At 40.3% G+C, this 105,438-nt stretch overlaps 3 protein-coding genes across 4 annotated transcripts; all 3 read left to right on the forward strand.

Moving 5' to 3' along the window:
- Positions 1-9,807: 9,807 nt before the first annotated feature.
- RNF7 (ring finger protein 7) lies at positions 9,808-14,817 on the forward strand. Of its 2 annotated transcripts, none has more exons than XM_054166918.1 (3): positions 9,808-10,025; positions 13,139-13,186; positions 14,676-14,732. In XM_054166918.1, exons 1-3 carry the CDS (start codon positions 9,855-9,857, stop codon positions 14,730-14,732), a joined length of 276 nt encoding a protein of 91 aa, XP_054022893.1. In that variant the 5' UTR covers positions 9,808-9,854. The 2 variants fall into 2 exon arrangements, with proteins under 2 accessions (XP_054022893.1, XP_054022892.1); XM_054166917.1 differs by having other exon boundaries at positions 9,818-10,032; positions 14,676-14,817.
- Positions 14,818-18,758: 3,941 nt separating this feature from the next.
- GRK7 (G protein-coupled receptor kinase 7) lies at positions 18,759-42,285 on the forward strand. Its single transcript, XM_009900946.2, has 4 exons — positions 18,759-19,792; positions 20,511-20,948; positions 36,093-36,364; positions 40,020-42,285. The coding sequence occupies exons 1-4, from the start codon at positions 19,190-19,192 to the stop codon at positions 40,357-40,359; spliced, it is 1,653 nt and encodes a 550-aa protein (XP_009899248.2). The 5' UTR covers positions 18,759-19,189; the 3' UTR covers positions 40,360-42,285.
- Positions 42,286-58,946: 16,661 nt separating this feature from the next.
- ATP1B3 (ATPase Na+/K+ transporting subunit beta 3) lies at positions 58,947-85,680 on the forward strand. The gene is made up of 7 exons (XM_054166311.1): positions 58,947-59,179; positions 70,804-70,932; positions 75,121-75,228; positions 77,850-78,037; positions 78,764-78,814; positions 82,665-82,751; positions 84,513-85,680. Exons 1-7 carry the CDS (start codon positions 59,071-59,073, stop codon positions 84,681-84,683), a joined length of 843 nt encoding a protein of 280 aa, XP_054022286.1. The 5' UTR covers positions 58,947-59,070; the 3' UTR covers positions 84,684-85,680.
- Positions 85,681-105,438: the final 19,758 nt, after the last annotated feature.

A 105,438-nucleotide genomic window follows, 5' to 3' on the forward strand; every position in this document is an offset into this window, starting at 1 on the left:
TATTTGCGAGGCTTGGCTTTCAAAGTGTTAACGTTTATCTGAAGACTGAATTAATGGGGATTTACATACAAGGGCTGGGTATAAAGAGGTAAACATCGTTGACAGGAGGAAACCCAAAATTGAGGTGAGGGATCCTCTGTGGTCACTAGCAGCATTGTGGCATTCTAGCTAAGACTGGTGGTTAATAACAGCATACATAGGAGCCACAGTTTGTAAAGTGTTTGCAGTGTCTGGGCTGATGAATGGAAGTGGATCTAGTACAGTGTTGCTTCCTGTCATGGGTTGAATTGAATCTGCTGCTGTTACTCATACCATGCTGCAGTAATGCCAGCTTCAAAAAAATGAAGGTGCAGGCTGGAGCAAAGTATTAGGGGGCTTGAAGTTCAGAGTGTAACATGGAAGGCTTCCTGTTCTGGTTGCTGCTTCAGGGTTCTGGGTTTATTTTTTGAGTGTTGGCTTTTCTGCTGGGATGGCAGTGGGACAGGGAGGGATGGGGGGAGTAGTTTTCTGGCTTGCGCTTTTGGTTCACTCGCTTCTGCTTGACGCTGCTTTGTGCCAGGCTTTTTCTGCAAACAGTACAATGCATAATTACCTTACCCTATGATTATGTTCAGTGAATTCTATTCATATCTCACTTTTTTTTTTTTTTGGGGGGGGGGTGGGTGGGTGTATTTTTCCCTCACATCTGTGTTGGGAAATAGGCAGGTTAACCCACTGGTTTGATTTAATCTGTTTTGTTCTGATTTAAACCATTACACTTCCTGCTTTGTTTCATTACATGTCCTGTGTCCCAGTACCAGCTACATCATTTATCAGGCTAATTTTAGAATCATAGAACCACAGAATTGTGGAGGAAAATACCTCCAAGATAGAGTCCAACTAACCTAAGACAACCATGGCCATTAAATCATGTCCCAGAGTGCCATGTCCACATGTTCCTTGAACACCTCAAGGGATGGTGACTCCACCATCTCCCTGGGCAGCCTGTTCCAATGCCTGACCACTCTTGCAGGAAATAATATTTTCCTAATCTGCAACCTAAACCTCACCTGGCACAATAACAGATCATTTCCTCTTGTTCTATTGCCTGATACTAGGGAGAAGAGACCATCCCCACCTCACTGCAATCTCCTTTCAGGGAGTTGCAGAGAACAATGAGATTCCACACATCTTTGTCCCCTATCATACCATGCAGATGACTGTAATGAGAAAATGTGTATTTACAACCTATATATAGGTGACCATCTATGCTTATCTTCATATGGTCTATATATAGGCTATAGATAAACAGAAGCGAGAATGGATGGACAATGAAGTGTTTACAAGGCTTTAATATCTGCTTCTTTGGATGTGTTTTTAAGTACAAAGTTTGCAACAGGTACTCTGGTGTGATGACTGATTCAGTAAAAGAGCGGGTGTATGGATGTGAGGGTCCATCCCAACCCAATGCAATCTGTGAATCTCTGAATAGGTCAATAAGCAGCCAGTCCCAGGAACAAGGGCTGCTCCCAAGAAAATGGACAAATGCATGCCATTTACTTACAGTTCTTACAAATAATTACACAAGCATATTTAACTGGAGGTTTATATGTTTCATGCAGATTAAATAAACCAGAGATCTTTTAATAGCAGCAAGGAGACTATGTCAGTGTTACTGTGTTCAGCTGTTGAAGAGATGGCTGCTGGAATATTTTGTCCCTGAGATTCAGCAGCGTAGGCAACTATTTTAACAGCCAAAAATAAAAACTACATTTTGAGAGTAGGGGTGTAAGAACTGTGAATATGGATTGTGATTTAAGTAAATGACTAAGTTAAAGTCACTCATGTCCCCAAACCAGGGACAGAAATTTGATAATCAGTTGCTCTACAATCATAAGGTTTAAAAAGAGATCCAGTGGCTGCAGTGTTCAAGAAATGCAGATGCAAGAATATTTGGGGGGGTTTAATTAACAACAAAAAAACCCCAAACACAAACCCAAAACAATTAGACAACCTCAATGAATTGCCTTTAAAATATTATTTACATTAATAAATGCTTATGGAAAGTAACCAAATTTATCTGTGTATAGGTCTTAATACAGTGTTCCACAGAATTGTATGATCAAGCTTTTTAACTATTTGAAGTCATAACTATTTTACATAATTGCTATTGCAAATTCTGTGGTAGTTTTAGATAAACTCTAGATAATAGTTTCACCCAAACCAGGATATAAGTCTTTTTTCTTGTTGTAGAAATATTCATTATCTGAGGTATTTAAAATCCACTCAGCTAATGTAGTTCCATTTATGGGGTTGTGATTTTGTTCTCTACTTTCATCCTCTATTTTTTGGTCATTCTTCCTACACAGGGGGAAAAAAACAGCTGAGACAATCAGAACAGCCAAAGTAAATCTACCATGTGACTTGAATTCAAGACTTATAGATAAAAATCTCTTACCTGGTCCCTCTGAAACAGTAGTGCAGAAGATGCAAAATATCCCCTGCTTTACTCCCAGGCTGGTGTTTCACTGACAAACTGGACTGTGTGAAGGAGCAGAGATGATGAAATTGTGAGGAATGTGTGTGTATATATAACAGAAGGCTTCAAAGCCAGCCAAACCCATGTTCACACAGTGTTTTCCCCCTAGAGCTGCATGCAGACACCAGACCTACTGAAGGGTTATTACTTCAGTTGCCAGCTAAGAAGCTTTAGCAGTGGGAACTTCACAGGGTCTAACACTGCCTGCTCAGCCTGCACTTTCCCTCTCCACTGTGACATTGTTGCTAGGTAATATAGAAAATAGCTTTCTTTGGAAGGCAAAAGGCAGGTGACAGAGATAAAAGAAGGGAAACTGCCCTATAAAAGCCCAGTGATCTACACTGATGCTCAGACCTGACATTAATCCACATCCTGACACAGCCATCTTTCATCCATAGATCATTTAAAGTACTTGATCAAAGAAGGGTAAATAGATAAAATTCCACTTTCTTCCTTCCATGCTGGCAGAGGGCAAGGTGCTGCCTACTGATTAGCAATGCAAATCTAAAATGTCCAAGAGGAAGGGAGTACTTCCTTATAGTTTCTGTAACTAGAAAGTATTTAAATGCTGCCAGATAGAGACAAAAAGCTTTGTCAAATACTTGGTCCTTTTAATTATCTGAAATCATGAACTGACACCCCAGAGTGTGATAGTGTAAGCTGAGAGCAGCTGGTTCAGGTTCCTTTCAAATCTTCCCTGTCAGACTATTCTTTCATTGTGTGACATTTGCATGGCTTTGAGATTATTATTATTATTTTTAATTCTTTGCATGTGTACTGGAATTGGATGTACATATATCCTGGCATTACCTTGGCCAAAGCCTAAAAGTATCAAGGTGGGTCAAAGTCAAAAAATGTGTTGAGTGACATGATATAGAATAGAATAGAATAAACCAGGTTGGAAGAGACCTTCAAGATTGTGTCCAACCTATTATCAAACCCACCTGATCAACTAAACCATGGCACCAAGCACCCTATCAAGTCTCCTCCTAAACACCTCCAATGATGGTGACTCCACCACCTCCCCAGGCAGCCCATTCCAATGGACAATCACTCTCTCTGTGTAGAATTTCTTCCTAACCTCCAGTCCAAACCTCCCCTGGTGCAGCTTGAGATTATGTCCTCTTGTTCTGGTGCTGGTTGCCTGGGAGAAGAGACCAACCTCTGCCTGTCCACAACCTCCCTTCAGGTAGTTGTAGACAGCAATAAAGTCTCCCCTGAGCCTCCTCTTCTCTCAGGCTAAGCAACCCCAGCTCCCTCAGCCTCTCCTCGTAGGGCTTATGTTCCAAACCCCTCACCAACTTTGTTGCTCTTCTCTGGACTCGTTCCAGCAAGTCAACATCCTTCCGAAACTGAGGGGCCCAGAACTGGACACAGTACTCGAGGTGTGGCCAGGCTATCATGTCTGCAATTCAGAATGAGGAGAAGATAAACTTCACCTGTGCAGTACTTTCCAGACATTTAAACAAGTGAGTTTCCGTAAGCAAGTTTCTCTGTGGCATCCTTTGATGGTGTTTTGGAAGGCAGGGGGTGGGAGGGTGGAATTTTGTTGTTGTTGGGGTTTCTTGGACTGGAGGCTAGGTCTCACTGAGAGTGGCTTATGAGGTCTGTCCTGATACTAGGCAGAATCCAAATTGTAGTGTAATGTTAAAAATATTAAAGAGAAATTGCACTACCTCAGGAATTTATAGAAAGTGTCAATCATTCAAAAGAGGTAGAGGGTTTCCCCCATTATAACAGCAAATCAATGTAACAATTCAGAATGCAGTTCCAGTGTCAAACAGCTAACTCCAGTTAAAATATGCTTAATTTTATCTTCACAGGTGTTTTTCTTTTAAATTTGTAAGCAGAATATGAGGGAAATTTCTAACTTGAAAATCCACTCTATCCAGGGGTAACAGTAAAAGCCAAGTTTTACTCCAAAGAGTGAAATAATGAGCAAACATGTAGAATTTGATAAAGTAGTCATAAAATCATAGAATTGTTTAGGATGGAAAAGACCTTTAAGGTCATCAAGTCCAATCATTAACCTAATACTACCACTTCTGCTGCTAATTGTGTCCCTACATAAGATGTCCACAAGTCTTGTAGATACTTCCAGGGATGATGATTCAACCATGTCCCTGCGCAGCCTGTTCCAGGGCTTGACAAACCTTTCAATGAAGAAATTCTTCCTAATTTCCAATCTGAAACCTTCCCTGTTAAAACTTGAGGCTCTTTCCTCTCACTCTATCACTTGACACTTGGGAAAAAAGATCGACCCCCACCTCACTCAATTCTCCTTTCAGGGAGTTGCAGAGAGCAAGGAGGTCTCAGCTCAGCCTCCTCTTCTCCAGATTAAATAATCCCAGTTCCCTCAGCTGCTTCTCAGAAGAGCTGTTCTTCAGACCCTTCACCAGCTTTGTTACCCTTCTCTGGATACACTTCAGCAACTCACCGTCTTTATTGTAGTCAGGGGCTCAAAACTGAACCCAGAACTCAAGGTGGGGCTTCACCAATGCTGAGTACAGGAGCATGATCACTTCCTTGCTGGTGCTGGCCACACCATTCCTGATACAGGCCAGAATGTTGTTTGCCTTCTTGGCCACCTGAGCACACTGCTGGCTCATGTTCAGCCTTCCAGACACTCTGCCCCAAGCCTGGAGCACTCATGAGGTTGTCATGTCCCAAGTGTAGGACCCAGCACTTGGCCTTGTTAAACCTCACACAACTGTCCTCAGGCCCTCGATCAAGCCAGCCCAATCCCTCTGTAGACCACGTGTACCTTCAAAGCAGATCACCATTCACACTGAAGTATCTTTCTTTCAAGGACAGGCTGAGAGACTCTTCAGCTGGGCTTTTAGGGCTCTTTAGCCTGGAAAACAGCCAACTGAGAGGATGGAGATGGGCCCTTTTCAGTGGTGTCCAGTGATAGGGCAAGGGGGCAATGGGTACCAGCTAAAACACAGAACATTGCACCAGAACATGAGGAAAAACTTCTTTCCTGTGATGGTGCCACAGCACTGGAGCAGGCTGCCCAGAGAGGTTGTGGAGTCTCCTTGTCTGGAGACTTTCAAAATCCTCCTGGATGTATTCCTGTGTAACCTGCTGTGCTTGACTCCGCTCTAGCAGGGGAGTTGGACTAGATGATCTCTGGAGGTCCCTTCCAACCTTTACCATGCTGTGATTGTGTGATGTATTCTTTTTTTATTTATTTCTGGATGCCTACTTCACAAAAGCAGAACATGCTCATATTGAAGTCTATTTTCCATTTCAGAAAATTGCATCAGACAGCTTCAGCAAAAGCTGAGGAATTACTGCAAGTGGTTTGGTCAGAGGTGATACCTCGCATGCTGACACAGTCTATTGACAGAACAGTAAGGGTCATAATGCAATCCAGCATGTGCATTAGTTAGCCAAGATATACACATTCTTACATAACTGTTCTTAGCATTAGCATAAAAGTGACACTTCCATAACAGTTTTGTTATTAGTAAAAATAATCTTCAATTCTATGTTTCAGAGTAAACAAGCTGTGGAAAAACCAACAAAAATCCCCAAAAGTCCTTTGACAACAGAAAAAAGCAAAAGCAAACCAAACAAACAAGCAAAGCAAACAAACAAAATGAAACAAAAAAAAATCCAAAGATTCATGAAAATCTATGGAAGGTACTGCACAAGCTTCCAAACCACTGGCTGTGCAATTTTCAGTTTTAAAAGGTGCAGAGGGTGAAAATGTTCTTACAAGGTGAAGATGCAGCTGCATATTTGAAATTAAGTTAGGAGTATGAAAAAAAAACCCTGTTATGGCCATTCTATAGCATCATTAAGGCTGTAAAAGACCTCTAGGATCATCAAGTCCAACCTTCTACCCAGCAGCTCCACTAACCACTAGACCATGTCCCAAAGTGCTTCATCTACTCATTTTTTAATACCTCCAGGGATGGTAACTCCAGTACCTCCCTGGGCAGCCAGTTTCAATGCCTGACCACTCTTTCAGGAATTAAATTTTTCCTAATATCCAACCAAAACCTCCCCTGGCACAGCTTGAGGCTATTTTCTCTTGTCCTGTCGTTACTTACTGGGAGAATAGGACAAGTTGTAAGTTTGGTGTTGAGCACTTGAGGGTTTGAATGAATATTATTCGGCATGGAGACAATCAGAATCCAATCTCAATCTGTGATCAATTACAGTGCATCCTCACTGTGAAATTAGAGCAGAAATGTAATTGATTACCAGTATATTACATAAACCAGCATTCCAAATGTGGATGTCTACTGTTATGCATGTCTCCATTCACAGCTGCCAAACAAGGTTTTTCCTGTTTTGCAGTACACAATTGGCTGAGCAGCTCTAATTCTAGCTGTACAAGCATTTTATGGACCAAAAGGAGCTTAGTTCAAGTTCCTACATTTAGATACTGTTTGGACCATTTTCAGTAATGCTGTCTTTCCCTGCCCAGTCTAAAAAATGAGGTTTTCTTTAATTTAAAATCACTGACAAAGTGCATGGAAAGAGCAGAGGCGTGAATATTTTATGCCACCTTCCCATGTATGACTTCCTTAATGTCATGTGTGTCTGCAGGAAACAGTTGAATCCTCAGTGCCAGGACAGTATTGCTCCAAAGTGGATTGACATTTTTGTACAGTTCTTTAGGTGATAAAATAACCAAGAAAATAATTATTAGTTGGGAAACTACGACTTTATTTCTCTAAATCCGTATGGAGAGAGGTAAGGGTGCCAGTGTTATATTTGCTCCACCACTTTCCATGCCAGTGTAACTTCTGGCACTACACAGTAAAAATACAAGTTTTGTTTTGAAGAGTAGAAAAGACAAAGCAAGCAAGGGTATGCCAAATCAAAAGTTATCTCCTTTCTATTTTGAAAAAATAAGTTTTCAAAACACCTCTTTCACCCTAATACTGGAAGCAGTGTTTCATGTTGACAATCTTTCTTCTCTGAAAGGATATCCCAGTCTTTTGGAATAAATTCAGAGCAAATTTGCTGGCTATGTCTGATGGTTTCTTAGATGTAGAGGCGAGACTAAAGGAAAGGGTCATAACTGTTTTGATGAAAGTGTTTGATATTTATAGAATCACAGAATTGTTTCGGTTGGAAAAGACTGCTAGGATCATCATGGCCACATTTTTAACACCTCCAGGGACAGTGATTTCACCACCTCCCTGGGCAGCCTGTTCCAATGCCTGCCTCTTGGAGGAAAGACATTCTTACTAATATCCAATCTAAACCTCCACTGGCACAATTTTAGGCCATTTCCTCTCGTTCTATCAGCTGATACTAGGGAGAAGAGACCAACCCCCACTTCACTCCAACCTCCTTTCAGGGACTTGCAGAGAGCAATGAGGTCTCCTCTCAGACTCCTCCAGACTAAACAATCCCAGTTCCCTCAGCTGCTCCTCACAAGAGTTGTTCTCCAGAGCTTTCACCAGCTTTGTTGCCTTCTCTGGATATGCTCTAGCAATTCAATGTCTTTATCGAGCAAACAATTGGCCTTACTACTGAAGACTGATGCAAAGAAGATGTTGAGTCCCTCAGCTTTTTCCTTATCATTGACCACTATGCTCGCCCCCACATGAAACCAAGGATAGGGATTCTCCTTAGTCCTCATTTTGTTGCTTATGATTTGTAGAAACATTTCCTGTCCTCCTTAATGGCTGAAGCCAAATTAATTTCCAGATGGGCTTTATCCCTTCTGATGTTCTCCCTGCACAGCCTCATGACAAATTCAGTCTTCCTGAATGGCCTGGCCCTTCTTCCAATGACCACAAACTCTGCTTTTCTCCCTGCGCAGCATCCAGATCTCTCTGTGCAGCCAGGCCAGCCTTCTTCACCTCCAACTCAGCCCTTCAACAGTTTAGGTCAGTCACTAGAAGAAAATTCATCACTGAAAAGGTTATTAAACACTGGAACAGGCTCCCCAGGGAGCTGGATGAATCATCATTCCTAGAGGTGTTTAGAAGACCCATTGATATGATGCTAAGGGACATTGTTTAGCACCAGACGTGGTAGAGTTAGAGAATGGTTGCACTTGATGATCTTAAAGTCTTTTTCCTGCCAAAACAATTCCATGATTTTTTAAAAAATTATTTTAGTTTTATTACATAAGGCCAATGTGGACAACATGCAAGCCACTGCCTAAGTATCTTACTCTGTTTGCAATCTTAGGAAACATGTCAAAAGGTGGCATTCTAGATAGATTTGGTTAGTGAAGTCTGTCCAGTCCATTCAGGTGAAGTTGATTCACAGCTGGAGAAACTTCCACTACAAGAGCCTGTAATACTGTTTCTATATAGGGAACATCCTTCATGAGGAATGTTAATTTGGCATCTGCTTAAACACAGTATGTATCAAAACCCCTTAAGTACTCTCAAAAATTTTGCCTAAAACCTTCTGTGGCTTTAAAAGTATTTGATTACATATTAAAAGTTTTTATTTATATTCTCACTTGGCTCTTTGCACTTGCAAAGCTGGGTGGATGTACCATGTACTCCTTTTCTGTGCTAGCAATAATTCACTGAGATTGATACATGGTCCACGAAATGACTTGGAGATGCTTTACTTCGCAGTAGCTTGAACTCTGTCTAATTAATGTCTAATACTAGTAGGTGTTAACATGAGGAGTAGCTAACCCGTTTTACCACATAACTATCTGCCACAGACTTCAGCTGGTGTGCTGGCTTTGTGGGGATGCCCCCCGGCCCCAAAACATGGACAACTTTGTAATAAATCTGTATCTCGTCTCGGTGTGTGATACGGGCTCATTGCACACGGGGGGAAAGAACCCGGTTTTCAGACAACTAACCTGGCCAGGCTCCCACTGCTGCTTCACCCCATGGCTGTAGCTCCCCACGCCCTGTTAAGAAAGCTGTTCTCATGCACATCGTGGAAACAGGACAACTGCTCCTCGGGCGCCGGTGGAGGGACGGGGGCTGCCTCCACAGCTTGGCTTCCTGCTCTCAGCAGACACATCCTCTTCACCAATTTTGAATCGTATTGCTTTGCCGAAACCCTGAGGCACAAATCTGAGTACAGCTTCCGGACAGCTGGTCCCCGTCCTTAGTACAACTTCTCACAGCTGTCCCATGGGAGCGTGGGTCACGGCCCACAGCTAACTGATGAAAGAGCCACTTTGCGGGTGGCTGCTCGCCAGCTTTACATTCTTCTCGGCCACCTGGTTGCTGTGCCCGGTGAAGCCTCCCGAAAGCTCCTTGGCGCCGGCAGCGCACTCCCGCCATAAGACAGCGGCGTCGGGCACTGATGTTGCCGCTGCCGCCGCGGGGTGGCGCTACAGCCCCGCGCTGCCGCCAGCCCGGTGCCGCGTCCCCGCCCCTCCGCCATGGCCGATGTGGAGGACGGGGACGAGCTGGGTGCCCCCCACTCTCACCCGGGCTCCGCTGGCCCCAAGACGGGCACCCCCGACAAGATGTTCTCGCTGAAGAAATGGAACGCGGTTGCGATGTGGAGTTGGGATGTGGAATGCGACACCTGCGCCATTTGCCGAGTGCAGGTCATGGGTAAGAGCCGGCCAGCAGGCCCCGGCCGCCATAGCCGCCGCCCCCGCTGTGGGGCAGGTGGCGCCGGCGCTTCAGCGGCGCCCAGCCCGCGAGCGGGTGCCCGGCCGCCGCGCCCTCCTCCCCTCGCACGGCGGGCGGAGGAGAGAGACGCCGTTTCCGGCAGGAAGGGGGGCTGCCCCTTCTGCGCCTTCCCCTGCGGCCCTCCGTGCTGCTGTGCCGGTCTTCTCGAGGTGACCGAGCTGCAGTGCTCCAGAGTGCTGCAGGCGGGTGCAGGCCCGTGCGGCCTCCTGGGGCTGCGCACGCCCGTCGGGTAACGTACGCCTCTGCCCCGTCGGGCGCTCGCTGCCCCAGCTGGCCTTGGGCAGCCCTCCCTGCGCCGCTCTCGGGCCCGAGCGCCAGGTGGGCCTCTGCTGTGTGCCTGTGGGCATGGCGAGCGTCAGGAGGGCTGAGCGTGTGCCTCCTATGCCCGGCCTTTGCAAAGAGGCCTTCTTCCTGGAGTCTTTGTGAATGTACTGAAAAATCTCATGAAAAGTAAGGGGTTAATTTACCTGGTTTTGAATTCGAGAATCCCTCTGAAAGCAGTCTCATCGTTTAGTGGCTTTGCTGTTTTCTGACATCTCTTACAAATGCGATTTTAGAAAATTCTTTAAACTCTATGTCCAGTTTTCACTGTTGTGTCGAGTCATTCCAGGTATAACTGCCTTAGCAGATGTGCTTGGTGAAGTCTGGCAGAAAAATGACTCAAGTTTTCCTCCAGAATACCTTCCTTTTATAGGTCAAAGAACTGTGATACTGCAAATCCAGTCAGGTTTTGGCTTAATAGAAATACAGTGCTGTCATTTCTCACACGTATTTTTAATGAGAATGTTCTGTGGAACAGAGAAAGCAAAAAAAATGTGCTAGAAGAAAGAAGATGCAGCCCAGACTCCCAGAAGTGGTGGGAGATTAACCTTTTGCACAAGCATGTTTTGGAGATTATGTGCTTTTGTATGATGAACAGAGACCACCCTGAAAGTAGTGAAATTGGCTTTGTCTGCTGTGTAAGCCATAATTTAAAAAATGTGTATCCCTGTTCTTGCTAGTTTGATCTCTAAAATGAACAAAATCTTACTCAAGAGTTGTTACAAATTTTTTTTAAGTTTATAATTTTTCTTAACTCGACCAAGGTAGTACATCAGAAACTATCTGAAAAATTTGGTAATCATTTTTTCAGAACAAACCACATTGTTGGAAAATGAAACTTGATCATTACTGACTTCAGTTTTGCTATTTCATATTGGCCCTGCCGGACCCAGTCTGGCTTCTGTAGAGCCACTGCATCTGCAGTAGTATCATAGAATCAATAAGGTTGGAAAAGACCTCAGAGATCATCCAGTCCAACCTGTCACCCAACACCTCATGACTAACTAAACCATGCCATGTCCAATCCTCTTTCGAACACCTCCAGAGATGGTGACTCCAGTAACCTTAGGTTGGAGGCATTGCCAGACTTGAGCTGGCACTTACTGAAAGTTAGTTTGATTTTTTTTGCAGCATATTTGAACAAAGTGTTAGCTGGCTTAATTTTCTGCTGGTTTCACTCTTTGCACAAACATGGCCTACAAGGATCACAGAACTGTTAGCTGGAAAGTGTAGGATTGCTGCACTACCGACTCAAATTTGCTTAACCTTTCAGGCTGACACCCTTAGGATGGAGGAGCAGGGACACTTGCCTTGGTATGGCTGCAGCGATTTCTGTCCTCAGGTCTCTGTGCTGCTGCTCTGCCTGAAACTGCAAATCTAGGACTAGGACAGAAAAGCTGTTTTGATCGTCACTGTTGGTCTGCCATTGCTTACTGCCCTGCCCTGATCTCAGTCAAGTTTGCTTCAATGTATTATAAAGCAGTTTGGCTGAATCTTTGGGGCAGCTTGGCTTTTAAATGCTGTGGAAAAACAAATTATAGGAACAGACAACGGGAAACTTTATGTACTGCCTTGCTGTCTTGCTTTTATCTCGGTGAAGAGAAGGCAACTCTTTCAGAGTTTCTGCCCCTATTACACTTTATCACCTGGAAAATGTGGAATGTCTGGGAAGATGAATGCAAAACGGAAGTACTGGCAATACCTGGCAGAGAAACTAAAACAAATACTCAAATCTAAATTCCTGTAGCACATTGTGGATCTGGCTTCTAGGAAATATGGTCCAACTAGTGACATGTAGGCCAGGTCCAATCAGCAGGACACTTGTTTGTTACCTCTTCTTTAGAGGAGGTGCTGTGTTTGCTCCCATAATAATTGAACACTTCCTGTTGTGAGTGGTATGTGCACATGCTTGGATGGCAGCCCATGTTGGGGCAAAGGAGGAGCAAAAATATTTCTCCATTGTTTGTGTGTGGCACAGTACTAAGCCTGGAATCGGTTATTTCTGTATCTTACCGAGTCCTTAACCTCCCATACCGTCCTATAGTCACAGACTGCAGTGCCTAAAGATGATAAATGTTTTTAAACAGATACTGTTCCATGTTTTTCCAAGCATTTCTGTGGTCAGATTGGCCAGTATGTTCGCATGTGTTGTGCATGTGACTCTCGTGAAAAATGACATGCAGGTTCTTAATAAGGCCAACTAGTGTATGTATAAGGTAGGAGGAGGTGTAGGGGTTGTGGTAAGAGATGCACAGCCCAAAAAAATGAAATTGAAATTCTGAATGATTTCCCTAAAAGGAGATGCTGACATCAGAAAAACAAAAGACCTGTAATTAGGGTTTGGCTTTGTGTTTGTTTTGGTCTCAATATGCCTGAGAGCCTTGGCATCTGCTGGTTGTTACATCTACAAAATGGAGAAGGCTTTTTTTCAGCAGAAGTTAGAAAAATAAGAAGCCAATGGAAAATAAACAAAACTTGTTGGACAACTTAGAGTCATTATGATCTCTTTCAAATATTAATTTCATTGTTGTATGCATTGTTTTAGATATTAGGAAGGTTATTTAATGATAAAGGGCTGAATTGGACATCAAAACTTGAGATTTTTACCTTTGTATATTGGTTCTAGAGTTTATATTTTCCTCTGTCAAACCTATTCTTAAGATGGAATCCTGAGAATCAAATTCTTGTTCTTGTTTACTTTTAGATGCCTGTCTTAGATGTCAAGCTGAAAACAAACAAGAAGATTGTGTTGGTATGTAGTGATTTCATTCGCTTGTTTTTCAATTGAAGCTTCTCTCAGTGGGATGCATTTTAAGGTTTGGAGGGAATGCTGCTTTTATTAATGCTCTAAAGTCAATTGGTGTTGTGTTCTACATTGTGTCATCTTTTTACATTAGTAATGCTTTGTGCTTTAATAAAATTAGTTTCCACTTCAGACATTCTGTGGAAGAAAACCACTTCAATTTTGCAGCCAGCACATACACATTTAAGAAGTTTAGGCTTCTCTGACCCTGAGTACAACTGAGGAAAGGATAATGTGCACTTTTGAAGTGGATAGGAAAAGGCTACCTTTTTTTTTTTCCCTTCTGAGATGCGTGCCAGAAGGGACAATGGTAATACTAATAAAAATCTTGTGTTCTGAAGTAAATGTCTTGGTTAGAAAGCATTCTTTTCCCCAGTCTTAATTCAGACACAGTAGAGGCAGTTGATTGTTTGTTCACTTTTCCATTTGAAAAAGCAGAATCACTCCAGTTTGCTGTAATACTGTTTATAAACATATCTTCAGTTCCATACCAATACATGCAAAAGCAAATCTTAACTTAGTTCTGATATATTCAAACTAGAAATAGTGAAAATTGTCTCAAGGAGTTTGCTTTAAACCATTACGTCAATTTATAATCCAGCAGTAAACCTTTCCACGCCCTTGTTCTTTCTGTTTGGAAGTATGTTGTCTTAAATTTAATCCACTGTTCATTTTGCAATTACAATTTACATTGTTTTAATGAGAACAAGAATTTCCTGTTCCAGATATCCTATTTTGCTTGCTAGGTGTCCTATTTAAGATAGAAAGAAGAAAATTAAAAAGCATAATTCAAAACATTCTTTTGATTGGTACCCTGGTATAGCAGTAAAGAAAATGTGAACTGATAAGGGGAAGAAACTAAAGTAACTTAATAGTATTCAGGGTTAGATGGGCAATAGATAACCCTTCTTGTTATGTTGGAACAGTTGTAGTTTGTGAATTACTTAGGTTTTAAGATCCCATTTTGAGACTATATGCTGCATCAGATGTGTCTCTGTGATATCATACATTCAAGTTTGAACACTGCATTTCAGAGGATAGTTTGGTTATTATACTCTTACGTACATGGGCTGTATTTTGGTACAGAGGATGATAAAGGGAAGAACCTAGACTGTTGCACTTATTTCCTGGACAAAACTGGTAGATGCTTTCATATGTTCACAGATCTGTGTCACTTTATACAAGAAGGTGGTAATATATGCTTTAGTTAGTTAGTTAGTGGTTATTGAAAATGAGTAAAAGGATTGATGGCAGAGGACTGACTGTGATCAGGTTTACTGTAATAGACCAATCTCAGTGGATGCATCAGTGATGACCTGTTTTGACTCTAAAGCTTGCAGTTATTATAGGCATCTGAGAATGATCATTTGGACCCTGCTATAGGTATTGATTGAACAGCAGAGTGACTGGAATATGCTCTTTCTTTCTTCTTTTTCAGTGGTTTGGGGAGAATGCAATCACTCCTTCCACAATTGCTGCATGTCCTTGTGGGTGAAACAGAATAATCGCTGTCCCCTCTGCCAGCAGGACTGGGTAGTCCAGAGAATAGGCAAATAAAAACACTGCTTTGTTTTTTGTTTTGTTTTTTTTTCTGTTTAAATTTGTTGAAATAGTGTATGTCTTACACCATATGCTCATATAAAAGAATGGAACATGTTGATCATGGCATGACTTACTTAGTTTTTTGCCACAAGATCAATGTGGTTTTCTTGTATGAGGAGGCAGCGGTCAGTCTTACTGCAGATACATCAACAACTGAAAAAAGAGAGACACTACATTAACAAGTTTGTTATGATTTGAGTGTTCACTGCATCAGAGCACAGAAACGTGATGGTGCAGATCACACCCTAATTGCAGTTTATTTAATGTTTTTGCATAGGTAAATTAATTCATTGGCAAAAAGCAACCTTACCTGTAAGTCTGATATGCTGCATAGTTTATTGTCAGGATAAAAATTGTTTCCTAAGTAAAATTTTACACACAGCCACAGTTTCTGAGTTTTTCAGAAAGTATTCTGGTTATTAATCTAAAATGGTGTGTAAAGCATTTGCCATGTGCTTTTTCCATCACACTGTACTCAACATTTCTAATTTTGATTTTCTGCTTGATCTCAGAAGATTTTGTTCTGTTGTATCTCTAAGTCTGTTGCTCTATTATATTCTATACATGGTTTCTACAACCATAGTATTAAAATTTAAGGACATTAATAGTTTTTTAACTTATATTTCTGTTAAAGATTGCAGATGCATTCTTAATACAGAGGCTTTTGGTACAAAGACACATGTTTGTTTAACTGGGGGCATAACCAGTCTCTCTGGTTAACTGACTAATACAGAAGGCTAACAAAACAGATGCAATTTTAAATTGTGGCTTCATGAAGATTCAGTGAATAGGCATTTCTGTATCATCGTTTTATGGGTTACAGTAGATTACAAATATTGAAATGGGAAAAGCATTGTTTCATTTTTGTGGGACTCTTCCTATGAATTGTGATATTATTCTTTTCTTGCAAATATTTAAGTGTTTGCCTCTGTCATTTCCCTGAATATAGTTGCTATTAATCAGAACGTACACTGGTGGGAGGAGGGGGAGTTTTAATATATGTAACAGAGAGGTTGAATTACTGCTGAAGTCTGTAACAAATTCAGGCTTAATAAAATGGTTAATAAACCTGGGTGAAATTAAAGCAATATATGTGCATATTATTGTTCCCCTCAAAATTATGATCTTAAATGCATTTCTCATCAGACATATTTCTATCTAGTTCTTTTTAAGTGTATTTAAAGAGGTTTGTCTTCACTGTATAAAGTCGTTCCAATGGCAGCCTTTCTGTAATCGGGCATACATGCAGATTTTACTATGTATTTGTTTAATACTTGTAATCTTGTTCTTAAAATGTTTTGTATTTTTTTAATACAGTTGTTGTCTCTTTACACACTGAGATAAAAAAAAAAATCCTCAGTGTCTCTGTTACAGTCTATCACATTGTCTATTATCCCACATAATACGTGTCTTGAAAACAAATGTACGGATTTACAGTAGTAATTGAAGTGTCTGTAGCATTTACACTATTGTGGAGTGTTTCTGTTTGTGTAAAAGGATTGTTGCTAAAACAATTGCAAAAGAAAACCTGGTTGGATGTGGAAATCATTTTTAGCTGTCAAAGTTAAACTATGTCTTATCTACCACCTATTTTCTCTGCCAGAAATTGGTGCCAGGCTTCACCCTCTGACCTTTCTTAGTTCTATCTAGTCCCATCAGAGGACTTTTCTTCATTTTGCTTTGTTTTTTAGGTGAATGTGGGAGGAATCAAAGTAATTTTCACCGTGTTTTCAGTTCAAACCAGATACGTGACAAGATTAACTGAGAATTAAAATTGTAGAATAGTTTTCCAAGATGCCCACTCAAACACAAATGCAGTGTCAGGAAAATTAATGTTGAAATCAAAGCAGCTGATATTTGTGTATCGTTAAGTATCTTGTTAACCAGTAATTAGAGGTTCCCCTAGAACATGGGGTAAGGAATTTTTAAGTCCTGCCTGTTTTCTCTAATTTAGAGATTATCTTGTCCCAGTCTTTCTGTGAGCTTCACACCAGAGGAAATTTCTTCTGTTCCAAATCATACCTTGATACTCCATTAATGTCGTTCCATATAAGTACCCATTTTTAGTCATGAGTTTATTTTCTTGTACATGCAAAATGAATCTGTTTTGGTTCTCACTGATACAGATTATCTTATGAGTCAGTAATACTAACTTAAATAGCTATTACTGACTAATAGATTATTGCTGTCTACTTTTCCCTGTTGTTTAATGAATGCTGGGCAGATTTGGATAATTCAGCAAATCTAGCTAAGAGCGTTCTGTGGAAAGTGACTGGAGTAATGTATGTGTCCAAAGATCGTATTGTTTCGCTCTGCTTTTTAGGAATGTCAGTTCTTTCAGAGAAAGTTTATGTTCTGTAGGAATTGGGAACAATTGTAATTAACAAAGCAGAATGATCTTTGGAACTGCCAATGTGTCTTTCTTATCCAGATAAAAATCAGGGGGTTTGTTTTTTTTTTCTTAGACATGAGTATATCAATAGTTGGTATAAGCTTGAGTTCACTCTTTAGTCCCCAGCTACCAGCTATTTGTACTTCCACTGTTTGAGCTGTGGTGGCATACTTGCTGAATGTGAAAATGACCTTGATGAATGCTAGGACTTGAAATTAAAGCTTTTATTACCGCCTTTCTTGCCTCTCTATACCCAGGATACTGTAGGCATATGTTGCTGTGGGCACCATTTTCAAGAAAGCCACCAACAGAATTCTGCCTTTCTTCGATTTTTTTCCAGTTTTGCTTATTTACTGATTGATTGCATGATTTAGCCCTTCATGCAATCTCCTGCTCCGTGCTTGCTTTCATCTGGCAGAGTTAGCAATTGCTGTACAAACCAGACTTTCAGATGCTCTACTTTAGAGTGCGCTGTGTTCTCATGCACATACAGCAGTTTGTGATGGGTGGCCCTCGTAATCACAGTGGGAACACCACTCCTCTCATGCCATTTGGTAGAGCAGAAGCATGAGTTTGTCAGATTCAGTGCTGACAGAATTAAGTATGTAAACCAAAATATTACATAGTAGTAGTAACAAAAACAGCCAAGAAAGGCGTAGCACTTATTACAGGGAGTCTGAGAGGTGCCCGTTGTTACTGCTATTGTGTCGTGTTTGCGATGAACACTTAAGCTTGCTCTGAGTGAAAAAAAAGAGGAAAGGAAACTCAAGTACAGCTTGATCTCGGTACTGGAAGAATTATGGAACTGCTTTTCTTGCTCCCACAATACCTTCCTAATATTTAAAGAAAGTTTTAGCAGCTAAATCACTTGACTCCACAGCAGAAGGGAGCTGTAGCCTAGTAAGCGTTGCATATGATTTTTATTATTGGGGGGGCGGGAAATGAGGCGCAGACTTCTGGTAGGTAGCCAGTAAGTCAGGTGGAATTTGCATTCACTTGATAATAAGCTTTATCCCTTTGCTGATGTCACTTCAGCCATATGCTTTTGCCATCCTTTCATCCTGCCACTTGCTGTCATAAAGCTTAGCAGGGAAAGTAAATGGAGGCCACAAAGCTTGCTTGCCTTGGCAAGCTTTGGCTGGTCAGTTGAAGTGTTTTTCCTTTTTCTGTGGGGAGGGGATGAAGCAAGTATTGTATTATTTATTTCCTACATAGGGATTGTTATTTTTAGACCAGCAGCAGGTCTTAGCCGTTGCATGTAATGCGCTCAGACAGAGCCACCTGAGGCATCAAGGTTTGCACAGTGCGGTGCTTAGGGTCATGGATGTTGACTTGAGTTTTGGAAGTGTGGATGCCCAAAGCACTGAATTGTGTAGTAATTTAAAGCTCAGCGTTTGGTGTTTGTCTATGTCAGCTTCTGTTCAGACATGGCAGATTTATAATAAAAGTTTTTTATTAGGGTGAATAGCAATTTATTTAATTCTTTGTACATCGCCACTCTTAGGTTGAGCATGGAGATACAAGGCTGTCTCGTTAACTGTGGCCAGCATACTGCTGTGTTTGGAGTGTACAGGTGTTGCAGAGAGGAATCTCTTATGTTCTCAGCAGCCAGGGACAGTGCATATAGAGGAAATCTTGGTACCTTTAAAGGTCATCAGGGCTCATTCTGAAAAACACCAGCTGAAATGCATGCCTAGGATGTCATCTCTCAGCTATACATAGCAAACTCAAAGCTTCTTACAGAGAAACCTCTTACCAGTCACTTTCCACAAATGGTGCGTATACCTAAAGGTACTTAGTGAAAATCCTTGAGAAGTATTTAATGCAAAAGCAGTTAGTCTCTCTGGTGGTTTTCAGGAGCCACACACACTACTAACAGGGAGAAGTGCAGACCAGCCACAGCACAACAGCTGGGCCATTAACTCATTTTGTCTTGACCACCCCAAGAGCTTGCCAAGATGTGTGACATGGGGGGGCTTGACAACCTGATTGCCAACACGGCCTACCTGCAAGCAAGGAAGAGTGGAGAGGGAGACACCAAGGAGATGCAAAAGAGACGTAAAAGCCTCTCACTGCCCAAGATTGAACAATGCGGAGAGGTCAGGCAGTCCATGGTTGCTGATTACGACAACATCTGTGAGCAGCAGCCCATTGGCAAGAAATTCTTTAGAGACTTCTTAGAGACCGTGCCAGAATATATGGTAGCTAGGGACTTCCTGGATGAGGTGTCAAACTGGGAGCTGGCAGAGGACAATGTCAAGAGCAGTACCATGGAGAATATGATCACCAATTTTCTTAAGACGGGTTCAAAAAACTCTTTGGCTTTCCTGAGCTCTGACTTGTCCAGCAAATGCCAGGCAGCTACTGAGAAAGACTATGAGAATGTCATACAGCTGGCCAAGGAGGAAACCAAACTCTTTCTTAAAGACAAACCCTTTCAGGACTTCCAGACCAGCCCCTTCTTTGACAAATTCATACAATGGAAAGTTTTTGAGAAGCAGCCGGTAACCGAGAAATACTTCTATGAGTTCCGAGTGCTGGGCAAAGGTGGCTTTGGAGAGGTAAGAGCTGTACTTTTAAGGATATGGGTTGTCCCTTCCCTTTCAAGACCACCAGGTGGGTTTGCAAAGAGGAACTTGGCAATGGATTAAGAAATTGTCTAAGGTTCTTGCTTCAGGTTGTCTGTTTCATGGAAATTAGGCTGTTCTCTGTACTGTAATAGAGCCTCCAGATTCCTGCCAGTGAAGAGCTACTCTAAATTGTTTTTTTTATCTAGGCTGGTAAAACAAAAAGGTTTCTTTTGTAATGCTTGCATTGCTGTCCATGGAGTTAATTATCGGTCCGCTCCTTGGCACTGCTTTAGTCAGTTTGGCTCACACACTTCTAGATAATTCTTGGTGCACTTTGGGGTATAGCACAGATCAGCATCTGTTCCCAAAACACAGTATTAATGAGGCTACCTTTTTTGAAATGGAAGAGAGTTTAACTATATAAATGCAAGAGGTATATGCCACTATGGTCAGAGAATGGGTTCTCACTCATTTTACTTGTTAACACGTGGCTAAAAATGGCATCCTCAAGAACTTTGCATAAGGTCCAGAACAGATCATACGCTTGTTTTTAACTTTTTTTTCTCTACTAATATATTCTGCCAGGAAAGATAGCATCAGCAACTAATAATAGACATGAGATTCCCCATGTCCTGTGTATTACTGTCCTTGATGTTCTAGTCTATATGTGTAAAATTCTTTTGTTTCTTCATCCACCTTGCTTCTCTAGGTTTGTGCCATCCAAGTGAAAAACACCGGCAAAATGTATGCCTGCAAGAAACTGGATAAGAAAAGATTGAAAAAGAAAGGAGGTGAGAAGATGGCACTGCTAGAGAAAGAGATCCTGGAGAAGGTCAACAGCCCCTTCATAGTCACATTAGCTTATGCCTACGAGAGCAAAAGCCATCTGTGTCTTGTCATGAGCCTCATGAATGGAGGGGATCTGAAGTATCACATCTACAATGTGGGAGAAAGGGGTTTGGAGATGAAGAGGGTCATCTTTTACTCTGCTCAGATCACCTGTGGGATTCTGCATCTCCATTCCATCAAGATTGTGTACCGGGACATGAAACCAGAAAATGTCCTACTGGATGATAATGGTAATTGCAGACTGTCTGATCTTGGATTGGCAGTACAAGTCAAAGAGGGAAAAAGCATCACTCAGAGGGTGAGTACAAATTCACTGAATACAGGCAGTGGGAAAGGAAGCTGTTCTATTTGTAATGCATTATGAGTCCAAGACTTAATTCCCTGGGATTTGCTCTTTGCTAAAGACCTTACATGGTCATTTCATTCTAAGAGAGATGTGGTAAGAAGATTTGGTTAATTAACTCTCTAGACGCTATATGTAGTAAAATAATTTCTCTTACATAGAAACAGTAGAATTGACCAGTTGTTTATCTTAAGGAAAGCTCTTGAACCAGTAGTTTTAGGGAGGCTAACACAGATGTCTTGAGCAATAGTGCACAGTCAGAGGTTTAACCAAGTACTTGTTTGTTTGAGCAGCAAAGATAAGACTCCTTCTGTATTCAGTTTTTGCTCTAGAAGAAAATGTCTTCCAGGTAACTCTTAAGTGGTGCTACTGATTGTATTGCAAGTGTTCATGGTGCTGCACAATAAACTCCTTCCAACCCTCCTTCCTCCCCGCAGAAGTGAATTCCTGCAAAAGTGAGCAGACTTGAAGACAGTTTGTAAATGTGTGCATATATAGGAACAAGATGTGGATGACCAGCTGAGTTTTGCTGTGTAAATCAGACTCTGCAGCACTTCAGTTGTGCCTTTGGTCATCCTAGACTAACCTAGATTTGTAAAAATGCCTTGAGGTTTACATAAGAAAGACGTACTCATGTAGCTTAACTAGGAAAAAAGCATGTTTCTCCCATGGTGTCAGGAGTTTAAAGATATATATATAAAGAATGGAAAGCATCCCTGCCCATGGCAGGGGAGTTGGAACTAGATGATCCTTGAAGTCCCTTCCAACCCTGACGCTTCTGTGATTGAGTCTGAAATGTGTCTGAAATGCACCAAGAAATGGAAACAACATTATAAACTGGTCTAACTGGCTTATGGTAAACTTCCCAAATCTTTCAAGTTACTCTGTACAAAGTCAGTAGAAGAGAGAATAACCTTTTGCACCATGCCTGAAGTACACAGGTCTTTTGATGTTTTTACCTTCTATAGTAATTTTTTGTTTGAAGGATATTTATTTTCCTGGAAATCAAAAAAGCTTGTACGGTGAGTGTTTTTAGTTCTCAGAGAAAGAAAATTTGGAAACTGATTTAATTTTTAGATAGGAAATCATTTTAAAACGGGACTGGATTTTGTGGTTTAGATACAAAAATAAACATTTCTGTGAAAGCTAAGGCAGATTTTAAAACGGAACTTAAGGGGAGTGGAATGTTGTGTTGTTTGTGTAGGTGAATTTTGATCAGTGAACCCACAGCTATAAATCTTAGTCTTCTTTGGAGGTTATAGATGCATGCAGTTGTGATCAGGAAAAATCTTTTTGTACATGGGCACTTTTCATGCTTGTAAATGTGTGGGGTTTGGCAGAACAAACAAACAAAAGCAAAAACACAGAATGAAAGCATGTATTTAGACATGTCTAACCCCTTTCTTGGTATTTAGGGTAGAATCTCCAAGCAGTGGTGAATAAGGCAGTGTTTCCTCCTCACTTTGTGACAGTCATCAAGTCACTATAATGGTTTTTCTTCTGTTGTTCACTGGGTTTAGAAATGCTCCTTACCATTATATGGGTGCTTTTATTAGAGCAAAACCTGCAATGAGTCATATACCACAGGGCTGTAGTGTGTTTGTATGGAACTTCTGTTAAAGACAGTTTTATTCATACAGGAAACTGAAATGGAAGAAGGGAAAAAAAAAATTTCCCTTTTTTATCTCTATCATAACTGTGACTTACATAAATAATTCCCAGCAATATTTTGCATTTCTATAAACTAGCCCAATGCAAGTAATTTGACCACTACTACTAAAAGACATTACATAAAGTGCTAGATATTGCTATTATTTATAGTAATGTCAACCATGGGAAGACCTAGAAACACCTTCACAAAAATTGTTGTATTAAGCCTTACCATATACCCTGCCATAAAATAAAGATGGTGCTGTTAAATCAATTTTTGTTTACTAAGCATAGTTTCATTGTGACTTAAAATTGGCAGGAAGTTCATATCCTAGCATGCTTTTTGAGTATGACTACCAAACTGTTGTCACTTACAACTTGAGAGAAGATATTTGTATAGGTCTGGGGTTATTTCACCCCAATAACTTAAATGGTTCCAAAACAGATTTAGTGAATGAAATTTGATCGGTTGAACCATTTTGTGGACACAGTTTTATAAGGGAATTTTATAAGCTAAAGAAGAAAAGAGATTCCTCCAGGCCAAATCTGTGTCGGACTGTATCTCTGAGTGAAGTGCCTAACATTATAATGCTGTTTCTAGATTTTGGAGGATGATCTGAACTGACAATTTAGGGGATAATACTACTATAAAACCTTTTCATTGTAATGTATTTATCCATTTGCAAGGAATTCTTCTGTTTTGATGGATGTTGCAATACATTCAGTGTGTGATACGCTCATCTTCATTCCTATCTCCAAAACTTCTGACTTTATAGCCTCATAACCCTATAGGCCTCTCTTATGACCTGGTTCTTCAGTATCATACTTAAAGTACTCTTCTATTCCACTATGAGAATAATGCCTGACTTTGCTTTAATCATGCTCATAAGTCATTCTATTGACTGAAAGTCGTTAAGTAATATCCCTAGTGCCAAATGAACCCACAGTTTAGCTGTCTGGTTCAGTGAATGACCATTCTGTGATTCTGAGGTTTATTTCATCTGTAAGATAAATTTTACTTAGCCAGTCTGACACACATTATGAAGAATTAAAATAGCTTATTTCTGAAAGGCAAGGTAGAAATAATTTGTAGAATTACATCTCTTGTGGCCTTTCTGTAAGGTGATATTTTTTTAAAGTTTGGAGGTTTTTATCTGCTGTCTGTTAAAAGTTTGTGAGCTGGAGTTGCTTGGTCTTTTATGTTATTCCTTGGGTTTTACCGTAGAAATACAAGTAGCAGCAATTGTTGAATTCCTTTTTTTGCTGAAGTGCCATTCCAAAGCAAGCTATCCTTGTATTCAGTAAAGCTACCTTTATTCCAAGACTGCATGCATTCAGAGTATGGAGATTCTCATACTCTCAAATGAAGAAGCAGAATGATGCCTTTCTAAAACCAGAGCAATTCCCTCCAAAATGTTTTCTGCAGGTGTGAACTAAAGTGATGCTGAAGTAAAATAATAAGGATTTTCAACAGCTATTTAGAAATCTGTTTCAGTGATGTAAGTTTTTCTTCCTGAGTGCTAATCTCTTCATGATCTCTCTAGTTCTTCAGGTATTAAGTGATCTTCCTTGTGAATAAGCAAACTAAACCAGAAAACTTTGCCATGCCTTTTATATATCAGGAGGATCCAAGTAAACAAATGTGGAGTAGACATCTGATCTCAGGCATCTGCTTAAAAAACATTCATCTCCATGTGTTTGACTCTGGCTATACTGGTATGAAAATGTTTCTTAAAGCATCATTGTGAAATAAAGCAACAGTTTTCTGCCTCTCTCCCCCCCCCCTTTTTTTTTTTTGCTATATATTATGAAATAGAAACATCATATGATGACTTTCATTGTTCCTTATACATGGTTAAATAGTATGCAATATAAGGATTTATCTGTGTATTTGTTTTAGTAGAGATTGCAATAAATACCATATTTCAGTGCATTCTCAAAGTTTTGCCCACCTCTCCTGAGTGTACAAGGCATTAAAGATCAAATTGTTCTGCTCTCAAAGCATCGAAAAAAATGCCTAGCCTCTCATGTCCAAATGCACATCACCCATACATCAGTTGGAGGATCCATAAATCCCCCCTGTAAATCTTGTTAAGTGATTAGGTTATCACATGGCACATGTGATAAGCTAGTTAACAAGTTCCTGTTTTAGACATTTTCCAAGTTTTCAGTGAAGATTTCTATGAAACTGTGATGCTTATATACTGCTTATCAGCCAAAGTTGATTTTCTTTATGGATGGAAGGTGGTGGGTTTTTTACTTTAGAAGGGTGACTTTAAAGTGGTCTTCTTAAATACTTGCACGTCCTTTTGCTGTAGAAAAAGCATTGTGCAGCTGATAGTTTTTAATACTTACATAAATGAAGTAGTTTTGTAGCCTTTATAAGTGTTGTCATTACATATACTCCTTTTGAGAAACATTTATGTGCTCAATACCCATTGTCCATAACTATTACAAATCAAGATATCCTCCTTTCAGAAGTGGTACTTACAAAGGTCTAGAAAGAGTTGGATACCCAGCCTTAGTTTTCTCCCTTTTTCAGTTGCTAAAGCAACAATCATCTAGCTGTAATTGGTACAGTCATAATTACAGACTTCAGAAAACTTTTCACTAAGCTATGCAGATTTGTATTTGTGAAATGTTAGCTGGCTTTAGAATGGAGAAATTAAAAAAAAATAAAATTAAAGTACACAAGTCTGAACAATAGCAGTGTTAGAAATAAAAGGAGAAGGCAGTTCGTTCGTCATTGGAATGGGCTGCCCAGGGAGGTGGTGGAGTCACCGACCCTGGAGGTATTCAAGAGGAGATTGGACGTGGCGCTTGGTGCCCTGGTCTAGTCGTGAGGTCTGTCGAGACAGGTTGGACTTGATGATCCTTGGGGTCTCTTCCAACCTTAGTTATACTGTGATACTGTGATACTGTGAAAGCTACTGAACGAACATGGATTATGTGGGCTTTCCTCATGCTACACACATGCACCTGTGCACTTTACCCAGCAGTGTGTCTATGCATACTTAGTCAGGCAGAGCTCTTACTGACAGTACTGGAAACAGAAATAGACTCTTTGCCAGTGATAATAGAAGTACTCAAGAATTTAGGAAACATCATGGCTTAGGGAACATTATGGCTTTTTGTGTCAGTGTGCCTGTAGCGTCTGTTCTGATGTGTTGATTGTACTGAGATTGTATATCAAAATTACGGCTTTTTAAATGTTGATCTTAATTTTGTCTTCTATAATTGAAAAAGGAAATAAGGGGAAACTGCAAAGATGGCATTTATACAGGCAAAATATTTTGTCTAGTTAGGTATTTGGTCAATTCTGGAACTAGTTATTTTTGCATATGGCAGAAATGAGGAACCTCCCCCCAGGTTTCTCCACTTGAACAGTTTGACCTGGCGTCTTTTGTCTTCAAGGCTCTGCAGCTTTTTCTCATACAATTCAAAATTAATTTGTTGTCTGTGAGTCAAATACTCCTGCCCTTAACCAAAAGATACAAGATAATACTTAATTTCCTGGGAATGGTTGTGAGAAAAGTGAGCATGTTCTTCTGTTTGGATCACTCATATCCTCTCCATATGGGAATACAGAGGACTTAATTCACTTTTACCAGAAGTCAGTGCATATTTGCTGCTTATTTTGGGCAGAACTTTCTGCCCCTACTGGGTACAGCTTTTGTGCTAAGCAGCTGTCCCATATAAATAGTGAAAGTGCTTTTATGCAGATTCTCATGAGGTGGAGAGCTTAAATATTGACATAACAACTGTGAAAAATAAGATAAACATATTTTTGTAGTATTTATTAAAGTGCATTCATATCTTCAGAGCTTTCAGGCTTCTCCACCGTTTTCCTGGGTTATGTTTTATATGTTTGAAGGACATAATAATATTTTAATAAGAAAAACATGTTTTGGTTAAAATCTTACTCAAAATGTCCTTTTGCCCTTCTGTATGTTTGTTTATTGTAAGATTCTATTTCTTAGGAAAACAGACAGAAATCTATTTAGATGTTCCTGAAACTTGCAGTTTAATTTCAAGGCAGTTGAGAAGTGGGAGGAGGGTTTAGACTTGTGAAATAAAAAATAACTCAGCAAGCTATTCTACAGTTGACCTTTAGTCATTATCACATGGCATTCTTGTTGGATAAGAGTCTCTAAAAATTTATTCTTTCTTTGCACTTTAAAAAAAGAGAGCCCTGCATTTGATCAGGATTAGAGTGACTTCCTGCTATTTTATGGTTTCAAAACCACCATTCTGCCTATGCATTTTCAAGGTTGACATTGACAGCTGATGATGTTTCACTAGGAGAATTGTGCTCTTAAAAATGTTGCTAATCACTGTTGTTCTGAAGTGCATCATCATGACAGGTATTTCAGATTTTTTTTCTTATCTGAAACATAGACTTTACAGAATGCAACCTTATCCACTATGAATGTCATGGTCATGAGATTGAAGGGAGCAAAAATTATTTCATGGGATGATTCTGCCTCCTGCAGTTTGGGAGACGGGAGAAAAAATGCATTCTCAGGATTGTACATGACTACAGTAATGTGCCTCGTGAAATGCTTTTCCTGTGCAGGGTGTGCCACCCATGAGACACAGTCTTCTGTATGGGAAAAGACATTGAACCCCTTTAAGAGGTCTCTGCATGACTTTCAACCTCATTCTTAATTCAGTTTAATCTGACAGGTAATAAATACTGTAGCATGTTCTAATGAAATGAAGAGACAATATTATTTACCAAGTTCCTGGAACTGGTAGAAAGCTAAATTAAGCTCTTTGAACATGAAAAATGCTATTTAGAGTAATAAATATTACTGTTCAGTCCTTTTGTGTCTTGAGATGATTTATTACAAAAAAATAATATGCATTCTAGAATGACCTCTTAGGTAAATCATCTAGTGGGGTACTTGTTGGTTCACCATTGTCAAAGATGGGGTTTATTTTATTGGGTAAGAAAGGCAACATTTAGCTGACAATACCATTCTTTGAATTGTTGATTTAGCAGCTTTGACCAGAAGCAGTATTGCAGGAACTGTAAGCTATGGGAGGGTGAGTAATGTAGTAGTTCTGTTCTTATTGGAACACATGTGATGTTCCACTTACTGTGATGGGCAGTAAATATTAACAAATGTCTAATGACTCTTTGTGAAGACAAAATAAAATCCTGAAATTACAGACACAAGCAGGTGACAACAATGGGCTTAGTTTGGCCTATTTTTCAAGTTTAAAATCTGCTAGTGAAAGGTAGCAAGCTCAAAATAAATGGAGGAGGCTCTTAACACAATATGTAGCTAAGCTGCAGGAGTCCTTTGCAAAAGGTATTAGAATTCTGGAATCATTTTGATGGGAAAAGACCTTTACAATTATCAAGTCTTAACTATCAACCCAGCACCACCATGCCCACTAAATCATGTCCTGAGCTCCATGTCTACATGTTTTTTGAACACCTCCAGTGATGGTGACTCCACCACCTCCCTGGGCAGCCTGTTCCAATGCCAGATCACTCTTTCTGTAAAAGAGGTTTTTGTAATACCCAACCTAACCCTCCCCTGGTGCATAGAATTGTTTCAGTTGGAAAAAGCCTCTAAGATCATTGAGTCCAATCATTACAGCTTGAGGCCATTTCCTCTTCTCCTACCATTAGTTTACTTCGGAGAAGAGAACTACCTCCTTTCAGGTAGTTGTAGAGAGCAATGAGGTCCCCCTTCAGCCTCCTCTGGACTGAGCAGCCCCAGTTCCCTCAGCTGCTCCTCACAAGACCTATTCTCCAGATCCTTCACCAGCCTTGGTGCCTTTCTCTGAACACAAATGTCTTTATTGTCGTGAGGGTCTCACAGCTGAACCCAGTACTCAAGGTCTTACAGGGTCTAGGAATTTATCTAGGTTCAGGAGGCATGGACACTGATGGAAGACAACTTTGTGTGAGAAGCTGTCTCTGTGTCCCAAAGCCTTGAGCTGCAAACAATTGAAGTCTAGGAAAGTATTAGAGAAGTATCAATGTGCAGACCAGGTTCTTATAGTCTTTCCTATGTATCCATTTTGTGTTCAATTTACAGACAGTATGACAGACAGGCCCTATGGGCCTTTGGTTTGATGCAACTGTACCCATCTAACTTGATTTACATGTAAAAGTATTGTACTTTAAACATTAGTCATTGTCCCAAAAGCTAAGGTGGATGAAATCCTGTGAATTTCAGTGATAGACAGGAGGTGGTTGAATGCCCATCCCTGGAGATGTTTAGAAGATACAGAGATGTGGTGCTGAGGGACATCGTTTAGCACCAGCCTTGGCAGAGTTAGATAAAGATTGGAATCTGTGTCCTTGAAGTTCTTTTCAAACCAAAATGATGCGATGATTCTATGCACGATGCTTAACTTACAGGTACTGTCCCTACACTGGAAGGCAAATACCCTTCTCAGGCCACCTCACAGTCTTCTCCCCACAGTTACACTGGATCTGAACAAAGAGTGTCTCTTCAACATCCCCTTTTTGGGAAAGCCACCTGCACATACACTGGTAGTCTGTTTGCATTCCTTATAAAGAGCTTCCTAAAATACTGACCATACTAAGTAGATGTAGCGCTTTCTCCCTTGTTAGTATTGTTTATAGAATATCCTGTGCTCATGAAAGAATAAAGCCATTAACATCTCTGAAATAAAGTATTATTATTCCTACATTATAGATGGGAAATGGTCAGGAGAAATTTAAAGGGAAATTAAGGGGAAAATCATGTTACAGAAGAGCGGAGAATTCTGATAATTCTTGATTTCTAATTATGTGGTTACAAGTCTGTACCAAGTGCCCTACATGCTCCATCCCTGTAATGTCTGATTGCTTACCTATCTATGAATGCATATTTCTTCTGGTGACACCTCATCAAGTTGGGCATGCTAGCAGGTTCTATCTCCAAGAGGAATCTGAGGCAAAGAGTGACTTAGGTGGGATGACACAGGGGGAAAGCATGAAGAAGCTCTAGAGTCCAAAGTTGAATTTGGTGCCCAGTTACTGGACTGTCCTTCCTTTAAGCATTTATTCCTTTATATTTATGTTATATGAAAATCAGACTGTAAAACCTGCTGTAACTGGGTCTATTTCTCTTCCCAAGTGTGAGCACAGGGGTAGCCTGCCCTTAATTGTCGCAGAGTGGCTTTCTCTTTCATTTGTGCAACTTCCTTGGTTTCAATGACTACTGATCTCCAACCTTAAAAGATTAAAAAATGGTGGTAGAGTTTTTTATTGCTCCAGTTAGTTACTTTGAACCCAGAGGCAATTTTATCTCCTTATTTTCCTAATGCAACAGAAATTTCTTTTATCCCTTTTGTGCTTTTTTCTTTGTGGATTTTTTTCCAAGTCAAAACAGCTGTCCCTGTTAAAATTATGTCCCTGTGTGAAAATGAAAAACACTTTGGTCTCGAATTTTGTAGCTCCTGAAATCCTATACTATTTTATTCACTATCTTTTCCTGGTACTCTGAACAGTCCTCCTTGTGTTCTTCTGAATCAGCAGCCCATCAGTTTATGATGAGGCATCCTGTCATAAGGTCCTTCCCCTTGCTAATCATTAACAAGATGCTAAAATCTTTGTTTGAATAAGATTTGATTTTATCTTCTTGTAAAATATTGTTGCCTGATCATTTTATCATCTGGTTCCTTGCTACTGTGTGCACTTGCGGTGTGATAGTGGAGGACCTACAGTTCTCTGACTCACTGAAATTATCCTCCATTCCTCCTCACATTGGCTTTTGGGAGAAAAATGGAGATTGTAAAGTGAGTAAGAGAGGCAGACCAGTTGTTCTTCTCTACATTTAGGGCCTGTTAGCTCGTGTGCAGAGAAGAATTTTCTGTGGTCTGTTCCTGCATTCCTGCAGGGTCTATTAAGGCCATTGCTGAAGGAGTGGAGGAACAGCTGGACAAGAGAACAAAGCAGGCAGTGGCACCCCTTGGAGGAAGGAAGGACCAAGCCCCAGGATACAGCTGATAGAGCTAAACTCAGCTTGCTTTTTTTTCCTCTGTTCAACAGTTCTTGTGCCATGGCAAACAAAAGATAGACATTCTGATTTGCTTTACTGTTTGGTTTGTGGTATCAATTGAGTTTGTTTTGCAGAGATCTGTGGGAAAAGGTAAGAGATCTAAATCCCATTTCTTCTCATTTGTCTGTTTCTGTGCTGGTGAAAGCTCCAGAGAGTTCTGTTTCTTTCTCCCTGTGCATCTGCTAGATGCTGGGATAACAACAGTGTTCAAGGGATCTTCCCATCTTGGGACAGCAGTTTGAATAGGATGGATGAGTGCACTTGCTGTGGGCCTCCTTCTGCTTGGAGCTGTGGTGTATCGAGTGCCCGTGGACTGTACTGGGAACTAAGTACACTTCAGGATCACATCTTGTATTATTAACAGATTATAATTATGTGACCTTTAAAAAATTATACAGGATCATGTTCCACAAAGGAAAAAGTTGTATAGTTTCAGATGAGTCATCTCTATTATGCCCTGTCAAATCACATTCAAGGCAACAATTCTACTTAACAGAATTTAATCACTAATGTGTCCAAAGACAACATTTGGTCATTACATTTTAAAGGATTATTGAAAAATTGTATCTTTGGGTAGTTCTCAAGATAGAGAAATAAAGGGAGAAGTACCTCTGTTAACCCTTTTGAAAAGCAAGTTAGTGAAAATGTGATCAACTGCAATGTAATGACTATTTTTGTATTTCAAACAGCAGGTGCCAGTAAGGCATCCTGCTCATCATCACAAAAGACAGTGTTAGCTGGAGGGTATGCAAAAAATAGCTAGTGTTACACTAACTACACTTCAAAAAGTCCTGTGCCTCTGCACTTGCATATGATTCCTGTCTTCTGTGAAAAATTTGGGGTAGTCCTTTTTAATGTTTGGACTTTGTTGTGTTTGGTTTGGTTTGGTTTTTTATTCACAGAAGCACAGAAACATTCAGGTTGGAAAAGACCCTCAGGATCACCAAGTCCGACCAACAACCCTACTCTACAAAGTTCACCCCTAAACCATATCCCCAGGCACCATGTCCAAATGACCTTTAGACACATCCAGGGTTGGTGACTCAACAACCTCCTTGGGCAGCCTATTCCAGTGCCTGACCACTCTCTGTGAAAAATTTTTTCCTAACCTCCAGTCTAAACCTACCCAGTCGTAGCTGGAGGCCATGTTGTGTCCCATTAAACACTTGCAGTACACTGAATGGGTAATTCCATGTGCTTATGTGTCACTATAAGAGTACTCAAGCAATTGGCACATATGGTCAAATGGCTCCTAGTCTTATCAGGAATCCTGTAGGAAAAAAGAAAACAATGTACTTGGTCTTTGTCAATGTCCAATGCACATCTTGGTAGTGTAAAGTTGACTGTGATGAATGTGGGGTTTTTTATTTTCCCTGTTTCCATTAAAAGAGCAAAATTTATCCATGTAAAATAAGATGTAGTAAGAAAAATATGGGGTTTGGTTAATAACTTTTGAATGTATTTCTAAATAGTGTTCATACAAACCAATCATACAAACCAAGGGACAGACATGCCAGTAACCCATACTTAGAGGTATCTATTCATGGCCAGATAATTCTAACTGAATTACATATTCACTACCAGCTCGTAGTAAATAGACCTCCTTCTCCAAAATAACACAGTTAGCTTTGAATTAATTTGCTCTCTGTCCTTTTTATCCCTTTTGACATTTGAGTATAGTTTACAGTATATTTATTTGACCTATCAAGAGTAACTTCACTCATTGCTTTGATTCACTTCTGCTTTGGGAATCAGTGAATACATTCTCCACCTAACAGACTACTCTTTTGGTGCTCAGAACTCACTACTGCTAGTGGCAGTTGTACAGTTTAAAAACTCCTATCACTAATCTGCCATCTTACATGCTTAAATAAATGTCTCTTGAGTCATGGAGGCTACTTTTCATGTCACCACAGAATCTTTTACCATGCAAGAAGATCTGATTTTTGACATCTGGTTTTCCATAATGATTAGTGGAGGGATCTGAGCTTTTGGCTTCTCTCTAATGCCCAAAGATAAAATTAAATCTTCATTTGAAAGATGTGTGTTCTTCCACTTCCAGGGGTTGAATAATTAATCTTTGTGTGTGTGTGTTCCCTAATACAGCAAATGTCTGTGGTTTTATCATCTTTCTTCCCCAGATTGCAGAGACGTACGTCTTTCTTCCCTGTGCTTGTTTATGTGTTTCTTCCCTCTTAAATCTCACTGCTGACTACTTGTGAAGTGTGCTTGTTTCTGCTGAAATGATAATGTTTGAGTGGATTTTGTGTGTCTGAAGTTAAGAGATTAGGTTTAGATTCCTGCTTCTGAAGCTTCTCAGCATCAGGATTGGGAGAGAGTGGTTATGAAGATTAGGTTCAAGTTATGATGAAACTCCGTGAGAAAAACAGCTCTCATAAAACTCTGGAGTGCTTGGTGGATCAGAGGAATGGTATGTTTATAGACGTCTCTCTGCTTGAGCTGGATCAGCTCAAGAACAGCTCAGAAGATTTCAGTGCTGCTAATGTAGGATTTTGAAGAGTAATCCTTGTTCACGGTAGTCTTTCAGTTTGGTCTGAAGGGAAGCTGTTGCTGGCCCATCTCTAATTTCTACGTTGTGGTCATGCAGTCTTCATGATCTGCAATGATAGTCTTGGCTTTCTCTGTTCTTGAGAAACATGAGTACCATGTCAAAGCATGGTGTTCTTCTGTATGATGTGACTTAACTGACAAGTATGTGGAAAATGCACATGAAAGAGGCTGAAGGTGCTTGGCAACTGTTTATTTTGAAAAAAAAACCAGCTATGTAAGAGAGAACACAAGTGGAGGGAAAGAGAGCCAATCTGAAGCATGCTGCCATGCATTATTTATGATTGCAGAATTCTGGCTTCTCCATGTCAGATTGATTCCCTTCCTGTATGATGATGCTAAGTTGCAGCAAACTAATGTCTTACCAGAAAGACTGTGCTGTCAGGGTACATTTTGATGATGATATGACTCAGCAATTCCCAAAGGCATTAGTGCCTCATCTTCATCTGAGTAAAAATAAGAAGGTTTATTCCTTCACAGAAAGAGAAGGGAAAAAAAAAAAAAGACAAAAATTATTCCAGAAGTCTATTTAGTGTCTGTGTTCACCAGCTGGCAGTGAGCTCTATGTGCCTCCTTTTGTACCAAACTTTCTCTGCTGCTTTTAGTCCCTCTTCTCCCTTCCAGGTTTCATGATCTTCTGAGGGAAGATGGGTCTGGGTTCTGTGATCCATAGTTGAGCACTTGTCCCCCTTTCTGAATGGAGCAGTAATCATACATAAAAATGTAGTAATGCCAGGATATCTCTCAATATTAACTTTTACTTGGAGAAATTCACTGCACACAGTACAAATTACCTGTGGAATGATGTCAGCTGCTGCACTGCCCATACAAGTCCTCTGTAATTCTGTGAGTTGATTTCAAAATGGCTGATAGTTTTGTTCTTCTCATATAACTCTCAGTTTTCAACCCAACAGAGAATTTTACTCTATACCTCTGAAAGTTTAAAAAAAAAAACCCAACCAACCAACCCAACAAACAAACAAAAACAAACAGGGAAAGCAAAATGGATTTGCTTTTCTGTCAATTAGGCTGATGTTGCAATTGAGGCTAAGATGTTCCCTCTTGCACGTGTTGTTTATGGTACAGTGTAAGCCATAATGTGTAGTGGCATGAGCCAAAGCTTATAAAAGACCTTCAAATACTGTGCCTAAAGATGCAAAAATTAAACAAGTTACTCAAACACAGAATCACAGAATAATAGGGGTTGGAAGGGACCAGTGTACCCCCTATGACACTTACAGATGGTCACACAGGAACATATCCAGACAGGTTTGGAATGTCTCCAGAGAGGGAAATTCCATAACCTCTGTGGGCAGCTTGTTCCAGTGCTCTGTCACCCTTAAATTAAAGAAGTTCCACCTCATGTTTCGATGAAACTTCTTATGTTCAAGTTTGTGCCTTGTCCTGTCACTGGGCACCACTGTTCCATCCTCCTGACACCCACCCTTTAAGTATTGGTAAGGGTTTATGAGATTCCCTCCTCAGTCTTCCCATTTGCAGACTAAAAAGATTTAATTTTCTCACTCTTTACTCATGAGAGAGATGCTCTAGTCCCCTAAACATCTTTGTAGCCATTTTCCTTACCCTCTCCAGCAAGTCCCTCTCCTGCTTGAACCAGGGAGCCCATAAAACCCCATAAAATAACTTTAATATCTTGATCTGTGCTTTTTACAAGTATCATTTGCTCAATTGAGCTCTGGGTTTAGCTACCTTTTGGTTTTTTTGCTTTGCAGTGCATCTCTTAATGCATCTGGCAGCAAAAATGCCTGTCTTCAATAAACTTTCAGTGGAATTTTGCACAAGCATGATTTTTCATCTAAACTTGTAATGCTGCCAATACATCAATCCCAGTATTTCAAGATGATATAGAAGAGGTTCAAGCAACTTCTGACATATTATCACTGTTCGCTGAATCTGGTTACTGTACAGAACAAGATACAGCATTGGACGCAACAGGAAATGTTTGGTCCGCTAAGCGAATGCCTTTGTGATTGAAGTCTCATGCTCAGTCATCTAACAGTGCATAGAAATGCTGACACTCTCTCCTCCCTCCCAGATGAGTTAGCTCCCTGTAGAGAGGCAGCAGGAGCTTATTTGAATGCTGTTCCCCAAGGGGAGTGAGTAGGCCTGGAAACAAAGCAGGCAGATTCCCCTCTACAAGGGAAGGATCCATTAGTGCTGTCTAGTAGTCTTTATTCAGAAAGCTTTATGCAGGTAGGAAGTAACAACTCTTTCACTTGGATGAACATAATTTACTACTTACTGTTTTCATAGGTTTACTTTCTCACAATGATTTTAAGAGTTTTTCTTGGCCCTTGATTGTAGGACTTCCTTCCAGAAGCAAACAGGCAGTGTGGATGAGAACTTCCTCATGCAGCTCAGCTATGGGCTTGATGAGTATTTTATTATTGGCAGCAGATGCCTGTGTTGGACCAGTTATAACCACTGAATGTGGAAGGAATCAGCGATTGGTTGTCTGCCTTTTGTCTTTTTTTGGATCTTTTAAAATTGATTACTGGTTGCATCAATAGGACAAAGTGAACAGCACTGTCTTCAACTGAAAAAGCATTAATATGGAAGAAGAAAGCAAGCTTAGCATTAATTTAAAAAGAAACCACTTTTAAGTAGGAATTGCACAGAAGTTTCACATTTGAAAGGCATATTTAAGACATAAGAGCACATTTAAGGAGTTTCTAGATGAAAGATACATAAACTGTACCAAGCTTCTAGATATTAAATGTATCAATTGTATTGCTGCATTTTGGAAATATTATAGGCTAGTCTGCTTAATTGTCTGCAATTGTTTCATTACTGATATTGTATAGTAAATCTGTCTCTGTGTTTGCAACAGGCTGGGACAAATGGTTATATGGCTCCAGAAATCCTGAAGGAGGAAGATTACTGCTATCCTGTGGACTGGTTTGCTATGGGGTGTAGTATTTATGAGATGGTTGCTGGGCGAACACCATTCAAGGATTACAAAGAAAAGGTCAATAAGGATGAGGTTAAACGAAGAACTCTGGAAGATGAGGTGAAATTTGAACATGCCAACTTTACAGAAGAAGCAAAAGATATTTGCCGGCTGTTTTTGGCTAAGAAAAAAGAGAATCGTTTAGGAAGCAGGTATGCCTTACTTCTCAAACACAGTAAAAGCCAGATTAAAGCTGCAATATTGTTATTTTACATCTTGCAGAAAATGAGATTAGATCTTGACTAGCTACAGAGTATTAAATTTCCCTTTTCACTTCTAGGAAGAGAGGTGGAAAGTCTTGAAGAAAATAGGGAAGTAAGGAATTGTTTTGCAATAGTGTGATTGTCCATCCTCACCCCAGATAGGAGGTCTCTTCTTGGTGGTTAAACTCTATCTGTAGTTTTGGGAGAAGGGAGCAGCCCATTTCTCTTGCATCTTACCTTTCCTGAAGGTAAAGGATGTTCAGATAGATACCTGGCATCTGTGCTAATGCAGACTGAGTGCAGACTCTTGGGCTGTATCATTTACTGGAATGATGTGGGCAAAATTCCAAATCTGCAATGTGGATTCTCTGCCCTGCAGACAGCCTTGCAAGGCTACATCATTGGCTTCTTACTGAAAAGACCTTAACCCCTCTGCTTTACTCAAGTGCTTAAAAAAATTCTTGTGGAGGTTCTGTCTTCCTGACTTATCCCGTGGGAAAAGGGGAAGAAACAAATATTGGGGCACAAATTCTTGTAAAACAAACATTTTTCAGGGACTTCAGAAGTGGCTTTATTTTGATGGTGACTGATGGATGTGTCCCTGACTCAGCAATTTCAAGTACATGTTCAAGTTGGACTTGATGATCTTTGAGGTCTTTACCAACCTTATTGATTCTATGATTCTATGAATAAAAAGAAAATGGGAAATCTAAACATTACACTATTAACCTTGTAATATCTCTGTTCCCTCCCTGTGTGTGTACGCAAAAATCATTTAGCGTATTTCTGATGAGACGTTTCTCCATTTCTAATGGAGACAGTTAGTCTTGCAGCAGTTTCTGACATAAACAGATGTCAGGGTAGAAGAGAATGACATTTAGAGAACCTGAGTGAATTGGTCAAGTTCATTCAGCAAGTCTGGAGCCAAACCAGCAACAGGCTGTTCATTTACTGTAACCACATTCTCTTTGCCAAGAGAATCATTTGCAGTCATTCTGTCTGCTTACTGTTAAATTATTTCTCAGTGGTGGGAGAAATGTACACAGAATGATAGTTGCACAGATTATGTTCGGTTTTCTACTCTTGAAGATGTTTTTACTCTTCTGTACCATACTTACAGGAGCAAAAGGATAGGGTGTGTACCATGCGTGGGCCTGATACAGAACAAGAGCCTGCATGCACCTGTTAAACAAGGCAATACTATTCAGGACAGCTCATCCTTATGTAAAGATTAGCACTGTAATTCTACTAAGGACAACAAGACCTTGGGTTATCTATATAACTGCCTGTTGCATAAGTTAAAGCTGCTCAAGGACAGCTTTAATTTGTACACCTGACCTTTTAAAATACTCCACCCTTTTGCTGAAGACTCAATGCTACAGGCTGACTTGGGAAATATGTGACCTTTCTCCTCCCCTCAAGCTTTTCTGGACTGACATCTCTGAATTCCAAACCTGCAAAGTGATGGAGGATTTTTGTGGAGGAATACAAAACTGACCAAGTTTAGATGAGTTCATTTGCTCTTTAAGTTATGTAAACTTGCAATTCAGACAGGAAGAGCTCAAATCCTTCTCCAGCTAGTTGGAAGGTGCCTTAGCTGGTTCCAGTAGATGGCGTTCCAGTAGCTTGATGTCTTCAAACTTTATGGGTTTGGTGGTGTCAGAAAATACATCAGGAGGAGAAAGACTGCAGCAATCTATTTTGGAGCCATCTCCAGCTTCTAGTGATTCTTGGTTTATCTTAGAGAAAGCAAATTAAAGTGAAATTTCTGTGAGTGCATCTGCCCAGTAGGATTGTTAGCACTACCAAGCCACTAGCGTCCCAGGGCACCAGTTAATTTGAACAGCAGCTCTAATGCACTTCAGGCTAACAGCAAATGTAAATAAATCACATCAGGCTCGAGAGCTACTCAAGTACTTAGTTATCACTAGCTACTTGAGGTAGGAAATGATTTTGCAAAACTATATGTAGGCAGAGGTGAGGATGATCCCTGTTGGCTTAATCTATACATTCATAATTGTGCTCATACGGCTCTTTGGGGTTGAAAACATAAATTTTTCATTGCCCAGGGTGCCTAGATGGCAGCAGCCCAGATAATGTTCATCAGGCTGTGATTTAGCATCCTGGTTATGCTGTGTTCAGTGGTTAGTGGCTGATGGTAACCAGCCTGGGAGAACCAGGCAGCAGGGGCACAGGGAGTTGGAAAGGGCAGCTGATAATTTTACCTCAGCTGTGCCTGGAGAGCACCAAGGCTAGCTGGAAGTGTGGCAGGACAGCATTGGAGGAATAGGCATTAGTGGGAAGCCGGAGAAGCTGTTCTGCGTACAAGGTGTAAGGTCCTAAAAAAGGAAGATTTTCCTATCGTCCCACAAAGCTGCTGCTTCTGTATGGTGCTTCTACACTTTGCAAAGATAAAAAGACTTGCCAAAAGTTTGCATATATTTTGTTCCAGAATGTTGTCTGGAAATACACGAGGGCTCACAGTTTGCTAAGCGTATGGTTGTGGAAGGAAGTGGGAAAAGAAAAAAGCAACATGTGCACAACTACCATTTTCTGAGGCCAGAAACCAGATAAATTTGGTTTTCCCACGTTACCATTTTCAAGACCGATATATCCATAGGTACATTTAAAACAGGGTGCATGGGTGGAGAAAATATAGTGGTTCTCTCTGCTGCTCCTTTCCCTAGAGTGCAAAAATCAAACTTTGTATGCCTTGGCACCAGAAGCGCAACTCGGAAGCTGTGATCCTTGGTCATGCTTTAATGAGCACACATAGGAGGCTCAGATTATTCTTACCATCAGAATATCCTACAAGTCCCTCTGTGGGTCTACAGTGAAAAATGACTCACTGTTTCTTGTAGAGCAAAGGTTCTCCCTGAAGTCTGCAGTTGTTTTTCATAAGCCGCACTTAAAATATGTATTCACAATTATTTTAGTCCCTTCTGGATTTTATTATCACATTTTAACAGTATCAATAAAGGATTGTGTTTGTGACAGTGGCACACATACTTTTGCTAATGTCATGCCTGTGAATGCCTTGCTTAAAATCTGGGAGTGTTTATGAGAGCAACATAACTTGAGTTTTATGATGTAAATGCGTATCTGCTCTGAATTAAGATAGAGACAGAAATGTCACTTGTCAACAGATTGCTATTCACTCACTCTTTAGAGTCAGTCTCTAGGTTTAGGTATTAGTAGGTATTTTTATCCTAGTTACTATAGAGCCAATGATTGGATTTCCATTGTTGGACAGTGAGCCCTGTCCAACTGTATTTTCGTTTCTGGTTGAAGTGTTTCTTTGGATCTGGGTGTCTCAGTGCTCTGCCAGAAGCAGCACTGCAGTTATTATATGGTACCTTGCCTGGACTGAGAAGCAGAGTAACAGATAAGAGGATCAGGATGTCTTCTGCTTCTTGCTTTGCTTATCCTGTGCAATACAGCATTCTTCAGTTATTGCATTAAATATCCATGTGTGTGTGTGTGTGTATACATATATATAAAATCTCCTTTATTAAAGTATTCTTCTGTATACAACACAGACAATGCCTGCATCTCTCTGAAAGCAGAACATCATACTGATTTACAAACTTCTGCTTTATTGTAGAAATGAAGATGATGACCCAAGAAAACATAGTTTCTTCAAAACAATAAATTTCCACAGGCTAGAGGCGAACCTCATCGACCCTCCATTTGTGCCAGATCCATCAGTTGTCTATGCCAAAGATGTTGCAGACATTGCTGACTTCTCTGAAGTACGGGGAATTGAGTTTGATGACAAAGATAAGAAGTTCTTCAAAAAGTTTGCAACAGGTGCTGTCCCTATACCCTGGCAGGAAGAAATTATTGAAACAGGACTCTTTGAAGAACTGAATGATCCTAACAGAGTGGAGGGGGGTTACGCAAATGGAGGTGAAGCTAAGTCAGGAGTTTGTTTGTTGTTGTAAATACCACATTGTTAACAAAACATAGAAACCACCTCAGAACTTTCCACATTCTGACGCTGTTTCAGAAGCTCAGTGTGACGGTTTAAGAAGAACCATCGGTGTAATATGACATTGACAGGCTATGTAGGACTACCAGCTGTAGAGACTGTATCATTTTCCTTTGTTCTAACAAAGGAGATAATATTCTTGTTTTATTGGAGATTTATCACGATGAAGAACCATATTTCTCTGAGAAACTTAGGATGATAGAAATTCTGAAATACAAAAAGAAGTAATAGAGTGAAGAGACAACACATTCTGAAAAGGACTGACTACTATTTTGAATACAATGATTTGTTGATGTTCTTTCTATTTTCCTGCTATTTCTACTAACACTTCCTCTTTGTTCTAAAGTTCTCAGGAAAGATTTTTTTTAATTTTCAAGTAATAATCTCAGTTAGACAATGGAGCTCATATACCATGTCAAACTTGGAATATTATTGGTTAGCCAATCTCTCTGTTGTTTTCTTAATTTCTGTTAGCTTGTGGATGGTTTGATTGTAATATGTCCAAACTGTCATAAAATATAAAAGAAGGCTCTACGTTTCACTAGGAAATAGGGCCAGCAGGATCAAACTCTTTTCAAAGGTAACTTTAACAGAGTGAAGTTAAGCTTGCACCAATTTGACTGAATAAAGCATTTATTTATTTATTATTATTAAGCGTATTTTTTAATGTGATAATTACTTATACAAAGCAAATATATTGATAAGTAAATGCACATCCTTTTTGACAAGCAGTTTTAACCTTTTATTAGGTTTTCTGGGGTTTTTTTCTCTGTATTGGTAATGAATTAAGCTACAGACAGACCAAGGCAATTTGTGTCTGACTTTTTCAGTGCAACGTAAGTTTTGATTCAGTAGTTGCAGAATGCATCCTACTCTTAAGTTCTGTAATGGGGGAAAGGTTATGTGTGCAAGTTGACACTGTCTTCAAATGTTCAATGACATTCTGCAAATGTTGTTCTGTTTTCTTTTTCAATTTTGTGACAACCTAAATTGAATTTGGAAACATTTCTGTGAATATTTCCTATTGCTGAAGTATATTACTCATGAGATGCCTCCTGATGATTTTCTGTGGTAAGAAAATAGGTAGTAATTGTTTGCAACAACTTTTAAAACTGATTCTTTATGCTGTTCACTATCATCTCCCTGGCCATAATTTATATTGACTAAAGTGGAAGTTGAAAATTCTCCATTCCTTGGAGTCCTCCTATTTTTTATAGAGCAAACCTCCCGCTGAACTCAGGGACTTATTTTATATAGGCACTGGGACTGAACTTGCACATCAGTTTTAAAAGAGCAAAACCAAGAGATATGATGTCTGCTAGAGCTGAGTCTGTCATGTGCAACACAGAGCTTTAGTATTTATTTATATTCCAGTAGCTCATCCCAAAAATTGCTGTAGCTTTAAGTACTTTAAGTGATTCAGTCACAGATACTAAGCAATAAATTGATAATACATTGTGGTGTTCTAAGTAGAAAAAGGATTGTTCTTTTTTTCCTTTTCAATTTGCTTTTCCAGTGTTTTATATACTTAATTTTTAAGTGGAAATAATGAAGAACAGTGTTACTTAGGATTAATGGATAATTCTGTTCATGAATTATAGCATATAATTGTCTGCCTTTGAGGGGAGACTTTATATCAAATGATTTTAAACAATATAAGCTGATTTCTGACTTGGGTCTTTAACTGAGAAGGATGATCCTGAAAGACTGAAAAGCAGTGGAGGTTGAGAGGAAAGTCATGTGGTTCTGCCATGGATTTAGGAGACGACTTCCACTGCTGACACCCAGGAATTTTGTTTCTCATTGCTCTCACCTGTAGAAGGCTCCCACAGAGTGATATTAGGCTAATATTTTTAAGAAACCCAGACAGAAAACATTATTATATCAAAAAAACAAACCAAACAAACAAAAACAAAAACCCACCCATAACCCCCAAGATCTGCAGCTCCCACGTCCAACTCATTACAGCTAGGAGAGACCTCTAGTGCTAGTGGCACCAAACATTTGTCCTGAATGAGTACACCTCAAATCCAAAGAAATGCCGTTTCACAAATCCTCCAGCGCCATAAAGCAGTTTTCTGAAATGGCTGTAGGCTTTCTAGAGCCTAATAATTTTTTGCTATATAGAACTTCCCATATTTGAAGAGGTTATGCATAGACAAAGCCAGAATTTAATGCTAGAATCCTGGAAGACTGAGAGACCATCGGCTGTTTAGTCTGGAGAAGAGCAGCCTGAGAGGAGATCTTATTAATGTTTATCTGAAGGCGGCATATGTCAAGACCGATAGGATAAAGGGCAATGGAAGTAACTGGAACACAGGAAGTTCCATCTCAACATGAGGAATAACTTTACTTTGAGAGTGCCAGAGCACTGGAACAGGCTGCACAGAGAGGTTGTGGAGTCTCCTTCTCTGGAGACTTTCAAGACCCGCCTGGATGTGTTCCTGTGTGACCTGCCCTAGATGATCTTTCTTTAGCAGAGGGGTTGGAGTCAATGATCTCCAGAGGGCCCTTCCAACCCCTACCTTTCTATGATTCTATGTATTCCTTATGATACCAGGTCTGCAAGTCTGGGGATTTTACAATATATTACAATACTGAGATCTGTGAATCCAGGATATCACGTGTGCAGAACATTAGGTTATTTAGTTTTAGGAACATTATAGTGTAAATAAATCCCATCAGGTTGTATATCAGTGAGATACTGTAACATGAAATGTTTAATGACTCATTCAAAGCAGCACATCAGAAGGCTGATAATGCACAGTTCAGCACAGTATATAACAGAGAAGAATGTGTCAGTTTGAAATTAGTAATTTCAATGTTCAAAAATTCTGTAATTCAGAACATGGACAACTTCTGTTTGCCTTCTGAAGAGGTATAGCAGAGCAAAGATTATATGAGAGAGAATTTTCAGTGTGTCTTTTAAATAATTTCTGCTCCTTTTAAGGAATCTGTAGAATATTTGATTCTTTTCTTCTTCCTGCCCCTGTAAATTTCCTTGTTAAACTTCCAGGAACAAAATTATTTTACCATCCTGCTTTGTTTTTCCAAAAGACAGCCAAAAAGATTTGCCTGCTCGATGGATTGCCTCATTGCAGCTAGTGATGCTGCTCATGGGAGTAACTTCAGTCTGTGCGCAAGTGGGCAAGATCAGGGCCCAGGACAAAAGTATCAGACAAGCAATTAGATGTTTAAGATAGAAAATGAGGGATGAAGTTGTGGGAGGAAAATAGCCTTGTGGTTGTGGGGGACAAGTTCTTTTGTCAAAAGAAAATTATGTAATTTGAAACTGCTAAGTGTTTTTCTTCTAGCTCTCCCTCTCTTTCCTCCTTTGCCAGTTTTGTGGCATCTCACTTGCCTGCCTTTTTCAGGCAGATAAAATGCATTTAAGCATTACTCTAAAAGCCTAAATTATGAACTATGTTGCCATCTGTGAAAATACTAACATTGTACTAACAGTGCTGTCTTTCCTGCCCTGTTTTTCTTAGTGCTGCTATTAGAACTACTTGATAATTTTAACTGAAGAAGGCTGAAATGTGAGATTCCTAATGGCTTGAAATCTGTTCTTATAAGGACTGAATTTTAAGGCACCCTGAACAACACTGAAGAAAGGCTGCTGGCATGGAGAGTACGTAAAAGGAAAAGCTTTCCATTGTGTATCAAGTCCAAATTTTCTGTGATACCACCCCCATACCATTACCCCACCAACTTCACTGAGCACAAAGAGACAAAATGAGGTTTAGCATTAACCTAATGAAATTGTTGTTCACAAAGATTAATTTCCAGTGGCAATAAAGCTCTAGCTGTGTTCCTCCAGTTGTTTCATGGCAAAGGTTCATTTAATCAATAGACATCTTGTGGTGCAGCAAGCAGTTCATTTGTCTGCTCCAGTATGACACAGATTGAATAATTGGGATCTGCACACAATTTCCAGTCTAGCGAGTGGCATCTGTATTAGAGAAGGCAACTTCACATTAAGGTAAGAGCCTTCCATCAAACCTCATATTTGACAGAATTGTTTATTCGATCATAAATGTCAGTACAGAAAGTAAAAGAGAACTAATAACATCTGTAGTTGAGCAGATGCAGATTTTGCAGTGTAGCTGCTAGGTGATGCATTGGTTTATATGCTTTTAATATCAGCATTGTGGTTTAGAAATAAAATGTGCCTAATACTGTATTTAAAATATTGTTGTTTTTACAGCTTCTAATGATGTATTTGTAACATTTCTCTAATCTGGATATCCACATCCACAATTAAGTAAGTATGCGTGTGTCCCTTACCTTTAAAAGTACAAATAGCTTCTTTTACACTTTGATAATATCTTTTTATCATTAGATTTTTTAATAGCAAAATATTTATTGATTTATTTATGCAGTAATGCACTGCAAAAAAATACTTTCATTATGTGCAGTGATTTTTCTCTACAGGGTTTAAATTAAAAATTAAGCTCTTAGCAGCTATGGCTCATGGCACTACAGAAGCACTGAACATCCTACCAGTTCTGGGAATTCTGCTAAAAGCAAAGCATACATTTTTCCCAGGTGTGTGGTAGTGCTAGGCTATGCCTTTAAAAAATTTCCCAGATCTTGAACAGAAAGTGGTAAAATGTAAATAAATCACTATTGGGTGTAAAAAGGTAAATCATGATAGTTCTAAACAATCCCATTGGAGAAGATAACTTAAGCTAGTTGTGCAAAACAATCTCTCTTTGCTTCTTTGCTCTGGGAGAGATTAACTTGCTTCTGCTTCACCTTGGCTGAGTTATTTTGGCTAAGTCTAACAAAATTGTGTCTCTGCTCCTTTCTCTTGCCCTTTTGTGTACACGAGTGTAAGGGGATGCAGGGAGGAAGAAGCTATTAGCTTCCTATGGTCTTTGACCAGGGGGGTCCTGGTTCTGTTTATTAATTGTAAATATCTGTAAATATTGTATATTTGTACATATTCATTGCATTTCATTATAGATTGTAGTTTTGCTTGTAAATACAGCTTCATTTGCTTCCAACTGAGCTGGTCTGGCAAAAGTTGATGTTGGGGGAATTTTCAACCCACCACAAGGTGAAAAACACATCTGTTGTTAAATCTGTAGAGAGCAGAAATTGCTGGCTTTTTATACTCTGAGACCTGTTGTTTGTAATAGGATGGGTAAAGGTCTTCTGTGATCATTGTGACTTAGAGAGTACATTGAAAACATCACATGTCCTTGGGGAGTTTCACAAGCACATCAAGGAATGCATGGACAGAAACTAAAAATAATTTCAATTATTCATATACCTTTTTATAATTAATCATTGCATTATTGCAGCAAATAACTCTAAATCTAGTATTTTTGTTTAGAAATAAAACAAAATATTAATATTTCTTAGGAAATAATTGCTTAGTTTGAACCTGAGTAGATATAGTACAAAATCCATACCAGTTAGCCCTTTGCAGTTGCCAAAGTGTGAATAAATAGAATAGAATAGAATAGAATAGAATAGAATAGAATAGAATTAACCAAGTTGGAAAAGACCTTTGAGATCATCGAGTCCAACCTATCATCCAATACTACCTAATCAACTAAACCATGGCACCAAGCGCCCCATGCCATCTCTTCCTAAACACCTCCAGTGATGGTGACTCCACCATCTCCCTGGGCAGCACATTCCAATGGCAAATCACTCTTTCTGTGAAAAACTTCTTCCTAGCATCCAGCCTACTTAGTGTTCATAAGGGAGTGGAAATCTTTGAGACATCTTTTACCTGGAAAAAAGGAAGAGTAAGAACATGGTGGGATGTCCCTGTGTCTCTTATAATGCAAGTACCTACATCTCTGGGAAAGTACAGCTGGTGACATCAGTAGGTAGCACTATTCAGGTCATTCTCTTGAATCCATTTCCTTTACATGACATTGTACATTGTTCTTACATTTATCCCATATCTGCACGTTCTTCTGTCACCTTCAGAAGGCTGGCACAATTCTGAACAAAACCACTTTAACATTCAGGGAAACTTAACGTTCACTCTGTAGCTTAGGCAGACAAAAGGTGCCATAAAAGAATAGCTGTCAACACCATTTCAGTCAAGCTTTGCTCCAAGTGCTGAAAGGCATTGGTGGGGAGGGTGTGTGAAATGAGATGAGAAATGTGTGGAAAACACATGAGTCTCTTTGAAAGGGTTCCTGGATCTGTTGGTTCTATTCCTTTTCCTCTGACAACTTTTGGGCAGCTGCACTGGTTAATTCTTCCCTTCCCTGTTGACCAAATGCAGGCACAATCTGGTTTAGTAGGTATTTTATCCTGTTAATGCTCTTTATCCACACTTTTCAATGTGTGAGCTTTGTTAGGAAGCCAATTTCTTCCAGCTGTTTTGTTTTCTGATTAAAGTACACCAACTGGTGTTATTGCAATGTTTGGTAGAATGATTTATGAAGAAAGAAAATTTTCATTTTCCCTCTGTGCCCAAGGAGTACTTGATGCCAAACATAACTAGTTAATTTTGACATGTGTTTGATCAGAGTTCTTTACCAAACATATATGTTGGCCTGTATGAGTCATTCCAGTTATTCCGACAGTTACATTTTGCAGAGTGGAAAGATACAGCAAGGCTGAATGACATGCTGTATACATGTCCTTACGATGGGAGTTCCTCATCATAAATGTTTTGGTGATTCTTGTTTTTATAAGGCATGCCAAAGGCATGACTGCAGATAGATCAGTTGTCATAACTTGTAATACAGTTAACAATAGCGGAGTAACTGTTTAAAAAAACAGCTATTGTCCAGGAATGTTCAGTGATGTTTGCTTTGCAGGACTCCATGCAAGCATGACATGGGGTGTGGTAGACATGTCTCGTGACTTTTGAATCACTGGCATAAAAGTTCTGCTGCAAGTAACAACAGCTTTGCTGCTACTCCTGTCTGCAAGCATGCCTGCAGTAATGCATACTGTTCTGACTGAGTGGTGTGTGACTATGGAACTGCAAAGATAAATGGTTCTGATATCCTGGACTTCTCAGAAGATGTAGAGCAGAACATATTACCATAGGGGTTGCTTCTGAAGGCTTAAGCCTGCTTCTTGCATCGTCAGCATGAAAGTCAGAAGTGACTTTAGCAATATGAAAGTGGAGAAAAAGAAGTTGTGCTGCATGATGCATTGCCTGCATGCAAACTTCTAGGAGCTCCTTCTCTAGAGCTAGTAACAGTAGAGCTATGTCTTGATAGAAAGAGATGATCAGAGTGGAACTGGTGAGATAATGTCTGCAACCATACCATACTAAGGGTTCCTTGTTTGTGCACTTCATTCTATGAAGGAATTCATTCATAGCAAGATGTGTAATTATTTTTGTCATTATCAGTAATAAACACATTGTGAGCATAGAGAATAACCACTAGTATCAATTCAACCTGTTCCTATGTAATAAACTGGAAGATGCCTGATTTACAAACAAGCCCAAAAGAATTTTGCTTCTGTTCCTAAAACAATACCACAGGATATCATGAACAACAGGAGGAAACTCTCTGTTGAACTCATACAGAAGAACAATTGACAGACAAGTAATCTCAGATACGGCATCTGTCTTGCAAATCTGTTTGATTCTGTCCTAATGAGGCAAAAAACTATGCTGATGATTGTAAAAGTCATTAGGAGAAGTGGGGTTTTTTTGATGAATAGAGGAATTTTTTCTTTTTGTTCTTTTCAAGGTACCTGTTTGTTCCCTTCCTCCAGACTGACTTCTATACTGTCTCCCATTAGGACATGGTATATTAATGCATTTCTGCAAACAGGTAAGAGACTTCTTGACCACAAAACCATGATGGAGTCGGTAAACATGGAGCTAGCTTGAAAATGTAGTGAGAGATCAGCATCGAAAAAGATAAAGAATATGAAATCAACATATATTGAAAATTAGGCTATAGTTTAAGGAAAATTTTCTTAAGCAGAGGGGGACTGATTTTAACTCAAGTAATTTCCTTAGTGCAATTACTGTACATGTCTGTCAATCAACTGTATCACTGGTGCAGGCTATTTTAATCATCATGCACATAGGAAAAAATATTCCTCCTAAGATTAAGTAAGGTTTGAGGATGCCAATTTAAATATCTTACAGAATTGCCCAGAGTGAAGGCAAAGACTTAATTCTGGCTGTTTGATTAAGACAGGCTGTGCTGCCAACACTGTGTACAAGTATGTAAACTCTTGTTTTCCCACACTAACATACTGAAAGTGAGAAGTGATAGTGCTGAAATTTGGAACTTGGCATCAAACTAATGAGCTGTCAGAGCACACACATAAAAAAACCTAAAAGTTTGAGGTATTGTATTAAAGAGGATGAACTCCGTAATTATTAGATACTTATGCATCTCTTATGATACTCAGATTGGGTTTATGTAATGAACAGTAAAAGCTGTGGACAACTATTTTCTCCAACTGTATTTGCACAATTGCATCTTTTTATCCCATACAGAGAAAGTGGAAAATGTACCCTGTACTAAATGATAAGGATACTTTGTATGCTGCTTAAAATAATCTGATAATGATGCATTGTCTGACTGGGGGGGAGAACTTCAACCCACCACACTGATATAACTGAAGAATCAAGTTTCTCATGCTTTCATCTCAGTATTAGACATCCCATAGTAAGATTTTTTTTCTCTGTTAAATCAAGCAAAGGATAAATATTCAAGCCCTAGTTTCCCTGAATTCCCATCCAAGGTGATTTTTCTAATATCTGCAGCTCACAGTTTTGGTTCTCTCCCTATCTTTCCATGTCAATACTAAATGAAAGTGCTCCATTCTTTTTTATGTGCATGAAAACATGGTGACAGATGCTGAATGCCAAGTCCTGTGATCCATGAATTCATAATCCTAATCCAGGATCTACTACCCATGAGAACCAAAGATGGATACATACTCTTATATTTGGTTCTTCTAAAGATTCTTACATTACACTTATTCCAGGCAGGGAAAGGAGTAAAGAAAAGGATAATCTCTTCAGAATTTTCCATATGCCTTGTACAGAAAATAGCAGATTGAGTGCTTTAAACAAAGGAAGGAAGGAAACTTTGATTTCTTGCCAAGAGATTGAAACCTCCTGATCTCTCACTAAGCTAGTATATTTACTGCCTCACCTTAAACAGCTCATTTTTCATCTGTGAAACAATAGCAGTGAGGGAAGCAGGCTCTGCAAGATGGTGACACTGTAAGAAGCTGCTCTACTTAGAGGCTGATTCACAGTCAAATTTAGATATGGACCAGAAAACACAAACAATTCCAGGTGTGGGGCATTCTCATACGGTTCCTAATGAAATTTTACTTTTTTTCTTTAAGTACATGAAAGTTGCTGGCTTTGTGAACATGGGGATCTCCTACTGCTCAGAAATTATTTAACTGCATTCGATATTGTATAAAATATGACCCTGATTTTCAGGATTCCATATGCTGGGTTTTATTAAAAAGGTTGAGATTTACCACATTAAAGAACTGAACTCCTTTAAAGTGACCTGAATGCATTGGTTCTGAAGCTTAGCCTCCCTCCAAGCTGCTGAGTTAATTCTGATGAAGTTTACACTGTCACCTTAGTGATTTCAGTCTCTAAGCAGATGTGGAGCACGAGTTCCTAGATAGGTTGCATATCCTTTTTCAGTGAGGAGGAGATGAAGACGTTTTTTAAAGTCTGAAGTCAAAGGCTAGCCATGGGTGCCATACAAGAGGATTTTTAGTTCTGTGATGCTAATAAAGCCAAGAGCAGACAAGCGGGATGAAATGAGGTGAAATTATCTTCTGTGCAGCAACAGAGCATAAATCCTGCACACCCCTTTCAGTTTGTTATCTTAATAATATTTATGCAAGACTGATAATAATTGAGGTGTCTGTTTAGCCCTCAGGTGTAAAATAGATGGAAAGGTTTTCATTTTAGAATTATAAATTAAAACAATAATGGAAATTACTACTTTTGAGGGGAGGGAGTCTTAATTACTGAGCTCTATTAGCAAACATCATCTAGTTTTTGTCTGGATGGACACAGGAAGAATTTGTTACTCCAAGATCCGTAGAAAAGCCCTTGCTCCAGACTGCAAACCATTGTTCTGAAATGACCATGATCTTGATATTGTCTGAAAAATAAACATTTTCAAATCAGTTTTAAGATAGGATACACAGAACTTTAAATCTCCATTTTAATCAGGAATGGCAGGAAATGCATTCATTGTGCTTTCTTCCTGCAATCTTCTGGTAAGGAAATAAACAGACTCATTCTGTAAAAGCTATTATTTTAAATAACAATGTAATTTTAATTTTTTTTAATTTTATAACAAGAGAGGAAATGCTGTCTGATATTTTTTTTCCCTATACAAATCCATAGTAAACCAGGTGAACAATCCTCTCTTAATTTCGCTGGCTTTTTTTACTTTATATAACTAGCAAGCTGCAATTAATAGGAGCAGAACTGATAAATAAGAAAATGAAGAAATAATGTTTCAGACTTTGACATCTACCTTTGGGACACTTAGATGATATGAAAATATTTGGACTGTTTAGAAGAAATTATTTTCCAACAAGAAGTGAAAAACAGTTATGTAGCTTACAACCATCAAGCTAGAACGAGGCCATGCAACTGAGCCATGCAGACTATGCTGATGCCGTGAAACATCAGAAAGGGCTTTGGCAATTGAAGATTGATGGTCTGGACAACAGGTCTCGTAAGGATCAGCTGAGGGAACTGGGGTCATTTAGTGTGGAGAAGGGGAGGCTGAGGGGAGACCTCACTGCTCTCTACCGCTCCCAGAAAGGAGGCTGGAGTGAAATGCAGGTCAGTTTCTTCTCCCTAGTATCAGGTGACAGAGTAAGAGGAAATGGCCTGAAACAGTGCCAGGGGAGGCTTAGGTTGGATATTAGGAAAAACAACTTTAGAGAAAGCGTGGTCAGGCAGTGGAACAGGCTGCCCAGGGAGATGGTGAAGTCATCATCTCTGGAAGTGTTCAAGAAACGTGTGGACATAGCACTTTGGGACATGGTTTAATGGCCACAGTGGTCTTAGGTTGATGGATGATGATCTTAGAGATCTTTTCCAACCAAAGCAATTCTATGATTCTGTGATACAGTGAATGTTCTGCTAAATAGTACATAAAAGCTAGCTTGCTATATATTTTTTTTCGCTAATGTATGCTCAGAAGGACTAATAATAGGCCTTGTGAGTTGCAAACATCATTAAGTAAGCCACCAGAGTTTTAAAAACGTAACAGTTGAGAGCTATTCTGTTTGAAGTCAACAAGCAAATGAATACCTTTTAAAAACTAGTGACTCTTCTAAAAACATTATCATTTTAAATATTTAAGATTCTTTATTCTGTGAAAAAGTGGCATGTTATTTACTGGATTAGCAAAAATGTCTATAAAGACCAAATTTGAACCCATCTCCTAGGTTTCAAAATGAATCTGGAATGCTCAACTCCCTCACAATAATCCCAAGGGGAAATGGGTTAGTCACATCCATGTCTCTACTCAAGAAGACACAGTTTAGGCATAGCATTTAATTTTCAGCGAAGAGATGTTTTTTACTTTATTACCCAGCTGGCTCGATATGGGTACAATTAAATCAGATGATTACTCAAGATCACTGAGGGAGTTAGTGACTCGACTGGGAGAAGAAAGTTGGAGTGGGAAAACTGAAAATACTGGTTCCCATCGTGGCACAATTTCTCAGTAGCATTTAAGTAAATTAGAGGGGAAGCCTATTGTATTTCACAGTCATCTGCACAAACTACCAGCATTGTATAGATTAAATTTACATCAGTAGGGAACTGTAGACACAGAAGGAATGAAAAAAAACCAAACCAAAAGAAAACAAAAAACCTTCCATGTGATAGCTATCAAAACAGACATACCAGATGAAGAACAGGAAAAGTTAAACAAAGAAATGGTCTTCCAAAGCTATTTTGTCTTTGTAGGTATCGTGTTTAGGAGAAAAGTTTGTTTGTATAGTGAGCCTTTTTTGCTTGACTTTAGTGATTTATTAACCAACCTTTATGAAATGTAATTCTACAATTTTTCTAATTCACAAGTGTTCAGAATTCCTTTTTTGTTCTCTTTTCCTTTTCTTTTCCTTTTTTCTTTTTGCTTTTCTCTTTTCTTTTCTTTTCTCTTCTTTTCCTTTTCTCTTCTCTTCTTTTCCTTTTCTCTTCTTTTCCTTTTCTCTTTTCTTTTCTCTTTTCTTTTTACTTTTTTTTCTGCTTTTTTTCTTTTATTTTCCTTTTTCTTCTTTTCTTTTTCTCCTTTTCTTTTTTCTTTTTTCTTTTCTTTTCTTTTCTTTTCTCTTTTCTTCTTTTCTTTTCTTTTCTTTTCTTTTCTTTTCTTTTCTTTTCTTTTCTTTTCTTTTCTTTTCTTTTCTTTTTCTTTTCTTTTCTTTTCTTTTCTTTTCCTTTTTTCTTTTCTTATCTTTTCTTATCTTTCCTTTTCTCTTTTATTTTCTTTTTTTTTCCTACTTATCTTTTCATTTTCCCACTTTTTAAGAATCTAGAGACATGTCACTAGTATCATGAGACCATCATTCTGGTACTTCTTTTATCAAATCTGATTACTGTAATACTTTTGCCTGGTGCAAGCATTGTTTATTGATAAAAGTAGTAAGTTGTCATCTTCTGTAAAAACAAAGCAATGAAATATGCACATCAGCTTATAATTGGCATCACAAAAATTGATGGTAAAGGAATAATGAAATTTAACATTTTCTAACCTCATTTCAGGGTCAGGACATGGTCCTCCAGTGAGAATAGAGACTCCTGCAATTGCTTTCTGCCCTCAACTTCTTTCCAAGTCCCACCTCACTTCTCCAAGCTTCTTGTTCCATTCAACATCAATTTTTCAAAAGTTTTCCATTTTCACAGAGTCTTCATTTCAGCCTCAGTCTCCTGGCTGAGCCAGTACTGGCTTTGTCCTTGGCTTGCTGCCTGAGTCCCCTGTTGAACTCAGGATGTGGTTCTGCCAATCTAATTGTGGGCTTCTACTGAAAGGGTTAGTTCCATTCCTCCTATTGTCTGCCCTGGTCTCCCTTGTGAGCCGAGTCAGGGAACTAAACTCATATGATTCTTTTCCTTTCGTTCAGCTCTTTCAATCAGGTTATCAAGGGATAAAATGGACACCAATGCTAAGAATCACAACCTGGATTGAAAGGGGCAGTGGAATAGGGAGAGGAAGGACTATCTCTTTCAGTAGCACTTCACAGTTAACAGGAGTTTCACCATTAAACTTAATTTTGGGCCCCAAATTTTTCACCCTGCCGTTCTTGTTCTTCATTTTCCCTCTTTAGCCCCTCTCCTAATTTCCCTCTGCCCCTTCTGCTCCTATTCCTGAGTTACCCATCAGCTAATGACAGCCATCTTGCCCAGCTCCTTTTTCTGCCCCAGTCCTTGCACTGCACTGGGCTCCTGTAGACAGACCTTGTTAGTAGCAATGCCTGAAGTCCCTCAATTGCCGTTTGCAAAGCATAAGCTCAAAATGGGAGAAAAATGCTTCAGCAATTAAGACGGATACCTTATTTTATAAACTCTTCTCAAATCACCTTTAATTAAGCTTTTACTTGCCCATGAAAAAAAATCTAAACCCTGTCTGTGTTATAAAAGGGATAAAACTGCTAATACTTAAGAATTACAATCCCTACAAATTGAGCTTTCCTCTCTTCAAGCTCTCTGTATTATAAATAAGTAGATAAATACTTTTCAACAAGAGTTAGAGGCTCTTTTCCCTACTGTAAACAAATTCTGAGTATATGGGCAAAAGTCTACTCTGTGTAATGCAAGTCAGCTCCCATTGACTTAACAGGAGTTGTCATGCTATATATGAGAGCAGAATCTCGTCTCTGTGAATAAAGGAGATTTTTCAAGAGTGAGGGGGCTTTGCACAATGAATTCATTTTTGCCAGCCCTTTCTGATTCATTGGCAAACTACCAAACACAAGAACTGTTTCTGTAGTCTTTCTGCTCTCACAATGACAGACATTTTCTTGTTCATTTTTAGTGGGAAGTATTTTTTTTTTCTTCTCATGAAAATGTGTGTGTTATGTTTCTTGGTATTTTGAACAGTGAAGCAAAGTATTTGTCAGTCATAATATTTTTGAAGTTGGTCCTTCCTGAGTTTATCATATGTCTTCTGGTTGCAGATTAAAACGTAGCAGAGGATAAAGCAGCAGATTTGGGTCTACCTTAAACATATGTCTCTTCCAATTCAAAAGCTGCTTTGAAACTAGACTGGGCAGATTCCTGTGGAAGTTACAGCAGTCCCAAGGAGCTATCCAAGTGATGCCAAAATTGTGTCTTGCTGTGGATGACCCTAGACCCAAACTGCAATTGAAGAGGGTGGAGGATAGCTTTTTCAGTCATCAAGAATCCTCCAATAGGCCAAAGTGAATTTTCCTTCAGGAACTGAAAAGAAATTTTGCCTATACTAAGAACTGCTCTCTGTAGAGTCTCTGTACTGTAAACTGTAGCAGTCTTGCTTCCTATCATATTTTATTTTCTTTCCAGAGTTGTGTGTGATAATTTTTTAAAAGGACTGAGCAAGCATCTTTGTACAATTAATGTATTTCATGTCTGGATTTTTTGTGTGTGTGTATGGTTTACATTTTTATCATTATTTTGTTTGAGGCAAGTCAAGGTGGTTTTCTTCCTGTTGTGCTTTGGAAAACACCCATTACCAACTACACCATTACAAAGATCAGCCATGCAGATAAAACTACCTTTCCAGAGAAATAGGAAATTGTAACTTGAGGGTTATTCCCAGTGCCAAATGGCCTGTGAGGTGATGAGCCCAAACATGGCCACTTTCCACCAGCGTCACTTTCCTTTCTCTTTGTGGAACCCAACAAAATATATCAGTAACCATCTGACCAAACATGGGCAAAACCCCTGTGGATAGCACAGACAATTAGTCTTACTCTCCGGATGGTGTCTGCAAGTAGAGGACACTGCTTCTGATCCAGGATACCTCCATTTGACAGTAAGCAAAGTTTTGCTGCCTCTGCACGCACAAGTGGATTTCTTCCAAAGCTGAATTAAGACCTGTATTTAAAAAGCATACCTAACCTCATGTTTAAAACCCAAGCAAAGGTGTACCCATTATCTTTCCTGATATAAATTATTTCAATATTTAATTTCCCTCATAGTCAGGAAATGTCAACATTAGGTTTGTCTAGCTACTGTTTCCAGCAAATGGATACCATTGCCTTTTTCAGTGAGGTTGAAAAGGTCAGACTACGGAGATTTCTTTTGTATACTTAAGTACCTGTTCAAAGTAATCCAGTCTCTTGTCAGGTTTCTTCTTTCAGAAGCTAAATAAGATGAAATGGGGAAGCTTTTTATCGTAAGTTAACTTTATTTTTCGCTCCTTGGATAATTTTTCAGCACTCTTTGAACTATCACCAGTATTTCCATTTTCCTGATGATGTAGGTATCACAAGTGGGTGCAGATTTTTTGTAGTGTTTCTTTACAAGTGCATGCAAAGGGATCTTCTTTCTAGAGGACAAGTTTTAGTAAACACTAGACTGTGTTTTGTTGAAGAAATGAACACACCAATCTTTTTATCCTTTCTAAATATCACCAAAGACTTTATACAACTGCCTAGATGGCTAACACAATATGTCATCTTAGGAGTTAGCATCCTGAAGGATGCCACTAGATATCTTGCCACTGACAATTCCATTTTGAAATGTCAGTGAGCCAGTTCTTAGTCCAGTTATTTCTATATAAATCAAGTGTTTTGAATCAAAATGTCTTGTGGCACTAAATCAATAACTTGAAGAAATCCAAGCTGAAAATGGAAGTGCAATTAGTTTTATCAGCTGAACATTCAATTATTTAAAAGCAAAAAAAAAAATAATATGCTTGTTCCTACTTATCACAGCCCTGAGTGCACTAATAGGCTTAATTGCTCTGAGCTGTCTGACTTCACCCCTGCCCACCAGGGCCCCAGAGTCCCATTTCACTCAACCTGATGCTGCCAGAAGTGTGCTGGACTCTAGCTCTAGCTGTCCTTCTGCCTGGCCATAGGCCCTGTGGGTCTGGACCTCAGCTTCAGGGCTGATGTCTAAGCCTGGGCTCTTGTCTGCTGGCCCCCAGGCCAGCCCTGTTCTCTGGTTGGGGGCAGTAGAATGGTCCCTGGCTGCAAGGCCATGTCCAGATGCACTCACTCCATGGGGTCCCCTGTGGCTTCTGGTCCCCAGGGAGCTGCGGGCCTGCACTGTGCCCTGATGCTGTCTTGCATAAAAAATGTTAGGTGAGGAAGGGATGTAGGCTGCAGCTGACCATACCAAGAGGAGGCTGAGGGGAGACCTTATTGCTCTCGACAGCCACCTCAAAGGAGGTTGGAGTGAGGTGGGGTTTGGGCTCTTCTCACATACAACAAGTGACAGGACAAGAGGAAAGAGCCTCAAGTTGTGCCAGTAGGTTCATTTTGGGTATTATGAACACTTTCTTCACAGAAAGGGGTATCAAGCATTGGAAAAGGATGCCAGAGGAGGTGGTGAAGTCACCATCCCTGGAGGTATTTAAAAGATGTGTTGATGTGGTGCTGAGGGACATGGTTTAGTGGTAGTATCTTAGCAGTAGTTGTGGGATTTTGAGTTCAAGGTGAGCAGTTGAAGATCTCCAAGGTCTCTTCCAACCTCAACAGTTCTGTGAGTCTGACTCCATAGCAGATCATGTTGTTGACATTCATTACTTTCTACTAACAAAGACTGGAACATGGGTGGACCTTCCCATTATTTTACCTAAGATCAGTGTCTAGCTAATGGGTTACCTTTTTGCAACTCAGAATTTGATTTTTAGTGTGGATGAGGACCCACTCCTTGGAGTCAAGCTGGGCTGTGTGAGACTGCTGATTTGAAAATGAGTATAACAAACTGAGCCTGCTGAATACTGCTAGTTCCTCTGATACTTTAGCTTACATTTTCTTTAATGTTTTATAAAGATGAATACATTTAAATGCTGAAATTTCATTGAATAATCTAGCAATTAAAAAAAAAAAATCTGATTTGCTCCCCCATTCTCTTTATCCAGTAAACTTTAATGTAATTTAATAAAAAACAGTGGGTATAGGCACATTTGGCTGACATTCCTTAAAAGTGCAGGATACCTACTTGAATAAATGGGTGGGGGGGAGGGGGCAGAGAAATCAGCAAAGCAGTTGTTAGAAAGGAATTACAGTCTTTTGTTTGGTGATGTTTAGAGGAAAAAAGAAACATTGAAATGGCTTAATTTTGGCCTGAAATGGAATATATTAGCTGATCAGTGTGACAGAGTAAATAGTAAGTGATGTTATCTTCTGCTGTTGTTTCAGAGCAAATAGAAAGATTTAGATGATGTGCCGTAACAGATGAAAAGAGACCACTGGAGTCAACCATTGAGGAGGCAAATAAGTTTATTTTAGGCTTCATATTTACTGCTTTCTGGCATGAATAATAGTGCAATCATCATAAAGATTTAAACTAATTATTATGCTATTCCTCTTTTTTAAAAGGCCTTTCATTTTTAAGCTGCAGACTGGCTTAGCTTTGTCACTTGAGTTTGATCGACTATTTTAAGAACCACTTTAATGTACTAGCTCTATTACACTTGAGTTTTGCAAAGTGCTTAGCGTTGGAGATGACCCACAAGTCTGAGTCATGGGGCTGGTGGTGTGCAGTGGCTGGCAGTGGTGTTGGGAAGAGGGAATTGCTCTGTGCTGAAGTAAATGGAGCCCTGTTCCTCTGCTGCTAGCCGAGATGGAGAATGCTTTTTTGTCCTATTCTAACTTCAACCTTTAGGAGTGTGGTAGTAGTTGAGCTTTTGAGGTCTTGTGCTCAAGGAAGTCACATGAACACCCCTTCAATTGCATTTTTACACAGAACGTGTTCTCTTACACAGGCTTTCAGGATGGTGGCACACTTGAAGGGAGTTGTGCGACGGCAATTACATTTGCTAATCTTTCCGTCTTCTGGTACTTTTGTAACACAGTTGTGTTCAGGAACAGCTCCTGTGGAACAGCATCTCTCACTCTACAAAGGCACTCTTGTTCGGTCAGGTATCCATTCAATGCTGGGGAAAAACGGGGTCACGAACTAACCGATTACACGGTTAGGAAGTAAGAAAGCAGGACCGCTCCACCGTTCCATGGCTGCCCAGAGAAAGCGTGAGGCTCTCCCCAGGCGCGGTTGGCCTGTGGCTGAGGAAAGGCCCCCGGGCGGAGCTGTTGCTGGCCGGGCCGGGGGAAGCGGCGGAGCGGGGCTCAGGTGCCACCGCGGACGCGGCCGGGCCGCAGCACACCGCTGTCCCCAGAGCCGGCCGCGTCTCGCCGGGCCGCTGCACAGCGCTGTCTGCAGAATCAGCGGCGTCTACCCGGTGCCCGGGCCGGGACAGCGACCGAGGCGAACTCGAGGCAGGGCCGCGTGCCTGCGCGTGCCCAGCCCCCTAGTGGAGGGCGCGCAGCAGCTGTCCGCCAGGGGGCAGTGTCGCAGCGGGACGGGATTGGCTGGCGAGCGCGGCCTGATGTCGCGGCGAGTCCCGCCTAGCCGCGGAGGTGGAGGGAAGGTCCCTGCGTGACGGCTGCCGCGGCGGCAGTTCCCTAGCGGGTAGGAGCGGGCGCTCGCTGCGGCTTTCTCTGCCGGGGAGGCTCTACCGTTGGGGTGTGCGACGCAGCCGCTTCTCCCCTCGCCATGTCTAAAGACGCAAAGAAGCCCTTCCGCCAGAGCATGGCCGAGTGGCGGCAGTTCATCTACAATCCCAACAGTGGCGAGTTCCTGGGGCGCACGGCTAAGAGCTGGGGTAAGGACTGCAAGGCGGAGGGGAGGCGGGCAGGACGGGATCGGACGAGCCGCCCCGGGCCGCCGCCGAAATTGTGGGGCGGCGAGGATTAGGCCGAGTGCGGGGAGGGCAAGGAGGGTGGCAGCGGGAGAACCCCCGTGGTGATGCGGGGAGCGAGGTACGGGGCCGGTCAGGTGAGGCGGCCCGCCAGGCCGTGGCGCGCACGGCCCGGTAACCGTTACACCGCTGCTGCCCGTCGGTCTAAAAATAATCCCGGCAGTGACAGCGGCAGGGAGGCGCTCCCAGAGCAGGTGGGGGTCGAGAGAGGAAGAGGAGTTTCTGGGAGCGCGTCCCGAGCTGACTCACCCTCTTGCTTCACTACGCAAATGCAGCAAACGGGGCTCGCAGGCTCCTCCTCCGCGTGACCGGCCCAGGGCCGGGGGGGGAGGGGGGGTGTGAGGGTGGGGGGCTGCCTTGGTGCGGCTGTGACGGGCTTCCGCCGGGGAGGTGTGGGGCCGGCTCCCGCCCCGGCTGACGGAAGCTTGCGTGCATCCCTGCAGAGGCCCTTCCCCACCCGTTCCTCATCGAAACAGCCGCCCCGCTCCCGCTCTCTAGCACTGCGGGAAATGGGGAATGAATGAGCGCCCGTTGCCTTTGTATTTCTGCACCGTAGCTGCGGAGCAGAAGGAAAGGAAGAACAGGGGGAAAAAAAAGGGGGGGGCGGGGGGGTCAGAAAACAAGCAAACAACCAAACAACCACCACCACCACCAAAAAAAAACCCGACCTAAAAGTTTAGGAGCCCCAATTCTAGATTGTGTATGAAGGAACGATCGTTCCATGTTGAGCTGAAAGGGTTTCTGGGCCTCTGACTTTGACTTAAACATAAGCTTATGAAGATGTTTATTTTCCTATTTTCAGGTAGTCTTCCTATTGCTTTTCTCTGTGCTGGAAAGCATGTTATCATACTCATGTTGCTTCCAATAAAAATATTTGGGCTTTCTGAGTATGTTTTCTCATATTAAGCAGTTGTATAAATGCTTAATATTAGGATGTTTCTTCAGTTCTCCTGGGGCATATTTACTGACTTCAGAAAATGCTACATCTCCTCCCAAAGCTTGGATGTAGTTGGGATACTTAATAGTTGTACTTACAAAAGCAACAAGATTCTCAGCGTGGTGTAAAGGAACAGGCCAATACATCCTTGGCCTTGACACAATCTCAGGGAATAGTAATGTTGAAATAGTGAGGAGGAGCCTTAAGCAGACTGTGCTTGGTGTGTGCTTTCTTTGTAGTGCCAGTATTTCCTGTCTGTCAAGAGAGGGTCCTAGCTCTGACATGAGTTCTTTTCCATTCAGATGGAAATAAGAGCTTGTGAGCTACTCTGTCAGTTGAATAGCAAAGGAGAGGAAATTTCCACTATGGTGTTCTCTAGTGATCTGTATGTACAGACTGGTTTCCTGAAGTTGCCAGGGCTGGATTGCAGAAGTAAACCTGTGTCATGAATCTGATGAGCACAACCACTCTGGGCACCTTAGACATTGTAACCTTTTATGCAAAAGTGAAGTTGAAACGGCTCTTTCTGTTTAAACCTGTCTAGTACAATAAATCCCTGACAACATTACTAGTCTGTGCTAGTCCAAGGCTTAATAGCGAACACTTGATACAGACTGTAATTGGTAATTGTGCTTCTACAGCTGCTCCCTTGATAGAAAATGTTTTTCCATATTGAGAAAGAAGAGAATGATTTTACTTCATTAGTAAGTTTTCTTAAGTGTTTTAGGTGATTGGTGTATGGTTAGTGCTATGTACCTTTTTCTTAGCCTGAACAAACGATGACTTCAGCAGCAGTGTAAATTGTCAGAGTATCTTTTTGTAAATATTTCTCTGTTCTGGTGTTTTGTGATTAACATATTTAGCTTATTTAATTTAGTTATATATATTAAGTAAACTATAGTCTTGACTGTTTTGAGGGATGGTGTGTGGTTTTCTGCTTGTGGGTTGGTTTTTTTTTAATTGCAAAACACCAGTTGAGTGGCTCTCTTGGCACAGAAGAGTGTGCAGTTTGGTCTTGCTTCTGTCCCTGCAGTACTGATGTGAATTTTGAGCAGTCTCACTGGCTACTGTCCCTTTTCTGTTGCTGGTCTCCTCTTTGAAAGGTGGGGAGGTAGGAGAGTTCTGGTTGCCAGTCTGCTTGGCTGTGGTGTCTCTAGGGGCAGCATGATAAGAATTCCATTGGCTCTTTCTTCCATGTGTATTTCTCCTCTCAAGACAGCTTCCTCACAGAAATAAGATGGAAGCAGTAGAGAAACTGTTACATCACTATTCACATTATGTACATGTTTTGCCCTAGTCTAAGGCAGTTCTGGAGGCTTAGGTGAATTGGAACTACAAGGCAGTGATTCTCTGAATCCAAGTGCTATAGTATTGGAGTACTCCTCTTTATTTGCCATTTACATGCCAGGATTTGTAAGAAAGTCAGACACAAGCAGCTTCTATACTCGTTTGTCATGTAACAGAGGTATGCTGCCTTTTACAGTTTGGTAAAAACCCTGTATAAGTCTCCTCTTGCTGTAAAATGAGAGATTTTTACTTTTTTTGCAGACTTGAAGGGTAATTTAAGTCTTTCACAAATTGATACCCAAAGTTAATGGAAAACTCTCACCCAAACCCTTGCATTTCTGATTATCTGTTATAATTTATTGTATTAGAGAGAAAATACTAGAACAAACTATTGATGAGTTAGTGGTGTTTTTGGCCACAAGGCATAAGGGGTACTATTAGTGCTCTCAGAGATGATGGGAAGGAGGATTGGTTCTGTTTCTACACAGGGTGTAATTGGGTAGGGCAAAGAAAAGAGAACTTGGAAGACTGCCATGCGGGGCCTTCCTGTGAGTAAAAAGCAGATTAGCGTCTGACTCTGCCTGTAATGGCAAGGTGCTGTGCCAGCCTAAAATTATAGCAAGGAAAGATTGAGATCATCAGGAAAGTATTGTAATAGGACACTCACAACATGTTCAAATGCGTGCATGATCTTACAATAGATACAATAAACACTTTTTACACAACGTTACAGAAAACTAATTTGTGCCCCAAAAAAAGGCAATATGGAGGCTAGCAATATTTCGTTTATGGTTGCAGCAGACATCATGTCAAGCCTATTGAAGCTTTTCTGTAAAGCTAGTTGTATCAAGATGTTCAAGATAGAGGTGGCATTGTCTAGAAGAACATAGAAATGTGGAGCTACTTGAAAATTCTTTTGAGTGCTTAGATTTGTTCTTCAATACACAAATGTGGGCCTGAATTTGAATAACAGGAAACTACAAAATCTCCCACCAACAAAACCCAACAGCATATTTTTAGATAAGCTTCCCACCATGTCAACGGATTTACAGCCTTGTCAGTCACCATAACAAAAGATGCTGTTTTGCTTCTGTTTGGTCTTCGTGGAGTTCTTGTTGAGACACGGTGCTGTTAAAGTTTTAACTCATTTTCTGATTTAATTATTCTTCTTTATTGTTGTTTTGAGCAGAAGTTTTGGTAGGGATTTTTTGTGGTTTAGCTTTCTTCACAGGTACTGTCATGCTGAAAATTCTGACATCTGCCATTGCAGTCCAAGCACTTAGACGTGGAGGTTCAAATTGTAGAGACACAGTGCTCTCATTTTGTGTTGTGACAGATGGACAGTTCATGTAAAAATTCCAACATGGCCAGGAATATGACTGCAGTCAAAAATCTTACTAGAAATTTGCATGACACTGCTTACTGTAAGAAATGAACGTTTGATAGATCAGTGGAATATATTCTATTTCATGACACTGATCACGCTTGAGGAAAGAAGGCTTACCTTCTCTTGTTGCAGGTGTCAGCAAGCTCTTGCAGCACATTAAGGGTATTTGGGGGAAATGGGAGGTTTGTTTGTGTTGTAAATGTTTAATTGTGACAATAAGCACTGGCTTTTGTGGTTCTTCACAAGCCTTCAACTTGACAAATTTTTCTGTCTCCTGAAGCATCTAGCTATATTATATGTGGAGCCCTGGGTTATTATGAAATAAACTGTAATACAGGATCAAGGTTTAGTTTCTTCCTGAAGTCTTCCTTCCCTCCTTTTTCCTCTCCCTTCCCCTGCCATACCCAAAATGTGAAAAAGAGTGCTTTCCAGTGTTTAGGGAATAAAGTTGAAACATTACATACAAATTAGGTAAGATCTAATAATTTAAGGCAATCAGTCTGCAAGTCTTTTTGTCCTTGTTGATTTGGTGGTAGTCACTAATAACAATGTTCAGAGATTTAAATCTTACTAGTTAAAGATATTAAGCCTGCATTTTATTTTAATTGTTGCAGATAATGTTGCATAGTTGCTTCCATGTCTGTCAGGAATGTGTTTGTAATTGTGGCATGTAAAGTTGGAAAGCTTGTATTCGGTGTGGAAAGGATGGCCAGTTATCTGTTATTTTGCATTTACCACAGTGAGAAATTCTAATTTTCATAGTGGAGAAGTGTTTTGATTCCTACAAGAGAACCAATGGTAGCATCAATGTGTTGATTCAGGAATAGTAGTTTTACAGATTTGAGAGTTGCTTATCCACATGGTTACGCTATGAAGGGGTTTTGGTACTACAGTAGGGGAAAAAAAACAATACAACCGAAAGAAACAAACAAAAACCCTAGTTAATTGTAAGGCAGGATTTTGATTTTGACAGTTTTCCTTGTGTGGTAGTTTTGGCATCAAAGACTGAGAGACTCAGTTTTGGTGTAGCAAGGTGTTCTGCCACAACTGAATTGGGTGGCATGTTTAATGTGGTAGCTCTGCTTTCCTTGGAGTAAATGTACGGCATAGCTTTCCACTGTTCCTTCAGTACATCTTGTTCCCGCAGAAGAAATCCAGTATTACGTTTAGCAGCGCTTCTTGTCAGGTTATGGCTTGTTCAGTGTGATTATCTTTGGATAGTGAATACTAATACTCTCACAAAAAGCAGCTACTCTCTTTGGGGCTGTTGGAAGTTGCAGAGCAGGGCTTTGTTGTTTGGCTTTTGCCTCTTCAGTGTGGCAAAGTGGCGTACATGGGGCAGTTTAGTTTCAGGGCTGTTAGTAGAAGCAGGCAAGGATTTTTTAATTTGTTTTTTACCCAGTGAAGTTAGGCATCGTCTTTTGGAAATTAAAATACAAATGTATTTCAAAATAGTTCAGTAGAAAAGATTTCCCTGAATTTCTAGCTTTTATGCTAATTGCCAGAGAAGAAGCTTGTCTTGTCTGAAGTATCAGACTCATTTCTGTTCCATTGGAATGGATTGATGAATGTCTTGGTAACTTGATGGGAAGTGTACTTTTTAGCCAGCTTCACGAAAGTGTATCCAATGGTGGATCGATCTCTAGGGATCAAAATGAGAGCTGACCAAAGATTTTCTAAGGAAGGTTTTTTTGTTTGTTTTTGTGATACCCAAAATACATTGGGCATTAATCAGAACATTATTGCTCTCATTTGGATCCAGTTAAAGCTATTTTAAGCTTATAGATAAAGCAAATTGTTCATGTGCCAAATGCAGATGCAACTTCTGCTGCAGCTTTTTGTTGATTAAGATTTCTACTATTTGTTTCTATGTGCTTGTCCTGGGTTCACTAGGGTTAATTTGATTCATGAGGAGTTGGAAGGGGCCATACTCAGGACAACCAGCTGAACCAGCCAATCGTAGAATCACCTGGTTGAGAAAGACCTTAAGGTCCATGAGTCGAACCATAACCTAACATCTCCCTGTACACAGCTGCTAGACCATGTCCCTAGGCTCCTTATACAAAAATCTTTTAAACACCTTCAGGGACAGTCACCCTTACCATTCCCTGGACAGCCTGTTCCAGTACCTGATGATCCCTTTGGTGAAGAATATTTTCCTAATATCCAACCTAAACCTCCCCTGGCCATTTCCTCTCATCCTGTCACTTGTTACCTGAGAAGAGGCCAGCCTCCACATTGCAATGGGGTATTCCATACCATACAACATCATGACCTCTCTTTAAGAGGATGTATAAGAGTAGGACTGCAGTGGTCAGGCACAGTGGCTTTTAGGAAAGCACAAGAACTAGTTGGCAGCATCACATGAGCCATTCCCCTTTTATGTCACTCCGTTTTACCTCATTTGTACCCTTGTTATTCCTGTTCTTTGTGGGGTTCATCTGACTGGGCTTAAAACCATGGCAATCCTTTTTGGCAACCAACTGAGTACCCACCTGTGTTGATATCAGTTGCCCCTGTGCAGAAAAAGAAATGCACAGGAAAATCAGTCTGTTTGGTGAGGGATGAGGATGAACCAGAGCCACCTGAGAACATGAGGAAGAGCCAGAGGTAGTTTACTGATCCCTGTCCCTGAGAAAGCCACAGGATGTGTGGTAGGACTTCAGCTGAGATCCAGGTGAGCACCTTATCACCTGCCTGATCTGGGATTGTGGGGCAAATAGTTTGGAATTAGAGGGTAGGGAAGCCAAGCAGCTGGGATCCCTGTCTAGAGAAGGGGGCACTGATAAGGTGACTGGAAAACCGACACAGGCCCTTGGCCTCTGGAGGTAGCTTCTGTTGGATATGGTGGAAAGAAAGGTACCCATTCAAGGGGGGCAAGTGGACTATTATGGAGAGAGGAATTTAGTAGCTGAGGAAATTAGCTGTGCTAGAGGTGATTTATAACAATCAGAATGACAAGCAGTCACCCGTAGATCCAGATAAAGTCCAGTGCACACCACCCAAGAGGCAGCAGTTCCTACAGAGCACACCACCATCATACGCCAACTCGTTGGCAGTAGTCTCCTGGAAAGATGTCCAAGGACAGCCAGAGAAGGGCAACGAGGCTGGTGAGAGGTCTCAAGCACAGGTCCTATGAGGAGAGGCTGAGGGAGCTGGGGTTGTTTAGCCTGGAGAAGAGGAGGCTCAGGGGAGACCTTATTGCTCTGTACAACTACCTGAAAGGAGGTTGTAGACAGGTGGGGGTTGGTCTCTTCTCCCAGGCAACCAGCACCAGAACAAGAGGACACAGTCAAGCTGTGCCAGGGGAAGTTTAGGCTCAAGGTGAGGAGAAAGTTCTTCACAGAAAGAATTACAGGCCATTGGAATGTGCTGCCCAGGGAGGTGGTGGAGTCCCTGTCCCTGGAGGTGTTCAAAAAAGGATTGGATGTGGCACTTGAAGCCATGGTTTAGTTAGTCATGAGGTGTTGGGTGATAAGTTTGACTTGATGATCTCTGAGGTCTTTTCCAACCTTGTTGATTCTATGAATTGGCCGGCAAACTCTCACAATATGAGAGAAGCCTCTCTTCTTTCATTTGGGCCTCTGTTTCAGCTGTGGAGGAACTGACCCGGGAGTCCCATCAATTCAAAGCAGATGTCTTCTTCCTCACCTGTACATCAGCTGTTGGGAGCAGACATTCCCCTGCCCTAGAGGTGTATACCACAGGGCACCCTGTGGTTTTCCCTGTGTGACCACAGAAAGGACATGAGGTAGTGGGATGGAAAACCCACTTCAGTGCCACCTGCAAGAGAAAACAATCATGGAAGGGAATACCTTCAGGAAGAACTCTGCTTCACTTTCCAGTGGTGTCATGAGTTAGGCTAGCGTAGGGTCCAGAAGAAGCTGCGAGAACTCACAGGACAGACAGCTGAACCAGCCAGTGGGGTTCTCCATCCCATACAGTGTCATGCCTGCTGTGTAAGGGCAGGGCTGGCACAGGCAGGTGTGGCTTTTGGTTGGAATGCTTTGGAAAGCTTCAGCTGTGTCAGCTGAGCCTTTCACATTTTATATTACTCCCTTTATATATTACTACATTTCTACCATTGTTATTGCTGCCCTTTTCTATTACACTCTCCTTATCTCAACCCACCAGGTTTTGCGTTTTTTTCTGTCCATCCTGCCAGAGGGTGTGAAGGGCAGCTGTGTGGGGCTTGGCTGCTGTTGGGCCTCAAACCATGACAAGGCTCTTTTCAGCTTCTAAAATAGCTTCTGTCCTTAGAAATAGTTTTTAATAGACGCCTAGCTGTCTCATTCACATACTTTGCCACTTAACTTTGAAACACTGTGTTGTATCTTACATCTCAGTGGTTCCCAAATGTATTTTAAATAGCTGATAACTTTCAGATTATTGCAGATTGGTAAGTAACTTTCTCAACATGTGGAACTGAATACTAAAATCATGCTGAAATCCAATAACTTTCAGCCAGTTGCTGCAGAGAACCTATGGTAAAGATAATTTGGAAACCACCTCATTATTTGAATGCATGTACACTTGAGTTCTTTGGGGAGGTGCAATATATAGGTACTTGCATCTTTAGCAGTTAGGGATTACTGAGGGCTGTAGTACAGTGAAAAATAGGTAGTGCAGAATGCAAGCACAGTTTCTGGGACAGAAGCCAGAGGTTAAGTTTTCTTCTACCATCTTCCACTGGACAGTACAAATCATTGTGGTACAATTATTTTTGCTTTTTCCTTTTGTGGGAGGGTGAAAAATACTGCACTTGATTCTCGTATAATCAAGTATCAAAGCTGGAGTCTTGCACGATGGTGCTTTGCTTGAGTTATGTTTCTTTGGCTTTGTGATGGCAGCCTTATAGCTAGAATATTTTATATGAATTGAATTTGTGTCATTGTTTGGTTATGTTTTTGAATCAGAAAGATTTTGTATATGGCTCTCTGTGCATGCATGTGCATTCCTTTATGCTTGTATTGCTCTGTGATAGTTTCCGGCTGTGCCTTGAAAATTTTCCACAGATCTTGGAACAGAAAGTAATAGAATGTAAATAAATCACCATTGGGTGTAAAAAGGAAAATAGTGGTAAGTTCTAAATAGTCCCATTGGACAGATAATCTGCCATAAAACTTAGACAGGTAAACTAAATTTCTCTCTTTTGGTTTCCTTGCTCTAGTAGACTAACTTGTGCTTCTGCTGACTTTTGCTGACCTTGAATGCATTCTTAGTGTGGCTGAGTATTAACAAACAACTCTCTGCTCTTTTCTCTCCTCTATTGTGTACAGGGATTGGGGGGGGGGAGTGACAAGGGAGGAGGGTAGAAGGCAGGGAGTAGGGAAGCTATTCCTTCCTGGTTTTGCCCAGGAAGGGTTCTTGTGCTGTTTATAAATTGTAAATACCTGTATATTTTGTGCATATTCCTTGCATTTCATTTTAGATTGTAGTTTTTCTTGTAAATACAGCTTCATTTGTTTCCAACTGAGCTGGTGTGGCAATTTAGTGTTGGGGGGAATTTTCAACCCACCACATGCTCCCATTCTTTTTGACAACATCTGTGTGTGTGTCCTTAAGTCTCAGGTGTTCAGTCTTAAAACAGAATCACATGCTCATTTTTGAGGTTAGTGTTGTACACTCCGTAGAACATTTTTTGTTGGATTTTAAATGTCTTTTAGTGAGTCTTCCATCCATAGGAGTTTTTATGTTTCGTCTCTGGTTGGGAGCTATCCTCAGGGAAAAATAAATGTTAAAAGGTAATCTAACAATAAAAATCAATATATATTCTCAGAAGTACTGAGAACGAAGTCAAGGAAATAGAGCAAACGTTGTGATGTTATGTTTTTGCCTTAATGAGATACACTAGCATGTGTCCATCAAGGTAAAAAATCAAATAATGCAAGAATACCAAACCTTGTTTGAAAACTTGGTTACTGAAAGAATTCAACTGTTCCAAAATTTAAAAGGCTTTTATATGAGGGATATGCATCATACCTCTGAGAAAATGGGCAGAGTTCTTTGAAAATCTGCTGCTCAGAGTCCCTGTCATCTCTTAAGTAAGGTTTTAAATTTGGCCCACCTGTTGCCTTGTCTTTTCAGTAAACAACTGATCTGTGTATCCAGAGTGCACGTCTGTGCATGCATAATGAAAAAGGAGGTGTGGGGGGGAGAACAGGGAAAAATTAAAACACTTCGTCAGAGTAAGTTTTCAAGCTGTTTTCCTAAGCAGTGTTCTCAGCAATTTGTTGCAGCTAAGTGATGGAGAGGTACAGTGTCACAGTGTGTAATTTCCTTGAGGCTGTTTCCAGAGATTTTGAGAACCAATTCCTTAAGCAACTGTCAAGTTGAAACTAGCACCATCTGTAAGTGCTGAAGTCAAGGAACAGATTCGTGAGGTAGATTAGTAAAGCAGGTGGATGTGTTAGGCAAAGGCTTTTAATAAGTCTGACTGGAAGGCTTGGTTTGTTTTCAAATATGTGCAGCCAAAAACATTTTCACTTTGAGAAATCTCTTGTAACGAGATATATGTGCAAATGAATGCTCTGTGTGGAGTTCTCTCCATTACCCACTGTTTTATTGAAGCACCAATCTCTTCTTACCTGTTCAGAATCTGGCATAATAATACCTTTTCACATTGTTTTTTGCCCATTTTCCCTATGTCTCCTTCCCTTCCAGATACAAAACTATAATTCCCCTTAAAAAAGGAAACTATTCTGTTTCTTATGGTCTGTTCAGTCATCTTTACCAGCTACACTAATGTCATGTGTTCACTTAGTTGAATCTATTGATGTAGCTCCAAGAGTGTTCATCTGCACTAGGGTAGGGAGGCTCTACAGAGAGATTTGGATAGTTTGGATTGATTGGCCTATGTTAACAGTATGAGCTTCAACAAGGCTGAGTGCCAGGTCCTGCACTTGGACCACAACAACCCCATGCAACACTACAGGCTTGGGGAAGTGTGACTGGAAGGCTGTCTGGCAGAAAGGGACCTGGAGGTTCTAATTGACAGGTGGCTGAGTATGAGCCAGCAGTGTGCCCAGGTTGCCAAGAAAGCCAATGGCAGCCTGGCTTGTATTAGGAACACTGGCCAGGAGGAGTTGGAAGGTGACTGAACCCCCATACTTGGTATGGGTGAGGCCACACCTTGAGTATTGTGTCCAGTTTTGGGCACCTCAATACAAGAGAGATGTCAAAGTGCTGGAGCGAGTGCAGAGGAGGGCAACAAAGCTGGTGATGGGCCTGGTGAATAAATATTACGAAGAGCAACTGAAGGAGCTGAGGCTGTTTGGTTTGAAAAAGAGGAGGCTAAGGGGAGACCCCATCTCTCTCTACAACTACCTGAAAGGACGTTGTAGAGGGGTTGGTGGTGATCTCTTCTCGCAGGGAATTTGCTTTAGAACAAGGCTGAATGGCCTTGAACTGCAGCAGTGTAGATTTAGACTGGACATTAGGATATTTTTTTCCCACAGAAAGAGTGGTCAGACATGGAAATAGGCTGCCCAGGGAGGTGCCTGAGTCACCATCCCTGGATGTGTTTAAAGGTCACTTAGATGTGGTGGTTGGGAATATGGTTTAAGATAAACTTCATAGAGTAGGGTCAATGGTTGGACTTGATGATCCCAGGTGTCTTTTCCAACCTGAATGATTCTATGATTTTGAATGCTTTAACTCATAAAAATAGAGATGCCATCAACATTTTAAGAGCCAGAAAGTATAAAGAAAACATTTTTGCATGCATTTTTCTGCACTGTGCAATATTTAGGTATGCTAAAGGCATATTATCATAGTATCATAGTGTCATATTGATTTGTAACTATGACAAGGAGTGGCAAGGGATGGCGGGGGGGGGGGGAACCAAACCCAAACTCGTTGGTTATTTCCCATTTTATTAGCTGAAACAAAAATATTAATTTTAGTTTTTCTTTACAGGTTTGATCTTACTATTTTACCTGGTATTTTATGGCTTCCTAGCAGCGCTCTTCACGTTCACAATGTGGGTTATGCTTCAGACGCTGAGCAGTGATATACCAAAATACCGTGATCGGATTTCTAGTCCAGGTAACAGTATGTTTGTTTATTCATAAACCTCTGCCTAGTTTAACAGCTGAGTTTCACATGAGAGTTCATTTGAAGTATGAACTGCCTATGGAAAACTATGATTATTATTCAATTACTTGACATGTTTTAAAATTAAAACTCGGTGTAAGACAAGTTGTATGTGTTTATAGCATAAATTCAGTCAGTAGCTTTTTTTAATGTATATGCTAACTGTTGATGTTTTTTCTTCTCTTAAGTTCTTTTCAGTTGAATTTGTCATCTATGTGGACTGCAATTTTACCTGCATGCCCACACAACATGCTGGTTTAGAAGTGAGATTATAATTTAATAAATTGCTTTAAAGATACAATAAATGAGTTCTCTTGGATTGGATGCAAAGATAACCTGCAATCAGTGTTTGATAATTCAAAGAAAGTAGATAAGGGCTGTGCTATGGGGGTGATCTGATCAAGAGCATGTGAGGACTATGATACAAGGCCATTTCTAGAGTTTTCATTACAATATTACCTTTCAACCAATATGGAATGTCTGGGGATTTCAGGGGGTGTTGGCCTGTTGTATAGGGATCTACTGAACAGAGAGGGTCCTGTTTTGTGATGAAGATAAGTCTATGTAATATGTGGCTACCACCAAAAGTGCTGCCTCTTGCAGATCAGGATATTAATTATCTTTCCTTTTGAAATACGTCATAAGGGATGTTTGTTTTAAAAAGTGTGTGTACCACAGTTAGGTTTTAAGAAAGAGCTTTTAATTTAAGCATTCCTTTAACATTTCTGAACTAATGTTTTTAATTAACGATGTCTTTAATTACTCTTACGTAAAAGTTAATAAAATGGCTTACTTCTGTTTTAGTGTTCCTCTTTAACTCTGTCGTTTTTCACTTGCAGTGAAACATGTCATGTTCCTGGCTGTAAAACTTTAAATTATAAAAAAAACAAAACTCTGCACACAAAACCTGGATGGAGTAGGTTGGAGGTTTTACTCTCGTGTTAAATGTACTTGGAAATCTCACACTTGATTTATTTTATAATTGATATTTGACTTGCATTGTACACTGGGATATAATAGAGTCAATCAAATCCAGATGATTTAAAAAACTGGTAGTTCTAATCCCTCTTGGAATTGTAGGATAATGTAATATTGCTGTACAATCCTAGATGTGATTCTGTGTTGAGGCTGGTAATTCTTTTCCTCTCAGAAAGCTCAAATCTTCCATCTCTCACAGTCTATGCATCACAGTAACTAAGGTTGGAAGAGACCCCAAGGATCATCAAGTCCAACCTGTTCCAACAGACCTCACAACTAGACCATGGCACCAAGTGCCACATCCAATCTCCCCTTGAACACCTCCAGGGATGGCGACTCCACCACCTCCCTGGGCAGCCCATTCCAATGACAAATGACTCGCTCAGTGAAGAACTTTCTCCTCACCTCGAGTCTAAACCTCCCCTGGCACAGCTTGAGACTGTGTCCCCTTGTTCTGGTGCTGGTTGCCTGGGAGAAGAGACCAACCCCCTCCTGTCTACAACCACCTTTCAGGTAGTTGTAGAGGGCAATGAGGTCACCTCTGATCCTTCTCTTCTCCAGGCTAAACAATCCCAGCTCCCTCAGCCTCTCCTCATAGGGCTTGTGCTCAAGGCCTCTCACCAGCCTTGTTGCCCTTAACATCAGTCCTTCAAGTAGCTTTTTCTTTAGAATTTCCACCCTAGTCTCTAGGCAGACAGTGATCCACTGGGATTGGAGCAGTCCCTTCCTTTTAAGATGTTTTTGAAGTTCCCTGAAGTAATAAAATCTCTTCAAATTATTGTTTTTTTCATGGATGAGTAGCTTAGTTACTTAGTCATATTACTGTTTTTCAAAGTGAATCAAGTCCTTAATTTACAATATAAGTCTATAGATAACAGTCTCTTCATGTGCAAAACCCCTTCAGCATATTTTCAGCCCTGTTACTAATTACCTTGTATTTTGAGTCCCACTTCAATGTGGAGACAGAAGATGAGTGTATTGGTGCAAAAGTAATTTGCAGTCAGAAATGGTATTTGTAGTTTTATAGGGACTGTCAATCATTAAGGCATGTAGCTGTGGCTTGCCTGCAAATAATTTAACTGCAGCTGATGCAGAGAGGAGAATTTATGATTCATTGGAAATCCTACATAAAAGTAGAGTAAAAAAAACAGGCATTAACTATATCTGGATTTTATTATATCTAAAAGATGCTTGTCTATAAGACATAAATTTCTAGTATATAGTTTTATTACTTCCAAATTTAAAGTGCTTTTAATAATTTCTGCCTTTGAATGAGAAACTTGGTCCTTTCTGTAGGTGAATACTTAATAGACCCGGGCTACTTAATTGCACCGTCTATATTTTTTCCACCTGTTTACTGTGGTTGATTAACTAAAGTCATGTATTGTGGCTACACAGTTAAGGCAACTTACTTTATTCACCTTCCCACTGTTGTTTTGCCTTAAATGTTTATTTTGTATAAAGAAGTCCTGATTTTATTTTTGTTTTCTAATTTTGAGATTAGTTTTCTGTCTTAAATTTTATAAATTTGGGTAATCTAGTTTTAACTGGTTTTGCCAGAGGATAGGAAACTACATGGCATCCTAAGCTGATGTAATGAGTTGCTGCTGTAATTGCAACTTCTCCCCTTACACTAGATTTGACACTGCTCAAACCATTTTAATATTCTGACTTAGAAGAAAACTAATTTGATAAAAAATAGGTTGATTTTTGTTTGGTTCTTCTTTTTTTCTTTTGTGGAACTGCAGTGTCAGTGTCACAGGCTGCCCAGAGGGGTTGTGGAGTCTTCCTTCTCTGGAGACCTTCAAAACCCACCTGGATGCATTCTTGTGCAGACTACCCTAGGTGATCCTGCTTTTGGCAGGGGGGGGTGGACTCGATCTCTGGAGGTCCCTTCCAACCTCTAACATTCTGTGATTCTCAGCTATACTTGAAGAGACAGATGCATGGACACCAATCTGTTAATCACAGCTGCAGGAGTTTTATGTATCCTAATTATGTATATGAAATAAGAGTTGCCTAAAGGTAGTGTGAATTAAGCGATTAATCATACACTCTATTTTGAAGAGACTTAATCTCTTCTGCAATATCTGGTGGTGTAGTGCTATTTCATCTGCTGCTGAAGCTGTGATGATTGGTAGTAAGCATTAGGTATCCGTGTTAGTGACAACTCCTTATGGTACAGGGCTGTACGTATCTGCAGAGAGTGTGCTGTTTGCGTTCACTTGCTACAAAAATATCCCTGGAGTTTAAATCTGTACCTTTCTTTGCCCATACACTGGGAAGGAGGACAGTTCACCTCTGTCAAGGGTCCAAACTCCATGTCAATGTCTGCCTTTTTCATCCTTCAACACAAAGCTGGACTTCAGCATTATATAATCTGTGTCCTAGTTCCTCCTGCTGGTCCTAGCTCCCTGGCTGTAGATTGTTCTTGTTCTAGTACCCCCAGCCACCAGCTGAATGAAGCCAGCCGTGGCTCCACTCTGGTGCTAGCAGCCTGGGAGGCAGCTCAGGAGTGTTTCTAGGTACCACAGCCTGTCTAAAGTGTGCCTCTTGCCAGTGACACAAGTACAGCGGTTTAAAAAGCTTCCTTGCATTCTCCATGAAACAGATGAACCTAAAATTTGAGGAGAATGAGGAGAGGATTAACTATTAACTTGGCTTGTCTGTTTTGACTGTGAAATCTTTTAAGCCATCTTTATGCATTAAAAAGTTGCTTAAAATACTACTTCTTCAGGGGTTCTATGAGATTAATTCAATCATAGCATCACTGTGTATTACCTAAAGCTTTGAAGCATAGCTTTAACTGGAGGTTTTCTGGGTGTGGTTTTGGTTATCTCTTCAATTACTTAGTAAATTTAATTTGCTGAAAGTGGGAAGTGAATCAGTAAACTTATTTGATTGAAAGTGATTAAGTTGCCAATTTTGCTATTCCTAATCAGTTGGATTTGATTTGTGAATTGCAGTTATACCTTGAATTGAATTTGAGTATTAATTCATGTGATGTTGATTTTGTGCCTCCCAATACCGTGTAATACAGGAGTAACATTGATGTTTCTTTACAGATAGGTATTTTCCAATTTATGGATGTGATTTTTGGATAGATTAGAGTGCAGTGAAGAGCTGTTGTTTAGTTCCTTACTTGCACTTTTTCTTTTTAAGGACTTATGATTTCACCCAAGCCGGACACTGCATTGGAATTTTACTTCAACAGGAGTGACACCCAGTCATATGCAGAATATGTTTCTACACTTAGAAAGTTCCTTGAATGTAAGTAAGTTACTTACAACTGACCAAGTACTTTGGGGATGTTAATGTTAAGTATATTAGTTTCCTTTTTTGGCTTGTGGTTACCAGTTGCTAACAAACACTGATACAAGTTGAAGCTTACTTTAGATGTGTGTTATTTAAATATATACTTTATGGAAGAAGGTAAATATCAATGCCTATATTGGGAATCTGAACATGAGGAGTAGTAGAGTACATAATGGAGAGTTCTGGGTCATAGTCCAATGCTTTGCTGACATAGCTGTTTAAATACTGTAAGATGTAGAAATCAATATACCAAAATAATTCAATGTAAAATTGTGTAAGTCCTATATTTGGAGGCAAAGTTTATCAAGACTTAACCGATCAGGCTTCTTCTAAATGGCTTGGTAAATGAGAGTCCTTCAATCTTAAGAACTTGTTTGTCTGTTAAAAAAAATGAAGCACACAGATTAATTGCAATTTGTTAATTTTTACCCTGATCTACAGTATTTAAAGGCAGAAATATTAAAACACTGAATTTAGAACATGGAGAAAAAGCAACACAGAAGAAGACTGAAGGATGGCAAAATCACTAATTTAACTTACATGTTATTTTATATATGTGCCTATACATACACTTAATTTAGTAACACAGAAATCAGTTGAAAATATTAGGAATTTTAACCCCTCAAAACTTGTAAGTCAGAATGGCCGAGGTGCTGTACAATCTCACCTGTATGCATGAGTTTCTTTGTTAGCTACACAAGTTATATTTGTATATAATCTGGATTTATACTTTTGGTACATACTAAAGTCTTCTGTGAGGAGGCTTTTCGTTAGGACTATGCCAAGGGTCCCTGCTAGGGACATTTCATGGTTACCTGCCTCTTCTGCACTTCAGTTGATTCTAGACTCTTGCATTGAGGATGAACTCTTCCCTTTTTCCATTTTCTTTTGTTTATGCTTAGCAGGGGGTGGGTGTAAGGGAGGGAAAGAAAACCACCCAACATGGCTTGGATGGGAGCACACTGAGATGGGTTAGGAACTGGCTGGAGGGCCGAGCCCAGAGAGTGGTAGTGAATGGTGCCACATCCAGCTGGCAGCCAGTCACCAGTGGTGTGCCCCAGGGATCAGTACTGGGCCCCTTGCTCTTTAACATCTTTATTGATGATCTGGACGAGGGCATCGAGTCCATCATCAGTAAATTTGCTGACGACACCAAGCTGGGCGCAGGAGTTGATCTGCTGGAGGGTAGAGAGGCTCTGCAGAGGGACCTCGACAGGCTGGGCAGATGGGCAGAATCCAACGGCATGAGATTTAACACATCCAAGTGCCGGGTTCTGCACATTGGCCACAACAACCCCATGCAGAGCTACAGGCTAGGGTCAGAGTGGCTGGAGAGCAGTCAGGCTGAGAGGGACCTGGGGGTGCTGGTCGACAGTAGACTGAACATGAGCCTGCAGTGTGCCCAGGCAGCTAAGAGGGCCAATGGCATCCTGGCCTGCATCAGGAACAGTGTGGCCAGCAGGAGCAGGGAGGTCATTCTGCCCCTGTACACTGCACTGGTTAGGCCGCACCTCGAGTACTGTGTCCAGTTCTGGGCCCCTCAGTTTAGGAAGGATGTTGACTTGCTGGAACGAGTCCAGAGAAGAGCAACAAAGTTGGTGAGGGGTTTGGAACATAAGCCCTATGAGGAGAGGCTGAGGGAGCTGGGGTTGCTTAGCCTGGAGAAGAGGAGACTGAGGGGTGACCTTATTACTCTCTACAACTACCTGAAGGGAGGTTGTAGACAGACGGATGTTGGTCTCTTCTCCCAGGCAAGCAGTACCAGAACAAGAGGACACAGTCTCAGGCTGCGCCAGGGGAGGTTCAGGCTGGATGTTAGAAAAAAGTTCTATACAGAAAGAGTGATTGCACATTGGAATGGGCTGCCTGGGGAGGTGGTGGAGTCACCATCACTGGAGGTTTTTAGGAGAAGACTTGACGGGGTACTTGGTGCTGTGGGTTAGTTGCTTGGGCGGAGTTGGATTGGTTGATGGGTTGGACGCGATGATCTTGAAGGTCTCTTCCAACCTGGTTTATTCTATGTATGTATTCTATGTATGTATTCTATGTTAAATGTGAACGGATAAGCATTTGTGACAATGTGATCTGTGTTCTTGTGATGCACAAGAAAGTGAGAAACAACTTGGGATGTTGCTGTCAGTTATACTACCTGAAGGAAATGTAGAGGGAATTTATCATTAGTACTTGATGTACTAAAGTTTTCCTGTTTGTTTATTAAAGAAATATATGGAAAGGCAAAATGGGTTTAGTTTCCAGGCAAAAAGTTACTTGTTTACATTTTACTACAGTATTAGTTTAGGCTACGTACAGAAATTATTGAGGTTGTGGTTATTGATACAATTAGAGAAACAGGACAGCATTATTTCTTTTCTTTTTAAAAGTACAGTGCCACTTTTTGATAGGCTTTAAAAAAAGCGTTTAAGACGGATGTGAGACACAGTGCTCTGAAAATAGTCCTTTGAGAAAACTCCTAAATAAGAGACAACCATAAAATGAGATGTTTATATAGGTTTCTGGAGTTTTTGCTACTTGTATGCTTTATACCATTGATTTACAAGCAATTTATTGTTTCACAGCTTATGATGATGCAAAGCAATCCCAGAACATAAACTGTACACCAGGAAGGATTTTTGATCAGAATGATGTTGCTGTTAAAAAGGCATGTCGATTTAACCTCTCTGAGCTTGGACAATGCTCTGGAAAGGAAGATAAGACTTTTGGCTATTCTAAAGGAACTCCCTGTGTGCTTGTGAAAATGAACAGAGTAAGTGCCTGCTTATTTTTTAATACTTAATACAAGTGGCCCCAGCTACCACTGTATGAAAAAGGACTGTAAAAAAGGACTGAAATGTGTGCAGTTTTATTCTCAAGAGACTTGCATTTCTGTAATAGTGTAAATTACTGAAATGGCTAGCAATTCATGTGTTGTAGAAAGTAAAATGAAGTGAGCTTTTTGAGCATTCTGATACAAGCATTGGCTTTGATTACTTCCATCAAAATACCTGAAAATCTTGTTTCAAGGAGTACAGTGCACTTCAGTTTTGCTTACTGTTCTGTGTAACAGATTCTTAACCGTCGTGCAAACTACTGTGTTGTACTTCATGTCTGCATTCTGGAAATGCAATTGAAATGTAAAGCTAAACTATGTAAGGTGATGAAAATTTTAATGAATGAATAAGTATTACACTTTTCAGTAATGTTCTGTATATTACTTGAACTGCCAATTGGCTTGAGCCATTAATGGTAACAGGCTGAACGTGAAATAACAGTCCTTTCTGTGGCCACTGCAACTACTTGAGCTTTAACTTAACAATGCTTAAAATTTTAGCCTTAGTCTCAAACTGTGCTTCCATCTAAAAATGACACTAGATAGATTTTTTTTCTCCCTGTATGAACGCTGTCATATTAGCTGGGGGAGAAAGTTCAAATTCAGTCTATAAAACTGGAAATGGGAAGAAAACCTATAAATATTTTAACTTCTCTCCTGTAGATAATTGGATTAAAGCCTGAAGGAGAACCACATATACAGTGTGCATCTAAGGTCAGTTGTGAGTGTAACAAATAAGTGTCTAGTGAATTTTCCTCGTGATTAAGATGAAAAGTGAAGCAATATACTGTGTCAGAACATGAACACTCTTCCTGTCTTGCTAGACTTCGTACTTTTTTTTCCTTCTTTTCATCTTACTGTATGTCTGGTTTAGTTTTAGTGTCTTTAATTTCTGTAGTGTATTTAGAAAAACACCTGTTTGGTTTTTATTTTTTTCATCTTTAGATGTAGTTGAGCTACCCTACTTGCTCTATAGTCAAGGAAAATGCATACATGTTACTTGTGGTCATATTTTCTTTTGTTTGTTGAGTTGTGTTTTGTTTACCCATTTCATAACCTATATTTTTATTTTTTTCTCCATGCTGCAAGTGCACCTTAGACAATTTTATAAATGATGGGTAAGACACAGTGTGAAAACTAATGTTACTGTTCAAATAAGAGTTGCCTTCAAATCAAGTATGAATCACTTACAATAACAACAGCTAATCTATGCGTATTTGTTGTGTACCACTGGAATTACACAGAGTGTTTTATGACAGCTCTAATAATTACTTAACTGCGTATTTTTCCTAGACTGCTTTGGGAGCAGTTAAAGCCTTGCTAAGTTAGTAGCTTGTGGAAGGGATGGAGTCATGGCTTTTAGCTTGAGGTAACTGATAAAAATGTAGGCTGGCAAATTGCAGCAATTAATGAGACAAATACTCTGTAAGTGTTTCTACCTTCATCTTAGGTGCTTCTGGTGGGCATAAATTTTAATACTTGATTTTTGTGGAGTCTCTGAAAGGTTTGATCTCTCCATGACAGTCTATTGCAAGTACTGTGTTTCCTTCTCTTATTTGAGACTGATTTCTTTGGGTCCATTCTTTAAAAATGTTCTGTTGGAGGAATCCTTTACTTCTTTAGAAAAAAAACACAACAGTTAAGCTCCTTCTAATTTTTACTAGTACTGTTTCTTCTTTGACTTCTCTAGTGTCTCATTTTTCCCCAGACAGAAGTTTGCCTTTAGCTGAGGTGTTGTTAATGACTTTCCCTTTGTCATCACACTGGCAGTAATAATGTCTTGTGAGGTGGACTTGCCCTTTGTAATATGCTGAGTCTTTCTTGTAATAATTTTACTACTTGGAGCTTTCTGTATTTGTGGATATGATTTCTTGGAAGTGCAGAGTTTTGAATTTCATGTGCTATTTGTGCCACACACCTCTAATTTTTCACAATCATTTAAAAGGGATTGAGTTTTCTGAAGTATTTTGAACTACTTATGTCTTGGTGCCATCAGTGAATGAGCTTTCTATCTTGCAAGCTCCTTATTGAAAACTGAATAGGGTCCAGAAGTCATCTTTATTTCCAGCTGTAATGCCTTGTGTTGTGGTAAGAACTAATGTTCAGTTAGTGGTCATTCTAATTAATTGTGATTGTATTCAGCTTTTTTATATGGATGCTTTATGAGACAGTGGTTAAAGCTGTATTAAGGAAATCACAGATGATGCTTTTCCTTAGCATCTTAGCTGATTTCACTAGCAAATGAGCAAATGAGTCACCGTCGCTGGGGGTGTTCAGGGCGAGGCTTGACAGGATGCTTGGTTGTATGGTTTAGTTGATTGGGTAGTGTTGGATGATAGGTTGGACACGATGATCTCGAAGGTCTCTTCCAACCTGGTTAATTCTGTTCTATTCTAATTTGATAACAACTTGGCTGATCATGGTGTTGGGGTTCTTTTTGTTTTCTATTTTATCAGTAGTTTTAGCCTATTCTTACCCTAGCTCATCATGGTTTACCTGTTTAGGAAAGCTTTTCTTACATCAGGAATCTTTGACATCTGGGTGACAAAGATGGATTTTGCTTCAGAAGTTGATTTAATTGAGCAGAGCAGAAATCCTGCTATCATGCTCTCTTTGTTAGTCTCTTCAGTTTCCTCTAATGGATATTGCTCTCTATCTTGTGCGATGATACCATTCTCAAATTATTACAGACCAGTCCTGACCCAGTTCTTTCCTTGGGTCTCTGTACATTATTTTAACACTTGCAAAATTATTCTTTCTAAAGCACAGTCTTGCTAAGTATTCATTAAGACCTGTTCAGCTAAATCTGATTTTTAGATTTGCCGAGTGGCTACAATTGTAAATGGTAAGCAGAGAAAGTGACTCTCACTAATGGACTGATGCTTCAAGCTCTTCAGTAGATGCAGCTTAAGTGTTGGTTTGGTTTTGGGTTTTTTAAAGAGTTTAGGGGTATTAGTTAAGATTGATTAATTATCAAACAAAGCCTCAAGTGTCAGAGGAGATGCATGAAAGAGTGGCATGTCCCAGAAGTTCTCTGCTCTATTGCATTGATACCCTAATGCATATATATTTATGACTGCATGCATATACCTTGTGTTTAGCTGCTCCAGAAAGCTCTACTCCTATTTATCTTTCTTATCTTATTCTGTATTCTGATTTTCTTAACCATTATTTTGGAAATATATTTGTAAAACTAATATTTTCAACTGCATGAGCTTTGAATAAAATAAAGAACAATGGTAAAAAGCAACACATTTCTCTTTAATAGTTACATTTGCTACCTCAAGGTCCAAAATACTTAATAAACATATATTGAATTGCAATAGCTTAGACTTCAAAGGAAAAAGAATATGGCTACCTCCTAAACAGCATCTTCTGTGTGTTTTGAGGAGGTGGGCAGAAGGTATTCTTGAGCTGTGATGTATCACTTACTATTTTTTTTATCTTTGTGTTCCTCTCTTGTTTTCTTCTATTACTGCAGTTGTCTTCTTAATATTGTAGTGTGTACTTGAAACGTTGCAGCTGTTACATAGGGTAGTGTAGAAAAGCCAATCAGAGTCACTAATGCACTTTGAACTAGTGAGTTACACTGAACAAGCAGTGATGTTCTGAAGATAGGTTTAGCATTTTGGCAGGGTTGCTTTAGTAGCATTTTCTTTTATCATGGTAATATATTTACCTTATTATAAAAAGTCACATTAGATGGGCATTTCCTAGTGATGTGATATTGCAGTAGTTTGACATTCTGCCAGGATACAGAGTTCTGAGCAATATTGTATACAGGGAGATGTGTCTGTATTGCTCTCGCTGTGTCTGGGGCAGGTCATTTGTATATTCTGTGTATCTTTCAAATTGGGCAGCTCCTTAGAAATCAGGCAGCAACTTTGTGGGTAGCTGCTTCTCATTACAAGATCTGGGGGTACAGGGGAAAGTCTAGTGATAAGGCATGCATATATATCTTGTTCCTCTAAAGTGCTGATGACACACAAACACTGTAGTTAGTTAACATTGCCATGCTAAACCTGGGGTCCTTCTAGATAGCCTGTATTCCAGGGCTAGCTGAACAAAGGTACCCAATAGTACACCATTGCAGGGAGTGGGCTATATTTATTGTTGAAGGGTTGTATAGCTCCACATTTGAGAGGTTTATAAACCTGGCTTTAAACAGAAGTTCATCTCTGAACTTCACTTTAAATACAGATGTGCTCTTGCTTCTCCAAAATACACAGGCTTGCTTGTTGAATACTTTGGCTTTATTTGGTTGTTGTTAAATTATTCATTACAATGAATATCCTCTTCCCTCCTCCAATTTTCTTGGACTCATAAGGGAAACGCAAAGGCAAGCTGTCATGACTTGATTACTAATTTAAATGCTGCTCTTAATAATCTGTAATGTAGCAGATGTGTTTGCCAAAAATAAATCTATTTTGGAAGTTATTCTAGGAGTTTGTAGCTCAGTTGCCTTTTTTTAGAGATCTTGTACTGTAGCTTTGGGTTAAAGCTCTAATTTTGTATTAATTTTTATGCAAGCAGATGTTAATTTTGTTGCTTTTCCCAATCACAGGAAGAAGGCATGGTTGAGATAAATTATTTTCCTCCTGGAGGCTTGATTGACTTAATGTACTTCCCATACTATGGCAAAAGCTTGCACGTAAGTATGCCTCAGTGATGATATTTTGTTTGGTAAATGTTTTGTTTCTGTTTACATTTACTAATATCAGATTGATTCTGAAGTTTGACCTTTGTAATGAGGTACTCATAAGGAATATTACACAGGCAGAAATTTCACAGTGCATGATGAGAATAAAAGTGTGCTTCAGCAGACATAAGGAAATGAACTGGGCATGGTCTTATTAAGGACATCTGCTGCTTCTTGGTCACTGATTTGTAATCTTTTTAGATGCAGGGAGAAGCAGGACTATCAAATGTAAAATCATATTGCATTGTTCCTGACCACGGTATCTAGTCTAATACACAGCTTCAGACATCTTCACTGTTCACCATTAAAGTGCTTTTTAAACATAAAGCTGTTACATCTATAGTATACTGCAGCGGTCATCTGTAATTTCCTCAAAGTGATTTTTGTACTAAGTTGTTCCTCTATCAGTTATTTTTCCACTATATTCTATACTTGCAGCAGTTCATATGACCTTTGTTATTCTCACATAGCTTTTACTAACAAGGAAGGAGTTTATTTTTCTTCAACAATTACTGTCATATTACTTACAGGTAGTTCTGTGTTTTCCATTTTTGTTGCCAGTTATTTCAATCTGCTCCTTACTAGCACTTCACATCAAGGGTTTTAGCACATGGACTTTCATGCCATCATTCTTTCTAAATGAGACTTAGTGTATTCTGTCGTGCTTTCTTCAGCAGAGAAGATAGCCTAAAGAAACCAGGAATACATTAAGGAGCCTCTTAAATTAATGAAGGGGGGGGGGAAATAACAAAACCAAAACACCACCACAAAACTAATGCAAAATTTTGTTCAATTAAAATGTAAGGCCTACACTTGTGTAACGCTGTAGGGTCGTATTTGGTCTGCTGGCTTAGGAGAATTTTTACCTAAAAATACAGATAAATTGTGGAAATACTTCATGAGTATTGGATGAAATGTTGCTTTAACAATGTAAAAGGAACAAGCTCTTGTTTAATTCGTAGGCACTTTACAAGGCAATTCAAACTGTCCTGATTGAATTGGACTTGAGAAATAAGATTGGGTCGCCAAAAAATATAAATAATTCTGCATTCATTTTTTAAAACTTTCCTTACAGGGAATGGAATCACTAATTGCAATTGTTTCTTCAAATGTGATTGAGCAGGGGAGTGTCAGAATGTTCAGGAAAAGGTTTCTGTGTAAAGCTATCAAACAGATACCATGACCTGGAACAGATTGTGGCCTGACAAGTAAATGAGATAGGGCTGAAGGGAAGCTAATTTTCTGGTATTTGTTGAATCGTGCTTTTGGCAGAAAACACTGCAAACTGTGCTAGAAAAGTTGTGTCCTGTAGCAGAGTTTAAAACAAAAGCAACCCCAGATACCCTGCCCCCTCCCCCTAACAAACAAAACAACAAAACCAAAGCAAACAGAAGAGAGAGAGAGGACAGGAAGACTGTCATTTCAGAGGGTGTTTTAGAGAGAGAAATTGGACCCAATATAATAGAAGGGTGTAAAGTCCTATACCTCTTGAAGATACTGTCAGTGACATAATTTATGTTGAATATATTAGTTAAGAAATAGTATGAGGAATGTATACATGGGGAAAACAATTGTTCCCTGAGTCAGATTAGGCTTTGAAAAATTGGGTTCTTAATTATCTTTTTTCTTAAGTGTTCTGATCGGTGAAATGTTAATTCAAATGTTAACCTACTCTGGTATCTCAAATCTTTTCCCCATCTTTCTGTTTACTAGGCTCATTATTTACAGCCTCTAGTGGCTGTGCAACTAGCAATTCACTCCAACAGTACCAAAGAAGAAATAGCCATCGAGTGTAAGATCCTGGGCTCACCTAATTTAAAAAACGAGGATGAACGTGACAAGTTTCTGGGACGAATTGCCTTCAAAGTTCAGATGACTGAATAGCTGGAGTAGAAAATTGTCCACAAAGTAAATGTTGTGTTGTCTGTTTTGTATAAGCTGGACATGCCTTTCTAGGATGTGAGACCACCTTGGAGAATGTTGAGGTGGTTTATGGTGTTCAGGGTAGCATAGTAATATGCTTCCAAATCGTATGTTTAAAATCCCTCAAAATAAATACCTATCTTGCTTCTGCCTGCCCCCTTGGAACAGTGTACAGACTATGGTTATGTCATAGGGACCTGTAAATAGCTGTTTTCAAACACATAATAATGGTGACCTTTGTCCTGTTCTAAAATGTGGTTTTATTCCCCAAGTGCGTGTCTCAAGCTTAATGTGCTGTGCTATGTAAATATTGTATTGATTTAACACTGATTTAACTGTCATATCTCAATGCTGACACAGTTATAGGGATAAATAATAAATGGTACCTGATTGACATAGTGTTTTTTTGTAAGAGTAAACACCTCCAACGTAAATTATGTGTATGGGAGTGGGTGGGTGGGTGGATGGCTGTGTAGAAATGCCTTAAATTGTAGACTGGGTGGCGTGGGAGAATTGAAAAGCATTTTAAGAGTCGGTATGGATTTCTGACAGCAAGTGCTCAACTAGTACTTTCTCGTGCTTGTCACTGTGCAAGTATTGTGTACATGTACTACTTGGTATAGAGGTTTGTATTCTAGCTGAGGAGCCTTTCTTCGTGTTGTTAATTGCTTGCGATGTGTGGAGCACAAATAAAATCTATACAATATTTTAAAACTTTTTAGTTCAGAGATATCAATCTACAGCAATTGCTTAGGTTGTGGTAACAGCTGTACAGCAGAGCTGCTAAAGAGATGGCCTTGCTGTTGCAGGAATAGGCTTTCCATTTCCAATGAGAACATTTCCTGAAGAACCTCTGTTCAAAAAGGAGAAGAGAGGCTTGTCATGATTAAACTTTACTGTTTAATTTATATACTCTTTTCAATTGCATCATTTTAACATGCTTCCTGTCTGCGGCTGCTCTTGTCTCCGTCTGTGTCTTCTTCATCCATTTAAAAGCCTGGTGTCATCAACTGCTTTACATACATATCCTATTGACTTGGAGTGCATTGCTTGCAGTTTACCTTAAATATTTTTATTAAGCCATTTGCTGAAATGACTACAGGTAGTCTGATTTATTTGTGACTGCTCTTTATGCTAAACCACGTTGACCCATTACATTGGGTTATAACTTCTGCAGTTGTGCTGACATAGGATTTGTATTACTCTTCCCCAGGGTTTGTGTTTGTTTTGGTCTTTTGTTTTTTTGGGGCACATGGTCCATGTTCTGATGTCTTCTCAGTATCAAAGAGCACAGCAACTCAGCATTTGTGTAAATACCTGTATCTTCTGCTGGTTAGGCCTAAATCTGTTAATTAGCATGCTCTGATGCCTAATTCTTACAGTGGTTTTTAATATTTTATTTAAACAAGTTATAGGAGTGATTACTAAAATTCAAGGTCCTGCTCTGAAAATGTTTAAAGCCAATCTAAGCAACATCAGTGCAGAACTTAATTTTAACACCTGTGAAAGCTTACATTGGTGCACTGTTGGAGGAAGCTGCTCTTACTGGAACTTGAACAGTGTCTTGAACCTCATTAAAAATAGATTTCTACTGACCTGATACACCCAGCATGCTTTTTTTTGTTGTCTGTAAGAGAAAAAATAATTGTTCCTAGCATATGCAATGGGCACTTTTGTAAAGTAGCATGCATCGATGCTGAATAAGAATGTTCTTTCCAGATATTCCATTACTAATGTTTGGAGTCATGCGCATTCAGACCTGGGATACCTGGGGTCTTGAGGATATGACTAATTGCTTCTCTGTATATGAATATTGCCTGGAAATATTTTAATAATTGTGGGGGGACTTAAAGTGTATAGATGTTTTATCTGAAAGTGAGAAGGACAAGCTTCATGTGGTAAAAAAAATACATCTGTATTCACTTAGGCATGGTAAGAAATTCTGGAGGAACACTCAGTGTTCAGATGAGCTGATTTTTGCAACAGTTCCTCTTTTGACTTATATAGACAAAGCATGAAATGGCAACTCTTCACCAGCACTTTTCAGGCAGGTAGAACTCAATAAACTCCTGTTCTCCCTAGACTTCCTAGAAGTGTTTGGTTTTGTTTGGGGTTTTTTTGACCACATAAAGATTTTCCGCTGAGAGAAGGGGTAGAAAGAAAAAAGTCTTGAAAGGGTTCAGCTATCAAAATTAGCTTGTAAAATATAAGAAAGAAGTCTAGCGTTAAACAGTTACACTGAGCTCTTTCCTCATTTTTATTTCTTTGTCTTCCTCATTTTTAATTCTTTGTTGTAAGAATTTGAGTACATAATCCAGCAATTGTTTCTAAACAGGTGTGTTTAGAAGCCCTGGAATGGGTTGTCCAGGGAGGTGGTCGAGGTCCCACCCCTGGAGGTGTTCAAGACCAGGGTGGATGAGGCTCTGGCCAGCCTGATCTAGTGGGAGGTGTTCCTGCCCATGGCAGGGGGGTTGGAACTAGATGATCCTTGTGGTCCTTCCAACCCTGACTGATGCTGTGATTCTGTTTACTATAAATGGACATGATGAAATTACTCATTTTCTTCCTGTGAAATTTACAGTAAAGCTTCCCTGGACTTAAAATTATGATTGAAGATATATTTACTACCTTGTTTCCAGAAACCTTAAATACTTTTATACTGGTAAATACTTGTGTTACTGGATAACTTTTAGTGTCTTTAAGTCTGGAGCAAGGACTTGTAAACACAGTGAAACTGCCAGTTGCTGCAGGTGCTGTTTCATACCACCATGAAAACCTAATTATGTCCAACTTAGTTAAGGCAACTTCTTGCCGTGCCCCACTCTCTGTGCCAGCCCACACATGAACACGTGCACGCAGGGTTAAAGGCGAAGCAGACGAGAAGATCGAGAAGCAAAATTGGCTGAAGGTTTTATTTACATTGATCATGCAGTAGATAAGAAGATCCCTTGAGGACTGAGGGGCATTTAGCGCTGATGTGCAATTACCTCCTCCTGGGAATGCTGCTGCTTCTAGGACACCAGGAATGAAAGTAAAGACAAAGCCCTTTCCTTTTGTGCTGAAATGTCTTCTTCAGTACTGCTCAAGCGGCAGTGGGGAAAAAAGAAAAAAATCTGCATGCAAATAAAGAGTAGAAGGAAGGGTTGTAAACTAGACAGAGTCATGAACCAGTACAGGGACAAACAAGAGTTGGGAGGGTGTCGGCTTTTGGTTGCGGGTTTTTGTTTCATTTTTCATCTGCACTCTGCCTCGGTAGGAGACTTGGAAAGGAAAACTAACACTTCTCTGCATCAAGCCTTGCTGACTGATTTCCTGCAATGTTTGAAACGCGATGTTCTCAGGAACCTGGCACTGAACCTGGATTCTCCCTATTTCAGAATTTATTTATTTTTTTTCTACCTCAGTGTGACGCTTATTCAGTTTAATTTTTGGATGGTACAAGCCGAACAGAGCTTGAAGCTGAAGTTCTGCATACTTAAACAGAGTGCACCAGGCTCCTTAGAAAATGAGGTGGGTCTCCTGTGATGGAGGAAAATGTCCTAATTGTACAATTTAAGGCGTACCTGAAAAATACTGGATTTAGATACTAAGTCAGCAGCTCTGTGTTTCCAAACCTCAGAATGCTTGAAGCTTCTCAAGTATATCTTTGTGTGCGAGTTTTAACTTCCCTGTGAAATACTGTCTTGCTAGCCAAGGCACAGAAAACATTTCGGCATTCATGCTGAATCTACTGCCAAATTGCTGAAGCCTTTTCATTAATTTATGTCGATATATTTCTAGTCAGTATACCTGAAAATTGGGACTTTTGTAGAAGAAACCATTTTGCTACTACTCTTACCATGAAAAATATTTAATTTACATTTATTTTTTTTCCCCCCCTTTGGCATGGCAGTAATAGAGCATGCAAGACGGAAATGTATTCAGCAACAACTGTTCAGTATTACCTGGAGATCAAATCTAGCTCTGTACCTGCTGAGAGCAGAACCACCTTTTATCTTCACCAGGCAGAACTGTGGTCTAGTTTTGCTACAAGGTATTGGAAACAGCCTGAGACCCATTGTGCTTTCAATCTGTGTTTTACACGGGGAGAATATATTTATTTAGTTCAGCTCACCCTCTACACCAGTACTAAGTTGACTTTTCTGGTGTGGTGTTTCTTTCTTTTCTCTTCGATTAGCACAAAGGATACATACATGTGGGGTTTCCTTCCAGATTACTTTTGAGGAATACCCCCTCTGGATTGGATGCTTTACTTGTATTAGCTGTGCTGGGGGAAGAGTGCATAAATAGTTGAAATAACTTTTAATTTCAGCTGGTTCACATCATGAATCCTTGATCACAGTGACACAGAATGGTAGGGGTTGGAAGGTACCTCTGGAGACCTTAGAGTCCAACTGCCCCCTGCCAAGGCAGGATCACCAAGGGGGTGATCCAGACAGTTCTTGAAAGTCTAGGGAAGGAGATTCTGCCACCTCTCTGAGCCACCTGCTCCAGTGGTTTGGCACCCATAAATCAAAGAAGTTCCTCGTTTAGATGAAGCTTCTTAGGGTTAAGTTTGTGCCTGTTACCCTTTGTCCTGTCACTGGGCACCACTGAAAGAAAGCCTGGTCCCATTCTGCTGACACCCACCTTCAAGTATTTATAAGCATTCATAAGATTCCCTCTCAGTCTTTACTTTTCCAGACTAAAAAGACCCAACTCCTTTTTGGTCACAGGTGTTGGGCTACTGCCCCCGCCCCCCCCCCCCAAAAGGTGACTCCTCTTTCATCACAGAAGTTACCTGACTGTGAAGTCAGGGTTGCTGTAAACAAAGATTCCATCACAGAGGAATCATACTACAGTAGTCTTGGTTACCTCTCTTGTTAGGAGAAGATCAGACTGAGGTCCTTTGCGGGATGCTTTACATAGTTTTCCCTCCTCTCTAAATGGGAAGGAAGAAAATAAGGGAAAAACTAAACCAAAAATTCAGGTTATTGCAATTTGAAGTCTGATGACTTGGTGACTGTTAATGTAAAATCAGTGGACTATGAGGGCGATTGGAAGCTTGCATGACGCTTTTTAATTTGTTTGAACCAAATAGCTCTAGTGATTTATGACTAGAGGTAAGACTTTGTGTCATTTCAAATTTCAGGCAAGCACCTAAGGAAGCCAGTAAAGGAAATGACAAGGTTATGTTCACTGGCAAGTACTTCAATCTTTCTATACGGTGCAGCTCTGAGCAGTTAAAGCTGTGGGAGCAGTGCCTCGTTTTGATTTTGCATTAACTGGAGTTTAATCTGGACTTGGCAACAGCTCTTTAAAAGGGCTGGTAGGTATCAATGTATTTGAAACACAAAAATGTAATCCCAGCTTTTATTTTAGAAAGTATACTTCTCTGTGCATCTTATGTGTTGGAGAGGATTAAGGTCTTCTGGATTTGCTTTATGGAATAAAAATGTGCCCTGCCAGTACGCAAGTATTATGTGACTTGTGAGCATGTTAATGCTATCGCTGTATTTCTGGTGCAAGAGAGCCCCTGCAGCGACAGCGCCTCCAGGGTTTGTTGTCCCTAATAAGGGCTCTCTTAAACCTGCTGTGACTGTTGATTTTAACTTCAGAAACTGCCTCTTCACTCCTAATTACAAATGGGACAGGTGCACTTACTTAGCACTTCAAATATTTTGATGGCTATTACTTAGTAGCAGGTTGTCTGAACATTTTAAATGTTCCTCTGATTGAGAAAAATCAGAATGCATCAGAGCTTGCACGAGTCTGAGTGTAAGGAGTGGGTTTTGATTAACTCATGACTTCTTTTGGTGCCTTTGCCTTTTATGTTTAGGAAGTGGTTAGCACAGAGTTAGCACAGCATCTGTAATTTTGTAAATTCCTCTCTACATTTGTTTGGGTTTAGAAATTGCTTAATTTAAACACTACATACAGATGGTAGTAAATTTTGGCCCAGCTGGCTTAAATGCTAATTTAAAAACATATCCATAGATAAGGTTACAGATCTTAATGCACTCCTAAGAAATTTTCTGTGTCTGGCTCTGCGTTCATTTGAGGTGGCAGGTATAGCAGCAGCTCATTATTTTGTCCTCTTGCTTCCCTACTAAGTCCCTAAGAAAACTGCTCAATAATTCATTGAGCTACTCACTTAAGGCCATCTATAGCCACAGATGTAAAGTCAGGAGCTTTCTGAGACTTTTCCTCTGGTCCTCCACCCTCAACATGCCCAGTGACTAAAGCCCAATGGTATGACCCAATAAAGTAGAGAGAAGTTTAGCTGCTAAAGAAATCTAAATGGAATTCTTGATCTGAATCTGATTCTTGTCTTTGTAAGAAAGCAACAGAGAAAATAAATCTACCTCTGAACAAGTAAAGTGGCAAAAATCAGTGCTGTGCCATGTGCAGCCTGCTCAGAGGGGGTATGCAGGGAGCATGTGCAGTGGGAAGCCAACCTAACAAACCAGTCATCATTGGCCTTCAAGAGAAGAACATGGTTGCAACCTGGACAAAAGCTGGTGCCAGCAGAGCTCCCATGAAAACATGCAGGTGTCCACATCTCTGGCTGCAGAGAGTGCTAAAGCCTGGTACTGGCAGGCAGCAGAGACAATACCGGAGTCCCATGAGACCAGGGGAATGATCTACTGAGCCAGGTGGCTGAGATAAAGGCATACAGTGCTCCCCACAGAGAAGGCTCCCTATCCTCTCTTCATCTCACCAAATGTAATGACTTAAGAGGATAGGAAGCAGTGGCAACACATTCCTGCCAGACGTAGCGGGCCTGCCACCCCAGTAGCTACTGCACCTCCCCAGGTGGCCTTGAAAAACAGATAAGGAGTTCTGCAAGGAGAATCAAATTATGACAAGGATAAAGTAACCAGCTCACCCAGCTTAGAGGGACTGCTGAGGCTAAGTCACCTATGCTTCCTATCAAAACATCTTCCATAAAGAAAAAAAGATGTGTCCTCATCTCTCCTAGATAATAGGTAAATAAGATCCTCTTCGATGAGACCTTTAGTTCCTCAAAGCCTTTCCATTTTTTGCTGCGGTGTCTGAGGATATCAAGACAACAGCTCTCTACTCCAACATAGCTGTCTTATAAGGCAAAAGATGTAGGTATTGCTAACCCTGTAGGTTTTATCATTTCACACAGGTGACCTCAGTTGGAATGTTCCTCAAGAAACTGCAGCCCAGAAAAGCTGAGAAAGGTCAGTGTGTATCTAATAGCTGATTGTTGACCATTTGATCTTTTTGAAAGACTGTGTGCAGGATCCAAATGAAAATAATGGCTATGGTGATGCTCCTATTGGTTTGACAAAGACCTTGAAAGTAGCAACTGTTGGCCACCTGTATTTTAGTACATTAAGTGTGTGTCTAAGGACTTGCTTCCTGCTGCAGTGTAACACACTCAAGCAGAAAGCTGCTGCAGTGGATCCTGCCATGTGTTAAAGTAGGTCAGATATTGCATAAGATGTCATTACTGGAAACTGCTGTAGGCTGACTTGCATATAAAAACTCAGCAGTGCAACTAGCAAATGCACTCTGACAAACAAAAATGCAGCCATGACTCAAACCATAACAAGAGAGCTCCCTGAAATTCCCCTAGGACATGAATGGCTGTTTGAATCAGCCACTGAAATGTCTCTGCCCCTTGAGTTCATGTTCCTCATATCTGCTGATCCAGAGTCACCTGCCTGGCTTGTCAGGGGTTTCAGATTGTTTTTGTCTTCAGAGAGCTCAGGCACAAGGCTCCTTAACTCCTTCTGGATTGCAAAAGATATGTTGTGTATTTTCCTGTTCATCAAGCTCCTTTTAAGAACAAACACAATGAAAATCATGTAAAGTAAAGAATCTGTAGTAGCTCTTCCACTGACTGAACAGCTACTGCTGATCAGTGAGGACCAATGGGAGTTTGTGAAGAAAAGGGCAGAAGGCTCTGCAGGCAGGAGCAGTCCTTGCTTTCAGTTTAACCCTGATGTGCCCTGTAGAGAGTGCAGTGCTGCGTTTTACTGCTATGAAGCAGGGCTTCATAGCTTCAGAAGAGAGGGAGTATGGAGTATAGATGCCAGGATATCCGATTTACATCGTATTTTACATTCTTCATGAGGTTACAAAGAAGTTGTAAATGGAGAGGGAAAACACTAATTCTGGAGATGTAGTATCACCTTTAAAAGCTCAGCAGTATGGGTTCTTTTTCTGGCGAGGGTGTGTAGCTGTGAAACCAGACTGGCTTGGTTAGCAATGTTTGCTGGCCCACTCTGTTTCAGTGTCCCTGTGCTTCTCTTTGCTGCATTGGGCAGCAGTAAGAAGTGTGTGGGGCGCTTCTACCCAAGTTTGGTGTCTTTCAAGTCTAACCACTGGAAAAGAAAGGCTTCTGTAATTTCTTTTCTTTCTACTGTTATTTTCATATTGTCTTTTTAAACACAATCTTAGCTACCTGAAAAGAAATGAGAAAACATTTGAGGGGTTGCAATCACAGTGGGGTATATCTGGCTGCAATTATCTTGCGGTGCAGTATTCTTGTTTTCAACTGTGAATAGCTTATTTACCACCTGAGGAATGCTTTTTCCCAAAGGTTTGAAACAGGGGCACTCCTCTCCAAAAGGAATTAATGAGGCCTGGCAAAAATTCTTTGGATTCTGCAGGTATTTATGAAAAACCTTCATCCACCATTTCTCAGAAGTGGGGTGTTTCTGGTGATACACACTGTTTTTTATCATGCAAATCACACAGTTCCTATATTTAAATAGATAAATCTGTTTCAATACCAATCATCTCAGGAACACACACAATCATACAGTTCCATGAGCCAGAAGGAGTTTCAGTTAATGTACAACCCCAGTTAGGTCTCTGGCAGTGCAAAAGCTTACATCCTTCATTTACTACTCAAAGCCAACCAATACTGATCTGCTATATGCTCTGATACGGTTGACTCAGTCATATGGTGATGGCCTCTAGACAGAACAGACCTATCACATTCCACCTTATTTTAATAGTCTTCTTACATTGCCTGCAGCCAGAAACCTGTAAGCAGGAGCCTGGCAGAACATGAATAAAGTCTGTAAGGCTAGAATGTTTCCACTTGGCTTTTAGTCATGCTAATGAGTTGATGAGAAAACCTCAAAGTTGAGAAGGCCTGAAGATTACAATGACAGTAAAAAGCCCAGGCTTTCCCTGCGCTTCCACGGCCTGGCTGCAGACAGCCAGCACTTGTATTCATTTACATCTCAGACAAAGTTATTAGCAAAAGGTATAGTAGCTTCTTTGGCAGCTTCTTCCCCAATTTGGTTGATTTACCATTAATGATACTTAATTACTTTGTTATGGTAATGTGAAAATGTTATCTTAGTGTTAAGATGATGATAATTAAAAAAAAAAAGGGGGTGGTGGTGGTGTTTTGCAAGCACTGAATCTTTCTCCTTGATATTTTTTTCCCTGCAGGTTCTCCAGAGCTGTTTGTATTTTTTGGCTCTCCAATGTAGTTATAACAGTTCAAGTTTGTCACCTTTAGAGAGAGGAGAATAGATTTGGATGTAAGACTTTCTTTGTCTTTTGCTGCAAAACTCAGGAGTGGTAGCCTTGGTGTTCCTTTGGACAGCCTCACTGGGACTTAGACAGGAGACTGCACTGTGGCCTCCTCCACTCCCTTATTTGTCTTGATTTTTAATGCAAATTAAATTTGACTTCAAAGAAGATAAAATCATATATTCCCCTGCATGGAGGGGTGAAGCAGGTTAAAGCCTGTGTGCACTTAGTAGAGCTGTGAAGGAGGAGACTCAGTTAGTGGTGACGTGTTTTCATGCAAGTATGGGGCAGATACGCAAAACAAATAGATCTGGATGCTGCCACAGGTGTGAAAACTCCAATTGACACTTTATTTTCTGGGCAGTGAGCACAAACCCAACTTTGGAGGTGCTAGAACAGTGCCAGTTGTCATTGCATTATGCTGGATCAATGGTCTGAGGCCAAATGGATGGTGTTCAACGGGGCCAAGTGCTGGGTCCGGCACTTGTGCCACAAAACCACCATGATCACTCCAAGATTGGGGCAGAGTGGCTGGAAACTTGCTTGGCAGAGAGGAACCTGGGGGTGTTGACAGCCAGCTGAACATGAGCCAGTGCGTGCCCAGGTATCTAAGAAGGCCAACAGTATCCTGGCCTGGATCAGGAATGGTGTGGCCAGCAGGAGTAGGGAAATGACTGTGCCCCTCTACTTGGCAGTGGTGAGGCCACACCTTGAGTACCGGGTTCAGTTTTGGAGTCCTCACTACAAGAAGGACATTGAGGCGCTGCAGTGTGTTCAGAGAAGAGCAAAGAGGCTGATGAAGAGTCTGGAGAACAAGTCTTATGAGGAGTGACAGAGGTAAGTGGAGTTGTTCAGTCTGGAGGAGGCTGAGGAGAGGCCTCATCGCTCTCCACAACTCCCTGAGGGGAACTTGGAGTGAGGTGGAGGCCCAGGTAACAAATGGAGTGAGAGGAAATAGCCACAAGTTACACCAGGGGAAGTTTAGGTTGGATATAAGGAAAAATTTCTTCACCAAAAGGGCCATTGGGCACTGGAACAGACTGCCTAGGGAATGGTGGAGTCGTCATCCCTGGAGGTGGTTAAAAGACATTTGGGTGAGGAGCTTAGGCACATGGTCTAACAGTTGTGTACAAGCAGATGATAGGTTATGATTGGACTTCATAATCTTGACACCTTTTCCAACCAGGCGATTACATAAGTATGATGTGGCTGTCCTTAGGTCAGCTACCTGCTTTGCCTTTGTGTTTGTGTTGTCACAGTAAGCCTGCTCCCAGTGCTGTTTGCAGGGCAGGCTGGGCTGGACCTGGCAGAGCCCTTGGTGTTGAAGAGTAGCCTCAACAGATCAGCATTTGTTCCTGTACCAGCTGAAACAGGAATGGAAGAGATAGAAGCACAGAAATAGGAAACACATTGAGCTGATGGAGCATTCAGAAAGGGGCAACAAAGTTGGTGAAGGGGCTTATGAGGAGCCCCTGAAGGAAGTGGATTGTTTAGTATGGAGGAGGCTGAGGGGAGACATCATTGCTCTCTACAATTCTCTGAAAGGTAGTTGGAGTGAGGTGAGGGTCAGTCTCGTCTCCTAAATTACAAGGGATAGGAGAGAGGAAATGGCCTCAGTTTGCACCAGGGAGGTTTAGATTGGACAGTAGAATAAACTTCTTCCCTGAAAGGGTTCTCAAACACTGGAACCTGAAAGGAGATTGTAGTGAGATGGGGTTTGAGCTCTTCTTCCAAGTAACTAGTGATGGAATAAAAGGAAATGGTCTGAAATTGTGTCAGGGGAGGTTTAGGTTGGGTTAGGAAAAATGTCTTTCCTGCAAGCGTGGTCAGGCATTGGAACAGGCTGCCCAGGGAGGTGGTGGAGTCACCATCCCTAGAGGCGTTCAAGAAATGTGTAGACATGGCACTTTGGGACATGGTTTAATGGCCATGGTGGTCTTAGGCTGATGGTTGGACTCAATGATCTTAGAAGTCTTTTCCAATTAAAACCATTCTACGAGTCTGTGAAAAACATTGACTGGGCAAATACAGCACACAGCCTGAAGTGAGGCTTTTTGGAAAGGAGAGCAAAATGGCTGTGCTGGTCACAAACTGCTACAGCAGTTGAGGTAAAGCTCAAGAACTGTCTCTTCCCAAAACGTGGACATGCAAACACTTCTTTTTTCAATGCTTAACATAACTATGATGTTGCCTTAAAACATACTGACAACTGTGGAAGCTTTTTTCAAAATTGTATTTTTATTGGCTTGAAAAAGCTCTTACCTTTACCACAGAGAAGCCTTCTGTGGAGGGCACCGTGTAGGAGTGCAGCGCATGTGCGATCTGTGGTGAGCTCATACCTTCCCTTCCCATGCACCAACTTGTTCTTCTCCATACCCTTAACCTACTGCTGTTACCGAGACCTCAGAAAGATGGTTAATGTAATTCTGAAAAGCTGGAGGCTTAAATTGCAGCCAGGTAAATGCTGGGGCATTTCCCCATTATCTCTGTGAGATCTGGAATGGTTTTTAGCTCCTACGGGTGACAAGGTATGTATGTTCTTATGGCATGTACTAAACTATCTCATGCCAGCTGGGAAGATCTCGTCTTGCTGCTTTTCACACAATATGGTGTTAATATTTTGTTATTTAGTATCAATTTAACATTGCATGTTTTTTATGTGTATAGCATTTACTATTTCATTGTTCAACGTTTTTCAAATGAATGTTGCTAATGAACTGTAATATCTGTATACTGTTACTGCTGCATGACCTGGCCTTTAATGTCAAGATGATGAAAACTTGAGTCAGTGATGATCCTTTGAACCTAGGGAGAGTGTTGATGGCATGTGTTGTAGAATAATGGTGCTTAGGTAACCTTGCCCTTTTGTGACTGTTTGTTGCCTTCTGTTTGCCAGTACTGCTTCCTTCTGATGTCATCTTGTTGGCTTTATATCACTTCCTACTCAGCTATGGCTGCAACAGTGGTTTTCAGTTACAGTTTGTGGATCTGGGAGTTCTCTGAGTGACTGGTAAGGGATTCTCAAAAATATAGCAAAATCAAGGCTGCAACTGATTGTCTAGGTGGCAGCTGTAAGAACCAGCAGACAGAACACAAACCCTTCAGCAGCTTGTGGGGTTTTTCAGCACAACAGGCTTGTTTCAGCCATTGTGACAGAGGACTCTTCTCCTCTGAACTACACAAGAACAGTTTCTTGTGTTTTGTTACCCTTGCACAGTGGTTTCAGCAAGGAGAGAAACCCCTGTGATGCTAGTTTTGGAACCTTTTACACGATTTCCAGGAGGAGCAGTGGAGCAGGAACTTGGTGTGAAGCAGGATTCCGAGAGCAAAGGTATGTCACTTCTGGGGCAGGCCCACAGCAGTACAAACGAGCTGTGCTCAGGAGCAACCTACACAAATCACACGCAGCCAGGGACATTACTCGTGACAGTGGACCTCCACAATGAAGTATTGTTCAAATTTATCTCCTATCCTACACTTAGGGTTGAGACAAAGTTTAATGAATAATAAACCTACACAACTTTGGCTTTTTCTGGTTTCCCTAAATGCTCTCAGATATTTTTTGCTTTCTGACAGAATTTGTGTCCTTCAGCTAATTACAGTTTGAGACTTTGGGGATTTTTTGTTTGTTTGTTTGCTTTTTAACTAAGGAAAAGATTTGTTGTCTTACTGTTCCTGCTCTCAGCAAAGGGCAGCGTAATGCTGCAGCAGTTACCACTGTTCAATCCCCTTAAGAAAACACACAGATTTATGTGAAGAAAAATATAGAACAGTTTGTGTGATGCTATCTTATTGGAAAGTCAAAGAAATTCTATCCAAAAGCATCTGTGATTTCAGACACAGCTATTTGCAGACTTCTCCATTCTTAGAGAACCATGCCAAGTACTTTTCTTACAAGAATAAAAGGGCTTTAGCATTTTCTGTCTCTATTTTGGGGTGGGGGGAAGGCCCAAGTGAAAACGCAGCACAAAGAAACAAAGTAGCTTACAACAAAACCTTCTCATTGTAGATTCTGTAGAGGAGAATATTTATTTCAACAACCTTCATTATTAGTTTAATGCTCCAGAATCCTTCTGTAGCAAATTAGGTAGCACTGACACAAAAGGAGGTACAGACACTTTTATTACTGAGATGGAGTGTACCATCTCATTTCTTCAGTTGTTTTCTCGCCCATAAAACTCACATAAGGAGTTTTTAATCTGGTTATCAGGGGCTAACAGGAGCCTGCCAGATCTATGCATGAAAATGCCTTCCAAATCTTGCAACACGCTTTAAATAAAAGAAGCTTGTGCTACAATTTCTTATTACACATGAAGGAATTTACAGCTTTACAAGTAATTTCCTATTGTCTTTTAACCTTTACTTTCAGCTGGTTTGAGACTGAGAATATTGATTTGTGTCTTTCTGCATGTGGGGAAAAACAAGCACAGTGAAATTACCTGGGGTTTTTCTATTTGGTTGAGTTGGAACCGACACAGATGATGAAGAGGGACTGTATTTAATGCTCCCTAAATTCTTACCATTTGAATACTTGCTAAGAAATAGGAGGAAGACAGTTGGAAGAACCTTTAAATGTTTTAAGAGTGATCACAGGACAGAGGATTTAGCATGAGACAGAAGGGTACCGCAGAGAACACTGTGAACTCCTTCCTAGCAGACCTGACTGTTAAATAGGAAGACTGACCCCTTCCAAGGCAGCAGAACTGAAAACCCTGTGTGAAATGGTGCAATCCTTTAACATGGGAATTGATTAGCTGCTTCTGAGGCCTTCCCTTAGGTACAGATTGGGTGCAGGTCCTGATGAGCCAGGGATAATAACATTCCTACATTTTGAGAATGACTTTGTCAAAACTGTTACAGTTTTGTAAGCCCCTCATCTTTCCCTGGGTAATGACATAAGTAGTTTCTCTTATGGCTGCAATTGCTAGATTTTTTGGTAGTTATTTTCAAACCACCAGAAGCTGCACTATTTCCTGGACATTAAATTGTAAATAGGAGGTATCTTTTTTGTTTGTTTATTTGTAAATGAGATACAGGTACTGTCAACATTAACCTTGAGCAACTGTTTTCCACAATGTTTTTCTCAAAACCAGGCAAAATCCCGTAGCCTTGAAATGTTTTTTACTCGGTTCTCCTGCAGTGAAGCTGCACATTCCTGTTCACAGACAACTGACTGTTTTTCTCCAAAGCATACCTAGAGCTTTCACTTCAGCCTGCTGCTCCCCACCCCCATTTTGCCACATACAATTCCCACTTGCAGCATTTTCAGTAAATATTGAATCAAGTATACAGAAATAGCTTCTTCTATAAAATTTCCATTAAAAAAATAACAAGTTTTTATTTACAGTGTTTGCCAGTATAAAATAACATTTCCTATTGCTTCTTATTTGCTAATGCCAGTGTCCTATGAGGAAAGCAAACCTTGGCTTTCTTCTTTCCATGGCTCAGTGTCTAAAGCAGTGTTTAAAGCCTAGCCATGCACAATGTGGTAGTAGAAATGAACAGTATTTGATGAGCACAAAAACCTTTAACATAGCTTAACTGCTGTCTTTCTGCAAAAATAAAACTTTAGTTATAATTTAAAAGTATTTGGAAAGAACGAGAACTATGAAAAATTTAAAACCACACAACAAATAGCTTATAAGTTGAATGTGCAACTTGGACTTTCCTGAAGACACAGGACTTGAGCACAAGAAAAGCCAGAAAAAATTCAGTCAGGGTGTTTGTGTGACACTTTATGCCAATACATATGTTGGAGGAGTGGGAGAATAAGAAAAGTGGATTAGAAAATTAGTTAAAACTTCACATCCTATATAATTAGTAGCCTCCTAAATTGGATTTGTCAGTGCTTCATTTATTCCAACCCACCATCTTTACAAATTCTCCTCCGAGTTCAGCATTTGAAGAGGTCACAAAACAGTCTTGCCTGTGGCTGGCCTCATTACAGAATCACAGAATGGCAGGGGTTAGAAGAGACCTCTGGAGATCATAAAGAAGTCCAACACTCCTCCCAAGGTAGGATCACCTAGGGCAGGTCACACAGGAATGCATCCAGATGAGTCTTGAAAGTCTCTGGAGGAGATTCCACCACCTCTCTGGGCAGCCTGGTCCGGTGTTCCATCACTCTGAAATTGAAGTTCCTCCTCATGTTTAGCTGGGACTTCTTCATGTTTGTGCCTGTTACCCTTTGTCCTGTCACTGAGCACCACTGAAAGAAGTGGTGAAAGAAGACTGGCTCCCCTCCTGACACCCACACTTGAAGTATTTATAAGCATTGATGAGACACTGCTCAGTCTTCCCTTTTCCAGACCAAAAAGACCCAATTCTCTGTTTCCTCGTAAGTGAGAAGTTCTGTTCCCCTAATCATCTCTATTGCCCAACTTATCAGCCCTTTTCTGTACCCTTTCCAGCAAGTCCCTATCCTTCTTGAACCAAGGAGCCCAGAACTGGACACTATTCCAGATGTGGCTCATCAGGCAGAGGGGGAGAACCTCCCTTGATCTACTGGCCACCCTCTTCCTGATGCATCCCTAGATACCATTGGCCTTTTTGGCCAGAAGGGCACATTGCTGGCTCTTTGTCATCCTGTTGTCCATCTGGACTACCAGGTCCTTTCCCCCAGAGCTGCTCTCCAACAAATCAGATGCCACCCCCCCCGCCTTGCCTTCCCCCTGCACAAGAAAAAAAATTTAAAAAGAGGAAAAAAGAGAAAAATAAAAATCCCCTCAGTCTCATTTAATGTGGAAGTTAATGGACTTTGTGGTTTCTGTGTTTTAAACATAAAAGACAAGTCTCTACATCTTACTTCCATGTAGAATATAGCAGATGTTAAAAAGAGCTGCTGTGATGGGGGGGGACACAGCTGGACCTGCCTGTGTGTGGTGGTGTGTATGTCAGTGTTACCTCAGTGCCAAAGGTTTCTCTAGGGCAGATCAGCCAAGTGCCAGCAAACTGACACTGCTGCAAAACACAGCCTGTACTTGCCGGTGAGTTACTTGTGACGTGGTGTGGGAGATACAGATACAAAGGTTGGCAACTTGCACTCCTTTCCGAGGAAGGAGAATGGCCTCCTACCTGGGTTCTCACAGGTCTCTTCCAAGTAGGACTAACACTTCCACAGGTGCTTGTGAGATAGACTGTCACAAGGTTTGCATATACTTCTCTGAAGTACTGTTCATCTATACAATATGGCTTTAGAGACAAGAGGATGTGCTGAAAACTCTGTGATGGGGTGTGATTTACCTGGCCTTTTCCTAGGGACATTCTGGGAGCCCCAAGATGAACCTGGTGTACAAACACATAAAATAACTGTTACAATAGGGATTTAGCAAAACCAGCAGAAAACCTGGAGATGATTGACTTTGTGGACTTAACCTTTTCTGGTGAATGTTTTAACTTTTGTGGTCAATTAGAATAATTGTCTGTGACCGAAAGGTTTCAATGGGAAGGGCTATGGGTATGTGGTAGTTCTCCTCTGTGACTGCCTTGGCAGCTTCATGGAAGGCATGAGAATGCAGTCATGATTAATTTCTCTGTTTCCCTCAGCCTGAATAATGAGAACAAACTAAAAGCAAGTCCCTGCTAAAGGCTCATTTTGGCCAGCATAAAGTTTCCTACTTACTGCATAGAAAAGTTTGATTTACATCCCTAACTAGGTTTAAATTTTACACAGCTGTACCCTGCTATCACCTGCTGTATCTAAAGCACTAAAGCCTGGCAAGCCTTGAGTATATAAGTGTGGCATGAGAGAATTCATTAGAGCAAGCAGTTGCCAAATATTCTGGCCAATACTAAAGAAGAAATGTCTGGGCTACAGGGAGGCTCCTGTATCTGCTAGGCCCTCCTACAGAACTCATCTGATATAGGTCAGCCTGCTTCTCGTAATGGACAAAGGAAAAACTGTTACTCATTTGCCCTGTACTGTGCATAAGCAGCAGGCTTTCTCCTGGGAGCTGGAGAGTTGTATCTCAGATGTTTCTTTTGCCCAATTTTAAGCAAGGATTTTTGGTGTCAGATTTCCACATAACAGAAAAATGCTGTCTCCCACACATACTCTCTTTATCTAGTCTGTGGTGCTGACAAGTTTTTCTACATCAAATTTTTAAAGCCAAATTTTTTCAAGCACTGAAAAATAAGCCTAGAAATAAAGCTGTTTAGTGCAATATATGAAAAATCACTTACACAGAGCATTATATCCCTTGCAGCCAGGTGCTTCTGAAGGTATAACTAAGAAATAGTGTTGCAAGACACATAAATATGTCATGCATCAAAATTTAAGTGCTCACTTTGTCTTACAAGTGATACCAGCTAGTACCAGTTGCTACTTGTTTCATGCCAATACATGTCAAGGGTATTGCAGGAAACACAAGAGGATGATGGTAACTGACTGGGTAGGGAAAACCCAGTGTTGTTAATGAGCATTTTATTCTGGAACATATCTGCTGCTGGCTTTCAGAGGGAGGGAAGACTGGCATGTTGAAGCAACTGAGCACAACTGCTGCCATTAGCTTAGTTGGAGCTGTGTGGTTGCTCAATAGTCCCAATCTCCTTGTTACTCATAACTACTCAGAACTCAATTCAGATGCAACAGCTGCACTTTGTCAGGTCCTGCACTGACCTGTTTTGCTTTGGATATTTTTTGGTGGGATTTGTTTGTTGGTTGTTTTTTTCAGTATGCCAGCTAAATCAACATGAATGACTGACAAGCCTGCCTGAGGTCATACACTATGGCTGGGTAAGACCCAAAACTCTCCTAGTTCCCAGACTTTGGTGTAACCACAAGACCACAGTGCATCAGTTGAACTTCATCCTCAACTGGAACGTGGCACAAAGAATACCAAGGAAAGAATTTTCTTTTGAAGTCTCTTCTGAATGTTTTCACTTGTTTTGTTCTTTTGTATTTAATTAGTTTGGGAAAAATAACTTTCAAAGTCTTAGATCAACTGTCTAAATAAATGTTATGTGCTCCTAGATTTAATTTATTTTTTTTTTAAAGCTGAGAGCTTGCAGAGTGCCAGAAAGTCAGTAGTTGTGCAGGGCTGCTTTGAAGGACATGGGCATGAATGGAAGAGAGAGATCTCTTAAGGTCGTCTTCCTCCTGTACAGCCAAAAGCACACTGACTGCTAATCAAATACATTCCATTTCTTGGGAGGAAGCTTTTTTGCCAACTTCATACAGTTCAAGGCATTCCTCTTTAACAATTGTTAGGTTTTTGCTGTTTCTTCTTTTTATGCAGATCTTGAGAAGGAAATGTGTAAAGTTAAATGTGCCCCTCAGAGGGGAATAACAACGTTAGAAAATGTTCCCCTTTTAAAGAGTTCCTTAAGATCCTGCAAGTGCCAAGGATTTTTGATCTGCTTGCTCCACTGAAAGCTGACTGACAGCAGTTTTCGAAAAAACAATAGGTTTTTAGGAATAAAAGCAATCCTCTGTTTAAATGAAATGTCATTCATGAAGCTGACAATTCCATACCTGGAGCATCTGTGACGACCTCCCCTAGTTTCAAAAGGGAACCACTTCACTCGAGCACATCGACTTTCTCAGCAAGAACATTCTTTTGTATTTGTAAAGCTTTTCTTCACATAGAGGTAGTGCTACAGATTTGGTTGAACTGAGGCGATGTACACCCCTGAGCCTGCTTTTGCCTGTGAGCCACAAGCACAGGCCAGTCTTCCCAGTCTTGCCCAGAGGGTGAACAGCATGTCAGGCATGTAAGAGTTCTTTTAATTTGTGCAGTTGTGACTTGTTAGTGTGAGCGAGATAGCTCATCAAGAGTCCTAACTGTATCTCCAGTGCAGGAGCTTCAACTCTGAGAAAAGTTCCTGCATTTTGAATGCAAATATGCAGCTGTGCTTGTGTGCTCCTCATAGTTTTACCTCTCCTCTATGCAGCTTGTTGTGTGTGAACTCCTGTACAACAGCCAGGTCACTTTTGAGATGGATTAAATTCATCTCAACTAGCTCAGGTTTGGTGCGTCTGGATCTCATGGTCTTGAGTGCAAGTCTGTCTGTGAAAGATGATGTGGCCAAAACACCCTACACCGTGCTCGAGTCAAGGGATAGTTTGCTGCAATTACTCAAGCAAGGACTGGTGTGATGAACTACCTCATCTCCTACCTAACAGAGCCAACATTTCTGAGCTTTACAGCTAATACAGGCCAAGTATTTTCACACAGTCTAAAAGCTAAAACCAAGCAATGCTATTTTAGACTGGATGTACCAAATTAAAAATAGTTAACTTTGACACTAGCTAAAACACTGGATGTTAGAACACTATGGAAAGAGTGCATCCAGAGTGTGTTTTGCTTTGTAATTCAAGTTGGGGTTTTTAAAAGGTCGTTGTGACTGGATGTGAACTATGGAACACAGAGCCTTCTGTGGGCAAGTCTAATTTGACTGTTCAGGTGGGATCCATGAGCAATTTTAGCCACATGTTGTTTGACACTACTGTTTTTTAAAGGTGCATCGACATGAGTGCATCAGAAATTGATTTTAAGGAAGTTAATCTGTCATAACCCAAGCTGACTAGAAGGCATGTTGAAGTTTGGGTTTTTTTCCCTAAGAACCTTAACCTGTGACTTAAAAGTTAGGTGACTCACCCACCCTGAATTTGAAGGTACTGCCTGGAAAACATGCTGCCAGAGATCCTTAACACAGACACCTTTAAAAAAACCAAACTCCACACCACATCCTATAAAATCAAAGGGATTATAAAGTTAGAAGAGTAAAGGAGATGCTATACTGGATACACTAAAATCAGGATAGATTTAATTTTTTTTTTCCTTGAAAAAAGCTGGTGCAGAGAATACTGTCTTTATCTTGGCTGTTTCATAATGGCTAACATTCATCACTTTTTTGGTAATAAATTAGGTCTGCAGTATAAATGAGCATATGAACCTTTCAAAAGAGATGTACTATTGTTACTTTTAGAGTATCTAAAATGGTTTAAAACTATTTCAAGATTCATTTAATCACTTGCAATTTATATTACTTGAAGAATCTTCTATACAGCAAATCAAACAGAAAAAAGTAAACATTCTAACAGCCCCTTTTCCCTACAACAAAGTCCACAAGATAGTTTAAAATAGCTATTGCAGCACATCTGCACATGCTCTCTCCCCCCTTTCCTAAAGCTAGCACAGCCAGCAGACAATGCAAGAACTGGCATTTGTCGACTGTTTCCTTCCCCATCTGGTAAAGACAAAGGGAA

Source organism: Dryobates pubescens, chromosome 13 (genome assembly GCF_014839835.1).
Source record: "Dryobates pubescens isolate bDryPub1 chromosome 13, bDryPub1.pri, whole genome shotgun sequence".
Lineage (NCBI taxonomy): Eukaryota > Metazoa > Chordata > Aves > Piciformes > Picidae > Dryobates > Dryobates pubescens.

Excerpts from the sequence above, each read along its gene's own strand:
- RNF7 (XM_054166917.1), top strand. The coding sequence starts at position 9,855 with ATGGCCGATGTGGAGGACGGGGACGAGCTGGGTGCCCCCCACTCTCAC. Across the intron at positions 10,033-13,138 it reads TTGCCGAGTGCAGGTCATGG|ATGCCTGTCTTAGATGTCAA; the intron begins GTAAGAGCCGGC and ends GTTTACTTTTAG. Across the intron at positions 13,187-14,675 it reads CAAACAAGAAGATTGTGTTG|TGGTTTGGGGAGAATGCAAT; the intron begins GTATGTAGTGAT and ends CTTCTTTTTCAG.
- GRK7 (XM_009900946.2), top strand. The coding sequence starts at position 19,190 with ATGTGTGACATGGGGGGGCTTGACAACCTGATTGCCAACACGGCCTAC. Across the intron at positions 20,949-36,092 it reads GAAAAAGCATCACTCAGAGG|GCTGGGACAAATGGTTATAT; the intron begins GTGAGTACAAAT and ends TGTTTGCAACAG. Across the intron at positions 36,365-40,019 it reads GAGAATCGTTTAGGAAGCAG|AAATGAAGATGATGACCCAA; the intron begins GTATGCCTTACT and ends GCTTTATTGTAG.
- ATP1B3 (XM_054166311.1), top strand. The coding sequence starts at position 59,071 with ATGTCTAAAGACGCAAAGAAGCCCTTCCGCCAGAGCATGGCCGAGTGG. Across the intron at positions 59,180-70,803 it reads GCGCACGGCTAAGAGCTGGG|GTTTGATCTTACTATTTTAC; the intron begins GTAAGGACTGCA and ends TTTTCTTTACAG. Across the intron at positions 70,933-75,120 it reads TGATCGGATTTCTAGTCCAG|GACTTATGATTTCACCCAAG; the intron begins GTAACAGTATGT and ends TTTCTTTTTAAG.